This window comes from Cryptomeria japonica, chromosome 2 (genome assembly GCF_030272615.1).
Source record: "Cryptomeria japonica chromosome 2, Sugi_1.0, whole genome shotgun sequence".
In the NCBI taxonomy this organism is placed as follows: Eukaryota; Viridiplantae; Streptophyta; class Pinopsida; order Cupressales; family Cupressaceae; genus Cryptomeria; species Cryptomeria japonica.
Window position 1 is genome coordinate 469,498,997 of NC_081406.1, and position 136,403 is coordinate 469,635,399.

Sequence of the window (136,403 nt, forward strand, 5' to 3'; positions counted from 1 at the left end):
TACTTGCAATTCAAGGACACCAACATGTTTAAATTCAAGGTGAGAAATTTTAAGTCTCTAGTCAACCATTTTAGGGCCCATACATCCCTTGCACAATTGACATGCTCGATACATAGTTGCAGATTTGAGCTCTGACTTTTTCTTTTTCTCTTTTTATGTAGGGGTCTGGAGGAAATATTGTTTATGTCATTCTCTTTGGAGTGATCACTTCTCCAAAGGTAGGCCTTCTAAAACAAAAAAGAAGATACTATAATTTCTCTTACACCCAATATTCATGATGGTGAGGGGAGAGGATACTTTTAGAACACCTTGGGTTATAATCTTAACAAAGTGTGCAAGTGCATATGACATGACAAACAAAGGTTATTTTTAAGAACCAAATCTAAATGCGATCTATTTTAAGTAATCCCTTTCTCCATGCTAGGTAATTCAAGAAAGATGTTAGTAGTTTAATGGGCCTTCTACAACCAGAAACAAGCTGCACCACTTCATTAGTAGCAACAAGGACTAGATAAAACTAAATCAAATCTAAAAAATACAAAATTGAAACATAAAAGCAGTAACATATTGGTAAATACATGGATAGAGACTGACAAAAATGTAGATAAAAATAGAAAATACATAGAAATATTTAAAAACTTTAAAAATCCTAATATGCAAATATATTATAACACATTGCAAATACACTGAAATATCAAGCATATAAGCAGAAAGATTCAAACCCTGCTAAATCTTCAACCAACAAAAATGCATTAAAGATTGCCAAATATACCGAAATAACAAACAAATATGTCGAAAGATCAAACCAAAATGTTGCAATAGGGAAAATTGTAAAAAACAAAAAATAAACCCTTAATGCAGAAAACAAAAATGCACAATTAGTCAACTGAAATGTTGAAAGAGGATGGAAAAATGTGTTGAGATCTTGCAAAAATGTTGAAATATAGAATCGTCACATATCTGACCTACAACTTCTAAAATTACTTCAAAACTATGACAAAATGATTAGTAAGAGGGGACAAGAGTCCCATTGGGCATGCCAAAATTTATGTTGAATTTTAAACCTATTTGTAAAGCCTAATAAGATCCAACCAACTAACCATAGATATAGAAACTAATTCAACAAAGCTCAATGAAAAATCTATCAAACATGAAAATACAAATAAAATCAAACAAAGTATACCTTCCACATGTCCAATAGGCTTGTCTCCATTGTTCTCCTATCCTCCATGATATTGTGTTATAATGGTTTCTCTTAGAATTATGTTGCACTTACACAAGAGCTCAAGGAAGAATGGATGTGGTTATGATGATGTATATGTTGGCAAATGCACAATCCAATGAGAAATTGTAGGTGATTGAAGGTATTGTCATTGATGGCAACCTTAGAATCATGCAATACTGTCAGACACCAGCACCGACAGATTCTACACTGGCACATAGTTCACCGGCACCGAAAAGATTGATCACTAGCACCATGACCGACAAGAATTTTGTTTAAATGTATTTTGTATTTAATTGTAAAATATTTTGTAAGCCAACTTGGTGGATTGTAATATGACTCATATAAGTATGAGATCATTGTAGATCATTTAGTGTGTGATAGATGAAAAGATTAATGCAGACCCAATATGCAAATTGTAAGGCAAATATTGGATAAGGGTTTATGTATCTTGCAGAGCTTAAATCGGCACTGAATCTGGCATTGTAGATGTTGATCTGAAGTAGTACATGACACTAAATTTGTATAATCCAATTTTGTAAGTCAATGTGACTTCTTTTGTAACTGAGCAGTGAGCTCTAGGCACTTGGCCTTCCTGCATGTGCAGACCCCTATTGTAAACAGTAATATTCCCTTATTGGCCAGTAAGCGAATATTGTGGGTCACAAACCCCACTAAGGGTTTTCCCACACTGGGTTTCCTCGTTAAAATATTGTGTTATGGTGTGTCTTTTATGTTGTGGTTATTGTTCTTATTTACTGCATTATTTTTGGTTTACCGGTACACAGTTTTGAAATGCTTTTCATGTTATAGGTTAAGAAAATTCTTATACCGGTCAGATACTGGTTCACCCCCTCCCCTCTAAGTATTTTTGGGAATCCTAACAATTGGTATCAGAGCTTGATCCTCTATTTTCAAAAGCCTAACAGCTTGAGGAAGATCTTGACACTGGTAGAGATAGAAAACTTGAGAAAGCAATTGGAAACAACTCTTTCAGATTATGATGCAGAAAAAGTGAAGAATATCAAACTTGAAGATGATCTAAAGGCTGCATAGCATATCATTCGAGGACTTCAAGAAAATTGCACTATAGCAAGGAATAAGAGAAGAGAACTTTGTGAAAAGATGCAAAATGATGAAGATGAAAAGGAAACTCTTAATGATCTAGTGAACAAACTGAGACAAGAAAATAGTACAATGAAGAATGAGATACGGGACATGACTATGAGATTTTGTAAAGAAACTGAAAATCGGAAGAAGAATGAAGAGGACTTGGTTAGAAGACTAAATGATGTTGGAAATGAAAACACAAGACTTAGTCATGAAAATGATATGTTGAAGACAGACTTGATGCATATGCAAAATGATAGAACTGAACTCATGAGACAGAAAGATTTCTTGAAAAATGAGTTGGCTACTACAAATCAACACAAGGAGAAATTCAAGAAAAGTTCAGAGGAACTTGATGACATGCTGAAGAATCAAAAACCTAATGGTGATACAAATGGCCTTGGCTTTGAAGTTGGTGAAAGCTCTGGTACTGCAAACAAACATGATCATAGCAAACCGAGAAGACAACCTAATGTTTACAAATTTAGTGGGAAATGCTTTAACTGTAACAAGTATGGTCATAGAGCAAATCAATGTAGATCTAAAAACTATCAGAACACTAATATACCCATCGGTCAATATTCTAAATGCAACAAAGTTGGTCATAATTCAGAAAATTGTAGGATGAATGTAAGATGCTATATTTGTGGAAGATTTGGACATCTATCTAATCAATGCAGAACTCATACCAGCATAGGATATGGGAAAGCTATTCAGAAAAACAATGTGACTTGTTATGCGTGTAACAATATTGAACATATTGCAAAATTTTGTAGAAGTGAGGCATCACCGGCAAATAACAAAGGACCCAGCTTGAAACGTAAAGAAAAGGTTGAAGAGGTAAAGAAAGAATTCTCAAAAAAATGGATTAGAAAGTCAGATCAGAATGTTGATGGGAATAATCCTCCATCGGCAGAACAGAGTATCACTCCACCGGCGGGAGACTCTTCATCTAACTGAAGGAAAATCCTTTGGGGGTTTGGTAACAAATTGAAAAACATGCTAATATACCCTCGGTTGATGGTGAGAAGTTGAAATACTTATTTACCGGCAGATGAGTTAAGTTGTGACTTAACCGATAAGCATTAAATGTGGTAGTTGAGAAAATAACATTATAAAGTAAGTGTTTTGGCTCTTTTTTCATTCACCAAACATTCAAATCTCCCGAGAGCGTGAAAATTCTGAGCAAGGGCATCCATAGTGAGAAGGAAGAAAATCATTCAAGCACACATACCTAAAGGCATATTAAGGTATTTATAACCATGGCATCCTCCTCTATTCCTGAATTCATTGTAAACCCTATTATTGTAGAAGAAGTTAAACGCCCTAGACCCGTGTTTAAGATCATTCCCGACATTGCAAAGAAAGATGATACCCTAGGGGCATTCTCTCAAATTCCTAAAGGAGTAGTATATGTTGAAGACCCTATAATGTACATAAATTGTCACATAGAAGAACTAGGAGATGAAGAAATCAAGAATATGTATAAGACTGTTTTATATGATGAATCTAGAAATATCAAACCGGAACATAAGATAATGGAAACCCTAGGTTTTACTGAAATCCTTAGTATCTCGGATTTTCCCAAGGATGTTATAAGGATTGTGCTAAGTAGAGTGCATGGTAAATTCTTTTGGTTGGATTCAATTCACAAGATCACGAAAGAGGCAGTTAGGGTAGTGACAAGCTTACCCTCCACCGGTAGCAGGCCTGACAAAACTAAGAAGGTCTCTAATGACATTGTAAAGACCTTAACTAGCACAACTTTTGACAAGAGATCACTTAGAGTTAATAATGTTAAAGATGTAAATGTCAAATTCATTAGCATGGTACTTGGCTACAAAGCTACTCATACAAACAGACTAAACTCAGTCTCTAACTTGTGTATTAAAAGTGCTTATGACTTAGTGAACAACAATGCTAAGATTGACATATGTGAATGGCTAAAAGATGAACTAATAGAAAACCTAAAGAAAATCAAAGGCGACAAGAAGGGAACTTTCAGATTTGGAAATCTGCTTGTATGCTTAATGTTGTATATTACCAAAGAGGTACCCGGTACTGGCAAGAAAGACTTTGGATTTGATATACCGGTAGGAAAACAGCTACTGAACCTACTGAACAACATGGGAGAAAACTAAGATAAGAACATCAATGAATATTTCCAAGCATTTAAGGCAAAGATGAAATCTAGAACAAGACTGTCCCAAGCAATTGTTGACAAATGCAAAGATGGCATATGCTTTGTGGTAAAGAAAGATGAAATCTGGATGGAAGTAGTTGTCCCAAGAACTATTTGGGTAACCGAAATGGGATATGAAGCTGATGAGAACATAATTGAGACATATGCAAAATCTCTACTTGAGGCACCAAGAAAACCGGATGAGAAATTCTTTGGCAATGTTGAGACAATTGAAAGTGGTATTCACTCATAGAAGAGAGTCAAGAAAACTAAGCAGATAGTAAGGAGAGGTTCAAGGCAAGCTAAAGAAATTAAGGAAGATGTATTGAAGAAAACTGGTATCAAGGAAAGTGAGTTGGAAGGACTTCAACCGGAAGCTCATCTTTCATCGGTTGCAACTTCTTCTAAAAGTGACATACCAGTCGAATTCAAAAGGGTAGTAAGGAAAATAAAATCCTCACCGCCACCCTCACCTATAGCCAGAAAGATAAGACAAAAGCAATAGGCAGTTAGGCCACCAATCAAGAAGTTAACTCCACAGAAGAAGAAGGTAAAACAAGATATTGCTCCACTGGGCAAACTTTTAAGTGAAATAATAGAAGATGGAAAATTGAGAAATATTAGCAAGTTGTCTAACACACTTTCTATTGATGATAAAGAAAGCGTAGAGAATAGTGTAATCTTACACTTAGACATTTACAAGAAATTTTTGATGGAGATTGTTGATGATATACCCATTGATTTATACAAAAGACTAGAAGCCATAAGGGTAGCTATTGTTGAGTTGGATAAAAAGATAAAAATTGAAAAATTACTTGCAGTGCACCCAGTAAACTCACCTGAAGAAATAGATCAATTAATAAGTGAGGCCAACCAGACAGTATTTTCAACTAGTCACTGACATGTTGCACTTATGGCAGGAAGAGTGAATGAAATTTCAGAAGAGACTAAGGATCAATGGGATATATTATTTGTTGCGAAAGAGGAACAAGAAGAACTTAAAAGACCTAAGACTATCAGAGTCTACCAAAAGGAAAAGGATAAGGGGAAAGGTAAGGTAGGTGGACTTCCAAACCTAAAAATAACTGATAACTTACCCCCACCACTTTTTGATATTCCACTAGTAGAAACCATTGACACACAACTAGCAATAGAGAGTATGGAGACTCCTCATGAGGATACAAATCCTGAGTCGGAGATTTTGTACACTATGAACATAGACACCCAAGAGGTAAATATTGTGGTAGATAAGGAATCAACTGAAAAGATAGATGTGGCTACTGAGCCACTGGCTACAGATGTTGAGATTGGAGTTAGTGATACTATAAGTAAAAGCACATAGAAACCCACTTAGACAGAGAAACCAATAAGAGGACACCACTGGGAAACCATCAGAAGCACCGGTAGATAAAACTGAGAAACAATCAGGGAAACCGGCAATGAACAGTGCAGAGGTGCATACTGAGAAACCAGAAGTGCATACTGAGACTTCATCAAAAAAACTGGCAGTAGAGAGCACAAAGAAACCCACTGAGGCACGGGTTGAGAAATTGGAACAAAAACAGTTAGAGTCACAGGTTCAAACCGAGACAGTGCCACCGGCAACAGATGAAAAGCCTAAACCTTTTCTAGTAGAAATGCAAACACTTACTAACCTACCAGAGGTCGAAACAAGAAAAGTTATTACTACAACCAGCAGCATGGAAATTGTGAAAACAATTGGGCAGACATCTAGTACTTCAATGACAGAGTTCAGACCAACAAACGTGACAGAGGTATTATTAGATTCTATTAATAAAATCATTGAGTGTAATGCACAAGCCTACAAGGCTATTGATGACACAATTCCCATTCTTAAATTGATAGCACCCAAGTGCATTGTGGAAAGTAAATATTTCTTAGGTCAATTAGACACATTGTCTAAATACATCACCGGTAACATTTTGACGGTTAATCAGATAAATGAAGACACCTTCAAAGAGAGAATGAATAAGGAGAAAGAAAAATTCTTTGAGGAAATAGTGAAGAAGAATAAGGAATAAATGGAAACCTTATTACCGGCACTAGGAGAAACAATTTTGGAATTCAAGAAACTGTACAGAGATACCTGCAAAACTGACATTTTGACAAAAGACATAGATTCGGAGATCAGCAAAGCACAAGAAGAAATTAACAATATTACTAATAATTTAATAGGAACAACGGATCCATTTTTGGAAATTGAAAAGAACATTGCAGATCTTGAAAAGAAAATTGAGAAGTTAGAAAAAGACCAAGAAAAAATAAACGTTAAGGCAAAGGATTTAAAATGCAAACTAGGTCCTAAACTAGATTACCTCATTTCTTTGAGAAAATAAATTTCTCAGGATTTGGTTCTCAGACTTAAGACACCGGAAGAGAAAATGCACATACTCACCAGTACAGTTTAGAGAACAGAAGCGGCATTACAGGATAGCAAAAGGTTTAGCGATAGTCAGAATTTTGCATTGGCAGATATCTATCAGATTGTAACCCACCTGTTACAAGGATCTAGGTAGGACCCACACTCCATTGACAGTGAATGACAACCTTTGTCATTGATGTCAAAGGGGGAGTAGTGGAGATGACAAAAATGATCAGAAGAAAGACATCATCAGCTCAGGGGAAGCACACAGTTTTTGTAACAGTTTTGGTAAGACAATTTTGGCAAATCATTTTTGGATATACAGTTTTGATTTTTCTCATGAGTGTTGCCATCAATGCCAAAGGGGGAGATTGTTGGAAAAGCACACTCCAATGAGAAATTGTAGGTGATTGAAGGTATTGTCATTAATGGCAACCTTACAATCATGTGATACCGACAGTCACTGGCACCGGCAGATTCTACACCGGCACACAGTTCACAGGCACCAAAAAGATTGATCACCAACACTATGGCCGATAGGAATTTTGTTTAATGTATTTTGTATTTAATTGTAAAATCTTTTGTAAGCTGATTTGGTGGATTGTAATATGACTCATATAAGTATGAGATCATTGTAGATCATTTAGTGTGTGATAGATGAAAGGATTAATGTAGACCTAATATGCAAATTGTAAGGAAGATATTGGATAAGGGTTTATGTATGTTGCAGAGGTTAAATCGATACTGAATCTGGCATTGTAGATGCTGATCTGAAGTAGTACATGACACTGGATTTGTATAATCCAATTTTCTAAGTCAGTGTGACTTCTTTTGTAACTGAGCAGTGAGCTCTAGGCACTTGGCCTTCCTGCATGTGCAGGCCCCTATTGTAAACAATAATATTCCCTTATTGGCCAGTAAGAAAATATTGTGGGTCACAAATCCCACCGAGGTTTTTCCCACACCGGGTTTCCTCATTAAAATATTGTGTTATGGTGTGTTTTTTATGTTTTGGTTATTGTTCTTATTTACTGCATTATTTTTGGTTTACCAGTACGCAGTTTTGAAATGCTTTTCATGTTATAAGTTAAGAAAATTCTTATACTGGTCAGATATTCATTCACCCCCCCCCCCGCTCTCACTATCTTTGGGAATCCTAACAGTATAGCTATAATTGTGATGATGTATGCTAGAATGTAGGTATGCTCAAACTATGTGTTATGGAAAATGAGAGGAAGAATCCTCTTTCGTAGAGATCATCTTAAGAATGGAATGTTTAGATTAAGAGGTTAAAAGTTGAATGATCAGGATCACACAGGTGAAAGAAAATCAATAAGATTTGAGCATAGGTAAAGATGAAGCGAGGAGATTAAGAGGTGGGTTGACTTTGGAGAAAACACAAAGTGAATGAAGAGACAATTGACGCTTATCACATGCCTACAAATTTAAATTATGATCCAGGTGAACAAGTTGGAGGGCTAGGATTAATAAAGGAAAAAGGTAAGTGAATTAATTATAAAAATACACCTATTATTTAACTAATGGAGGAAATGGCTCGATAAATTAAATAAATTAAATATTTATTTAATTTAGGAAGGGGGGATCTAAATAAATAATAAATATTTATTTAAATTAGAAAGAAGAGGTTTAATGAATTAATTAAATAAATAAAAATATTTATTTAATTAAAAGAAGACATTAGGATAAAATAATAATTATTTATTTAATTAAAGGATAATTTTAGGTGTCTACAATACTTATTATTATTAGTCAAATAAAAATTTATTTATCGAATATATTTATTAATTGAATATATTTGATATAACATCCTCCCTTCTATGTTCGCATCAGTTCACCATTTTATTTTTGACAACATAATTGAAAATCTTGAGTTGAGAAAAATTCATTCATATTTTATTTCCCATTCTTGAAGCAAACTCTCAAGAAAACAAGTTTCAACTATGTAGGTACTAAAGAAATTACATTAATAACTATAATTAACTCGTGATATCATTTGAGGAATTGATGTCCATGTATTGGTGTACATTTATAAAATCATTGAGACAAGTTTGTTATTATGCCATGAAACCAATTAAACTTAGAATTTGTTTAATGTGTTGAAGAATGAACAACATTGCTTAGTTTTTTGAAAATGATCCAGATGTATGCTACACCTTAATTATTTTATCAAAAGTTTTAAGAATTCCACATCACAAGAAAAAGTTCAATTTATGTTTCATTGTAGTAACACTTATTACAAATGAATTGATATCTTTATATGAACCTTAGAGGCTTTGATAGTCATGAAAATATAGGAAGGAAGACTTACATAGAAAACTACCAAATCTAGAGTGTAAAAGAAAACTTTAAAGGCTTGGAATGTAAAGACAAAATGCATGAAAGACTTTCCTTGGATATATTTCTAACCCAAACCCTAAAGATTATTCTAAATCTAACTCTTACTATAATTCAAACCCTAACCTTAATCATAAAATATGTTAAGGTTATGGCTAGGTTTTGATTAAGATTTAGTTTGGATTAAGTTTATAGTTTAATTAGGGTTAGGATTATGGTTTAATTAAGGATTAGGATTCAATTACAGTAAGAGTTAATATAAAGGTTAAGGTTTAATTATTTTTACACTTTAATAAAGGTTAAATTAGATAGGGTTAGAATTTAATTAAGGTTAGATTTCAATTAGAGTTATGGTTAGGATGATGATTTAATTAGAGTTGGGAATTAATAAAAATTAGGCCTAGAGTTATGATCAGGGTAAGTGTTCAGTTAGGTTCCAAAAAACTAGGGTTCAAATATAGATGAGGGTTCCTTGATAAGCTTAAATCAAACCCTACTTATATCTCTAACCTTGACCCTATTCATATCTCAACCCTAACCCTACCCCTAACCTAAATTATACCTCTTAACCTACCCTAACCCTAACTTAATGCCAATCTTAACCCTAATTTTATCTCCAACCCTAACCTTAACTGTACCCCTAATCATAAATAAAAACCATACCCTTAACCCTAATCCTAAACCCAACCCTAACAATAATATTAACCCTATCCATAATTTATATTGGTGCATAACACAAACCTTATTCCTAACCTAAACCTAAACCTAAACCCTAACCCTAGCCCTATCAATAATTCCAAAACTATTTCTATCTCTAAACATAACTCCAACCCTAATCCTAACCAAAATGCTTATGATAACCCTAACTATAATTTTGTATCTAATCATAACCATAACCCTTACCCTTACTGATGTAGGAGCATCCTTGGTTCATAGCAATCTTTCATCAACCAAAAATATGTCCTTTATGTTTGCAGTTTCAACATTTCTTTGTATGTGTCCCGGATTTGGCTCACCGGATCCTGTGAAGTTGGATTTTGGCTTGAAGACTTGATCATCTTCCTTATTTCCAAACCTTAAAGCATTTGGATCATTTTTCGGCCTTATCGCTATCGATTTCTGTGACAGTTTCTTGTTACCGATTGACAGTTTCTTGTTACTAGTTTCCTAGACCTATTTGCATTGGTGATTGATGCAGAGGTCTTTAGCAGTAGTGTGACAAACCCACGCACACACACTCACCTTTCACTCTCACTATCTCAAGCCTATGAAGGCCTCAACTCACACCAAAACCAAAACTTCAACTTTATCCCTCACAAGGGTTGGCAAACACCTTCACTAAGCCCTTAGGGTCTCACAAGACCTTCCACAAACTTCTTATCATTTATGGCAACAAGGTTCCATAGGATCAATCGGTCATAGAATTCACCTAACGGCACCAGCAGATACAACAAGGCTCATTCACACTGGCAGAAGATTATACTGACATTCCAGGTCGACTTGACAATAAATATTGTTTATGCAAAATAAATTGTAATGTAAATTATATTTTTAGTTTCAAATACCCTTTTGGAACTTCTCTCAGACTCCAAAGAACCAGACCTCCAACTTGCTCCTAGACACCTAGACACCTACTTGAGTCACAGACCTAGTTGATCAAATTAGGCCTGAGTTACAAAGGAAGTGTATGGATATGGGATCATAAGGAAGAACCAATTATTTAGAGGGGTTTTACAATGTCTAAATGTACCAATTCAACCATCTAACTCCTTCTTCTAATGTCTGGCATCATGCAATCAATCAATTATTGATTGTACTAGTCTAAACCCTTACAAAGTTTAGGCTAGGGCTCGGTGGTAAAAATACCAATCCAACTCCTCTACTCTCACCCCTTTGGAATCTCATAATACACCCTCCTAACTTTCATCTTACCAAAGGCCATTGAGAGCCAATGACTATATTGCAAGTTAGGGCCTCATCTTTGCAACACCCTAGGGAAATTAAGGGTTTTCGGACCTGCAGAAGTAAATTGTCGATATATCCTCCCAAACACCACTTCAAGGGGTCAGAACACATTCATATGAAATATTATTCAGTGTTCTACTGTACCAAGCCAATTTTTTACAAAATAATTCAATGTTTTGTACAAACAGTACGGAAAAGTTACAGAATTTAGGCGAAATCAAATTTATTTCATTTCATACTCTCCACCAAACTTCTCCAAATCATTTTATGCCTTCAACCAAAATTTATCATCGGTTGTACAAGAACAAATATTCTCCTATCAATGACCACAACCAACTTTTAAATGGTTGTGACCATTGGAAAGAGGTTACATTCCAACCGGCAAATTTTCAAAAGTTGCTTTGACAACAATGACAATTTTTGCAACTTTGAATTTCTAAGCACCTAAACCTTACCAAACATATCTAAGGACATCTTTAACCTTTAAAACACCTAAGACAACATTCTAGGATCATAAACATAAAATTTCATGATTCAAGCCCACATGGCCTAATAGACCTCTAGGCTTATATGTGCATCTGAGAGGTTATTGACCACACAAAGGCATTTTATTACATCTAGGTTGATCCTTGAGATCCAACCCATGATGGAAACATAAGTAAACACAGAAAAAACACTAGAAACCCCTAATGGCATGAAACACCATGAAAAGAAGAGGTTCCATGCACCATACCCCCTAGGTTAAAGAAACTCAAGTCCCTTGAGTGGGGATGTTTGCAATTTTGGTTCCTATCCTCTCAATGGCCTCTAAGGTCATCCATGTAGCATCCTCCAAAGGTTGATTCCTCCATTTGACCAAGTATTGCAAATAAGTCTTCCTCCTTGTTTTCTTGGTGACCCTTTGTTCCAAAATATACTCAATTTTAGGTTTGGGTTGTGTGGGAAGTCCTTTTAACATGTCTGCAATAGAGGAATCAGATTGACTTGCATCACAATCATCATCAACAACACCCTTATATGCATATACATCAGAAACATTAAATATAGGTGACAGTCCCACATCTAGGGGTAGATCTATTTTGTATGCATTATTTCCACATCTTTTGAGGACCTTGAAAGGACCTATCTTCTTCATGAGCAACTTGGTGTACTTCTCCTTAGGGAGTCTTGCTTTATTGAGATGAATCATCACCATATCTACCACCTTAAATTGAACATCTCTCCTTTTAAGATCTGCTGCTTGCTTGTATTTCTCAGAGGTATGAATCAATTTATCTCTGACTTGTTGGTGTATATCCTTCATGACTTCAACAAAGTCAGTTTCCTGAGCACTTCTTCTATCAATATTCTTCACATCTCTAAGTTCAAGAATACCCCTAGGATGTGTACCATACACAATTTGGAAAGAACTTAACCCTATACTTCTATTCACAGAGTCATTATATAAAAATTATGCATGTGGGAGAATGGTATCCCAAGTAGTTCCATGCTCCTTGGTCAAGCACCTTAACAAGTTTCCAAGGGACCTATTTATTACCTCGGTCTGCCCATCAGATTAAGGGTGATAAGCAGAAGAGAAACACATGTTAGTCCCCAAATTATGCCACAAAGCTCTCCAAAAGTGTCCTAAAAACTTAGGATCCTTGTTCGAGATAATGCTCAAGGGTAAACAATGAAGTCTAAAAATTTCCTTGAAGAATAAACCTGTAATATTAGAAGCATCATGTGTAACCATGCATGGTAAAAAGTGTGCCATCTTTGAAAACCGGTCTACCACAACATAGACACTGTCATAACCTGACTTAGTCCTAGGAAGGCCTAACACAAAATCCATACTAACCGAATCCCAAGATTTGGTAAGGATGGGTAAAGGAGTATAGAGGCCTGCATTTGAACTTGTACCTTTAATTGTTTGACATACCACACACTTTTAAACAAATTTCATCACATCTGATTGCATTCTTGGCCAAAAATAAAACCTTCTAACCAACTCAAGTGTCTTATCAAGTCCAAAATGTCTTGATAAACTCCCACAATGCTTTTCTTTGACAATATTCTCTCTCATTGAGCAATTAGGAATACAAAGCTGACTGCCCTTGAAAAGTAAACCTTCTTGAAGTATATACACATAAAAATCAATATGATACCTTTCATTCATAGCTTGACAAACCTCATGAGCCTCCTTGAAATCTACATCTTCTTGGTACATGTCCTTCATAGTAGTGATTCCCATGCTTTCCAATTGAATCTCTTGGATTACCAAGTTTCTCCTACTAAGGGCATCTGCAACTTTGTTTTCCACTCCCTTCTTATGCTTGATAGTGAATGTGAAAGCTTGAAGGTACTCCATCCACTTCATGTGCCTGTGATTGAGTTTCTCCTGCCTGATCAAAAATCTCAAAGCATGGTTGTCAGTATAAACAACAAATTCCATAGGTAATAGATAGTGCCTCGATTTCCTAAGAGATTGTACCAAAGCATACATCTCTAGATCATAGGTTAAATATTTTTGTTTTGCTTCATTTAAATTCTCACTAAAAAAGGCCACATGCCTACCCTCCTGACTCAAGACTCCTCCTATAGCCTTCTTAGATGCATCACATTCAATAGTGAATACCTTATGAAAATCAAGAAGGATTAAGATGGGCTGCTCTACAATCTTTGTTTTCAAATACTCAAAAGACTTGTTAGCTTCACCATTCCAAGAAAATTGACACTTTCTTCCACCCTTGATGGTATCTATCATAGGAGCACTAACCCCACTGAAATTTCTTATAAACCTCCTATGAAAAATTGCTAAGCCATGGAAACTTTTTACCTCACTTGCAGATCTAGATATGGGAAAATTGAGGATTGCCTCCACCTTAGATGTATCCATTCTCAAATTACCTTTGGAAACAACAAATCCAAGAAACACCAATTCCTCCTGCAAGAAAACACACTTATCCAAGTTGACCTTCAACTGCTCCTCATGCAACCTTTTCAATACCAAGTCCAAGTGCATCAAATGTTCATTTCTATCCTTACTGAAAATCAATATATAATCCAAGTATACTACCACAAAATAATTGATAAAGGGCTTAATAACCTCATTCATTAACCTCATAGAGGTACTAGGGGCATTGGAAAGCCCAAATCACATTACCATCCATTCAAACAATCCTTCATTTGTCTTAAATGTTGTCTTCCATTGGTCTCCATCTCTGATCCTAATTTGGTGATAACCACTTTTCAAGTCTATTTTGGAGTAGTACTTGGCCTCTCCTAGAAAATCCATCAAATCCTCTATTATTGGCATTGAGAGCCTATATCTAATTGTTATCCTATTGATAGCCCTAGAGTTTGTACACAACCTCCATGTCCCTTCTTTTTTAGGAGCTAGCACTGTTGGGACTGCACATGGGCTTATACTCTTTCTAATGAGCCCTTTCTCAAGTAACTCTTGGATCTGTCTTGCAACTTCTGCATTTTATTCAGGGGTCAATTTATAGGCTGCCTTATTAGGTAGGGTAGCACTTGGTATAAGGTCTATGCAATGATTGATTTCTCTTTGAGGAGGTAGATTATATGTGGTACTATCTGCAACAATTCCCTTATACTTATCTAGTATATACTGAACCTCCTTAGGCCCTACTTTCCCTTTTGCCTCATGGCTCTTAAGCTGCTTCTTAGGTCCATCCCTAGGCTTGACAACTATGGAAAAAAAAGGAGTATCTTTCTCCTTCAAATCCCTCGTGAATTCTTTCTCATCTACTAGCATGAAACTAGTCACAATGTGTTTATCCTTACTGTCATCTGGGAGAGGGATCATGGTAAAGTTCTCTGCATTTTTGGTGATGGTATATACATTCTTTCTACCCTCATGCCTAGCATCCACATCATATTTCCAAGGCCTACCAAGTAATAAATGGCAGGCATCCATTTCTACCACATCACACAACACTCTATCCTTATATTCACCAATTGAAAAATCTACCCAAACTTGTTCACTAATCAACACTTGTTGTCCCTTATTCAACCAAGATACCTTATAGGGATAGGGATGAGGTACTCTTTGCAAGTTAAGCTTGGTGACAATATCAATAGAATCTATGTTATGTGTGGACCCAAAATCTACAGTGACCCTACAAACTTTACCTTGTACCTTGCAGGTGGTTCTGAAAAGAGACTTCCTCTAAGGTGGCTCTTTGTTGATTGGTTCCTTCAAGAGAGTCTTTTTTATCTTCAAGAGCTCTCCTTACTCTGGGTCTGCAAGTCTTGAAATTGATGTGTGGTAGGAGGCCATGCTCTGACTATCTTCCTCTTGAACCAAATATGCTCTTCTTCCACTCCCTTGACCACCATTCCCTTGCTTTTTTGGACACCTAAAGGATTGATGTCCCACCTGGTTAGAAGAGAAACACCTAAAACACTAGGTCCTCTTTCCCCAAATATTCCTCTTCCATTCGCTCTTCTCCCTATAAAACTACCTTTGTTCCCTAATTCTCCCTCATGGTCCTGACTACTTGTTTCTCCTTGGGGTTGAGGGTATGATCCTCTACCATTGAATCTGCCCTTACCTCTGAAATTTGTACCCCTTCCTCTATTATGGTGTTCTTCTTGCCTCTTTTGCTTCTCCTCAATCCTAAGTGCCATTTGATAACACTTATGCACTGATTCAAGATTAAACAAATTGAGTTCATCTTGAATGTTGAACTTAAGGCCATTCATGTACCTTGCTAGATTTTTTGTCTCACTCTCCGACATCTTTGCCTTGAGTGTCATTTTGTGGAACTCCTCTATATAAACACTAACATCCAAATCTTTTTGCCTCAAATTTTGTATTTTCTTATGTAGGATGATCTCATAATCTTTAGGGACAAATTTCTTCTTGACTTCTGACACCATCCTCTTCCATGAAGTGATGGGGTTCTTACCTTCCACCATTCTTTCCCTTTGGAGGACATTCCACCAACTAAGGGAAGGGCCCTTCAATTTTGACTTAGCCACCTTTACTTTCTAGTTGTCTTCCACCTCCTCATACTCAAAATAGTTTTCCAAAGCCTCAATCCAGTCCATGCACTCTTCTGGAGTCATCTTCCCTTGGAACATGGGTAATTTTCCCTTAGTGTCTCTTCCACCTACTATCTTAAGGGCTTAAATGAATTTCCTTTGATCTACAACTAAAACTAGGTTCTCTCCTTGTTCTTCCCCTTCTTCTTCTTCCTCATATTCTAAGCCAACTTCCTTCCCATCCTGATCCTTCTTCAAATTTTCTAGTTCTTCTTCCATCCTTCTATTTTTGGCAATTTTCTCCCTCGTTATCCTAGCCAATTCTACATTGGTGACTCTAGAGGGTATCTCATCTTCACTTTGTCCCTCTGTCCAATCTCCCATGGCTAAAACTCTTCCCAAGGTTCTTCTAGAGATATGATACCACCTAATGCAGAGGTCTTCAGTAGTAGTGTGGCAAACCCACACACACACACTCACCTTTCACTCTCATAATCTCAAGCCTACGAAGGCCTCAACTCACACCAAAACCAAAACTTGCACTTTATCCCTCACAAGGGTTGGAAAACACCTTCACCATGCCCTTAGGATCTCACAAGACCTTCCACAACCTTCTTATTGTTGATGGAAACAAGGTTCCATAGGATCAACTGGCCATAGACTTCACCTACTAGCACCGACAGATACAACAACGCTCATTCACACCAGCAACTAGTTTACACCGGCAGAAGATAATACCGACATCCCAGACCGACTTGACAATAAATATTGTATGCGAAATAAATTGTAATGTAAATTATAGTTTTAGTTTCAAATACCCTTTTGGAACTTCTCTCAGACTCCAAAGAACCAAACCTCCAACTTGCTCCAGCACACCTAGACACCTACTTGGGTCACAAACCTAGTTGATCAAATTAGGCCTAGGTTACAAAGGAAGTGTATGGGGATGGGATCACAAGGAAGATCCAATGCTTTAGAGGGATTTTCCAATGTCTAAATTTACCAATTCAACCATATAACTCCTTCTTCTAATGTCTGGCATCATCCAATCCATCAATTCTTGATTGTACTAGTCTAAACCCTTACAAAGTTTAGGCTAGGGCTTGGTGGTAAAAATACCAATCCAACTCCTCTACTCTTTCCCCTTTGGAATCTTATAATACACCTTCCTAAATTTCATCCTACCAAAGGCCATTGAGAGCCAATGACTAGATTGCAAGTTAGGGCCTCATCTTTGCAACACCCTAGGGAAATTAAGGGTTTTCGGACCTGCAGAAGCAAATTGTCGATATCTCCTCCCAAACACCACTTCAAGGGGTCAAACCACATTCATATGAAATATTATTCATTTTTCTACTATACCAAGCCAAATTTTTACAAAATCATTCAATGTTATGTACGGATAGTACAGAAAAGTAACAAAATTTAGGCGAAATCAGATTTGTTTCATTTCATACTCTCCACCAAACTTCTCCAAATCGTTTCGTGCCTTCAACCAATATTTTTCATCGATTGTACAAGAACAAATAGCCTCCTCTCAATGAGCACAACCAACTTTTAAATGGTTGTGACCATTGGAAAGAGGTTACATTCCAACCGGCAACTTTTCAAAAGTTGCTTTGACAACAATGACAACTTTTGCAACTTTGAATTTCTAAGCACCTAAACCTTACCAAACATATCTAAGGACATCATTAACCTTTAAAACACCTAAGACAACATTCTAGGATCATAAACACAAAATTTCATGATTCAAGCCCACATGGCCTAATAGACCTCTAGGCTTATATATGTGCAGACACCTAAAATTGTCATGTCTAAATAAATAAATATTTTATTTATTTAATTATCTAAGCTTAATTCTTCTATTAATTAAATAAATCTTTATTTATTTAATTAATTCATTTATCCTCTTCTAGCCTTATTTCTCATTTAAATAAATACATTTATTTATTTAAATTATCATTTTCCTAAATTAAATAAATATCTTATTTATTTAATTGATCCCACTTCTTCTATTAATTAAATAAATCTTTATTTATTTAATTAATTCATTAGCTTTTTCTACACATGACACATGTCATTCATCTCTTAATTCATACACTAGCTACCCCTTTCATTATTTTACTATTTCTTCTACCTACCCTCTAATCATAGCCGACCTCCTTTTACACCTCTCAATCTTATCCCTCCATTTCATATTGTGTCTTCTATTTAAGGAGATGCCTTCTTCATTATCAAACCCTAATGAATCATCTTAAGGACTTGACTACACTACGATCCTACTTGCAACCACATTCCGTTCTTTGATGAGCTCTTGTGCATATAAAATCTGAGAGCAAATATATCAAGCAAGATCAATGGAGATAGGAAGAATGAAAATCAAAACCCTATTGGACATGTGATGGTATAATCTTTGTGATTTCATTTGATTTGCATTGTCTTAGGTAATCTTCATATGTTATGGTGGATCTTTGTTGATTGTTAGGCTAGGGTTTTGTGGTTGAATTCATTTAGCCTTTCAATATTGTTATTATTGTTATCCATTTTCACCATATACATTTTGGCATTTAGCGAATGGAACATAGACCTTTGCAGCAACCTCACTCCAACATGCATCAAAGGAGACCTAATAGTGGAGGAAATAGAGGACCACACATGGTACCTGAATCACCATCAGCTTTGCTTCAAAAACCAGAGGTCCCACATACACATGGTCAAACATATGATACTCATCTTCGCAGACCATTATGGAGGTCTTATGGAGAAAAATATGCTCAATCACATATCAATGCTAAGGATCAACCACCAAAGCAATGGGATATTCCAAGGCATGCTCAAAATTTGGACACAAGGAAACCTCATGTCAAATTTGGGGGCAATACAATAGAACATGACATGCCTGTAGAGTATGGTATACATGCACAAAATAGATATGGTGTTCCTCAACATGAATCTATACCAAGTGGTCCATATATGCAGCATCATTACAGACCTCCTCCATATGAACATGTGTATGATCAATATCATCCATGTATGCAACATGTACCTCCTCCAATGGGTGCCTCAAACATAGGATATGGTCCAAGAAGTCGATCTCCACCTAAGAGTAGTATGGAACAACAAATCAGGGACTTACAAAAGAAAATGGAGGACATAAATGCACCAAAGCCAACATACACAATGAGAGACATATGTCCTTATCCATTTGACAAGAGCATTCCAATGCCCCCATTTCCTACACATTTTGTGACGCCTAAATTTGACAAGTATAGAGGAAAAGGGGATCCTAAGACACACATAAGACAGTTTTTCACAGCTTGCATTGAGGTAGCAGCAGAAGAGACATATTTGATGAGATTATTCCCACAAAGCTTAGGCGATCAAGCTATGGAATGGTTCTCCCAACTTCCACCTGGTATTAAGTCATGGGGTGACCTAGCAGAGGCATTTATTCAACATTTCTCCTATAACATAGAGACAGACATATCAGTCACTACTTTGTGCAATACCAAGCAAAAAGAGGGAGAATCTTTTGCATCATTTTTACAAAGATGGAGAAATCTAGCCAGCAGATGCTCTTGTGAAATTCCACAAAAAGAAATGGTAGAGATGTTCACCCAGAATGTTAACAAAGACATTGGCTATGATCTAAGAAAAGCTTGTTTGTCTACCTTCAAGGACGTTATCGAAAAAGGCTTAGCAACAGAAAAGGTCCTAATTGAACAAGGAGTCATTAAGATATTTAAGGAAAACAAAGATGACTTTAAGGGAAAAGACAAGCCAAGATTTTGGAATAAAAACAAGAACACAGTCAATGATGGTGTGGTTGATGCCAACACGGTGCGACCCAAATTCATCTTTTCAGGATCAAGTTCTACAAGCAATCAAGTGAATACTCAAACAACTTCTAGATCACGAAGGAAGTACACTCCATTGGGAGAACCACTTGAGTCAGTCTTCAAGAAGCTAGTGGCAAACAAAGTGATCACAATTCCAGATTTCCCGCCATATGAACCAAAGGTCAAACCAAATTGGTGGAATGATGATGAGTATTGTGAATTTCATAAAAGCAAGGGTCATAAAATAGGTAATTGTCATCGACTGAAGAACATTGTGCAAGATCTCATTGATAGAGGTGACATTGAGATTGAGGGACACTCATCCAATCAAGAAAATGAGATGTTTAAGGAACCATTCCCAAAGCACGACAATGGAAAAGCTAAAGTCACAGATGATCACGCTAACTATACTAGAACACCTTACAACTATGATTCAACTATCAATCATATCTCGATGGACAATCATATCTCTACTATTACCATCAAGAACAAAAACCCTGAGAATCCTCCTCAGTGACCCAAGATTGTCCTAAGAGGTGCTGGATCTTCTTCCGAGCCTACCTCTGAATGTCATGTTACAACTCGTCAAGGTAAAATTACTTTGCTAGGTGCTTCAACTAAAAACACTGCTTCTTCATCTACCAAACCTGAGTATGACCTTGTAGAATAGTTAGGGAAGACACCCGCGCTCATCTCCATCCTTGAGCTCTTACGCATATCCCCCACTCATAAAGCTATTCTTGACAAAATCTTGAGAGACACCGCCGTTCCTACTGATCTGAACGTGGATCAGTTTCAAGCCATGGTGGGATACCTTTCCATTCCACATTCCCTTACATTCACAGAAGCTGATGATGCCTCCATAAGTCAGCCACATAATGCACCATTACATATTGAAGCCTTCATACACAAACATCGAATAAAGCGACTCCTGATAGATGGAGGAGCTAGTCTAAACATTTGTACATTGAGCACCATTAAACAATTGGGATATTCCGATAAAGCTGTGAATTCAAAGAATCAAATCGCCATCAAGGCATATGATGATGAAGAACGCTCATCCAAGGGCACGGTCACCTTACCTCTAAGAATTGGGCCAGTTACAAAGGATGTGGTTTGTCAGGTCCTGGATTTAGATCTCACTTATAATATATTGCTAGGACGTCCTTGGATTCATGAAATGAGGGTAGTCCCATCGACATATCACCAATGCATTAAATTTCCTCACAATGGAGTCGAGGTAACAGTTAACGCCGATCCTAATCCATTCATATATTGCAATAACTTGAGATCACATACTGAGACCATCATTCCCAGTAATCGTGAAGTTGTTTCTTCTTCGGCATACATTGATCCTGAGTCATTAAAACCTTCGACATCAAAACAAGGTGAACTTAAAGGCAAATTTCAAGACAAAGGCATGGGAGAATACACTTTAAATCAGACCATGTATTTACGACAAGTCATGAACTCTCCAAAAGAATATGGAAGGCCTCATCCTAACAAGCAAATATCCATCATGGTATTCAAATGGGACCCTACTACCTTTCAAAGATGGGGCGAACTGGAAGAGGAAGGTTTATACAAAATTCTCTACAAAGACATTGAAGATGACACACAAGATCAGATCAATATACCCTGTGAGAAATATGGCAAAGGCTTCAAGATTCTACAAAAATTTGGGTATGATGGAAAAAGCCCTCTTGGGTTACGCAAAGAAGGCGTTATGGAGCCCTTACAACCTGAATTGACGATAAAAAGGGAACGCTCGAAGGGACTTGGTTTTCTGACTTCCAAGATCCACACTAAAAGGATAGAAGAGGCATCACAAATCAAAATTGCCAAAATTCAACAAGAGGATCGCTATTCCACAAACTCCAACGAATGGGAATGGAGTTCAGACAAATCCTCCAGTGACTATGAGCTCACCGAGACATTCAGAGAGCCAGGTGAACACACAGAAGAGTAGGAGTTTTATAAAAAATTCAGAGTTGGTCAAGAAACAACCCATGAGGAGTCTACACAGTCCTTGTCTCAAGGTTCTAGGTTGAAATCACATAGGATGAGAACACCTGTTCCGGAATGCACTACTAGTAATGATAATTTGGACTCGCTCGTGATCGAGACTGATGAGGAGAGTGCCATCGATGACCTCGATAATTACCTTGACATACCCGAATATAACCACATCTTCACTCTTAGCCCCGCTAACTTCGAAGACATTAACGGCCTTCCCCTTGTTCATCACCAACTCATTGACTGGGATAATGAAGGACCTCCACAGTTGGATACATTCCAAAACGATGAAGCTTTTATTGATTATCTAGGCATACGAAATGATCTTCCCCCTGGAGACCATAAAGCGAGATACACCATAGAACTCAATAGCGTGGCATATTTTGGTGAGAGTGTCGGACCTTCCAGTCGCAAAAATGTGAAAATAAGAACAAATCAAGGGTCTTATGGAGAAAACTACACTGTGGCGCTATCTGACCCCAAAAAAGTAAAAAGAAAGGACGTATCTGAGGGTGAAAACCTCTCTGAGGCGCCCGAAGATGGAAGGCTCGACATTCTCCCATCATCATATGAGGAAAAATCATCCATGTTGGTAGAAGAAACTATCAAAACAAACATCGGTACAGAAGAGGTTCCACACAACATATTTCTAGCTCAATCACTGGCAGAGTCTGAAAGGTCAAAATTCATAAATTTCTTCAAAGAGCGAAAAACCAACTTTGCCTGGTCATACGCTGATATGCCTGGATTGGATCCGGATTTGGTAATGCATCATCTGACAGTCAAACCGGGGGCAAAACCAGTAAAACAGAAATTGAGAAAAATGCATCCACAAGTGGCATTACTAGTCAAAGCAGAGCTTGAGAAATTACTCGATGTCGGATTCATACGTCCAATTGATTATCCTGAATGGATCTCTAACTTGGTACCTGTCAGTAAACCAGATCACAGCATCAGAATTTGCACAGATTTCAGAGACATCAACAAAGCTTGTCCAAAGGATGACTTCCCATTACCAAACATTGACTTGATTGTTGATCTCACGACAGGTCATGAAATGCTATCATTAATGGATGGATTCTCTGGCTATAATCAGATAAGAATTGCACCCGAGGATCAACATAAAACAGCATTTACTTGTCCGTGGGGAACTTTCTGCTGGAATGTCATGCCTTTCGGGTTAAAGAATGCAGGTGCTACATATCAAAGAGCTATGACTACTATCTTTCATGATCTCATGCATGTAACTGTGGAAGATTATGTTGACGACCTCTTGGTCAAATCAATAGACAGAAATACACACTTGGACATACTTTCAGTTGCTTTTGATCGGTTGGAAAAATACAAAGTAAGATTAAACCCTAAGAAATGTGTCTTTGGAGTAACCTCCAGGAAGCTCCTAGGATTCATTGTATCCAAAAGAGGAATTGAAGTGGATCCAGCAAAAGTCAAAGCTATCTTGGAAATGCAACCACCAAGAAATATCAGTCAACTTCGATCCTTACAAGGTAGACTCCAGTCCATATGAAGATTCATAGCACAACTGGCGGATAAGTGTAATCCTTTTCAGCACCTGCTACATAAAAACATCAAATTCAAATGGGATGACAACTGTCAACAGGCTTTCCAGACGCTCAAAGACTATCTCCTAAATCCACCAGTTCTGATGCCACCAGTTCCAGATCAACCACTGCTACTATACATATCAGCTACTCCAACAGCACTGGGGGCACTCTTAGCACAACAAATTGCTGGGGGCAAGGAAAAAGCAGTATACTATATCAGTCGCACATTGGTGGGATACGAGCTAAACTACACACCAATTGAGCGTGCATGTCTCGTCGTGGTCTTTGCTTCACAGAAATTACGACATTACATGCTCACTCATAAGACTAAGTTGGTTGCAAGAATTGATCCATTAAAATACCTTCTCAATAAAGAAACACTTACTGGGCGACTGGCCAAATGGGTAATGATACTGAGTGAATTCGACATCGAGTATGTGGACAGAAAAGCAATAAAAGGACAAGCCATCGCAGATCAATTAGCAAATGCTCCCATGATAGATGATGTTCCTCTAAGTTCAGAATTTCCAGATGAATCCATTTTAATAGTGTCACATGCAAAGCCATGGCAACTATACTTTGACGGCTCATATACACAGCATGGGGCAGGAGTTGGCATCCTCTTTATAACTCCTCAAGGGGATTCTATACCAAAATCATACCACTTATCATTTCCTTGCACTAACAATATAGCGGAATATCAGGCATTAACAACAGGATTACGAATTGCAGTTCAATGGAAGATCCAGAAACTTTGTGTTTTTGGAGACTCCCAACTTGTTATCCGTCAAGCAACTGGTGATTATCAAACAAAAGATGAAAATTTAATGCCTTATAAACAAATGGTGGATGATCTGAAACAACACTTTACAAAGATAAACTTTGAGCAGATACCAAGAGAGCAGAATCGCGCCGCAGATGCCATGGCTACAATTGCTTCATTGATTGATTTACCTCCAAACGAGACCCGCTATGAGTTCTTGGTGGATAACCTTTTGGTCCCTTCATATGAGATAATGCCTACTGAGATGATATGTGTTGTTGGTCCTCAATCCCAGTTATATGGTTCCATTTTTACATACCTACGCGACAATACTTTACCTCCTGATCTATCAAATAACCAACGTCGTACTTTCATTCGCCAATCCTCTCGATATGTCATTTTAGCTGATATCCTATACCGGCAAGGTCTAGATGGCACTCTTCTTAGATGTCTAGAAAGTGACGAAGCTCAGATTGCGTTACATGAAGTGCATGAAGGGATATGTGGTCCACATGCTAGTGGTCCTACCTTGGCCAAGAAACTCATTAGGACTGGATATTACTGGCCCAATATGGAAAAAGACTCATATCAGTTTGTCAAGAAATGTAAGCAATGTCAAATTCATGGAGATCTCATACATGCGCCAGCACATGAAATTCAACCACTTGCGTCTCCTTGGCCCTTTTGTCAGTGGGGACTCAATCTCATAGGCAAGATTCATCCTCCTTCTTCCAATGGTCATAAATTCATTATCACTGCCACAGAGTATTTTACAAAATGGATTGAAGTCGTGCCTCTCACACAAGTTACGGGAAAGAAAATTGCTACTTTCATCCTTAACTATATCATTTGCCGATACGGTATTCCGGTTTCCATTATCACTGATAACGGGCGTCCCTTCAAAAATCAGGATGTTCGCGAACTCTGTGACTACTTCCATATCTCTCATCGTTTCTCCACACCGTATTACCCCCAAGGTAATGGCCAAGCTGAGGCGTCTAGTAAAACAATCCTTAAAATCCTCAAGAAGACAGTCAACAACGCTGGCCGTAATTGGCATATCCAACTCAATCCTGCACTTTGGGCCTACTGCACAAGCGTCTGTACACCTACAAGAGCTACACCCTATTCACTAGTCTATGGTTCTGAAGCCATCTTGCCTATTGAGGTCGAGTTACCCTCTTTACGGGTCTCTTTGCAAAACATCATCACTGATGAAGACTACAGGGTCTCTTGCTTACAAGAACTAGAATTGCTGGATGAACGGAGACAAACTGCTTTTAATCATCTCAAGGCTTACCAACAACGAATGAGTCGTAGCTACAATCACAAGGTCAAGCCTCGCACATTTAAGGTAGGTGACTTGGTTCTCAGAGAAAACCCCAAGAATCAGCAAGACAGAGAGAAGAAGGGCAAGTTTGAACCAAACTGGCTTGGTCCTTACATCATCACAACAGTATATGGCTCTGGGGCATATCAACTCTCAACTACAGAAGGTGAACCTTTGGAGGATCCTATCAATAGCATGCACCTTCACAGGTTTTACACATAGCTCTTCAGAGTATCCTAATTCAAAAATACAAAAAAAAAAAAAAGTTAAAAAATTCAAAAATACAAAAAAAAATTATAAAACAAAAAAAATCGTTACTTGGTGAAAACCTGGCAAACAGGTGCCTTGTGACACAAAAAACATTGAAAAATTGAAAAAAGTAAAGAGAAATAATTTCGTCCAACGGTGAAAACCACTTCGGTGGCGCCCTGGGCAAGTACCATGGTGAAAACGGGGTCACCAGCGCCATGCGTAGAGACATTGCTCCTCCCTCCTTCAGGATTCTCTTTCATCATTTCACTTTGCACACACTCACGACCAATTCATCCATAATAAACTTACCCATTCCCATCATGGCTTGTTATTGATCTACCCAAGATTGGTTAGCCATTCATAATAAACCTCCCTTTTCACCTCCCTTTCCATCCATAATAAATCAGATCCTATCTGTGGCTAAGGCAAATCCTATGTCTAGTGATGGGTGTGGAATTGAGAACATCACATGTTTTGAAGAGTATAGTTTCTTCCAGCTTCCTTCAGTCTATCCGTGCACAATTCACAATAAAGCAGCATCTGCATCGCCAATCCGCAATAAAGTTTCATCTTCTCTGCAATAAAGTATTAGTTTCATGGATTCGGTTAGTTTTAGATGAGACACAGCAAAAACAATGGGCTTCAACAAATCAAATCTTTCAACAGACTCAGACAACATTATGGTTCAATGCTATCTATCCTTTTTGTGAAAGTAAACATTGTGACCACAATCAAATAAGACTTATACAAGTGACAAGAGACACTAAACTTGAGGACTACAGTGGATGTTGGTGTCGAGTCTTGGTGTTATTTTGATTTTATCTTTTGGTGACATGTCTTTTAGCTTTTCCAGGATGTCTCTGACTAGAGATTCTATCTCCAGGATGTCTTTGACTAGAAAGGCAAGGATGGGGTATCGTCACCTATTTTTCTTTGCTGTCTGTGGATTGTCTTTTAGTAATGCTATGACTTGTCCAAGGATATGAGGACACTGTGAGTCTAGTGTGAACTGAGGCATTCCTTGTTTGTGACTGTCTTATCTCCATGCAAACAGGTACAATGACTTTCTGGGTCAAACATATGCCTCGATTGTCATAACCTACTTGCCATAATAAAGCTCAATGATGATAACGCACAAGAAGCTCTTTCACTTTCATATCTTCTGTCTTTCATCCCCCTTTTCTTGATTGACTTCCATCATCCTTCTCGAGTCCGCGTAGCCTGCTATCACATGACTGAGTATAATGACACACCAAAAACATTTGCATTTCATGTAGTTGCACCTGCATTACCACATATAAGCATTTCATACATACATATAGATATCACAACTGCATCACATCCTGCACACAATACCTGTTAGCACAATTTGCATTTGCATTATCATATTCATATGCATTACATACATTTACATTTGCATCATGCATACACATGAAACATTTTAAAACACAAAAGAACAAAAATATTGCATTACATACATATTTGCATCCATATCATAAGCATCATAAGCATCACATAAGAACATCTCATCACACAGGTACACATACATATAGCTGCCACAAAGATGAATCATCTCATATATATAATCAAAAATGTCATGATACAATGATGTCAAAATCATATGGCTACAATCACCCGCAGATGTCTACAAATACAAAAGAATGGTACAACACTGATACAACGAGAGCCCTCTAAGGCTATGATGAACTCCCTCCCTCAGAGCCGCCAGGCCTCGATGGAATCTGAGCCCCTGAAGGACCCGCCCCAGGATCATCCCGCCTGCCTCCTCTATCTGGTGGTGGTGGATAACCCATAACCCCACCGCTAGATGCCTGCCTCCTCTGACTCCCTCCCGTAGCTGTCGCTGTACGCGACGGTCTATGGAAGCTCCTCGCCCGCTGATCTGCTGGCACTGCACCGTAGTAGAGGTCCCTCCAGTACCCTATCTCCTCTCCTGCCCGCAGGACATATGCATAGCCTGCCCCTGTGTCCTCCGCCGCCTGCCTCCCTGCCCTCAGCGCTGTCTCAGCCTCTGTGTAGCGCTGAATCGCCTGATCTCTCTCCCGCTCAGTATCCCTGAGCCTCGTCCTGAGTCAGTCTCTCTCCCTCTCCAACTCCTGTATCTCATCTACCTGACCCTGGCAGATCTCCCTGAGCTCAATCAGCTCATCCTCCTCTGGATCCCCACCCTCTGCCTTGGCCTGTGGCTCTCCCTCTGCAGGTGCCTGCCCCTGTATCGGTACCTGTACTGGTGCCTGTACGGGTACCTTTTTCTGTGCATGCCTCTGTCCCTGCACCTATCCCTGTCCCTGTCTCTGCCTGGGATCCTGTGCTGCTGGTACCCGTAGGGGTAATCCACCGCGACCCCTCATCACCCGAGCCTGCCGCTCCTCTCCACCCTCTCTCCGAGGTGCAACTTGCCTCTCTCCCACTACTCCCCTCTGCCTCCGTCGGCCTCTACCCCCATCACCTCCGCCATCATCATCATCATCTCCTCCTCCATCTCCATCCAATAGCTCCCCTGGATCTGTCAGTCATGGGAATGGATGCTCCGCCCAATATGCTGAATACTCAGCATCCATCCCAGCATCGTCGACCTCTGGCCACATGTCCCAGGGTAGAGGTATCATCTCTGCCAGTTGTGTCAGCGCCTGATCATATGACAATAGAGGCCCAAACTGCGCCTGATCCCTAATTGTACGGGCATACATGCCTGATCCCCGGGGCATCCTCTGAATCCGGCCAAACTGTTGGCCAACCCTGTCCACAAGCTGCCTCTCTAACACATAGAGCGTCCGCCCAATCAGATACCTGCTCCGGAAGGTGTATGGCAACTCCAATGCGTCATCCTCCCACTCCTCACATCCTAGATACGGTCTCCAGATGACTACATCAATATCATCCAGCACTCGCCGCCAATGCTCTAACCTGCCAATCCGCGGCTATGAGGTGATCATGTCGTACAAGTGAACAAAGCTGCGTCCATGTCCCCTACCTCGGAAGTGTATCGGCCTCGTCACTGGCAGATGCTCATAGGCCCAAACTTGCAGTAGTGTCACCCCGCAACCCAATCCAACTGACCCATGGTATACAAACTGGTGAAGCTCATAATATAAGTGGGCCAACACACATGGTCCCCAAGCATATCTGGTGTGCTGCGTCACCACTGTCTCCAATACTCTGCCCCAGCCCACTGCCAATCCCCGTGTTTCCCTATCCGGACACAAGAACCCACTAATCACTCCTCCAATCACAGCTGGCAATGCTAACCTTGTGGCTGTCATGGTGTCCCATACCACATGACCAGCCCTCATCTCTAGGCCGAGATCCTGAAACACCCGTCTCAATGCCTCTCTGTCACCATCTCGATCATATGGAATCAAGTCTCCATCAATCGGTATATGCAGAATCCTGTAGACATCCTCAAGGGTGACTGTCATCTCACCCATCGGCAAATGGAAGGTGCACGTCTCCGAGTGCCATCTCTTAGCAAGCGCAGTCAGCAAACCCATGTTTGCCCGAAACTCAGGCACATACAGAATATGTCTCAGACCCATAGCCTCAATAGCAGCTCTGTCCTCGAAGGTCAGCTCAGGTCGCAATCTCTGCATTGACGGGAATCTCTCCCGTGACTCCAGCATAGGCAAGTACTCCTGCAGTCAAGCAAATTAATCATGTTAGTCATGGTGGCATTCACTGTTAATCACAAAATGCTACTTTTTATCTAAATGCATATGGTTATCTATCCTAGTGACACTCACTGTTCATCACAAAGTGTTACTTCTATTCTAGTAGTACTCCCTGTTCATCACAAAGTACTACGTGTGTGACACTCCCTGTTCATCACAAAGTGTTACTCACATTCGCACTCCCTGTTCATCACAAAGTGCTGCTCATATTTCAGTACTCCCTGTTCATCACAAAGTACTCTATCTTGGTACTCACTGTTCATCACAAAGTGCCTTGATCTATCCCAGTCTTCCTAGAGGACCTGCTTGAGTGTATCCTCTCAGTAGCTTATCCAATCGACAGCGTATGTTCATCACAGAACTGTCGATTTGACCTAGAAGACCAAAACTTGCATTTTTCAATGCAAATGCGCTTGACTGACACAAACGCGCCTACAGACTGCACAAGCACACCTAAAAAATACAGACGCGCCTATAGACTGCACAGACGTGCCTGTACAACACAGACGCGCCTGTATAACGCAAACGTACTTATACCATGCATAAACGCGACTTGGCGACGCAGACGCGCCCGCAATCGACACAAACGTGGTTCCAGACACAGATGTGCCTGGCACTGACACAGACGCGCCTGGCACCGACGCAGACGCGGTTGCACGTTTTCAGACTTTTTTGGTACCCTATTCCTAAGCGCATTTATTGCTCTAACTAGCATGCATTAATAACAAAAATACATGCATCAAAATACGAGGAGGTTTGATGGTACTTACCGACTCTCCTGCCTCTGCTGGCCTCTGGAATCGGCGAATGCGGTCGAATCTATGAACCAAAGCCATCGCTGCTGACTGCTCTTGCTCTTTTCTCACTCTGCACTTTGATCTCGTGATGGTGTAGATGACAATGAGGATGTCTTTTGCCCGTGGTCTATCTTATAGCCTACCCTAGCCCTCGCCTTCATTTCCCGAGTCAGTCTTCAGTATCCCGTGACTTTGTCACTTTATTCGGTCAATCCATTCTAGCCTTTCTTTCTTATCGAGAGATTGTCTGCAATCTTTTCAGACATTTTCATCCAATCTCTCGAGGGGGCATATCATTCCCATTCTGAGGCAACTCTGTATCAGTTCATCTTATCTTCTTTGAAACAACGCGACAAGCCGCATTGTCTCAAAGAGGGGCAAAATGTAGACACCTAAAATTGTCATGTCTAATTAAATAAATATTTTATTTATTTAATTATCTAAGCTTAATTCTTCTATTAATTAAATAAATCTTTATTTATTTAATTAATTCATTTATCCTCTTCTAGCCTTATTTCTCATTTAAATAAATACATTTATTTATTTAAATTATCATTTTCCTAAATTAAATAAATATCTTATTTATTTAATTGATCCCACTTCTTCTATTAATTAAATAAATCTTTATTTATTTAATTAATTCATTAGCTTTTTCTACACATGACACATGTCATTCATCTCTTAATTCATACACTAGCTACCCCTTTCATTATTTTACTATTTCTTCTACCTACCCTCTAATCATAGCCGACCTCCTTTTACACCTCTCAATCTTATCCCTCCATTTCATATTGTGTCTTCTATTTAAGGAGATGCCTTCTTCATTATCAAACCCTAATGAATCATCTTAAGGACTTGACTACACTACGATCCTCCTTGCAACCACATTCCGTTCTTTGTTGAGCTCTTGTGCATATAAAATCTGAGAGCAAATATATCAAGCAAGATCAATGGAGATAGGAAGAATGAAGATCAAAACCCTATTGGACATGTGATGGTATAATTTTTGTGATTTCATTTGATTTGCATTGTCTTAGGTAATCTTCATATGTTATGGTGGATCTTTGTTGATTGTTAGGCTAGGATTTTGTGGTTGAATTCATTTAGCCTTTCAATATTGTTATTATTGTTATCCATTTTCACCATATACAATATGCACCTAAGAGGTTATTGACCACACAAAGGGATTTTATTACATTTAGGTTGATCCTTGAGATCCAACCCATGATGGAAGCATAAGTAAACACAAAACAAACACTAGACACCCCTAATGGCATGAAACACCATGAAAAGAAGAGGTGCCTTGCACCAGTGATCTACCAGATCCCTTTCGTAGCTTGCAGAGCCCTAAGCATTAATTCTGATGTTCCTTGGTGTGTGGTCGACCTTTTCCCATGATCTATTCTTCATCCTTTGGATTTTTTGAAGGAATCTCTTAGCATACATCGACCTTGTTGATTTTTCATGTTAGGACTTGTTCTTTGGGTTTTGATCCCTTTTTGGGCCGACCGAATCCTCTTGGATCGTATAAATCATTGTAATAAAGTATTAGAATGGAACTAGGAAGTTAGACTAAGCATAGAAGATATATCTTAAGATTTGAGGTCCTGGTTGTGACCTGTTTTATATTTTTAGCATGTTTTAGCAGGCCTGTGAGTTGGTTTCTCTAACCTGGTTGTTACCAGTTGGTTGTAATCAATTTTCATGTTATAATTCAATCTGTTCAGCATTGCCTCCATCATTTCTTTGTGTTTTTGTTGTGTTTAATCTTGTTGACTAGTCCAGATTGATCTCTTTGAGGTCCCTCCTAGCCGGTGACTGCTTCACTTAACATAAACCTAACCCTAACTCTGCACCTAAACTAAATTGTATACCTATCTATAACACTAACCCTAATTGTAACCAAAACCCTAACACTAACATTGAATCTATCTCTTACCCAAACACTAACTCTAACCATAAAACAAATACTAACAATAATCTAAACCATAATCCTAGCCATAGTTTTATCTCAGATCTAATCCTAACTTTATCCCTAAATCTAATGCTCTCTTTAACTGTAATAATAATCCTAAACATTACCCAAACTTAAACTCTAACCCTAAATTTATCTCTAATCAAAACCCTAACCCAAATTGTGAAATTAACCCTAACTTTAATTCAAACTCTAACCCTAACCCTAACTTTATCTTAAACCATTACTCTTTTCCTAATTCTTACCCTTATAAAAAATTGAGGATTAGGGTAAGGGTTTTATTAGGGTTAGGATGATGATTCAATTACGGTAATGGTTAGAGTTTAAAAAGGGTATATATTCAATTATGGTTAAAGGTAAAATTAGGGTTCAATAACGGTAAGAGTTCAAATAAGGTTAAGGTTAGAGTTTAATGTATGTAAGTGTTTACTTAGGGTTAGGGTTAGGGTTAGGGTCAAATTGGGGCTCAACATACATTAGGTTTAGAGTTCAATTAGAGTTAGGATTAAGGTTTAATTAGGGTTAGGATATAATTAGGGTAAGAGTAAACATAAGGGTTACAGTTCAATTAGGATTAGGGTTAAAGTTTAATTAAAGTTATAGTAAGAGTTTAACTGGAGTCATTATTATGATGAGGATTTAATTGTTGGCATTTTGGAGGAATTGATTATGTGTTGCATTGATGTTTGTCATTGATGTCAACACTAGCTATTTTGTTGTCTATCAGGTTTCGGTAGAGTGGCTGGTTTATGATGTTGACCTAGCGATCTTCTCTGATATGTTCTAGATATTGGAATTTATTTGGATTGGTTGTTCATGTGATCCTGATTCGTGTCTCATTCAGTTAGTTTGGGATTTGATGATCTGGATGCTATCATTTGTTCTAGTAATCCTTTTGGTTACCGGTAAGGGTTTTACTGACAAAGCTTTGTTGAAGATATTTTAATGAATCTGATAAGTGGTGTTGGTGTGACTTCTAGAAGGTTATTAGGATGTTGATGGTTATCATGTTTGTATTCTAGTTGATCGATGGTGTTTCATTTGGCTTATGGCAACCTATTATAGGTCTAGTCTTATTCTGCTAGGTTATGGACCGGTTTATGTAATGTGTTGGTTGATGGTCCTAATGCATTACCGGTTGGATTTATTGTTTGGTTTATGCTATTTCAGTCTTAAGATGACTTGGTTTATCATTGGTTTTTGGGATTATGTAGCAGATTTATTGTATTATCTTTTAGGTGGCCAACCTAATTGTTTAGGTCTCGGGTTGGTATAAATATGATGTAATATCTCTTTGTAGATCGTGGGAGTAGGGTTATGGGATTATCTATTTGTGAATAATGTTGTAATCATGTGCAGAGCTTTTGGTTGATCATAGGTGATCAAATTGGGTTTGTGTAAGAGGTTTAATACCTCCGGTATTGAACTTAATTAGAACTTTACTCAGGCATAGGAGATGTTATTCTTGCAGTTCAATCTTCATTCTAGATTATAGTCTAATGTTTTCTGTAGTCAGTGAGGCTCCTTTTGTGATGAGAAGTGTGCTCTAGGTTGTTGGCCCTCATGCATGTGCACGCCCCTTATTGTAATATGTATTCATCTAATCAGTGGATAGATATTGTGGGTCTCCAATCCCACCATGGTTTTTCCTCATTGAGGTTTTCCACATATAAATCTGTGGTGTTATGGTGTTCATCTTTGTGGTTGCATTATTACTTATTGTTATATTCTTTTATACTTACGGGTTGTTGAGTTATTATGTTAATAAGGTTAAAATTTCTCCATTCTGGCATAACACTGATTCACCCCCCCTCTTAGTGTTCTTGGATTCCAACAATTGGTATCAGAGCCTGGTGCCTCAGAGTAAGTCTAATAGCTTGAGGAAGATTTTGTATTTGGAATCTATGGAGATAATTTTAAGGAAGGAACTTCAAGTAGCACTTGAAGACTGATGTTGAAAGGTCGAGGAACATGAAGCTACAAGATGAGTTAAGATCTGCAAAGAAATTCGTTTTTAGTTTGCAGGAGAGGTTGTCATCTGCACAAGCTAAAAGGAAAGAACTTTGTGATCATTCGCAAAATCAGGATGATGGAGAGAAGAATGCTTTAAAGGAATTATGTTAGAAGTTGAGTCAGGAGAATGGTGTCATGAAGAATGATTCCGCATGCCCTAACCATGAGGATGTCCAAGGAGATTGAAGATCGGAAGAAGAATGAAGAAAATCTTGCTATATCTCTGAAAGATAGGTCTAAGGAATGCATTAGGTTGGCGCATAAGAATGATATATTGAGAACTGAATTGGTGCAATCATAGAACAATGAGAAAGAGTTGGAAAGAATGATAGCAATCCTAAGAGGTGATCTGGATGCTGCAAATGAATACAACGACAAGTTTAAGGCTAGTTTTGCAAAGCTTGATGAATTATTGAAGAGTCAAAGAGACATTGGAGACACTAGAGGTCTTGGATTTGAGCTTGGAGAAAGCTCCAGTACTGCAAATCAGGATGACACATCTGGTCAAAAGATCAACTGAAATCAGAAATAACCGATAAGGCAACCCGATGCACATAAATTTAATGGTAGATGCTTTATTTGCAATAAGTTTGGTCATAGAGAAATTCAATGTAGGAATAGAGAAAATTAGAATAATAATTCAGCTCTCTGTCAATATTCAAATTGTAAAATGTACGGTCATAGGACATAAGATTGTAGAATAAATGTGAGATGTCATGCATGTGGAAAGTTTGGACATATGGCTAATAAATGTAGGTCAAGGAATGGTCAAGGATACAACAAGGAAATTCAGAAGAACAATGTTACTTGTTATGCATGCAAAAAAGTAGGACATATTGCTAAATTTCGCATAAGCAAGAACCTATCGGCAGGAAGTGATAAATCTAATGAGAAGGGAAAGCAGAAGGTTGATGACATTTGGAAGGAGCATGAGAGGATGTGGGTTATGAAATATCAGGATCAACCAAAAGAATCAAATGCCTCTGATGTTCATTCGGCCGAAGCATATACCTCGGTTACTCAACCAACAGAGAAGAATGTTCTTGCACTTGCAGGAAACTCATTGGATATCTAAGGCATTCACCTTAGGGGGAGGAAAATTGATGAAAAATCTTGCATTTCCCCTAGTAGTGGTCTGAAAGCCTATTTCAAACTTTGGAGAAGTCAAATCGAAGGTTAACCGACAAAGATTTGTTGGATCTTGTATCTGGTTTTGTTTACCGATATTATAATAAAAGATTACAAAGAGTTGTGGAGAGCGCTAATGTCAAGATGGATGAGCAGTATAAAGGTCAAATCAAAACTTATGTGAGAGAACCAAAAGTGGAGATGATCATAACTGAATTGGTAGCACCTGTACTAGAACAAAATGTCGAACCCGTTACCCCGACAGTATCAGAAAATTCAACAGTAATTGAAGATCAGAGCAGAGAAAAGGAAAGTTAGAAGACTCCTTGGTATGTCAAGTTGAGTCAGTCAGAAGGTCAGATCATTAGAGACAAGAATAAAGGAGTTTGGACAAGAAGAAGGTTGGCAGTTGATGAGGAATGTTTAATTTATTTAATTCAACTGATATCAATAGATGAAGCAAGTAAGGATGATTGTTGGTTGTAAGATATGGAAGAGGAATTGGATCAATTAGGACAACACGTGGACTTGTATGTTATTGGAATTGGGATAGATTGGTTTACAAAGGATATTCTCATAAGGAAGGAATTGATTATGTTGAATCCTTGCTCTGGTAGCTAGGATTTTTAGATATTTTTCAAAGATTTTCAGGCATGATTTATGGCTTATGATGAATTTACACTATGAGCATATTCAAATTCGGATTGGGATAGAGATATAGGTAATCGGATAAGCTCATCCGGTGAAGTTTTCTTTCTTGGAAAGAAACTTGGTTTATGGATTACCAAGAATAGTCATGTACTTCTTTATCTACTATTGAAGTTGAGTATGTTGTTGCTACTACTAACTGTACACAAGTTCTATGGATGAAGAAAATGTTGAAGGACATAAGGGTAGATTGTGATGAAATTGTAGTTATTCACTATGATAACTCTGCTACTATTGACATATCAAATAATCCGATATTTTATTTTTAGACAAAGCACATTTCTATCAAGTATAATTTTCTAAAGGAGGTGGAACCAAATGAAGTTAGACTGGTTTATGTGAACACTAAAGAGCAGATTGCAAATATCTTCACTAAACCTTTACCTAAGGAATCATTTGAGTACTTCAGAGACAAATTAGGGGTCTCTGCCCCTCCGGTAGAGACTTGAGTGATGTTGATTGGCATCTATCTATTATGTATTTATCAGAGCTATCACTCATTCCAGATTGATGTTTTGATGCTACTACTCAGGGGGAGTAGTCAGTTGTGTGGTTCAGAGGATTTATGATTTTTCTTTGATGTTTATGTCATATTTTTGGCATTGATGTCAAAGGGGGAGATATATTTATGTGAAAAATAGAGCTTAATAGAGATATCAGTCAAAGGGGGACGAAAAAAATTTCAGATTGGTTGTATCCCACAGGGGGAGTTTGGTATGTTGGTTCAGAACTTCATTGTCATATCATTTTGGGGAGATTGTTGGATGTCTTCCTTTTGGGGAGACTTGTTTGACATTTCTTGGCACTTGGATGTTTTCACATCTAGTGTTTCCATCGATGCCAAAGGGGGAGATTGTTGGCAATTTGGAGGAATTGATTATGTGTTGCATTAATGTTTGTCATTGATGTCAACACTAGATTTTTTGTTGTCCATTGGGTTTCAGTAGAGTGGTTGGTTTATAATGTTGATCTCGGGATCTTCTCTAGTATGTTCCAGCTATTGGAATTGGTTTGGATTGGTTATTCATGTGCTCTTTATTCGTATCCCATTCAATTGGTTTGGGATTTGATGATCTGAATGCTATCATTTGTTCTAGTACGCTTTTTGGTTACCGGTAAGGGTTTTATCGATAGAGCTTTGTTGAAGATATTTTGATGAATCTAATAAGTGGTGTTGGTGCGGCTTCTAGAAGGTTATTAGGATGTTGATGGTTATCATGTTCATGTTCCAGTTGATCAGTGGTGTTTCATTTGGCTTATGGCGACCTATTATAGGTCTGGTCTTATTTTGCTAGGTTATGGACCGGTTTATGTAACATGTTGGTTGATGCTCCCGATGCATTACCAGTTGGATTTATTGTTTGGTTTATGTTGTTTCGGTCTTAGGCCATCTTTGTTTATCATTAGTTTGCGGGATTATGTAACAGATTTATTGTATTATCTTTTAGGTGGCCAGCCTAATTGTTTAGGTCTTGGGTTGGTATAAATACGATGTAAGATCTCTTTGTAGATCGTGGGATCAGGGTTATGGGATTATCTATTTGTGAATAATGTTGTAATCATATGCAAAGGTTTTGGTTGATCATAGCTGATAGAATTGGGTTTGTGTAAGAGGTTTAAGACCTCTGGTATTGAGCTTAACCGGAACTGTACTAAGGCATAGGAGATGCTATTCTCATAGTTCAATCTTCATTCCCAGATTGTAGTCTTTTTTTTTCTTGTAGTCAGTGAGGATCCTTTTGTGATGAGAAGTGTGCTCTAGGCTATTGGCCTTCCTGCATGTGTAGGCCTCTTATTGGAATATTTATTCATCTAATCAGTGGATAGATATTGTGGGTCTCCAATACCACCATGGTTTTTCCTCGTTGAGGTTTTCCATGTATAAATATGTGGTGTTATGGTGTCCATCTTTGTGGTTGCATTGTTACTTATTGTTATATTCTTTTATGTTTACCGGTTCTTTAGTTGTTGTGTTAATAAGGTTAAAATTTCTCCATTCCGACAGAACACTGATTCACCCCCCCTCTTAGTGTTCTTGGATTCCAACATTAATTAGTTAGGGTAATCAAAATTAGCTCTATTTTTAGGACTAGGGTTAGTATTAAGTTAGGTTAAAAAAATATCAAGGTTTAAATTTAATTTAGGATTCTTCAATAAAGCTAATCTCTGAACCTTACCCTTATTTAAAATCGAAGCATGATTTTAACCCTAACCTAACTCTACCCCTGCACCAAATTCTATTTATAACTATAGCACTAGCCCTAATTCTAACCCAAAACCTAATCCTAAGTGTAAAACTAACCCTAATAATCATTCACACCCTAAATTTAATTTTTTATTTAATGCTAACACTATTCCTAATCCTAACCCTAATTCTACCCCTAAATCAAATTCTATTTCTAACTATAACACTAACCCTAAACCTAATGCAAACCTTAACCATAATCCTAAATCTCTCTCATTAAAACCCTAACCCTAATTGTGAAATTAACCCAATTTTAATTTAAATTCTAGCCCTAACCTTAATTTTATCTTATACCCTTATCCTTAACCTAATTATAACCCTAACCATAATTTTAGGATTAAAGTTTCATTCTACTTATGGTTAGGATGATGTTTCAATTAGGGTGAGTGTTAAAGTTTGATAAGGGTAAATATTCAATTATGGTTGGGGTGCATTTAGGGTTCAATAAGGGTAAGAGTTCAAATTTGAAGCAGTCACCGGTGAGGAGGGACCTCAAGGAGATTAGTCCAAACTGGTCCGCAAGAGTAAACACAACATAAACATGTAGATATGATGGAGGCAATGCAGATTAGATAGTTTTATTGCATGAAATTTGATTATATCCAACTAGTAACAACTGGGTTACAACATACCGACACACATGCCTGGTAGAACAGGTCACACCGGGACCTTGAATCGAAAGATCTATCTTCTAGGCATAGTCTATCTCGGATTGATCCTAATGATCTTCTATTGATTCTATTTGATTACAATTTAAATCATGATTACAAATATATGTATCGATCCAAAGGATCCAGTCAGACCAAAAGGATCAAAACCCGAAGAACAAGACCAAACATGCAAAATGAACAAGGTTGGCCTCCACCAAGAGATTCCTCTAGAAAATCCAAAAGATGAAACATAGAAGGTCAGACACACGATGATAAACATTGATATCAACATCCCAGGCTCTGCAAGCTACGGAATGGATTCTGATAGATCACCAAAATAGGTCTTAGGCAACCGGTAACAAAGGAACAACCGATAACAAGAAATTGTCATGGAAACTGATAGCGATATCTTGTTGGAAAGTGATCCAAATGAGATGCGGTTTGAAAGAAAGAAAGATGATCAAGTATTTAATTAGAATCTAACTCCATAGGATCTGGTGAGCAAAAAATCAGACACACAGAAAGGAAAACTAAAACTGCAAACAAAACAGAAAGGAAATGTTTTTGGTTGATGCAAGATTGTTGTCAACCGGGGATGCTCCTCCATCAATAATCTGGGGTTAATGAAAAATTGAGCCTCTCACTTTGTTGGGTTTAGAGGGAAACCAAGGCGGTCTACTTCTTCCTAATAAATCCAAGATGAATCCTCAACTGGTCTTCTCTTCCACTTCACAAGATATTCTTTATACTAATTGTTTCGGGTACTATGCCCAATTCTACTATCCAAAATCTCTTCAATCTAATCTGGTTCCTTCCGGGGTAATTATTTCTCCAAGTATGCAACACTGTCATCACTAAATTCTGGTTCATGGTACTCATGAAGATCTCTAATGTTGAATATAGGCAAAATACTTAGACTATCTGGTAGCTCTACTTCATATGCATTTCCCGAACTAAACTTTCTCAAAATCTTACAAGGTCCAAACTTCTTCATCTGCAACTTACTATAAGTTCCAACTGGGAATCTCTCTTTTCTCAAGTATACCATCACTTCATCGCCAGCTTTAAATTCCTTATGTCTCCTCTTCTCATCTTCCTTCTCCTTATATTTGTTGTTCATGTCTTCCAAATGTTGTTTAACCTGAATATGCAATGCTGCCATGTAATCTGCAAAATCTTCTGCTTCTGAACTCTTCCGGTCTTCACTGCCAATGTCTCTCAATTTTTCTATTCCTCTAGGATGCACTCTGGTAACAATCTCAAAAGGTTTTTTTTCTGGTACTTCTATTCACTGAATTGTTATAGGAAAACTCTTCTTGTGAAGGATCAAATCCCAACTTCTAGATTTATCTCCCACTAAACATATCAACAAGTTTCCCAAACTTCGGTTAACTACTTCTATCTATCCATCAGTATATGGATGAAAAATAGAACTAAACTTCAAATTTGTCTTCATCTTCTTCCAAAGTGTTCTCCAAATATAGCCAACAAACTTAGTGTCTCTGTCTGAAACTATACTCTTAGGTAATCCATGCAATCTCACCATTTCCTTGAAAAATAGATCTGCTATATGCAATGCATCTGATGTCTTCTTACATGGTATGAAATGAGCCATCTTGAAAAATTTATCCACTACCACAAATATAGAATCATTCCCTCTTAGTGTCTTAGGAAATCCAAGTACAAAATCCATGCTTATATCCTCCCAAGGTCTTACTGGTACTGTCAAAGGTTTATACAATCCCACATTCTTACTACTACATTTTGCAACTTGACAAAATCTACAACTCTGTACATATCTCTTAACATCCTTATGAATCTGGGGCCAAAAGTACTGCTCACTCACTAATGCAACTATTTTGTCAATGCCAAAATGTCCTTCTACACCTCCACTATGTTTCTCTTTGATTAGGTTCTCTCTCATGGAACTCTTAGGTATGCATAACTGAAGTCCCCTTAATAACATCCCATCCTAAATGAAATAATCCAACCATTTTCTCCTATCAACTATAGCCGGTTCTCTACATGCTTTCCAAGCATCTGCAAAATCTGGGTCTTTATCATACAAGGTCTTCAAATCTTCAAAACCTAATACTGTCACTCTTATTTCTGTCAGCAAATTCCTTCTCCTACTCAATGCATCAACAACTTTGCTAGATTTCCCACTTCTATGCTTCAACACAAAGGTGTACCTCTGCAAGAACTCTACCCATCTCATATGTCTTTGGTTCAACTTACTTTGACTGTTCAAATATTGCAAAGCTTGATGATCTGTATACAACACAAACTTTTTAGGCAATAAGTAGTGTCTCCATTTCTTCAAGGCTTGAACTATGGCACAAAATTCCTAATCATATAATGAATATCTCCTTTGAGAATCATTAAATTTCTCACTGAAATATGCTACTGCTCTCCTTTCTTGACTCAGAATTGCTCCTATTGTTGTTCCACTTGCATCACAATGCACTTGGAATACCTTATTGAAATCCAATAAAGCTAACATAGGCTGCTTAGTCACTTTCCACTTCAACAATTCAAAAATTGTGTTTGCTCTGGTGGTCCACTTGAATTCCTTCTGATCTCCTCTCATGGTTTCAGTCATAGGGTTAAAAACTGAACTGGAATTTGTGATAAACTTCTGGTAAAAACTAGCCAATCCATGAAATGATCTTACCTCTCCAATGCTTTCTGGTGTAGGCCACTCAACAACGGCTTTCACTTTCCCAGGGTCCATCTTCAAACCATCCTCAGATATCACAAATCCTAAATAGACTAACTCATCCTTCATGAAAGTACACTTATTGATATTGATCAACAACTTTTCTTCTCTCAACCTCTATAAAACTTGTCTTAATTGCAACAAATGCTCCTCTTTTGTTCTACTGAAAATAAGAATATTATGCAAATACACAATAATAAACTTACCCAAGAATTTATTTAATACCTCATTCATTAGCCTCATGAAAGTGCTCGGTGCATTAGTCAATCCAAAAGGCATCACCAACCATTCATATAATCCTTCATTTGTCTTCCACTCATCACCTTCTCTGATCCTTATCTAATGACATCCACTCTTCAAATCTATCTTTGTAAAGTATCTTTCTCCAATCAAACAATCCATTATGCCATCCATCCTAGGCAAAGGAAACTAGTATTTCACTTTGATCTTGTTTATTGCTCTTGAATTGTTACACATCCTCCATTATCCGTTCTTCTTAGGTGCTAATACTGTTGGTACTACACAAGGGCTCAAACTCTCCTTGATCAAACATTTTTTCAATAGCTCCTGCACTTGTCTATTTAGTTCTTCATTCTCTGTTGGTGTCAACCGATGTGCACCTTTGTTAGGCAAACTAGCTTCGGGAACCAAGTCCATGCAATGATTAATACTTCTAACAGGCGGCAATCCATTAGGTACATTATCTGAAATGATGTCCTTATATTCTGTCAGCAAATCTCTTATCTTTGTTGGGTGTTCTCCTTCCATTTTTGGTCTCTCAATCTTCTTAGTAATTAAGGAAAAACACACATCCTCATGTCTCAGTCCATCCATGAATTTTCTTCCATCTACTAAATAGATTTTGGCATTTGTACAGACTTCACCCTTCAAAGGTTCCTCCATAGGTAACAAGGTTTGCTTCATCCCATTGGCCACAACAGTGTATATATTCTTCCTTCCATCATGTATTGCCTATCTATCAAACTACCAAGGTCTTCCCAACAAAAGATGACAAATATCCATAGGCACAATATCACACAAAACTTCATCATGATAATTCCCAATTTTCAATTTTACCAAACACTGTTCACTTACTAACAACTTATGTTCATTTTGAATCCATGCTATTTGATAAGGCTTAGGGTGTTTCAATCTCTCCAATTTTAACTTATTCACCATCTCTTTTGAAACAAGATTATCTGAACTACCACTATCCATAACAACTTTACAACACTTACCGGATACCTTACATCTAGTCTTGAACAGGTTCTTCCTCTGCAAGGGTTCTTCATCTCCTTCGGTATGACACAAAGCTCTCCTCATCACCAATAGTTCTCCATCTTCTGGTTTATTGTTTGATTTGATGGGGTTTTCTTCCACCACTGTTGTTCTTCTAGTAGCCTCTATATTCTTACATTCAAATGCACGGTGTCCTTCTCCTCCACACTTAAAGAAAGTTCCTTTAAATCTCCTCTTGTCTTGTCTTCCAAAGTTCTCATTCCAGTAACCATCAGGTTCTCTCCTCAGATAGAAATTTCTATCATCCTTTCGATATGAATTACCTTATTTTCTCACTTCCTTGTCCTTTTTCTAATCTATACTGGTTCCTCTTCCTATGGTATATCCTCTTCCTCCTTGAAATCTTCCTATGGTAAACCTTCCACCTCTACCTCTCTATCTTTGCTCATGTCTTTTGTTCAATTTCTCTTTAGCCTTTAGTGCATATTGCTAAGCCTCTTCAACACTCTCCAATTTGGCTATACTAAGTTCATCCTATATATAAATCTGCAATCCTTTCAAATATCTTGCAACTTGTTCAACTTCATCATCAACATGTCCAGATCTTATGTTCAACTTGTAAAATGCTTTGGAGTATTCCTTCACACTAGATTCCTTCTATCTCAAGTTCTGCAATTTTTGGAATAAATCCACTTGATAATTCATTGGGACAAACTTTGATTTTAACTTAACAATCAACTGATCCCATGTCTTAATCTTCTATTTACCTCTTCTTTGTCTATCAACTTGAAAATGCTCCCACCAAAGAGATGCATGACCTTTCAACCGGGTACAAGCATATTTCTTCTTCTGCAGTGTTTTCAAAATCAAAATACTTCTCCATCTTTGAGATCCAGTCTATCAATTCATCTGAATCTAACTTCCCATTATATTCTGGTGGGATAAAATGAGGTTTAGTGTTTGCCCTACTCAAAACCCTTAAAAACCTTTCTTCATCCAGATCAACTGCCGGTAGGTTTACTTGTTATGTCAGGGCTTCTTCTCCTTCATCTTCACTTACATCTTCAATATGTTGGCCTCTCCTCTGGGCTATCTCCATCACTTCTAAATGGGTTGCTATTCCTCATAGCATCTCCATCACAACAGGGTACGCATTCCCACACACTCCACCATTCCTAGTTCCTCTCTGCGCCATATATTAGTCCTCTGCAATTGTAGGTTGGATCAGTAATCTACCACCCAACAACAGAATTTCGGACACACAACCTCAGGAATGAAACTTTTCTCTGATACCACTTGAAGCAGTCACTAGTGAGGAGGGACCTCAAGGAGACCAGTCCAAACTCTATCAGAAAGAGTAAACACAAAAGAAACAAACATGATGGAGGAAATGCAAAAAATATTTTTATTGCATGAAATTTGCTTACATCCAACTGGTAACAACCGGGTTACAACATATTGGCACACAGGCCTGGTAGAACAGGTCACAGCGGTACCTTGAATTGAAAGATCTATCTTCTAGGCACAGTCTATCTCTAATTGATCCTAGTGATCTTCTATTGATTCTGATTGATTACATTCTAAAGCATGATTACAAATATATATATCAATCCAAAGGATCCAGTCGGCCCAAAAGGATCAAAATCCGAAGAACAAAACCAAACGTGCAAAATGAACAAGGTCGGCCTCCGCCAAGAGATTCCTCCGGAAAATCTAAAGGATGAAATGTAGAAGGTCGGCCACATGCTGAGAAACATTGAGATCAATGTCCAAGGTTGTGCAAGCTTCGGAATGGGTTATGGTAGATCACCATAATAGGTCTCAGACGACGTGTAACAAAGAAACAACCTGTAACAAGAAACTATCATGGAAACCGGTAGCGATATCTTGCCGAAAAGTGATTGATTAGATAAAATAATATCTCTTTTATTTCTATGATTGATAAATTTTTCCTATGTTTAAGTTGCATATTGGGACAATGTTTGAGTCATGTGATGTATGAAAGTTTGACTATGTGCATTCTGAATGATACCTAAACCCGTTGAACCCTGTATTGTTTTGACTTAATATTCATGTGGCCATGCAGGTTATTATAGGTAATATCATGTGTGGATGTATAAATGTCATGATTAATGGAAATAAATACATATGTATGCTTGTATGTTCTAACCTTTAAATGCAGGAGTAAATAAGTTGTTGTAGAAGCGGTTGTTTTAAGCCAGATGGAGAATCACATCATCAAACTAGTTGGAGACATTTCGGGGTGGTTAAACATTTAAAACATCAGAGCAGATGGTGTGCAAAAGAATTGGAAAAGGAATAGCGAGGCGATACCAGATTCATTTATGTTTGTCTCCAATAAACATCAATCTAATAACCACCACCATGCTATATTCTTGGTTGTGGTTTAGTTGAGTTCCACGTTTTTTGTGGATCTCTTTGCAGTAATAAATGTTTTCGCCTAATTTCATGGGCATGATCTAGGTAGTAGGAAGTTTGTTATAAGTTTCTCATAAATAAAGACCCACACCTTGTCTCAGAGGCTAGACAACATTTTCCAGAATTAGAAGCATTTCTCTTATCTCATGTGTTGTATTGACTTTTGGAAATAATGAATAAAAGCTATGTTATTCTGAGTATATAGAATCATTTTAGAGTCTGGATACACTCATCCAAGGGGGCCCACTTGGTGAGTATTCATGTGTTATTGTTAGATTAAATTTCCTTTTTGCTGTAGTAGATGTTATGGCAACTGATTGTTCCTGCAACCACTAGAACCAGATCCCATGATTGCTCCTGCAGCCAAAGTAGACAGAGTAATTTTTGTTTGTCAACTCTGAACTTAGTTAACAATTATTTAGTTAGAATTTTTTGTTAATGTTAATTTTTCTTGTAGCCATTCAGTTGTCATATTTTCATTTGTTTATTTTAGATAGACTTAGTTGCTGCAGTAGTGGAGAATGACTATCACAGGAACTTAGTACATATACAATGCAGGCCTATTTTATGTAATATGTCCCTGGGTTGACAAGTAAATGAACTTCAGTCATGGAGATGATAGATACTCGAAATGGATGACCAATCTTTGGTGTAAGACTTTAGCTCTAGTTATTGTTCCTATTGGCTAGGAAAACATTTTTGGCGACGTTGTCAGGGATGGTGTCAAACTAAGAACCTGTCATAGTTATGATTTTTTAAGTTTTCGGTATAGGTCGTTTTGATAGCTCAGTCTATTTGAAGTAATTCTCATGAATCTACATGCATAGATGAAGAAGAGATGCTCAAGGTAAATTCCTTCCTAACCATCTTGATCATACAAGACTCAATCCATATGAAGCACCAAATGTAAACCCTTTTGTTGCACTTTACCAAGCCCCAGATAATTTGAACCCACTTGAATTTGAACTTTCTAAGAACAACCTTCATTTCCTCTTTGGACCTCCTGAAGAGGACCCTTGTCTAGTAACTCCTCCTCAAAGACCAATGCAAGGAAATCCACCCCCCGGTGGGAATAACCCACCTCCACCTATGAACCCAACATTTGAATTCCGTATTTCTGATTTGCATGATAATGCTAATCTCAAGAACATTCCATCTTTTTATCTTCCTAGATTTTATGGACTAGTGATAGAGGACCCCGATACTTTCTTGATTGAATTTGATGTCCTCTGTAGGAGTTATGATTACACTATTGATGCCCATAGGCTCAAAATATTTATTGCCACTTTAAAAGAATCAACTTTGAGATGGTTTATGAGTCTAGGGAGTAGTACAATCACTACATGGGATGAGATGAAACGGTTGTTTCTTGAGAAATATAAAGATTATTGTAGAGGGATTGACCGTCATGGGGATGATATTTTTATAATGACACAAAGGGATGATGAGAGTCTATAAGATTATCTGGAGAGATTTCTATTCAGTGTCAAGAAGTCCAAGCATAGTACTTTAAATGAAGATTCTTTTAAGTTGATATTTCTTAGGGGAATCAGTGATGAATGCACATATGCTTTAGACCTTATGGGAGTGGTGATATAACTCAAGAAACATGGAATGAGATTGGTCAAATTTGTCAGAAGTATTCCAGATCTTCTTCTAATAAGAATAGGCATTTCAAGCCAGGAATGTCTTCATCAACATCCAGCAATGGAGTTTCACAAATGGAGATTAGCCACTTTTTGAAGGTTTTTAAAGAGGATATCATAAACAATATGGCTACTCAGTTAGACACACTTCAAGCTAAGAAAAATCATGAGGAAGTTGATGCAACGCTCGCAGAATTCTATCCACATTATAAATAGATGAAAAGGGATTGTAGATGTAAGATGGTCGTGAATCTTGACGTACCTGATTTCAAGATAGTACAAGGAGATGATGAACAAATCTTTTATGTTTTGCAAAGAAGGCCAAATTTTTCAAGACAAGGTATGCCTCCTAATCCACTTTCTTTTTTATGGTTATAGTGGAAATTCCTATGCACAAAATAATCAATGGCAACCTCCATATGCTCAAAATGTTAGAAATTATCAAAATTGGTATAATCCTCAAAGCCAAGGGAATTTTTTTGCCAATCAAACTCCATAGTGGCAGTAGCCACAAGGAAATTGGTCTCAATCTCAGGGACCATGGCAACCATTCCAAGGGAATTGGCAACCTACTCCTCAATGGAGAGGAGGTCAGCAATGGACGAACTAGTATTTTGGTTATCAGCAACCTCAGTAGCAGCCTCAACTGTCTCAACAACCTACAATAATGCCCCCTTCTGCTACTAACATCGTTCCACCTAAAACAACACAAGTGCCCACTCAACCCATGCCAAATCCTAATAGAAAGCCTCAACATCAACAACAAGTTTATTCAGCTGATCCTAATCAATACCCAACTTATTCTCTTTCTATAAGTGATATTCACCTTAGATCTAGGACAACTTTTCCTAACCCGTCCCCTCCAGTTATAACTGAAATACAAAAGGAAAAGGAAATATCTAGCCCAACAAGCCAAATTCCTCAGAGTCAACAAATACCCCCATTTCCTCAAAGGTTGCAAGTTGAAGAGATTCCTCAGCAAGAGGATATAAATTTTGATATCATTGATCAATTGAAACACATATGTGTTAAGATTCCATTATTTTAGGCTATTAAGGATGTTCTTATTTATGGTAAGGCAATTAAAGAGGCACGTTTAAGAAAACATGGCAGGAAGAAAAAGGATCCACAAACAGTGCATGTAATGGATCAACTGGCAGATATTATGTTGGGAAAAGTTTCAATTCCTAAATATTTTGACCCTGGTAGTCCTGTTGTGAAAATAGTCATCAATGGCACTCAGATAAGAATGCCTTAATAGATATGAGAGTAGCCATCAATGTAATGATAAGAGATATTATTCAAAAACTTAACATAATCAGTCTCAGGCCTACTCCTACAGTCCTGCAACTTGCCAACAGTTCCACGGTTTGACCTAATGGTATGATTGAAGCTTTTGTCATTACTTTAGACTCTTAGGAATATCCGACAAAATTTATGATCTTTTCTCCTAAGGCTACATTGGGGGGATATCTGGTTATCTTAGGGAGAGCTTGGCTTGCTACAACCAATGCATATATTGGATGTCGATCAGGGGACATGACTATTTCTGATGGAAATACTAATAAAACTCTAGCTCTGTATTCACCTGCTCAGCCCCAACTTGATCAAGAACAAGTTGTTTGGCCTAACGTGGGGGAAGAATTAAAAGAGGAAGTCAACTATGTCAATCATCTTATAATGATTAATAGAGAATCATTCATACGACTCCAGGATGATGATTGTGTTCTTTCTAAAATTCTAGCAAATCAGTATAATCTAGAGCAGCAGTCGCAGGAGTTAACATCAAATATTATGGCATCAGATTTTCCTACAACCACTGACATATTACATACCCTTTTTCCGTAGGAAGTTTGCACTTCTCATATTTCTGAGGTGGCTCAAGTTGATCTTACTGTCAAGGTGGTTACTGTCAAGGTGGAAGTTGATCCAAATAAATGTTTAAATATCAATAATCAACTCACGAAAACTCAAAGGCTAACACTGGTTGAATTTCTCAAATGTCATCAACACGCTTTTGCATGGGATTACAAAGATATGCAAGGAATTGATCCTATGATTTGTACTCACCATATTTATATTAAAGAAGACTATAGACCACTCAAACAACCACAGAGAAGAATTAATCTTGCGTTAAGGGAGATAGTTATAAAGGAACTACAAAAATTGTTAAATGTTGGATTTATCTATCTTATATCAGATAGTCAGTGGGTGTCACCTCTAGGTATAGTTCCAAGAAAAGGAGGTAAATGATGGGTATGTGTAGATTACAGAGCTTTGAATTCAGCAACCAGGAAGGATCATTTTCCATTACCATTTGTGGATCAAGTATTAAATTCCTTGGCAGGGAAGTGACACTTTTCATTCATGGATAGATTCAGTGGTTACAACCAGATTCAAATTGCACCAGAGGATAAGGAAAAGACTACAATTACTTGCCCTTAGGGAACATATGCATATTTTGTTCTTCCTTTTGGGTTGTGTAATGCTCCAACTACTTTGCAAAGAGCAGTGATAAGCATATTTTCAGATATTTCCCAAGATAGCATGGAGATCTATATGGATGATTTTACCACTTATGGTTCATAATTTGAAGAGGTATTGGGGAGTTTAAAGAAAGTTTTACAGAGGTGTGAAGATTACAATTTATCATTGAATAGTGAAAAATGCTTTATGATGATGCAGGAAGGCATAGTTCTTGGTCATCATATTTCTATAACAGGAATACAGGTTGACCCAGCCAAACTTGAAGTCATTCAAAACCTTCCCGCTCCCACAAAGCAAAAGGATGTCTAAAGTTTCCTTGGTCATGTTGGATATTATAGATTTATTAAGGATTTTAGTAAAATTGCAAGACCTTTATATTATCTTTTGACTAAGGATATGGAGTTTGATTGGACTCTTGCATGCCATGAAGCTTTCTTGAAGCTCAAACATGCATTGAATCAAGCACCAGTGCTCAAGGGTCCGAACTGGTTATTACCTTTTCATATTCATATAGATGCATCAAATTATGTTATAGGAGCAATTTTGGGACAAAAGATGGACAATTTAGAAAATGCAGTTTACTCCATTATAAAAACATGCAGGGACCTGAGCTTAATTATACTGTCACAAAAAAGGAGATGTTGGCAGTGATATATGTGTTGGAATCCAAGAACACTGAGAGGGGGGGTGAATCAGTGTTCAATCGATCTAATCAATTTTAGCCTTAGTAAAACATGCATAGACCAATTGGTATACCGATATATAAAGAATTGAAAGAAGTAAAGAAACCAATAAGCCAATCACATAAATGAACACCATAACACACATGATTATATGTGGAAAACCTCAAAGAGGAAAAACCACGATGGGATTTTGACCCACAATATCAATTCACTAGCCATATGAAGAGATATTATAAAATATAAGGGGCCAACACTTGTAGGAAGGCTTACAACCTAGAGCACACTGCTCAATCACAAAAGGAGCCTCACTGACTACATATAAATCCAGACTACAATCCAGAAAAATGAGTGAACTAATAAGATAACATCTTCTATGCCTAAATATAGTTCCGGTTAAGCTTTGTTTGTTCCAATCTGAAACCCTAAACCCTTTACCGGAATAACCCTTACATAAATAACCTCATATACATGATCTCTCTGATATATTTCGTATCATATCACATCCACATATTACATAATCTCATATATATTTCAAAATGATATAATCCAACTGACCTATATACCCTATACAATTTATCATGCCTTATGTTGGATTACAAAGATAATTACAATATCAATATACATGTTGGCTAGATAACATAAATACATGAATATCAAAAATAATTGCCGATGCCAGATCCAAAAGATATCGGCCTCCAATACCGATAACCATATTCTAGACCATGTCGGCCTACATTGCCGGCAACAAAAAAAATCCTTCCATCCTGTCGGTGTCGGTGAAGTGTCTGTCGGTACACAACTGAACAAAAATATGAAGCCAGAACAAGATACCATGTTGCCATCAATGACAACATAGTGAAACCAACCAATTGAATCTCAATTTCCAACAATCTCCCCCTTTGGCATTGATGACAAAACTCATGTGAAAAATGATCTTGGTTTCATCTGTCAGTTTCATCTTGCCTGCTCCCCCTAAGCTAAATATTCATCAATACAAAATACTCCATACTCCCCCTAATATATACAACTCCCTCTATTATTTTTCACATCTATATCACTCCCCCTTTGACATCAATGACAGAAAAATTTCCAAAAAGAATGCCTAAGATCCAGAACTGGGACAAGGAATGAAAGATATTATACAATGAATATCCCAAAAATATTTTACTAGAGCTTAATATATTTGAAAATATTTGGGTATGACTTCTCCAAAAGCTCAAGATAAGTATCCCAACCAGATTTGAAAGTGCCTGAAATAGATGCAAGACCATTTAGCATATGAGCAAAGGACTCTTTCTCATTTAGATCTGTCGGTGTGGGCTTACCAACCATATCCATACACTCCTTATGTACACTAAGTGAATCCAATCGGGGACTCACCAAACCTCTCAAACTTATGGATCTTCTTATGATTTTGTCTTTTTCTTTCTCAAGAGTAGAAAGTTGAGCTTCCAAAACCAAAATTTGACCATCAATGGATGTAGTCAATGAAGTCAATCCGTCAAAAGATTTAGCTATACTTGCAATTTTCTTCTAGAATTCCTTAATCTTCTTATCCAAATTAAATGTAAGAGCATCTATGTTACAACATACTTTGTATATATTTGTATACCGCTTCAAAGAATTATCTATCAATTTCAATTTCTCATCAATTTCCTCTCTCGGACTCAATCATCTGATCAAATGCAGCTCTTTTAGCCTGTGTGAATCTTTCCAGTGCTTGTCGGTTTGAAATCTGCTGCAAGGATTGAAAATCCTTTGAAATGTGCTCAGTAATTGTTTTAAGCTTTCCAGATGGGCTCTCTTCTCTGTTAAACTTGTAATTTGGGACTAGTCTGTACAAAACAGTAATAGATTGATCAATAATCCCTTTATCCATTGATCCCTCCTTCATTAATTTATGTGCAACCATCATCATGAGTTCAGTAGAACTCATCTCGGTTATGTCTTTCTTTACAACCTGCGAGGTGTCAATTGACAACAATGATGGACTCACTACCGGATCCCTAATGGATTCCACTTTCTTCTCCTCTGATGTTTTATCCTTTATAGATTCCTCACTTGCACCATTGGCTTCGCCACTTGGTGTAGTCTCAGTAACAGTTCGTTCCTCCCTAGGAACTGTAACCTCATCCTGTACAATTGTATCCAGAGGACTGTTGTCATGTACATTAGTATCCCGTACATTATCAACCTTTTCACTCTTTGTATTTGTCAGTATCTCAACATTTGTCTCTACATTTGTATATATCGGGGGCTATATTTCCACTATCTTAATGTTTTTCAAAATTGAGGGTGAAGTACCCATAATACCCTTTCCTTTCCCTTCAGTCGAGATGTCTTCAGTGTCTGCCTTTGACACCGGTGAAGTAAAGAAACCTCAGTTCTCATCAAAGAACTTAACCCATGCCTTTTGGGTCTCCTTGATTATCTCATTTACCCTTCCTAGCATAAGACTGGTTATTCTATATTTGTTGTTAAAGATTTTTCTATCTGCAACCTCAAGTGTCCTATCTATTTCCTCTGAAGTAATAGAAACACAAACAGATAACAACTCTTAAATTTTTATATGCTTGTCATCTTGCATTGTTGATAGCCTCCTAGTATCTAACATATCATACAGTTATGTCATTATTTGGTTTTCAATTTCTATCAAGGCTTTCTTATAAATATCCAAATATAACAAAACTGCTTCCTCTACCTCTCTTTGTTCAACATTATCTAAACGATCATAGTAAAACTGAACATTCTTTAACATGTCATCCTTAGTTATTTCATCAACTAATTTTGTACAAGTTTTTGGTGGAATAATAGTTACATTACCAGATTGAATTGCCTAATCAATGTCAGCCTTCTTCTTCCTTCTTGCAGTACTGGATGGAGCTAAAGGTGTTACTTTTGGTGCTTGTTTATGTGCCGGTAACTTGAATGTGACTTTCCTAACCGGTTTCTTTTTAACATCTACCTTGGTTTCCTTTGTTTTCTTCCTTATAACCCTCTTGAAAGCCAGGGGTGTGTCATCCTCAAATTCAGACTCTGCTGCAATAGGCTCAATGAACACTTATGGTTCTTTTCTCTTCCTACCTTTCTCTGGGACAACATCAATCAATGCTTTAATGTCCTGTGAGAATTTCTTTACAAACTTACTTTCCTTTCCTTCCTACTTCTCTCGCTCCTTCTGGTTGAACTCTATTTCAACCTCTTGTGTCTTTTGCTTTGCAGTACCGAAAGGTTTCTCATCTTCATCAATGGGTGCATCAATCAACATCTTTGCATAAGCATCTAAAATCTGTGTATCAACTTCATAGCCCATTTCCTCAATCCAGATCTTCCAAGGCTTAACCACTTCCATGAGTGTTTCATCCTTCTTCACCATGAAGCATATGTCAGTTGAGTATTTTTCAACAATATGCTTAGGAACCCTTTCTCTAGATTTCATAGCCCTCTGGAATGCTTTAAAATATCTCCATACCTTATCATCTCTTTGACTACCTAAAGTAGCAATTGACTGTTTGAATTGCCTCCCTACCAGGATATCAAATGCCCCTTGCATTTTCCCAAAACTGGGAGTCTCATTCATGAAAAATAGAATTAAACAGACAATTAAGTTTCCATATCGGAAAGTTCCTTTCTTTTCTCCTTTAACCTTTCCTAGGTTTATCAATAATTCATCTAACATCCAACCACATAGATCCAATTTCTCATTTTCTCTCATCATTTTGTAAGCTGCGAAAATGCAGGAGCTAGAAACAGAATTCGGTCAATTTGACTGAGTTACCTTATAACCGATGACCATGCTACCGAATCTGATATTTGTGTTGGTAATAGTGTTGATTCTCATAGATCGCATGTTTGATGTTGCACCAGTGATTTTATTTACATAATCATTAGAAACCTTCTTATCCGGACGTTGCCCAACCTATGGTAAACCGATCAGTGTCTTGATGGCTTCCTTGGTGATCTTGTATGCTCTATCTAGCCAAATAAACTCCCCATGTACTCTACTTAAAATATACCTAATGATTTCATCTTCAAATTTCAGAATGTCTAGAATGTCGGTAAACCCTAAGTCTTCACTGTGCTTGTATTCAAGTTTAACCTTTCCAGAATTTCCCATAAGCTCGCTCATGTACATGCCCTTTATATTAGATGTCCCCAAATCCTCAATGTGACAGTGTATGTATGCCCTAACATCTTTGACATAAACAACACATTCTGAAACATGGGAAAATTCTCCAACTGAGTCATACAGGGTAGCCACATGCGAATATCGCTTGAAAGTTGGCCTGGGACGGTCCTTGACCTCTACAATAGTTGGGTTTGCAACAAAGATAGGAACAGATGATGATCCAACTTCCATGATTAAAGAAAAATACTTGTTAATCGATGCCGGTGAAAACCCTAACAAACTCTTTCAGTCGCTGGTGAAATTGCTCAAGAAGATATTTGATCACACTGAATTGCCTTTGATTGCTCTAAATCATTGTTAATCACTTATGAATAAAAGGTGATCAAAATGAAGTGAATTCAACTTTTTTTAACCTCCAAGAAAAACCCTAATCTTTCATTGACATCAATGACTACCGATGAAAGAATCTCCATGCCGGATAAGCATCTCCAATGTCTGGAACATCTTCCAGAACCTCTTCCCGGGGCATATGCAGCATCTTCATGAATTTTTCCTACCCCTAAGGCATCTGCCTCAATTACTGAATGAGCTTCCTATTGGTGCATTCCCATCTGCAGATTGATCTTCAGTCTTCCTGACCCATCTCTGTGTATGATATTGTCGAATTTCATTAACATTCTCTTTCCCTTTCTCATTTGATACTCCATTACCAACCGATAGATTTTTGCTTCTACATAATTTAGCAATATGTCCAACCTCATTACATGCATAACATGTAACATTGTTCCTTTGAATTGCTTTACTAAAACTGGTGAAATTGTTTGACCTACACTGATTAGCCATATGTCCAAATTTTCCACATGTATAGCATTTAACATTCATTCTGCAATCTTTTGTCTTATGACCATACTTATTACATTTAGAACATTGACCGAGAGAAGAATCAAGATTCTGATTTGCTTTGTTTCTACATTGCCTAGTCATGTGACCAAATTTATTGCAAATAAAACATCTACCATTAAATTTATAAGCATTAAACTGCCTTACTGGTGCCTTATGATTTTGATCTTCATTTGCAATACCGAAACTCTGTCCTTGCTCAAATCCAAGTCCACTGGAATCTCCAATCTGCCTTTGTCTTTTCAATAACTCATCTAGCTACGTTGAACTAATCTTGAATTTTTCTTTATACTCACTTGCAATAGTCAAATCATCTCTTAGAATTATCATTTCTCTCTCAAGCTCTTGTTCATTACTCTAGGATTGTACTAAATCAGTTCTCAACATATCATTCTCATGAACCAACCTACCACATTCTTCAAATTTGTTCTTCAAAGATACAACAAGATTTTCTTCCTTTTTCTTCCAGTCCTCAATCTCCTTAGGCATCCTTATGGTTATAGCTTGAATTTCATTTCTCATGACCATGTTCTCCTAACTCAGCTTCCGACACTTCTCCTTAAGTGCATCTTTGGCTTCCATGAACGGGATGATGCCCCCTTCCTTGGCATACATCCAAACACAAGGGTCATTGCGAAAGTAGTCGTCAATAGCGTCCAACTCAACCCGGACTAAATCTCCCCCCATAATAGCTTCCTCTAGAGTGTTGTTGGGATGCAGCACAAACCAGAAAATGGTTAAGCAGAGGGAAAAACCAGAGTAGAAGATAAGAAAAATCGGTCGAGAATTAGCTAAATTGAGGTGAGAGCTACAATCATTATCTTTTGTGGTGTTTCCCAAGGCATGCGTCCGCTAGCTCCAGTAAGCATGCAAAGGGACACCTCTTAATTCATCCACCGACTTGCAAAGATCTTCATTATGGAGAAATCTTGAGTTCCGGTTATAGTAATAAATGATGTACTTTCTATGGTTAGTCAAGTAAATGATTAAAAGTTGGCGCTTCAATCCTTCAGTAATACAATTATTAGTGGTCGGCCACGTCATCATCAGACCGGTGCACTGGAGAAGCTGGGGACCACCGAGAGCCACCTTGGCGTAGCCCGCCCAATTTGAATTTGAATTTCCCTCCTATATCTTGGCATTGCAGATGGGCCAAAACGACCCCCCGTAACAAAGCACATAGCACATCATTGGCAAGTAGAGAAATTCCGGCCTCTCCCAATTAGGGACTTCTGTCTGTCAGAAAGAGAATCAAGGTGTCTCCAGCACCTCATACCAGTTAACTCAAGGCCCGTCGCGACCAAAGAGTCTGCCACTGAGTTACCCTCTCTGTAAATGTGTTGAATTTGAAATTCCTCAAGCCAGATAATCATGGACCAAATGTCCTTGATAATGTTGCTGATCGTCCAGCTAATCCCTGCAACTCCTTTAGCCGCCTCAATAATTAGCTTAGAGTCCCCTTCAATGATCAACCTTTTAGTATTGATGTCGAGGGCCAATTTAAACACCCAGAAGAGAGCAAGGGCTTCAACCATGTTACTAGAGACAGAGTCAAAATTCCTCGCATAGGCCAGAATCAGGTTGCCCAAGCTATCTCTAATAATTCCTCCTCCCTTCGCAACACCACTGTGAGCGACGCCATCGAAGTTAAGTTTGAGCCATGAGGGGGGCGGAGTCGACCATCTAGTGTTAAGCCTCTCCATTTTCTTTGAGTTGTCATAATGAAAGAAGTTGTTTGACAGATTCCATGTTCTAATCCAATTGCAATACATCACCAAAAGGGTTGATTGCAGAGTTTTCCATTTGCAGACCATAGCGTTCTCCCTGAGGAGCTTTTCAGCTATGCCAACCACCGTTTCAGCAGAGTTATTCATTCCGCAGAATATTTGATTGTTCCTTTCCTTCCAGATATGCCAACATATATGGTGAGGGATGAGTTTCCAAAACTGTCTAATCGGCTGGTGGGCGGAGGGGCACTTCCAGTTGCTAATAAACTGCTGCAAGTCTTCAAGGAAGGTCCACGCAATATCAAATTTCTGTAAAACTTTGTGCCAAACCGTAGAAGCGAAAGGGCAATGGATAAAAAGATGATTTATGCTTTCCTCAACACAGTTAATGGTGATAGCTCCAGGAAAAAGTTAAAAATATCGCATTATATTTATACTTTAGATTTAATCTATATAAAATACTTTCGTCATTCAATTTTAATATATAATTTATTGAATTGAAAAAATATAACATATATCTTAACTTATTTTAAGATATATATACAAATTTAATAACAATCTCACGTGCACATGCAAATTTGAACCAATTTTAGAATGACAGAATGATGGGTAAGGGTTGCACCTTGGAACGGTGTAAGTTCTACTTATGTATGTGTGTGAATCCTTAAACGAAGTGCTATATATATTCTCCCTAGATACTAAAGCCCTTACTTCTAAGCGGAGCTCTATCTATATATGTGTGAGAAGCCAAAAATATCCATCCACCACCCTATTCCTTAAGTTTTAGCGGGGATCTACTTTTTGCGATGCGAAAACGAGCGACATGTGACCAACCGACATACATACAAGTAGATAGAGTGAAGGTCACGTTCCCGGCATACTGACAAGCGAATCTGGTGCAGGTTTATTTTGAATAATGATGTACTGTAATGTAATGATGTAGTTGATATAAATAAGAATTGGGTAAGTAAAGATTTGTTGGAAGTAGGAGTGCTTGCTGGAGTCTTTGACAGCTGAGCAGTCGAAGCTGGCCTTTTGGACTGTGCCTTGTTTTCAACACAAGAATCCCATTCCAAAGATGTCCATGTGAGCGCCACATGGAGAAACCTTTTTTCTCTTTTTATAACTTTGTATCTTTGCTTTCTTTCATCCCGCGTCTTGTACTATTCTCATTGCCCTTTATTGCTTATTCGGTCTATAAACCATTTCTTTATGCGCTGCAACCAGGACACAATCAATTTTTTCTTTGTATATGAAAGTTGGGTAGCCTTGTTTGTGCAACTCAGTTCATCTTTATGTGATGGTACTGCAGATTTTCTTCCTCACTTTTTTCCTGCAAATTTGTTAGTAATATGGGTGATGTTTTCTCCTAGAAACTGCGTTTTTTTTTCGGTTTAATTCGGTTGAGCTCCTCCTTATCAATTCATTCCATTTTTTTTTATGTTTTATTAAAAACTGTTTGATTTTTCTAATTTTGTCTGATTGTACGAAATTCACTATCTTTTCTTGAGAATATGATGTTTGTACTACTGGGCATGTGACGCCTGCATTCTTAATCATTGTTTATGACATTATGTGAATAAGTTGTTGAACTGTTTGTTTTCGCGGATTGGCTGCCGCTTGAGCTGCAGCTAAATACTACTCTGTACAATCTAATTAGGTTCCGTAATATAATTGTCAGACTTGTATGCCACTCAAAATTTTAATATCCATTTCAGTCGAAATTTGTACTTATTGACATCGTCGGTCCAGGAAATGCAATGCTGATGATATGAGCCGTGTTGTCTGGACATTGAGCTGAGGCGAGGGAGAATGGGCTTCTCTTGCCTGGTGCAGAAAATAGCAGGAAAATGCAGCTGCAAACAATCATATGTAAGTAACCTGTTTACCGTTTTCCACAACCTCAAATCTTTAGAATTGGTTGTTACATTAATGGCCAACAGTTTGTTTTAGCTTTCATGGAAACGAATGTAGTATGGATATTTGGCATTGTGCAAGTATGTGCGGTTTTCAAATTCCATGCGATTCACCTAAATCTTGAAATTGAAATGTTTCCGTACTACAGCAAGATGCTGTCAATTATATCCGTGACATAAGTGGAGAAATTGTTCACGGATTCTTTCTCGACCTCCACTAAAGCATTTCTCAAGATGTGATTTCTCAAGATTTGTGTTATACTTTGCTTACAGATTGAAGGCCCATCTCAATCAGATGGGACATGCCAAAATTTTCGGTGTTGGCACAAATTTCTTTTAGTGACAGGACTTCTGCTACTAGCTTTTGTCATTGGCAGCTTTGTTCTTTACAGTAGAAATACACAAGTATGACATTCACTATTTCCCCTCTTTTTTCTGTACATTCTTTTCATATTTCATTTTCAGGCATGAGTTGTTTTGACAAAGCACATTTGTAGCATCTTGCCGTAGCTAGAATTTAACATATACAATAAAAATTTACAATTGAGTCAGTTTGTACCATAAAGATGGTTTCACTCATTAATTTTGGCTTCTGAATTTGGGATATAAAATATATTCAACAAACTAGAAGGGTTTAAGAACTAATAAATGCTGTTATGTGGATATTACATGAACAGACATTGTCAATATGGCAGAGCTCCAATGAAATACAAGAGCACTTATCTGTAGAGTCCAATGATATACAGAACAATGTGTCCTTTGCCATGGCCCCGGCTTCTGTTCTTACAGAGGAGGCTATCTCTAGTCCTTTGCAGCAGCCTGCCCCTAGTACCATGCAGGAACTTGCTCCTAGTACTATGCAGGAACCTGCTCCTAGTACTATGCAGAGGACTGATTCAAAAGAGATTAAGGTTTAATTTTCTACTTTATTCTTGTAATTGATGTGAATTGATGGACTGTTAAATTGAGTCTTCTTTTTCACTAACTTTTGGCTCATCAGGGTAAGTATGAAGAGCAATGCTTTGACAGAAGTGGAGCCTTGCCAAAAGCAGTAGTGCAGGAAACTTCAGACCTTGAGATGCGATCATTGTGGGGTGATCCTATGGAGGAGGTTAGTTGAACTTGACCTGTGAAATTATGCAGATGCTAAGAAATGTTCATATAAGAGATCAGAAAGGGTATTGAATTTTTTTGTGTTGCTTGAACTTTTTATATGTTGTTTTGCGTTCACTATATCATATTTTAGGCTTTGATTTGATTTTCTTCCTCACTTGTATCCTTGCATCGTTTGAAAACATGACATCCATGTTTGTGGATGAAAACCTTTGTTTCTTAGTCTTGGGCTAACATTCGGCCAATAAAAACATATAAACCATTTAATAGGCCTTTTTAATAAGGTTAACATAATTCAACTCCTGATTTTTTTCCAGTTATGTGGGTAGCTGGAAACTAACAAATACTTTGTTGGTTTTGAGTATGCACTGGAATTTTGTATTCTTTTGATTCATCATAATCATCATCTGTGATATATCCCTTGATTATGACACCATTACTTTTTGACAGGATAAAAGAAAAATTCCACAGAACTTGCTTGCAATTTCAGTAGGAATAAAGCAGAAAGAAAATGTGAAGAAAATGCTTGAGAAGGTATATCTTTGGTTATATGTTTTATTGGATAGTTTGTTCTGTATACTTTTGACGTGTTGCATTGAAAGGGCAATGAGTCAAGTTTAAACTAATGATACTAATTTTTAGTAGTTCATGATGATTGTGTTTCCAGTTTTGTCCAGAGAACTTTACTGTGATGCTATTCCATTATGATGGGGTAATAGATAAATGGAGTGATTTAAAATGGAGTGAGAGGGCTATTCATGTGGCTGCAATCAATCAAACTAAGTGGTAGTATTGACAGCCAAGCTACCACCAACCTTCAGAGTTTCTTTTTCTTTAGTAATGATGTATTTGGCAAAGGGAATCGTGAGAGCTTTTCTTATGACATACCATATAAAATGTGTTCTGAATGCCATGCTTAATGAGTTCTTAATTTTCTATTTTTGAGATTCTGATTGTTGGAGCGCATTTCCATTCAAGGTGGTTTGCAAAAAGATTCTTGCATCCAGATATAGTTGCCATTTACAACTATATTTTCCTTTGGGACGAGGATCTTGGAGTTGAAAATTTCAATGCAGATAGGTATGCATTACTTATGCTATATTAAGTTGCCTCATTAACATAAGTTTGCATCCTTGAAAGTCTAGGCAATGTTATATTCATTATACAGTCTTTTGTTTTCTAACATTAGAGCTTGTTGAATTTTAATAAAATATAAGCACTTGTTGAACAGGTATACTAGTACTATTCTATCTGTAAACAGTTTTTCCTTCATATTGGTAATTAAGAACTGTTTCATGACTTGGCTTATCAAAATCCTATAAATCTTGCGGAATATAGCATAAAATGTACTCCCCACCCTTTGAGTGATTGATAAATGATAAAAGCCTTTACATGCTTGCATAATCACTATGTCATGAGACATAAATACTTTTACTACTAGTAAAATATTGGTTTGATGAGGTTCCATCAAAATGATATTCCCGAGCCACCTCTACATAGCATTAGGCATTTTAGAATTTAATGTTTTTTTACCCTATTATTCTATTGTTGGTTTTGTGATTGTTAGGTCTTAGTGTTACCATTTTGAGTCTCAGCTCATCTAATAATGAAAATGGCAACCTGTTCTTTCCATTTTTTAAACAGAAAAGTTGCAAAATTTAAGAATTGAACAAATATCATCAAAATGCTAGTGACAAGTATTTTCAAGGATCCTGTCTAATGATATTTATATTTTGTGACTGTTTTCTGCCCTACTTTTGACATTTAGCATAAATCAGTGTCAAAATGAATATGTCTTTGCAATCTATGTATTCAGATATTTGAAAGGATAAGTATAAAAAAATTCAATCTTTTTCAAATTCTTATTGCAATACCTTGCTTCTTATGGAATGCATGCTTCCTGTTTTGAATTTAGTGTTTCATAATTATTTCCATTATAACGAAAATAGAGAGTTTTTATTGAGGTAATACCTGCATGTTATGTATTGCAGCAATCTAGCTTATGTGGCAAAATCAACCTTAGCATGTATTATGTATGGATATCATATGATGCACATGTGAAAGGAATGAGACTAAATTAAGTATTAGAATGAGTGGACAAGAAAAATTTTAAATTCTATAGTGCTAGCATTATTAATGGATTGTTTAATATTTTTTTAATTGAAAATATTCTTATGGCATTTTGCTAATATGTAAACCTGTTAGATACTTGACTATTATGGAGGAAGAAGGATTGGAAATTTCACAGCCTGCTTTGGATAGATCTAAGTCAGAGGTTCACCATGAAATCACTGCAAGGATTAAACGATCAAGGGTCCACAGGCAAGATTCTCTGTTCTATTGATTATATTTGCCATAGAGTTGTATGCTGCTAGATTAAACGGCATTAGGGAAAAATTCTTTGCAGAAGAAAATAATGTTCATTTGGATTAAACCTGTCAAATATTCACTCTTCCAATGATATCAGTCCATTGTTAATCTAGAAATTGCATGTATTGGAACTGTTCCAATTATAAATTTGTTTTGTGACCTTCAGAAGGATGTATAAAAATCGAGGTGGTCATCTATGCTTCGAAAATAGCACTGGACCTCCTTGTACTGGGTAAGATATATGAGTGAGTTAACTCCTTCAAAGAAATTATTACAGCATATCGTTTTATGTTAATAATTTTGATGGTAAATATGTACTAATTTGTTGCAAGTTTTCTACCTCTTACTTAGATGGGTAGAGATGATGGCTCCTGTATTCTCACGGGCTGCATGGCGCTGTACATGGGGTATGATCCAGGTACTTGTCTCTAAACATTTGATTCCAATATTAGGAAGTATGCCTTTTTTTTCACTTGTTTACTTTTTATTGGTAGTTGCATCAAATATAAATCAATTTAGAGCTTGAAAGCATAGAATGAGAATCGCATTAGCAAGTAGGATAGATGCTATTATGCCTATATGATTTCAGGACACCCAAATTGATCACTTGTTTATTTTTTATTGACAGTTGCATCAAAATACAAATGATAATTTAGAACTTAAAAGCATAGAATGAGAATTACATTAGTAAGTGGGATAGATGCTATTATGCTAAAAAAACCTCAGAACACCCAAATCGATGTAATTACCTATCCGTAGAAAGGGAATGTTGATGATTTATAGCTTCGGTCGGAGTCGTCTCATAAAATCATATAAATGCTGATTATAGTTGATATGAATATATACATATTAATATATATAATAATAATAAGTGTTCTTGTTATTATTATATATATGAATATTTATATATACATAATTTACATTAATCATATTGTTTATACCAAATCGAATATGAGCACCGTATCTATATAAGTATCGATTATATTGATCAAATGAAATGATCAATATAAATCGATTCTCCACATTTATAGTTCGATATCATTTATCGCTGTGTATATCGACAATAGTCGATCTCCTTCCAAAAACGATTATGAGAATCGTTACTTGCAGATAACAGTGATAACCAACGATTATGAGAATCGTTATCTATTGTTAACCGATAACAAACGATTAGGAGAATCGTTGTCTTACAAATCAGATTATTACTTTCGGTATGTTAAGAGGCATCTCAATGAAGAGACATGTCTCCACGTATGTGGAGACATGTCTATTCATCGACATGTCTCCATGTACGTATAGGCATGTCTGTCCATTGACGTGCCTATACCGTAAGGTATATATTATGATGGAGTTCTATTCTAATAGGTAAGCACAGTAATCGAAAGTGCAAGCCTTTAGATATCAATCTCCTTCATTTAGCAGTCTTGCGAATATGTTATGCATTAAGTTGTGTTCCCTTCACATAAGCAACAACTTGCACTCATGAGCTCATTGTCATATAGTTTAGTGTGAACCAAGTATTAGAAAAAATAAAAACTACTCACATATCTAATCTGATCCAAACTTTAACATGGTATCATAGCTAGTTTAAAGAAAAGATTCGATCAGATTTGTAAAAGGGAAACAACCAATCTCCATTAAAAGTTCTAGAATTCTATATTCAACAAAATGGTGAATGGAGTTAGACCCGAGGACCGACTTGAAGGAGCTGCAAATTTTGTATCTTGGAAGTTTAAAATGATGCTCGCATTAAAGGAAATGAATTAAACACTCTTGTGGAAAAGGCCTTGCCCATGCCCGATGAAGAAGACAAAAAAATCCTATGGACAAGAAATAATAATAAAGCTATGAAACTATTGGTGGATGGAGAAAAAGATCATATTGTTCCTATTATCTCAAAATTAGATACTGCTTATCTAATGTTTTCAACACTAGAGAACATGTTTGAGATAAATAACACTAGCAGGGTTCTTGCTCTAAAACAACAACTTCACCACATCAAAATGAACCAAAGTGAGACTATCACTTCATATTTCATGAGGATAACGGAGCTAAGAAACCAATTATCTACTATTGGTCACACATTCGATAGCAAGGAGTTGACTATGCTGGCACTCAACGAACTTCCTACTTCTTGGGAATCGTTTATTCTGTTAGAGTAATTGGGTCTTTACTTGATTAATTAAACGATATTTGTTTAATTAATTAAGTTCCCTTTATCTCTTTTACACTTAAGCTAACATTAGGTGCACAATAATTAATTCTTTTATTAATTATTATGTGCAAGCCTAGGGTTTTCCCTTTTAGGGTTTCTTGACCTATTAGAGGTTAATTCTTTTCTTTGTATCATTATCACATTACACATTTTTGTGAATATTTAGCTCTCATCTTTTTGAGCATTCTTCTGTGTATTTGGTTTTTTGTTGTTGCTTCCTTGCTTCTCCTTTTAACAGGTTTATTTCAGCTTGCAAAGATCATTTGGGCTCCTGTGGTGTTGTATTTATCAACTCTCACATGGTATCAGAGCTTCAGATCTGCAACTACCTGTTCTTGTTTTGAGTTTTTTGCATTGGAAGTAGATCTGGGGTTTTTCAGAAGTTTTTTATGCGCCTAGGGATATGCCTTTTTTCTGAGCACTTTGGGCCTAAACGGACCTTACCATCATGCTCAGAAGGCCCAAAAACCCCTATGGTCATATAAAACTTGACCAATTTCGTCACCTGAGCCTCTGGGGGTATTTTTTTTTTCTCTGTACCAGGTCGTACGACCTTGGCACGCAATTCGAGAATTTTTTTAAAATTTTTTTTTTTGCTTTTTTATGGCATGCAGGCCGAATTTTGATTTTTTACAAAAAAATAAAAATAAAAACAAAAAACATGGGCATAGTTTTTAAAAAAAATCAAAACCTTGGGGTTCCCCATGGTACACAGGGTACCGTGGGGCCCCTTGGTCCTGCCAGCTCGGGCCCCGTGCCGCCACCTGCCAGCCTTCTCTCTGCTGGCCCCCGCCGCCCGTGCCTGCGCCTGCCCGCCCGCCGCTGCACTGCCTCGCCCGACCGCCTCCTCTCTGCCCGCGGTCGCCTCTCCTCCGGCCGCTGCCGGCCCAGAGCCGCTCGCGGCCGCCGGAAACCCTACGCCTGCCCGCCCGTTGCTGCACTGCCCAGCCCGACCGCCTCCTCATTGCTCGTGGCCGCCTCTCCTCTGACCACCACCGGCCCAGAGCCGCCCGACCGCTGCCACCGGAGCGTCGCCCGCGGGCCACCTCCGCCCGGCCCTGCCACCAAGCAGCCTCCGTGTGCCCTCTTGTGTATATGGGTTGTTTTTTTCCTCATAACTTGGGCAAACGGAGTCGTTTTTTCGAAAACGAATAGGCGTCGGAAAGCTGGTTCCGAGCCAGACCTCGTGGTATTGGAATTTTTTTTCAAATTTGCTGTTTGACTGTACTTTTTTCCAGTCAAAGTGGGGTCTCTTTTCTGCACTTCCGGAGCCGTAGAATGAGCATCCGAACTCCGTTTTTTGAAAACTTTATATTGTTGGAAAGCTTGTTCTGTGCAGTTTCCAGTCATATGAGTTTTCTTTCCAGATTCTGCTCCAGGAATATTTTATTCATTTTTTTGCTTTTCAACACTCTGGTAAATATCTTGGTTGTTTCAGGTCCTGGGATCTCTTTCTCTGAGTAGGATGTCTCGGTTTTGGTTGTTCTTTCTATTTCCTGTCTTCTTATCATTGTAGCATTTTATTTATGCAAACGCACTGAGATAAAGTGCCATCATGCATTGTTTACTTGGGATCTTGCACATCTTGTGCCTTATTGTACATGCACTACTTTATAAAGTGCCATGGGGGGGTTGATGTTTGCCTTTTGTTTGCCATCTACCTTTGTCCAGTGAGTGTTCCTTCCACGACATTCGCCTCATGATGTGTGTCGAGTGAGTGTTCCTTCCACGACACTATGTGCTTTCTTTGCACCTTCGATGTTCCTGGTTCTTCGTCATGCAGTTCTTGTTGGCCGTTCTTTTCAGTGTACCTGCCCCTGTCCCTTTTCAGCATTATGTGGAGGTTTGTCCTGTTGGTTCTAATGTTTCCGTGGTTCGATTGATCAGCTCTTCAGGCTTTGGTTTCTCATGCCATCTGTATCTTCGAGTTCAGTTGTTTTCTTTTGTTTGCCATTTGATTCGAGTAGCGTCATTTGAGGGCACTCATGCAGATTACAGTCTTCTCTACCTGGTCATGTTGTATTTCAGTGGAGGTTCTTCAGATCAGCAGTTACTCTTCAACAGTGTTTGCAGCTATTTCATGCTTCAATGGTGTTCTTCTTGCTTTTCCATCTTTGTTTGGAGTAGAGTTTTTTCCCACATGGTTTTCTCTATTTCTCCGGTTCATAGAGATTTGGTTGTATTGGGTACCTGATCAGGCCTTGTTGCCGAGACCCATCTTTCTTGCTTTTAGTAGTTGTTCTAGGTTTTAACTTCTCCCTAAGTGTAGCTTAAGGGGGGGTGTTAGAGTAATCGGGTCTTTACTTGATTAATTAAACGACATTTGTTTAATTAATTAAGTTCCCTTTATCTCTTTTACACTTAAGCTAACATTAGGTGCATAATAATTAATTCTTTTATTAATTATTATGTGCAAGCCTAGAGTTTTTCCTTTTAGGGTTTCTTGACCTATTAGAGGTTAATTCTTTTCTTTGTATCATTATCACATTACACATTTTTGTGAATATTGAGCTCTCATTTTTTTGAGCATTCTTCTGTGCATTTGGTTTTTCTTTGTTGCTTCCTTGCTTCTCCTTGTAACAGATTTATTTCAGCTTGCAAAGATCATTTGGGCTCCTGTGGTGTTGTATTTCTCAACTCTCACATATTCAAGGAATTAGTGCTTGATCGGTTGAAGACTGATTGTATACAAGAAGAATCTAGATTGATCACTAGAGGGACTATAATTAATTCCCAAAATGAAGAGATGCAAGCCCTAAACTCTCAGTCTCACTAAAGAGGAAAGAGGAATAACTCCAAGAAGAGGAGAGGTAAGGACTCAACTAGGAAGCAATCATTCAAAAGGAAGAGAGACCTATCTAAAGTACAATGCTTTAGATGTGATAAATATGGTCACATTGCTAGAAAGTGTCCTGATAGACCTAAGCCTCGAGCCTTGATTGCTGAAGTCAGTGAGGCCAACACAGACTCTGAAAGACTCGTATTCTACTCAGCTCTATCCAGTCAAGTATCAACCAACCTTAACACCTGGGTAATAGATAGTGGGGTATCTCGGCATATAACAAGATTCAAAGAGCACTTAGACACTATGATAGAAAAATCTGTTGAGGAAGTCACAATTGGGGATGATTCAAACTACCCAGTGAATGGGATTTGAACCTTTACCATTGAACTAAAATCAGGCATTGCCCTTCAATTAATAGGTGTACTATTTGTGCCAGGCATCAAACGCAACCTAATTTCCATATCAGCTCTTGAAGACAAAGGATATAGAATCACCTTCATGGATGGAAAAGTCTTAGCTTGGCCTAAGAACTCAAACATCAAGAAGGCACACACCATTGGAGTTCGACATGGGTGCCTGTACAAACTTTGCACCTCTCCTTCACAAGCACTTATTCATGAATCTTCTAACACTTGTGAATTATGGCATAGAAGATTAGGGCATCTTCATTTTTGTGCTCTACCCTCTATAGAGAAAATGGTGACAGGGATACCTAAGCTGACCCAAGAACATGAAGGAATCTGCAAAGGGTGTGCCTTAGGGAAAAATACCAAGGGCACATTTCATAATAGTGAAAGTAAATCCAAAAATGTATTAGAAATTGTTCATTTTGATTTATGTGGACCTATGTTAGTAACCTCCTTAGGAGGATTTTTGTATTATGTTATTTTTGTAGATGATTATTCTAGGAAAACATGGATATATTTTCTAAAGTGTAAAGAGTTTGATGAAGTCCTTAAAAGGTTTGAGGAATTCAAGGCTTTAGTAGAAAATATATCAAGTAAAAGTATAAAGACCCTTAGATCAGATAATGGGGGGGAATACATCTCTAAAAACTTTAAATTTTTTTGTAATAATGTTGGGATTAAGAGGGAGTTCATTGTTCCTTACAACCCTCAACAAAATGGGGTAGCAGAAAGGAAAAACATAACTATTGTAGAAGCAACCAAAGTCATGATGCATGACCAAAACCTTCATACCTCATTCTAGGCTGAAGCCTCTAGTGCTGCTGTGTATATCCAAAACAGATGTTCACATTCCTTTCTTGATAACAAAACTCCTGAAGAAGCATTCATAGGAATCAAACCTGACATAGGTCACTTAAGAATTTTTGGCTGTCCTGTTTACATTCACATCCCTAAGGAGAAAAGATCTAAATTAGAACCCTCTGGGAAAAAGGGAATCTTTGTTGGGTATAGTGAAACTTCTAAAGCCTATAGGGTCTATATTCCAAGTCAAAAACAAATTGAACTAAGCAGGGATGTAATATTTGAAGAGGATGTTGCATTCAAAAGATCTAAGGATGTTAATGAAACAGATGATGAATCCCCTCAATACAGTGAAAAGGATCACTCCTCCGAGATTCTGAGTGAGACTCACGAATCAATTGAAGGCAACAATCACATTGAACCTATGGACTATATGGTTGAACCTAGGGACACTAATGTGAGTAAGAAAAGACCACTATGGGCCAAGAAGATGATTGAGGAGGCTGAAAATTATGCAGCTCCAAAAGGAATTTTCAGGGGAAGTAAAAGACCTGATAGATTCTCTAGCTATATTGCTTTAATGAGTGAAATCATAAATTCAGAGCCTTCTACTCTTGAGGAAGCCTTCCAACATCAAGCCTGGAAAAAAGCCATGACAAAAGAGTATAAGTCTATTCTCAAGAATGATGTCTGGGACATTGTGCCTAGGCCTAAGAACAAATCATTAGTGTCTTCTAAGTGGCTTTTCAAAATCAAACATGCTGCAGATGGAAGTATTGAAAAATACAAAGCAAGGTTTTGTCGCCAGAGGTTTCTCTCAGAAAGAGGGAATTGATTATGAAGAGACATTTGCTCCTGTTGCTCGATACATTTTTGTCAGAGCTGTGATTGCTATTGCTGCATCAAAATGGATGTAAAAATTGTATTTCTAAACGGTGTAATAGAGGAGGAAGTCTATCTGGAACAACCTGAAGGATTTGTAGTGCATGGACAACATTCTCATGTTTGCAAATTGAAGAAATCCTTATATGGGCTCAAACAGGCTCCTCAGGCTTGGTATGAAAGGATAGATCACTATCTATCAAGACTTGGCTTCTCAAAGAATGATGCAGATCCGAACCTTTACTTCAAGGTAACAAATGGAGATATGTTAATTCTTATCCTTTATGCTGATGACTTGTTAATAACCGGCGAAGAGCATCTCATCATCAAATGTAAACAAGACCTTGCAGCCGAATTTGACATGAAGGACTGAGGGCTTCTACACTATTTTCTTGGTTTAGAAGTATGGCAGCAGAATGATGAGATTATTCTAAATCAAGGGAAATACACTATTGACATTCTAAAAAGGTTTGGAATGATGGATTGTAAGTCTATGTCCATTCCCAAGGAAACAAACTTACACAAGTTAAGAGAGGCAACTGCAAGTTCTGAATCAACAGATTCCACCCTCTACCGATAGATGATTGGATCATTGATGTATTTGGTCAATACTAGACCAGATATTTGTTATGCTGTGAATGCACTCAGTCAGTTCATGTGTGAACCGAAGCAGTTACATATAGTTGCAGCAAAACACATCTTGAGATATCTTCGTGGAACAATTGGATATGGCTTAAAGTATAAAGATGTAGATCTAAACTTATATAGATATACAAACTCAGATTGGGCTGGAAGTGTGGTGGATCGTAATAGCACATCAGGGTGCTGCTTCAGTTTGGGATCAACTATGATGTCTTGGTTTAGTAGAAAGCGATCTTCAATTGCTCAGAGCTCCACAGAAGCAGATTACATTGCGGCATCTATGGGAGCACGAGAAGCAGTATGGTTGAGAAAACTCCTTGTAGGATTGTTTGAACAATCCTTAGATCCTAGTATCATCCACTGTGATAACTGGAGTTGTATAAAGCTTTCAGTAAACCCAGTATTTCATGACAGATCCAAACATATTGAAATACCTTATCACTATGTTAGAGACATGGTGGAGAGAAAGGTAATTCAGTTGAGGTATATTAGTACTGAAGATCAAACAACAGACATTCTCACCAAGCCTCTCGCCAAAACAAAGGTAGAACACTTCAGAGGTAAGCTTGGTATGATTGAAATGTAAGTTCCGAGTTTTGAGTCTTAGCATTATTATTGTACTAATATATTCTAAAGATGTTTAATATAAACTCTTTTTGTCATTACATGACTTTATGGGCACCTGTGTGCATCATTAAAAAGTGACAACTTCTGAATGATAATCACTTGTACTTCTAGTAGTTATTGGAAGGTGACGACTTTACAATAACTCTGCAGTCTATCATGATAGATATCATATGGTTGATATCTGTGAACATGTCACGATAGTGCATATCTCTTAAAACAATTTCAACTATATATCATAAGGTTGATATCTTGAATTGTTGAGATATGTCATGGTGGATATTAAGTGCTTAATATCTGTGAGTATGCCATGATTTTTATACAGCCCTATGGTAGGCATCATATGGTTGATGCTAGTGCACATACCACAATGGATATGTTGAGTTCTGGTGAGTATCATAAGTGTTGATACTTGTAGACCATTACTCCTGATATCATATAATGATATCTACTACACTATGTGTAGTTCTTCTATGAGTACCTTGTGATCCTCCTTCCTAGCTAAGAGGGAGTGTTGATGATTTATAGCTTCGGTCGGAGTAGTCTCATAAAATCATATAAATGCTGATTACAGTTGATATGAATATATACATATTAATATATGTAATAATAATAAGTGTTTTTATTATTATTATATATATGGATATTTATATATACATAATTTACATTAATCATATTGTTTATACCAAAATCGAATATGAGCACCGTATCTATATAAGTATCGATTATATTGATCAAATGAAATGATCAATATAAATCGATTCTCCACATTTATAGTTCGATATCATTTATCGCTGTGTATATCGACAATAGTCAATCTCCTTCCAAAAACGATTATGAGAATCGTTACTTGCAGATAACAGTGATAACCAACGATTATGAGAATCGTTGTCTATTGTTAATTGATAACCAACGATTATGAGAATCGTTATCTATTGTTAACCGATAACAAATGATTAGGAGAATCGTTGTCTATTGTTAAACCGATAACAAGCGATTAGGAGAATCATTTTCTTGCAAATTGGATTATTACTTTCGGTATGTTAAGAGGCATCTCAATGAAGAGACATGTCTCCACGTACGTGGAGGCATGTCTATTCATCAACATGTCTCCACGCATGTAGAGGCATGTCTGTCCATTGACATGCCTATACCGCAAGGTATATATTATGATGGAGTTCGATTCTAATAGGTAAGTACAGTAATCGAAAGTGCAAGCCTTTAGATATCGATCTCCTTCATTTAGCAGTCTTGCAAATACGTTATGCATTAAGTTGTGTTCCCTTCACATAAGCAGCAACCTGCACTCAAGAGTTCATTGTCATATAGTTTAGTGTGAACCAAGTATTAGAAAAAATAAAAACTACTCACATATCTAATCTGATCCAAACTTTAACAGGGAAAACCACTTAAAATCATAGTTTCTTGTGCGTGTGTATACAGGTATAGGTATTATTATGCCATTTTCAAAATCAGGGTAACCTGGGTATGATTTAATGTGTTTATGGGTGATTGGTTGATCTCTTGCAGTTTCAGCAAATTTTCCTTTTTTTGTTTCACTTTATTTTCTATTGATAGTTCATCAAATATAAATGATAATTTTAGAGCTTGAAAGCTTAGAATGAAAATCACATTAGTAAGTAGGATAAGTGCTTTTATGCCAAGAAAAACTCAGAACACCCCAAGTTGATCACTTCTTGATTTTTTTATTGATAGTTGCATCAAAATATAAATGATAGTTCTAGAGTTTTAAACCATAGAATGAGAATCACATTATAAGTAGGATAGATGCTATTATGCTGATAAAACCTCAGAACACACAAATTGATGCGAGCTACCTATCCATAGAAGGAAAGAACCGCTTAGTTTCTCTTTTGTGCATATTCAGTTAAGAAACTCAGACTCTGCCAGCTTGTTCATGAACTGGATCACAAACGGACTCTTTATCTCGATCTATGATAATATTACCATAGCCCAGTGCAGGTACAAAGCCTGGTGCTGGTTTTCAAAATTAGGGTAACCTAGGTATTTTTTTGTGTGTTCATGGGTGATTGGGCGATCTGTTGCACTTACAGCAAATAGGAACTACCATTGAATGCAAATTCCTAACTAAGCATAGGAATGCACTGTAATTGGGGATACTTGAAACATTCTATAGCTGCATCTTAAAAATAGAAAACATCTTTTAGAGAGTCCTTTTAATAGTACAACCTATAAAAATTATATAACAATGCCTTTATATATTAAAACATACCCATACGGTAATTGTAATGTTGTTTGGCATATTATGTAAAAGTAAAATTTAGTTTCATTAATCAAAGCTTAAATGACCCTGGTAACATTTTTAAGTGTCAGTCTAATTAAACAGAATCAAGAATACCAAAAAGAATGAATAAATGATAAAGAGAACAACAAAAGTAGAATATAACAGAATTGAAAAGAAAATAGCAGAGTGCACACAGGGAACTTGTCTAGGTTCTAAAGGATTATCAGTTTAGAAAGAGAAGAGCTTACATGATAAGCTTTTTTTTTGGATAGAGAACATCTAGATGATAAAATATTCTCAGCGTGGAAAGTGGGTCATCACAGGCCTAGAAGAAGCTTTTAGAGATTTCTGTTTACAATTCTCAATAATGAATTATATTACAATGTTTTCTTTTGAAGTGATGTAAGAATTATGTGTTGATGGTTAAACCTGTGAGGCTGATTTAAGTTTGTAACCATATTTGATAACCTTGTGTAAATAGAAATGATGGGTAGCCTAGAAGGAATTTATATTTGACTTATCTAATTGAATTTAATTTTTGTAAAGAAAAAATACATTTTTCTTTACTAAGGGTCTATGCTAAAGTAGTAAATCGCACAATGATGAGCAAATAATCCTAGAATAATGAGCTGATGGTAACATTAGAACACACTTTTCAAAATGAAAAAAGTGGGAATGAAGACTTAGCTTAGCTTCAATTGTAGAAAAGGAGTTCTTTGCTGAAGATTGTGCTTAGTGATCCAAACAGTGCTCTATGATTAGGTATGGTTTGGTTATGCTCAGACAAATTGTTGATTGTTCTCGTCTTTGCTTCTGGTCACTTCAACACCATGGAAATAATGTCCGTGCCTACAGATTTGAATTTGATCTGCAAATTCAACCCTTAATTGTAGGAATTACATGTGTGGTTGTTTATGTTTATGTCTAAAATCAGTTTGCCTTGGTGCCTGGATCTATGTCTAAAAATTGGGAATGTTGATGGATGCCTTTAGGAGCTTGCTATGTGTTGTGACGTTTTCACACATCGCCCCATTTAGATGGGGACACCCTCTTTTCGCTTTTGTTTTGCCTGTTCTTCTCTCTGCTTTTAGGGTTTTGAATGAGTGAGTTGTCTCTCTGGGCTAGGGCTAAACCTTAGGGGTTTCTTTTGGATGTTTTTCAAGCTGAGTCCAGTCAAATTTTGAAAGTTATTAAGCATCCTTCCGAGGATTGATTATTGAAGTAAGTTGAGTTTGTTAGGAGGTCAGATAGGTCCCAGGTTAGGTCTAGTCAGGGTTTTTGAGGGAAAATTCAAATTTTGTCTAAGTGTTAGCATTTTGAAGATGAAATTGTGTATTCTTGCTTAGGTAAATTTTGATCATTTTTCGGAGGCAAGATGATACCTGAAACAGCAAAAGTGCTCCTGTCCCTCTCCAAGGGACCAGGGCGAATTTCATTCTAAGTGCAATTTCTTGTTTTGTGAGGGCTTGCTAACTGATTCCGGGCCTTGAGGATGACCTAACTCTGCCTTGTGAAATGATTGGAGACCTAAATTTTGAATATTTTAGCCAGAAAGGACAAAAGTGCTCCCGTCCCTCTCCAAGGGACTAGAGCACAAATGTTATTTTATGCATATTTGTCACTGACTTTTCTATTTTGTTTTGTGCTGGGTCTTCCGGAATGATAATTGGACATGACTTGATACTTTTGAAGATTTTGAAGGCACAAAAATGGTGAATTTTGAAGGTTAAAGGAAAAAGTGCTCCTGTGCCTCACCAAGGGACCAAGGCAAAGTGCTCCTGTCCCTCACCAAGGGTCCAGGGCAAAAAGACTTATTTGAGTCATTCCTGACTTTGTTTGGTCAAATTGAAACATCAAAGGCATAGTGAAGGATGAAAGGAACATGATAGAACATCCAGACTTGATTGAAAACGATGAAATAATGAAGTTTTTGCCTAAAAGGTAAAAAGTGCTCCTGTCCCTCGCTGAAGGACCAGACCACTTTTCTTTATATGCACAATTTTAGACCTTTATTGGACATTAACTTCTATTCATAGCATGAAGTAAGATGAAATCTTCCCTAGCAAAGGAATTTCGAGGTGAAAAGTGAGACAATTTGGCTTAGAGGGCAAAAAGTGCTCCCGTCCCTCACTGAAGGACCGGAGCACTGAATTTCAAATTCGCACTATCTTTGCAAGATTAAAGTGATTTTATGGTTTGAAGAAGTTAAGGGAAGCATGTTTTGTCCATTGAATATAATTTAAGCGGTTCACGAAGGAGTAAATCAACCCAAATGACAAAAAGTGCTCCCATCCCTCATTGAAGGACCATGCCACTTTTTCAAGTTTCTCCTCTTTGTTTGATATTTTATGGCAAAACTTGACTTGGATGGGAAGGACGAAGGATGTTTTATGCCTTGGACGCGATTGAAGGTTTAAAAGAACAAAGAAATACACCAAGATGCAAAAAGTGCTCCCGTCCCTCTCCAAGGGACCAGAGCGATTTTCCAAAAAGTGCTCCCGTCCCTCTCCAAGGGTCCAGAGCGATTTTCCAAGAAAGTGTGAATTTCCTGCAAGGCCAAGGCAAGTTTGTGATTGAAATGAATGAAAGAGGACATGATTAGCCCATTGAAGATAATTTGGGAAGCTAGCAAAGGACGGATAAGCTTGAAGTTGAAAAAGTGCTCCCGTCCCTCACTGAAGGACCAGAGCACTTAACATGTTATCTCGCCTTTCTCACCAATTTTGGACAAATTGAGGCCAAGGCGCAAGTTTGAAAAGTGTTTAAAATGCCTTGAAGTGGAATTGAGATGCGAGGGTTGCAAATTTTGACGACAACTGGCAAAAGTGCTCCCGTCCCTCATCAAGGGACCAGGGCGCAATTTCCAAATATGACCATTTACCTTGCATTTTGAAATGATATTTTTATTACCAAGGCTCAAGATGGAGTGAAATGTGATATTCTATGCCTTGAGGGTAAATTGAAGATTAATGTGATCAAGAATTCATGCAATGGACTCAAAAGTGCTCCCGTCCCTCACTAAAGAACCAGAGCGCTTTTTATGAAAACAACAAATTCCCTCCGAGATTATGCTAAGGCAAAGTTGTGTGAGATGGTAAGGATCATCTAAAACATGGTGAACAAAGGTTTGACTTCAAAAAGTTGAGAATCCTAGCCTAAAAATGAAAAAGTGCTCCTGTCCCTCTCCAAGGGACCAGAGCGCTTAACATGTGCATTCTTTATTTTTTGCCATATCCCAACGTTGATATCCTCCAAATCGCATGAAATGCCAAAATCATCAACTTTGAAATAAAAAAGAATTAATTGAATTGGCATTTAATAAAGGCGCATGGCATTTAATAAATTAATTTTTAGCCTCAAAAAATCGATTTTTTTTATTATTAAGGCATTTAAAATTAATTTTTGTGAAATTAAAATTAAAATTGAAAAAGGAGCGCTTGAGGTATTATTTTTATCCATTTTATTAGGTCGGCCTCTTGTTTTTGCAAATTTATTTATTTTTTGGCCTATTTTGCCAAGTCGGCCTATGGGGAGATGAAATGGTGAGCGCCCTATATAATGGGGGTATTTTGAGCAATTTTAATCATCATTCATTCATTATTTCAAGTGCGATTTGAGGAGCAAGGAAGGAGGTGCGAAATCTGGTTTAGTTGGAGCGAATTGTCTTAAGTGTTGAAGACTAAAGGTGGTGGAATTAATGCTTGAGAAGATTAAAGGAGGCGCATTTTGCTAAAGGAAGGACTTCAATCTACATTTCGTCTAGCCAAAATTCACCTTATTTTTGCATCATTTTTTAGAACTAATTCTCAAGTGGAGGTATGGCGAGATCATCCTAGTCCCAATGTTGAAATTGTGAATTTTGAACTTCAAGTTTTTGAAAATTGCGTAGTTATTAGGAAATGATAACTCAAGATTTATCATGAAGTTTCCTAATTAAAATCTTAAATCTTCCTTTTGAATCCTAATTTCTACACTTCAAGATATATTATTAATTGTGAAATGTTGTGTAGGTATCAAGATGGCGACTCCCAAGCTCGAAAGATCTACAAGTCGGAAGGCTCTCCTCAAGGAAAATCAAGCCAGATCAAGCAAGGATAAGGGCGACCTCCTCCAGCCTAGCATCGACAAGGACGACCTTCTTCGATCCAGCCTAACATCAACAAGGGCGACCTCTTCCAATCCAGCATTCCAAGGCGAGGTACATCAATCATCCTGCACATCAAGGACACAAGAAGTCGGAGCAAAGGGTTCGTTGAAGAAGCAGATAGTTCCAGATGAATTAATTAAAGCTAGCTTCTCAACAACATCAAGTTGAATATCTACCAAGTTACAAGTGTCAGACGAGTTGGCATCCTAGTCATCACTCCTCCAGTCGGATTGGTCCACCTCAACAATGTCCAGATTCAATGTACCTAACTCATAGAAGGTAGCACAAACTTCAATGTACCTACCCCAGCTATCCATTGGTCGAATTTTCCAGAGAGGACATGTGTCCAAGCAATACAATTATTTCATTGGTCGAGCATTAAATGTTATGTAATGGTTGTAACAAACCCTAATTAGGGTTTTCATTATTGAATCTTGGCCATTGATCTCAAATTGATCTTAGCCATCGAATTGTATTGTGGGCACTATATAAGCCCCGACTCTTCATTTTGTAAAAGGGAATAGTTGGAAGCAGTTAGAAGACAGATATAGAGTAGTTAGAAGGTGATTAGCTAGTTGATAGAATAGCAATTAGAGTAGAGTAGAGAGAGAAGGCAAAGATTGTTGCCAAGATGTTGTTGTAAAAGACTTGTAACTTCATTGAAGAAATGGTGAAATTTATGGGTCGATTCGACAATTTGCATGGTCTTTATACTTCTCATATTTGATTTCATGTTATTAGATGAGTGGAAGAAATGTGCTTGATTGATGGTGAAATTCGTACATCCATACTACTAGCAGTTTGTTGATTGTAGACTTGCCTTGCGTAGTCAACTGGAATCGTTCAGCTTAAGCCTAACTTCAATTATCGCTTCTTCATTGATATGCATCAACCTGATGGTGTCTATGCCTGCAGTGATGATTTGAACATCATAAAGCTTTCCTTCGAAGATCGCACTAACCTTGTGGAGATGTTCCTGTGATGTCAAAACAAAACTTAGTTATAATTTCATCAAAGATCATTCATTGCTCTTACATTCTTAGTGTTAGGATTAGATCCTTTCCTCGCCCTCATCTTTTTTCCTTTTTTCAAGTCAAAAGCTAGTAAGAGCCTGTGTTCCAGCAATATTCAAAGCAGATCAAACGTTCAATCATCAAATGTAAGGCCCCTTGATGAAACAACATTCACAACGACCACTGGTGCTTATCCACACGTAGAGACCCTACATCGAAGAACCTTGAAGTCATCTTGATTGATCCTTTTCCGCGATATCTTCAGCAATCAGAGGCTTTAATCAAGAGAGGATAAGGTACCCTTGGGTATTTTATTCTGTGTTTGATAGTGTACAAAATACACGTCAACACTATGCGAGGCCTTATCCTTAGTAAAATCCTTGGATCCAAATTAATTGTTTGAACAATGATTGAAGACATGCCAAACAACCATGTATTATACCTATTTTGTCACCAATGATGTAGACGTTGATGTAAGTTGATGATTTGATTCAAGTGCAAGTCGTGCATTGGCTTCCAAGTACAAGTCTTGCACATAGGCTTAAGAACACTATGTCACAGCTCTTGTGCTATTCACATGTATGTTGAAGATAACACCTTGATGCATCATTCACAAATGCATATCTAGCAGTATGGTCTCACACACCTTTTTGCAAGCATCAACATTAATAGTTATGAGCAACAACACAACTCAACATAAGTTAGTTGCACGTGCCACACAATCATATTGTGTAATCTCATGTCCATGCAACCATGACATCTTAGGGGTTCTTTGTGCAAGCTTTGGCATCTTTACTGTCTCCTCAAGCATTGTGCACTAAACATGCTTTATAATTCTCAATACCATGCACTACTATACATGTAAGCACTTGATTTGCTTTTGTGACTTTGTATTGGACCATACTTACTCAACGTATGGAATGCCATAATCCACTTTTTTTTTCCATATGTGCACAACACTCGACAGACTTTGTGCCATGGGTTTTGACTTTATATAATTTTGACAATTGGCACCATACAGGTTCAAGACCTCTTGTCATTCCCATCGTATATTCATGTGTAAATACCTTCAATGCACACATTTTAAAGTAGGTAGATATTAGGCATCTTAAGCATAGGATAGTCCCTCTAGAGTCTCTTGGAAAATTAGATGGACGTACTTTCCTTGTTTGATAATGGGAGCCTGCACTTCTAGCCTTATTTTGGATAATCTGTTTGGAACCTATTCCATTGATGAATAGGACATAATTATGTAACATATCTTTGTCATGTTTTGCATGATCTTTCCAAAGGCATTATGAAGCTTTCACATTTCAGGCACACTACATGGAAATATCCTATTCTCCTTATTGTAGCTCTACAATTTTGCTTACATGCAAGATTGTCCTTCGGTTCTAGCCATGAATTGGATCATGATGCTCTTGTGGATCTTGGTTGTAGGCATTTAAATTGGAATAAGGGTCTGTCCTTTTAAACAACACTCTAGAATGTGAATCACATTTGATGGTCAAGTTGACAAGTAACGATTAGTAGGAAGGGAGTTGGCTTGGGCTTTGATAAAAAATTGAATTTGGGAATTAGGAGGCCATTTCTACACTATGGGTTTTCCTCAAGTTAATGAATGGATAACACATAGGTTGAGTCAAAACTCTTGGAATTTGTGGAGGTATAATTAGGTAAGGTTTAGGTTAACTGCCAACTTACATAGAAACATACATAGGATGCAAGAAATTGGAGAGTAGGAAAATATATGATCACATAAAACTTAAATAAGCATGTGATGAGTGATCATGAAAACATGTGTAAGAAGGAAATATAAGGTGCTCCCTATGTTGCCCCCAACGAGGGCAACAAACAAATGATAATAACCATAAGTGCTAGGAGTAATTGTATGAAACAACTCAAAGTTCCTTAGGCCTCGTATCATCATTAAGTGCTTTGTACGCAAGACATAACTGATTCCCGCTATATATCAGTCTTTTAACTGTATAATACTGATTACAATCCAAAACGACATATAGGAAAACATGAAGAATATTCAAAGCCTACTACTCCCATAATCCTTTCACATTGCTGCTTGTCTCACAATATTCACAGTCATAGGTTCTTAAAGGAGGAACAATCTCATTATCTGGGTCAATATCTTTGACAATATTATTTGAAGCAAAAGTAGCCTATCTATTTTTTTTATCTTAGAGTACGAGACTTGAAGATGTTTTCTGTTCTTGCAATACTAAACTATAATTTTATCACAATAATTATTTACTTGATTATTGGAGTAGAGATCATCACTATTGCATCTGCAAGAGGTTGATTTGAACATAACACAATAAGACATTGAAAGATAAGTAAACACTTAAGAAAGATGCAAAACTATTTCAAAACATTGAAGGTGGATGTTACACAAAGTTAACAAAAAACTTCACTCCTATTTATTCTTCAATGAGGATGGGTACATTAACATGCCTTGATTCAAAGGAAGACTTCAGCAGCATATGCTTTCTTTTTATTCTTCTTTTCCTCTTGGGCGAATACTTTCTAACTTCCTAACAACTAATGAAAAATCCCTCCATGATCATTACAATGTTTTCTTAGCATTTATTTATAACCTCCAAGAGATTGCTTTGATGAATAAAATAATATTATTTAATTTTGCTTTATATTTTAAAGCAAATCCTATCCCTATCCATCAAGTAAGAATAGAACATTCTAAAATAAAAATAATTCTAAGAAGAAGTATCGAATTACTATATGCCTATCTTGTAATGTCCCCTTTTCTAGGTGACATGAGATGAGCAAGGGTTGACCTACCATTCGAGTTCCCGTAGGTCAATGACATGGTTAGCGGACTCATTCTGAGGGTCATGGAGCTTTGCAAGGGCTCTGTGAGCCATTTTGGACCATCAGACGACAATTCCTATTTTTTAGCGAGAACGGACAGTTGACTGAATGACCACCTGGGGGACCAAGGAGTAGAGCAGGATCCTTTTGAGCAGTTACAAATGTTTGGAGAGAGGTTCCTACTTTTTAGGGCGATTCCCTACTTTTTAGGAGGTTGTGGTAGTTTCCATATTTGAGGTTCCACAGGACCATACCATGGTTTCAGTTTCAGGAAGATTGGGTGTGTTTCCTAGTTTCTAGGAGTATCCCTAGATTTTAGGGATGGGACTGCCAGTTGGCCCATCTTGTCCGGCATCAGTCACAGACAAGTGACGAAGTCAGATTCATGTTTGGTTGGTTATTTTGGGCTATTATTGGATCTATGGAAATATTTTAATATATTTAAATATTTCCTAAGTTAGCGATTAAATAAATTAAAATAAGGCTATGTATATAGCCATTTCGGAGTAATAAGGGGTTTTTGGCTTCATCTGGTTTGATATGCCTATGTGTTATAGCTCGTTGGAAAGGTCTTGAACTTTGCTACATGATTCTCACCTCCCGGAGTCTTTTTGGATGCTTGAAGCTATTTATTCGCAATAAAGTGATATTTTTCTATAGTTTGATGCCATAATTGGGAAAGTGTCACTTTAATTATAAAGTGCAAGCTTTATTATTCTTTAGGGTTCGACTTGCAAAGGGAAAAGAGTTATAAGGAGATGAAAACCTAATTGATAGCATCTTTGATAATTTTGAAACTTGCGAAGTTGGGAATTGCTCTGGAAGAGTGATTTTGGTCTGGGATGCAAACCCCAGGTCTGAGCTTGCTGGGACGTAGCCCTCAGCAGGAGTTGACAGTGGATTTATCTAGGATCGCACAGAGATTGTCAGAGGTAGAAGACACATCTTCTTGTCCTGAAGATTCAGCGTGCATATTGGGGGTTTCAACAGGGCAGTTGGTCTATTTCAGTTGGCACATGATTTGCAGCAGCTTCCACGCCTCCTTTGCAACCATGCCTTGTTTGTATGTTGGCTTGAAGGGTTGTATTCATCTTATTTGGTCTTCCTTGTTCGTTGCCAGTAATATTCCTCCATCTGGCATCAATCCAGATTGAGAACAGCTCCAAATAAATGTATGGATTCTTGCTGAATACAAAACTAGGTTATTTGCCTGGTATGATTTGCAGTATTTTCAGATTGCTTAAGTGTTCTTACTTCTTACATATGAACATTGTTTACTGTTTTATTTCACAGTTGTTGCTATTTATCAATTACTTTACTTATAACATCAAAACCCAAAGAGAAACAATCCCTTTCTGCAACTTCTGTCTATTCTATAAGATCACCAGAAAATTACAAAAATATAGTATGTTTAATTAAGAATTTACAGCAGCAACAGCAAAAGGATCCATTTGGGATCTTTCAGTGGTATTAGAGCATAATCCTGCTAGCCTATGGGGTGGTAATTGCATTCACTTGGTGTGATTGGATTTGGTTTTCAGTTGGACATAAAAAGAATCATCACGACAGGGTTATGTAAAAATAAACAAGCAGGAAGGGAATTTGATCAAACACCTTCAAAGAGTTCAAGACACACTAGAGGTACAACTACATCTAAAAGTACAAGGAGGCCCCGTATTAAAACATTCAATGATACAGTCATAAGCAACTATCATGGGTATTGCTCCCTTCCAAAAAAGCTACACGATATGCTTACCTTCACCCAATTTATGGGTATTCCAGATGAAGCCGAAGATGCTATGAATTCATATCGGCTGCAAATAAAAAGAGAAGAACCGATTGACTCATCCATAAATGAGGTTTGTAAAAATCTCTATGAGGAATTTGATAAACATGCTACAAGGGATGAAGTGGTACCTATGAATGTTGAAAACATGTCACAAAGGTATGGCAACCATTCTGATTTTTATAACATCAGTCCTCCATATGAACACAATGATGATTCAAAGGTCATGGCATATGAGGAGGCAGTTGTAGGAGGGATTCCTACAGTTGGCACACAATATATGAGTGTTAAACAAGAGGGATGCAAGGGGAAAACAAGCCATAGCAGCCCTGACTTTTATGACAACAGTCTTGCTACTGAGCATAATCAAGATTTCGATGCTTTGGTGCATGAGGATGATGTATGTGAGGGGTCATCTCATGCAAACACTCATTGATTGGGTGTTATTGATGCTTTTGATATTGAAGATACATGTCATAATGAGTCTGATTAGAAGATGGGAACAAAACAGAAAATGTGCCTAATGGTGATGGTTTCGAGGAGAGTTTGATGGATGTGTGTGAGTCTATCTTGATAGGGGAGGTGTATGTTGAACTTGGCAAATCAGCAACCTATAGCATGCCATTCGAGCCACCCCACGAGGTTCATAACAAAGGTGATATAACTTCTCTTCCTCAAGATATGGCAGCCTTTGGTCAAGAAGAGAATAATGATTTGCATTCTAGACTTGTGTAATGTCCCCACTCTAGCAGATTGACCAAGTATATGTGCGTTAGCCTAGCTCTACATGGTCCCGAGGGCTAACGAAGGGTTTAAAGGGATCCTGGAGTGTTTTGGCCTAGTCATTTCCAGTTTGGGCCAAAACGAAGTTGATTTACTTAGTTTCAGGCATACTTACTATTTTTAGTAAGTTAGCAGGACACAACGGGGGCTAGTTTTGGTGATTGGATTTGATACTTTTTGGAGAGAGCTTTTCGACGAGCTATCACTCACGCTATTCGGAGTCCGATTGCTAATATATTTTAATGCCTGAAGTTTTATTAAAGTAACATTTAATTTAATTGTAAAATATTAAAGTGTTACTTTAATATTTATTTTATGGAGAGATGTGTAAATCAAAGGGGCAACCAAGGGAGACATAAGTGAATATTTTAATATGTTTTATATTGAACATGTTTTATCCCACATTGCTTGAGTGAGTTGGGTCGCCCCTTGGAGAAAGAATAAAAGGGAGTTTTTGTGGCTTCATTGGGGGGTGGAATATGAGAAGAATTTGGTGTGTGAGTTGCAGATCCGTTCTTGGCATTAGAGGACGTCTATCCTCTCTTGTGACATTCTAGACGTCATTCCCTTGGGGTTTGGCCTTTGGAATCCTTTGCTATCAGCTTCATTTACAGGCAGATTGGGTGCTTTTCCAGCTACAAGCAGCAGCATTATTTGGTTGCATTTCCAGCTACAGGCCGCGACACTATTCACGCGGGTACTATTCACGTGACACTATTCACGCGGGTACTATTCACGCGACACTATTCACGTGGGTACTATTCACGCGGCACTATTCCCGTGGGTACTATTAGGCCGCGACACTATTCACGTGGGTACTATTCACGCGACACTATTCACGCGGGTACTATTCACGCGGCACTATTCCCATGGGTACTATTCACCTGGCACTATTCACGCGGCACTATTCACCTGGCACTATTCATGTTACTGTAGCAGCAGAATTAGAAACTTTGGTTGGAACATTATGTCAAAATGCTGGAGTATTTAGTGAGTTGAAAATAACCTGCTATGTATTTGATTTTTGTTAATTCTGGAAATAATATTATAACAGCAGTAGTTCAATTTCCAGCTTGCCTATTATTGTAAATTCTTTTTAGTTCATGTTATGTGGTTTCATACCTGTGCAAAGACTTAAAAACAAAAAAAACATTGAAACATTAAACGGAGGAATAAGGAGTTGGCTGCAAACTGTTTGACTAAATTCCTATCAGCAGTGGGGTTAGTTTTTGGGCATTCTAGGGTGCCCACTACAACTTGAAGGTACACATGGTGCAATCATGGGTTATGATAATGTGAATAATACAATCCATCATAAATCAGATTTTGTGCATTTTGGGACAGCTGATATAGAGCAATCTTAGAGGATGAATGAAGGATGGTTGGCAAGAGCCAAGCAAGCCAAGTTGATAGCTTATCAGGCCAAGCTTGAACTTCAGCACATTCATGATACTCATCACCATATTGGTAAGGAGGAACACGAGCTATGTAATTCTGATTTTTTAGCTAATATTGGTTATTTTTTACATGGTGGTGATGGAATTGATAATGAGGCTCATAGTGGACCAGCCACTAATGAGTTATCCTTTATTGGCATAGAAGGTGTTCCCAATGCACCTTTCAAATTGTCACCTCTTTCATATGATAAGGCAGCGTTGTACTTATTGATTGGTGACTCAGTTTTCTTAGATTTGACAGTCGGCTATGAAGATCAGCATGTAAGGGACTTCATTTGTTACATGGCTCAACAAAACATTTACTTAGCAACCTTTAATGAAGGCACATTAATTTGTGGAAATATAGGTAAAGTTACAACAACTGTTTGGAGATCTTGGAAAAGTATTCAACACACTTTACTTGTTGGAAATTGGCTCATTGATGGATTCATATCAGCATTGATGGTTGGTAGTACTTGTGGCTTCAATTGGAGTGAAGTTCTTAGCTGGTTAGATGATGTTCAGGTTCATAGCAGCAGTATAATGAGTATTGACATGATGGATGGATATGACAGTGCAAAGATTTGCGATCCTGGTATTGACATGTGTGGTGTATTTCTTCAGTGGATCCATGATGAGTTGTTTCACTTTGGGTATAAAAATGTTTATATCAGAGTAGCGCAGCGGTTGGGTGAAACAACGTTTATCAGATTGATATGGGATCCAGTGAATTGGTTTTCAGCGTGCAGGTGCAGATTGCTTGAGGGCAAGCAATCTTCGGAAAGGGAAGATTGTAATGTCCCCTTTTCTAGGTGACATGAGATGAGCAGGGGTTGATCTACCATTCGAGTTCCCGTAGGTCAATGACATGGTTAGGGGACTCATTCTGAGGGTCATGGAGCTTTGCAGGGGCTCTGTGAGCCATTTTGGACCATCAGACGACAGTTCCTATTTTTTAGGGAGAACCGGCAGTTGATTGAATGACCACCTGGGGGACCAAGGAGTAGAGCAGGATCCTTTTGAGCAGTTACAGGCGTTTGGAGAGAGATTCCTATTTTTTAGGGTGATTCCCTACTTTTTAGGAGGTTGTGGTAGTTTCCATATTTGAGGTTCCACGGGACCATACCATGGTTTCAGTTTCAGGAAGATTGGGTGTGTTTCCTAGTTTCTAGGAGTATCCCTAGATTTTAGGGATGGGACTACCAGTTGGCCCATCTTGTCCGGCATTAGTCACAAATAGGTGACGAAGTCAGATTCATGTTTGGTTGGCTATTTTGGGCTATTATTGGATCTATGGAAATATTTTAATATATTTAAATATTTCCTAAGTTAGCGATTAAATAAATTAAAATAAGGCTATGTATATAGCCATTTCAGAGTAATAAGGGGTTTTTGGCTTCATCTGGTTTGATATGCCTATGTGTTATAGCTCATTGGAAAGGTCTTGAACTTTGCTACATGATTCTCACCTCCTGGAGTCTTTTTGGATGCTTGAAGCTATTTATTCGCAATAAAGTGATATTTTTCTATAGTTTGACCCCATAATTGGGAAAGTGTCACTTTAATTATAAAGCGCAAGCTTTATTATTCTTTAGGATTCGACTTGCAAAGGGAAAGGAGTTATAAGGAGATGAAAACCTAATTGATAGCATCTTTGATCATTTTGAAACTTGCGAATTTGGGAATTGCTCTGGAAGAGTGATTTTGGTTTGGGATGCAAACCCCAGTTCTGAGCTTGCTGGGACGTAGCCCTCAGCAGGAGTTGACAATGGATTTATCCAGGATTGCACAGAGATTGTCAGAGGTAGAAGACACATCTTCTTGTCCTGAAGATTCAACGTGCATATTGGGGGTTTCAACAGGGCGGTTGGTCTATTTCAGCTAGCATGTGATTTGCAGCAGCTTCCACGCCTCCTTTGCAACCACGCCTTGTTTGTATGTTGGCTTGAAGGGTTGTATTCATCTTATTTGGTCTTCCTTGTTCGTTGCCAGTAATATTCCTCCATCTGGCATCAATACAGATTGAGAACAACTCCAAATAAATGTATGGATTCTTGCTGAATACAAAACTAGGTTATTTGCCTGGTATGATTTGCAGTATTTTTAGATTGCTTAAGTGTTCTTACATATGAAGATTGTTTACTGTTTTATTTCACAGTTGTTGCTATTTATCAATTACTTTACTTATAACATCAAAACCCAAAGAGAAACAATCCCTTTCTGCAACTTCTGTCTATTCTATAAGATCACCGGAAAATTACAAAAATATAGTATGTTTAATTAAGAATTTACAGCAGCAACAACAAAAGGATCCATTTGGGATCTTTCATATCTAGGCACTCAATTGGTGCTCAAAATAGCATATAGAATTTTTTTAGCATTTATTCCAAAAATGATTTATTCAATCATTTTTCTTTTCTTTTGATTTGGAATACTGAGTGACATTGGAGAAGATGTTTCATCTTTTTCAGTAGCCAAATGAACTTTAGCTTCAAAATCTTATATTTCTATCATGGATGACTTCTGATTATATTTTCCTTCCTTTGTTGAAGTTGTACTATTCTCCCCTTCAAAGTTTCTTGCACCTGTTCTGTGCTATTGATACTTGGAATCACAATTTGCCCATTGTACTCTTTTGAAGGCATGGGGTAATGCTGATTTAGAGGAATATCTTCTATAATTTTTGGAGATGCGATGACATGAACATGAGTAGTCATGAGTCTCTTCTTGACAACAAGATTCATTGTTTCAGGTTTAGAATTCTCCTTGGATGATCTTGAAGCTGTCATCTTTCTCTTTTTGTCTTCTTAGATCCGAATTTATCTAGGCAATTTACCCTTAAATCTTCTATATTATGCTTTTGTGTGATGGTTGCTCCCAGTTTCTTGGTCGGCAATGCATTAGGATTAGAAAACTTGCTAATATGATTTCATCACCTTTATGCTAGATATCGCTTGCATCATTGCACTTATAATCGCCCAAAGAAAGTTTACCCCTAACTTGTGTCTCTTTTGACAATTCTCATGGACTATTGATACTTCCTGCAATATTCTCTTAAAAGATGCAATCACCAGGGAACTATGGAAGTTGATGTGGTTGAGCATCAAATCCATACACTGTGAGAAAGGAAAAAGTAGGGAATTGTATGAACTAATCAGCCCATTCTAAAATAATTAATTGTGCATAGTCTAGAATGTGTACATGGCTTTGGCTGCTCAAAACTTGTGTAATCTTCATTTTAAATACATCATTTACCCTTTTGAAATGTATTAATGCTTTCTTGTACACCAATTGTGAATACCACAAATAGAATCTTCCTTTGTTTTGTATCTTTTGAAGTCCTAGAAAAGTTTGTTTTTGCACAAGGGAATACATTAGGTATGATGTCATACGGAAAGTCTTTGTCTCAAAGAATTTGATGCGTTGAGAATAGATTGGGTCACTAATAAAGTGTCCACAATCATTGTAAGCTTTTCCTTACATATCAGGTTGATGATATAAAACATCAAGCTCTTGAAATCCTTGCTTCTTGCTGCCCCATTACTCTATTCAGCATGGTGATCATATTGGAGAGCTATTCCTTGAAGTCTTTACAGTATACAATTTTGGCAAATGATCACACCTTTGGTATGGTATGAGAAGCCACTTCTTATTTACGTCATTTTGACACTTTGAAACATTGTTTTCTCATTAGGAGTACACATTCTTTGAGATTCACAATCTAGGTTTCTCCGTAGAGTTGTATGTTAAAAGCAATCTCTATGGAGTCTGCATCTAAGAAATGCATGACCTTGTTGTTGGAAGAAATTATTTTACTTTGTGTTTGTATCGTAATGGCAAGCACAAGATATTACCAGATCTAAGAATAGTACAGTAATAGGGAATTCTGCTTCTTAAGAGTCTTCTTTCTACCAGTCTACAGGCTAGCTTGTCTTCAGTTCTGCCATGATCATCTGTCTTCAAATCAGTGATGCTGATGAGCTCTAATACAGTATCCTAGACATGAATATGACATGTGCAACTAGATCCTTCGGTTCTATAACTTCACACAATCCCATTATGCCAAACTGCTCTCCTTACTGTTATAATTCAGAATCTGAAAAATTTGAAGGTATGAACTTGCCAGTATAGTTGGAAAATAGATGCTTTCTGGGTACAACCACTTGTAACAGTCTTATAGGTATGAATTTGGATATTTGTGTCCCTGCAACAATTTGACATGCAAGGCTTTTTAAGAGTGGTCACTACAACAACCTGGAAAAATGAAAATTTGCAGGTACGGTTTGCAAGTAATGACTTTGAAGTTTGTAGTTTCTGTAGAAGACCAAAATTAGACGATTTTGTGATGTTAATTTGCTGTAACAGTGATTTTTCAAGGATTTTGCTGCTGGTATGGACTGATTTGGAAGTATTTTGCAGGCACAGTCACTAGTCAGACCTAGATATTATAATTTGGAGGCTGTATAATGGTTTTCATAGTCTAAAACAACAATAATCTATAGCTATAATCACTGGAGATTCTTAATGTCTTTGCCATTTTAAAGACATTGGCAGAGTTTTCAAGTCATTTTTACACTTTTATGAAACATGGTGGAACTTTGAGAGGGTAGTGCCACTCCAAAATGGGGCCTTAAGGACTGAATATCATGTATTTCTGACTTGCGTGCGATTCTGAAATGGCTTGTCCACCATTAAGTAGCACCTTGTTTAACTTATCTCCTCTTCAACACTAGGTGCACTTTCTTCATCACTTTGCCACCTCTCATCTTGCTTAGGTAGGATTTTGTGTTTTTCTAAAACTTGTCTTTATGTTTTATCTTGTGCTGACATTATGTTGGCATTACCACTCAGATAATGTATTGGAGGCCTTTTCTTAGCCATTTGCCAATCTTGTTTTCAGATTCAAGTATTTGGCATTACCTTTTTCTTCTTTCTATGTGAGTGCTACCATCAATCAGGAACTTCTTCATCTTCATTCAATATAGTTCATCCTTGAGAAATCTACAACCATTGTTAATTGGAAAATGGACCATGAGTTGATAATCTTGATTTATGAGCACAAAAGCATGTTTACTTCAACAAATTACTACGGTCAATATTAATGGAAAAGTGTTTGTAAAACAAAAAATAGAATACTCTCTCTTTTGTGGTTTTGTAGGTAGAACAAGCTAGACATGAATGTTGATGTCTCAACTATGAATGAGATGGCACACAACAAACATACATGAAAAATGTTGAACCAAGACCAAAAGTACTAGAGACACCCTCACGTATGTTGATATGAAATACCAATGTTAGGAAATGTGATTTTTTGGTTTAGTTACAAGTTACAACAATGTTTTAGATTTGAGTATTTTTGCCATCAAACATCCTTTAGGAGGAATCAAGGTTTGAAAGATCATGGATAATAGTGTATACCATTTTGGGCCCAAGTTTCTTCAGTTATTGCTAAAAATATCCAATAAAATAACTTTTCCAATGTAAAGTGTTTTTTGAAAATTTTAAATTTAATGAGCATGTCCTCAAATATTTAATGCTAAAACATGTGCATTTTATTGATTTTTGGGAATCTAAACTCTATTTTCCTTTTTCAAACACTTCATAGCTGAAGGCCACAAATTGCAAAGAGGTTGGACACAGTACTATTCTTTGTCCACTCATAAGTTGATCACCCACAATCAAAAAATAGCACTACACTTTAGGATTCATTTTTGTCTAGTGGATGAGACCCACCCCTATGCAACATCTCCACACAAACCTCTTATTTTCTTTCCTTTTACAATTCAATGACTAAAAGAAACCCCCTTAAATACAAGTTGACGACACTCCTTGCACTAGTGGAAATTTCATTATCTTGTAGTTTCTCTATAATGCCTGTAAGCATGTCTTTAACATGAACATTCCCGATTCTAATGAAATGCTCATCATCTTTCACTCCTCCAGAATGCCAACTGTAAACAATCCCATTTGCAACAAAATAGGAAGAGTACACAGTAACTCTTATAAATGTGTTGGTTACTGTGTAGTCTGCCACTTTACCTTATTTGGGATTGATTATGGAAATATGAAAGAACATTTTATAATGCTCCATGTGTGAGAATCACTAGTTTCCAGCATTTCTTTTGGGATGGAACTGGATTTTTTGGCAAAGATCATGTACTTTTATGGAATTTATTTGAAACCAATAAATTGCAAAACTTAATTTGCCATTGAAATTTGTGCTTGAATATTCTTAAATTTTTAGTGAATAAATATACTTGCATCTGCTGCCTGCATTATAATTTTTTAATTAACATTTTGGTTTTTGTAGAATGATTTGATCCATGGTTGGGGAATCGATATGAAGCTTGGCTATTGTGTACAGGTATAACAGTAAAGGGTTCTTTATTCTTTTATGTTCACTTTGTTTATGGGTTCCACTTTCCTTTGAGATAGGTCATGTCTATTCTCCACATTCTTATTTGGTCACAAGACTTGTCCATCGCATTCTTAAAATTTTGAAGAAAAATGACCTTTTACACATCACATGCTATTCTCTTTCTTTATTTCATTCTCTTTTAAATCCATTATTTTCCACCAAAAAAATACCTGGTTGAATTCTAATTGAGGTTATTGATGGTGTTGTACCATTTTGTTTTCTATGGACATCTTAAAGTTTAGGTAATACACAAAGCCCAAAGGTTTTCATTTATTTATTTGATAACCTCATCACATTACATTCATAGCCCTCAACATCTTTCCAAATATTTGATCTCTTTCCAATATGATGAAAGAGCAGCCTCTTTAGATCGTTGAGCATATGTTTATATTTTCGTTTTGTTTACCTCGGTGTAAAATATATGCTTCTAGTTTCCTTTGTACCAAACTATGTTGTTCAAAAGTTGCATTATGTCTAGACAAATAATGATGTTAAATTTTTGCTTTTGTTTCAAGAGGAATCTCACATGGTTTAGAATTGTGTTTTCAGGGAGACCGAAGCAAGAATGTTGGGGTGATTGATAGTGAATATATAGTACATCAAGCAATACCCTCTTTGGGAAATAATGATGTATGTCTATCAATCTAACATGGTGGTAATTTGATTTTTTACTATATTGTTATATAAGTTTATATCTATTTTATAATCTTGATACAAGTGACTTGCCCAATGATATGATGACAATCCTTTCACTTTTTGAAAATCTAGGCATGCATGCAAACCCTCTTATGGCCGCTCTAAAAACTAGACCCTTTCAACCCTGCTACTAAAATCCCATTTCTGTCCTATAGCACAATATTTCAAATGGATCCAATTGAACCAGGCTACAATTCTACGAGGCTACAGCCTACACCATAGCCCTGAAATTCCAAACTGTAGTCTCAAATGATTCAACTCCTTTGTGAGAGACAAGGATTCCTTCAATTCCACTTGTCCTCCCCCTTCCCTTCATTCATTCTCCATTGCCCCACAAAAATAAAAGGATGAAATGGAACCTTGCTTGATCCTTGGAGAAAAATTCTCCTCGCTATAGTCCATGTCTAGGTAAGACTACCAATTGCATCCAATGAATTCCTATGTCAAGGTGAGACTACCACTTGTAACCAATGGGTTCTAGCAAACCTATGCCTAAAAGAACATAGGGAACGCCATCCAAGACTAAATAGCCACTTACCCAAATCTTGGGGTGCTTATCTATGTATGGATTTGTACAAACCTCTCCCGAACAAACTGGTTGTGGATGTGGGCAATCATCAAATGGGAGTGACCCATAGATTATGAGAAGATCCCTTGTCAATTCATGATCTACCATGTAGTACATTTTTAGCATTTTAATTCACATCATTCAGTGTGACACAAAATGGAACATGCATAGTAAAACTATTCTTCAAATTATGAGGGGAAGATCCCTTTTTAGAAGTGAAGGAAGTGATAAGTTTCCTTACACTTTCAGTTTAAAATCCCTAGAACTTACATGATCTGAAGTACGCAATACAAACAAAATTACACTAAAAGCATGTTTTTAGTTCTCAGGCTAGGCACTAGGCGATTTCACGCTTCTGCATTGAACAAGAGCTTTTGCATTTTACAACTATTTACTTATGGTAAAAGATATAACACAGCTAATGAATGCATGCAACTTTTAGTTAAACGTAGAGACTAGAAATCAGAAGTAAAACTTAGTTGTATTGTGAAACAAACACAAACATGAAGGATTATTAATTAATTACGATGAACCACATACAAAGCTACAATACTTCCTATAATAAGATCTGGAACATTAAGATTGCATTAATAACTTGATTTTACCCAATTTACAAGGCAGTTGATTCAAAAAACAAATAATTCAATGAACAATATCATTAGCAACAAGTAGGAATAGACATTACTATTGAAAATTTAAGTGCAAATGGCATTTATAAGGATTTCAAAACTTAGCATGGAAAATAAAATAAAAGCTAACTGTAACTTCTATACTAAGAATAACATGCTTGCAATACAAACTTCATTATAAAATGTATCCACTGATACCAAGTCTAATTTAGGCAATCTTTAGTTAGGATCTTAAAAAGATTCTTACGATCTAATAATGGAATGAAGGATAAGAATTCAAATCTTTCATCTTTTGAAATAAGATATCTAAGAATAGGTCTCCAGAATAGATTTTCTCAAAAAAGCACAACCGACTAAAATTAGAGACAGCTAAAATTAGCTACTTAACAACCCTACTGAAAGATCTCAGTACTAAAGCAACTTTCTAGATGCTTTGAAAAAATTCATTTAATTTAGGTTCACCTAGTACATCCATTGAATCTATTTAAACAATTTGTTTGCAAATTTATTCTCAAAATCAATGTTGTCAATTCTGCTGATTTTTCTTCTTCTTTTTGGATGATCTATTTAAACAATTTGTTTGCAAATTCGTTCTCAAAAAACAATGTTGCCAATTCTGCTGATTTTTTTCTTCTTCTTGGATGATCTATTTAAACAATTTGTTTTGCAAATTTATTCTAAAAAATCAATGTTGTCAATTCTGCTGATTTTTCTTCTCCTCTTTGGATGTGAACAATAATTTTTGTTAAGTCATACATGTTGATTTTTTCCAAACTTCTCTCTGATCGATTGTTGAAATTCACTCTGTACATCATCCAATTAAATGTATGGCCCTGTTCATCAGCATACTTAATGGAATAGCAGTTACAATTCATAAACAAACTTTTCATTCTAAGATAATTTGTTCTTTTGTTCAATTAAAGTAGAAGCTTTCTCATTAGAAAACAGTAATGACCATTCCATGTGAACATCTGCCCTTCATGTACCTTATTCAATTTTAGGATGTTGTCATGTTTGAGTTTTTATGCAAGTTTTTCTATAGGAACAAAGTTTTTATGTCATACATCTCTCCATATCTACAATCTCTTGTCTAACCTTCTTCACTTTAGATATCAAAGCATACAAATGATCTAATAACCTTGTACCTTGGTGGCAGATATCTTCAAACCACTACTCCATGTCCTTTGCATGCATGACTAATTGATCTCGTCACTTTTTCTTCTTAGTAGACTCTAGAATTTGGGGTACAAACTCAGTAGGGATAGAAACTTGCTGGAAAAGACAAGTTACTATCCCTTGGAACTGTTTAAGGTTGCTTTGTTTTTGGTGACTTTAAGGACTTTTTCTTTGATATTCTCCATCACAAGTACAACCTCTAGCATGCTGATATCAGCATGATGTGTGATAATGTCCAAATTTGTTTTAGCCATTTCTAAATCAATGAGCTCAATATTTTTTGTACTCAACAGTATTTAATAGTAACTCTAAACTAAAGCACAATAAATCAATGGATGGGAGCTACTATAATACCTTGAGAATCCTTTTGTACATTCCTTTATGCTCTTGCTCCACAAATTACCCTAGGCCATACAAAGAAATATTTTAATAACTAGGTAAGTAGAAAATTTACTTTCCCACATTTTCCCAAAGAGTGAAAGAGCCAATAATAATATGCTTGGGCACATATGTGGCTCTAATATTCACACGCCAGCAAATTAAAGACATCCTACTTTGAGTGCCTGTCACTTCTATGACCAAAACAGCGTAGTTAATCTTGCCTCTTCTAGACTATACAATGTTTGTTCAAGCCAAAACATAAGTGCACGATACACATTATAACAAAGGTTTAATGAAAATTTAATAACTCCCTCACCACAGACCAAGTCCTCAACATCTTTTGCATTTAATTGGTTGTGCTGAAGTAAGTTGATAAAATAGTATGTACTCCAATTCCACTCGATAGAAGAACTCACAACCCTTTGAAATTGCTTGCACACTCAATACAAAATTTACAATTATAAAACATAAATTATAATATAAAGCAGCAAAATAGAAGTGAGAAGTTAAAAGATAAAAAAAATGCATACTTGAGATAGAATTTTTATTGTCATTTATGTATCACCATTCATGAACATCTTTCTTGTACTTTTATTAAAGAGCACAAACATCATGATTCCTTGAATATATAAAGTGGACAAATTCACTCAAGCACTTTGTATATCAACATTTGAAAATGTTTTTCTAAATGCAGTCTTGTACCCAATAGAAACATTTCATCTCTATATGGTGCCACCCTCCTTGGCAAGGAAACTATCTTTGTCGTATGATATTTTGGAGACAAAACAAATGTTAGGAGATGCAAGAGTGTGGTCATTTTGTTCCTGTGGTCATGAATATTTTTTTGCACTCCTTTGGAAAATACTTCAATGGGGTCATTCTCCTTGGATTCTATTATGGTCCTTATTTTTTCAACCATAGAGTCTATGCCATCATAAATTTCACTCAAACATGGTCAATTTGTATTCACACACTTAATTATATTCATTATGGGAAATGAAACAAAAAAACTATTCCAAACAAGCCCACTTCTTGCCATCTAGAATCAACGCTTTTACTTTTTGGGTTCTTTGTAAATGATTGCTTGCATACGCTTTAACTAATGTTGATGACCATGGCACTCAGTGGTGCTCTTGCACCTTTAAAAGTAATCTCAAGATGATTGCATGTGATGTGAATTGATTTTGTGATGCGAATCAAGTCTTGACAACCTAACATGGTTTAAAAATAAAGATAATTAAAAAATTAAAAGTAGATGACATATCAAAGAAATCTAAAATCATACTAAAAAATAAAACTACTTTCAACAACTCCAAATTGGAGAAGCTCTTGAAGATAGCTTGTGACATATGATAATTTTTCACAAACATTTGAGTCCATGGGCCTTTGTGTAGATCCCATTCAATCTCTATGCTAATCTTTTGCATTATCAAGTTGAGGGAGTGAAGACACATGGTGTCCAAAAATTATGCCCGCATGTACCCTTCACTACCAGTTGCCTTGCAATTTTTAGTGTTTTACATTATGAGTTGGACAATATTTTCAGAGCTCACCATCTTAATGGATTGTACAAGGTTATTGGAAATGAAGGTTGCATCCTTCACTTGTTCTTCAGAATCAATTGCCTTAAAAACATTCTCTCTTTTGGGGACACCACAATGACATCAACTTGTGGGCTATTTTTGCAATCCTTCCATCCAATTACAAATGATGGACACTCTTGTTTTAGGCCATGTATCTTTGATTACTCTAAATGGTGTCTCTATAGAATCTTTTTCTTTGGTTGATAAGGTGGTGCACACCTTTTCATACTTAAGATTAATGTCAATAGGTGTATCGGCAAATGTTATTACCATATCTCACCAATATGTGCTAATAATGTTGGAAAGAAGCCCATTGCTGTAAATGCAATGAGCAGTGTTTCTCATTTGCAACTTCCCTTGCCTCATTTTGAGGGCCTTTCACAATGGAAAGACAGTGATGGAATGAAAGGATATGGGTCGGCCATTATTGGTAAGCCATCGAGAGGTTTTTGTGATCCTTTCTTGGAGACAGGATGTACCCTTTCCTTTGCTTTGTTACTTATCATGTTGGCATCCTGTTGTTCTTTCATATATCCCATAATTATTTCTATTGGTAATTCTTTTTTATTTGGCTTGGGAAGAACTCTTATTCCTAAGCTATCATAGTGCATAGGCCGGTTTTCACTTGATTGTATGAGCCCTTATACTTAATCTCACATTGGCTACAACACCAACAATAGCCCCCACCTCTAGAAAGTTTAGTCATGTATGTATGTTGCCAAAGAGGTGATGCTGCATCAAATATGAATGAACTCTCTACCTTGGGGGCAACTGAACTAGAAATAGCAGCCATTCCATATGAATAACAAAACAATTTAAAACCCTACATTGTATTAACTTTTTTCTAAAAGTGGCACTATAGCCCTTATTTTATGTATAAAAGGTTTATAAAAACATTCAAAACATTTTTAAAAATAAACTCTACATTGGGGGCAATTGATCTAGAATGAGCAACCATTCCAAATGAATAACAAAACAATTGGAACACTTGGAAAAATTCAATATTTTTTGAAAAATACCTTTGATAGATAAATCTTGTAACTGCAATTCTTTCTCTTTGTAGTCTTAATCTTTGAAAAAATTATCAAGCCACCTTCAAGAATAAAAATGGTAGCTTGGTAGGAAAAAACTACTTTCGTAACTTTTGTTTGTGAAGTGAGGCAGAAATATTTGACTTTAGGCAAAAGAAGTGAATAATAATCACTTTAGGGTGAAATTAGGGTACTGTGTTTGTTTTAAAAGGTTAAAAAAATGTGTTTTTTTGTTGGTTGTAGTCTTGTGACTTCTAGGGTCTACTTGGGGTTGCCAAGGGTCTGCCTTGGGTACCTTGTGGGTCCTACATGGGACACCTAGGGTACTCTTGGCAAATCTCAAGCCATCTCAATTGAGAATCGAGACTCCATTTGGAATTTTAGGGTCCAAGGACCTTGCGAGGACTTGGTAACATAGGTTTTTATTGACACTCTCCAAAAAGTTTTGTAGCTCATACACAACATTTTCCTTTGTAGCTAAGTTGAAAATCATTAGGATGCTGTTATCTATAGCTGCAACAAATGATTTTGAAGTGGATTAGATTGATATGAAGACAACATTCTTGCATATGGAGATTTTTAGGAGGAAATTAGTTATTGCATATGTGGTATCAAAATTTTGATGCATAAGCATTGGAACTAAATTTTGGAAGGACTAATATTGATCATTGTGTGTATTGCACACAAGTTGGTGATTATGTTTTAATCATTTATTTTATATGTTGATGATATAACAATAAGGCATTGGTTAGGGAATGCAAGGCTCATTTGTCCAGTAGAACTAGAAAAAAGTTGTGGTTGACCTAGAAGTATCTTGAAACTATTTTGTGACGATTTGGCATGCATGGCAATAATCAATCGACAATAAGTCGAGTCTTGGAAAATGTCTTAAAAATTGTGGAGGCTTTGGAGGACATGTGTAATGTTCCATATGTAAGTGTGGTAGGAAGATTTATGTAATGGTTAGCCAAGGCTTGACTTTCCCAAGCAATGGGAGCTCTAAGTAGGTTAATGTCAAACCCTGACAAAACATTGTGAATCAGGTGAAAAGAGTTATTATGTTATTGAAAGAAATTCTAAATTATTGTTCATGCTTTCATGGTTCTAATGGTGTTGGCAAGGTGCTGAACATACAAGGGTTTGTTGATAATGATTAAGTTGGAGGTTTGGATAACTAGAAGTCAAATAGCAATTTTGTCTTTCCTATAGTTGGTGGAGTAGTAATTTGGATGAGTAAGTGGTAGTAGGCGGTTATGTTGTTCACAATTGAAGTAGAGTACATGGTTACAAAATATGCTTTCAAGGAAGTTGTATGATTACAAAGACTTTGTAATAGTATTGATTTTAGAATTATGTAGTGTTGGATTGTGACAATAAAAGTACAACTTGTCTAGCTAAAAATCCTATTTATCATACTATAATTAAATATGTGGATGCACAATATCATTTGTTTAGGGAGATAGTTGAGACAAGGAAAGTTCAGATGGAGGCTTGTCTAAGTTCGATGTCGCAATGGTTGCAACTACAAGTCATTTGGAGGAGAACTCATTGTTGCATCTTTGTCTAAGTAGTTGTTGGATGTATGTAGTAACTACCCTAATTTTTTTGGAAAATTTTCAACTAAATCAAAACTACAATGCGATGTCCTTTTCACTTTTCGATTAATCAAAGCAACATTGCAATGTCCATATCACTTTTTGATCAACCAGTTCTCGAGATGGGCAAGGTGAGAGCATAGGCTCTATAGGACCACATCCAATTAGCTAAAATGCAGCAACATGAAGTGATCTAATCAACTAAACACACGAGGTGGCAGAGCCAGCTAGGTCTCTTCTTCTACAGCGGTGTGCTTGATGCAATAAGTGAAAGGAAACCATTCTATGCTTATTTAGCCAAGTGTGCAATTACAATAAGCAATCATTTCTCGCTTATTCAACAGAGTGCGATTACAACAAGCATAGTCACTTCTCACTTAGTCAACGAAGTGAAATTACTCAAGCATAGTCACTTCTCATTTATTCAACGTAGTGCAATTGCACAAGCACAATCATTTCTCACTTATTCAATGGAGTGCAATTACAACAAGATGCAATTATGAAACCATTGGCGGTACTATCATCCAAGGCATTCTAAGAAATTAAATGCATTCCGTCAATATAGAAATGAGATATACTATCACGATTATGCGCACACACACACATATATATATATATGTATATATATATATACATATACGTATATATATGTATACATATACATATATATACATATATACATATATATGTACATGTATATACATACATACATACATACATAAATACATACATATATATACACACACACACATACATATGTATACATGTATACACATACATTTATATATATGTGTATATATACATACATATGCATATGTGTATACATACATACATACATATATGCACACACATATGTATACATGTATACATATACATATATATCTATACATATATATGTATATATGCATACATTACATATATATGTATATATATACCTCTCAACAATCACTTCTTGTGGATGGGAAATCTGACTCTATGTTGTCCTGCTTCAAAAATTCAAATAATTGTGGCACGGTTAGGTATAAAAGGAAGCCTACCCCCCTCATTTTGTAACCTCTTGTTACATAGAACCTCTCTCAAGATCTCAATTATACCCTAGAAAATTCAAGCCTAAGTGAGCAAGCAATCAAGCATTCATTAAGCAACGGTTACCAAATCTAGCTATTGTAGTCACTTAACTAATTCTACAACTCAGTTTCATTGTCGAGGTACCTTATTTTTCTTTTTGCTCGGTAATAATGTATATTTTATTAATATCCAAAAAAGAGTTTGCATAACATGTCCAAACAAGTATTTGAAACCACGAAAAGGGCTAAACTGCCAACCCGACATAAAGTATCAAAACCTACCAAAATTGCCCCTACAAGGCTACCCTACAAACCTTCCCAATTACATCAAAAAATTGGCTAAACCAAGTCTAAAAAGATGCCAATCCAAAAAAGACAAGTCACCACCAAAAAATGGAAAGCACCCACTTACTGGACTTTCCGCAGGCGTTTACTCCTCGCCAGTCTAGCATCTTTGTTCTCTGTCGCCTTCGTCGGTCTAGGACACAACACCTGCCTTTGAGCACCCTCGGCCTCTACCTTGGCCTATGCAATGATTTCATCTAGCTCTTTGATTTCTGCAATCATTTTCAATGCATCCCAGCCCCTTCTAGCCTCTTGCTTGCGGTGGAATTTACACATTCCCCTTGCCCACCGAAGAAAGGGGTATAAACCTGCATTACCACCATTGCCACCGACCTCTAATCTCTCTTGAGCATCAAACCCCACACCCGGCTCAGCCCACTCAAGGAAGGAGTCCATCCCTACCAGGAAATCGTCATGGACGATTGTCTGCATAACCTTCCTAACTGTTGTCGTGGATTCTCCCAGCTCCAAACCCCAAGCCATGATAAGGGAGAACACATCCATCTTTGATTTGTGTCTGAATTTGAGTAAACTGAAAGCACCCCTTACCACAATTGCTGCGCTCTGAGCCAACAACTCGTCCGAAAATTTAAACATCCTTTGCAGCTGCCTCATGGTAATCTCCCCATAGAAAGAGTAAACTTGTCTCCTGCTTCGAAGGGTGAAATTAGCTTCCATACTCGCCAGACTCCCCGCTTCACCACCTCTCAAAACAATGTCTAAAAAATTCCACAGAGCTTTGCTAAAACTACGACTATCGTCTCAATGAAGCCTCGAGAGAACGAGGAAATAAATTAATGCAAATTCATAAATCTTTAAAATCATCAATAAGAAATATCCTCGCCAACCTCAAACGCCGCCCTTAGCTCACATTCCTCTGACAGCCGTACATAACTGTTATTAGAATAATATCTTTCTCTTTGTGTTATTAATGGTCATTTAAGTTGTTTCTAATTTCGCCTCTAGTTAACGATTGTTTCTTTTAGAAACATCGTCTTTGTAACTCTATTTAAAGGAGCTTTGTCTCCTTGATTAATTGAACAACATCGATTTTTTGAAATCCATATGCTTTTGCATCTGTATTATGGTATCAGAGCCAAGTTATTTTCGAAAATAATTTTTCAGTTTTTTTTGAAAAATTTATTTGTTTATTCGAAATTGCTACTTTGGCAGTTCGTTTTGGCTACAACTACTAGGGTTTTCTCTCTATTTTCTGCTCTCTCCTGCGACCTGTCTCTCCTGCATTTCGCACAACCACGCGACGCGTTTTTTTCCCACTTGCAGGTTTTTTTCTGCCATTTTTGGACGAAAATCTGCATTTTCGGCTAGGGTTTTGACCCTTCAGATTCAGTCGAAATTTTTTTCTGAGCACAGATTCGTGGTGGGTTTTTCGAGATCTCAACTGGGTCGTCGTCAGAATTTTGTGGGTGCCTCGATTTTCGTGCCTCGATTTTCGAGCCAGCAGATCTAGATTTCGACAGCAGATTCCTTCTGGGTTTTTCGCCAGGATTTCTGGGTTGTCTTCGGATTTTTTTGGGTCAGCCGGAATTTTTTTCTTAAATTCGTGCTAGTCGTACTTCATTTTTTGAAGTCTGTACCTGCATCTGCCTCTGTTTTTGCATTGGGATTCGAATTTTTTGAATTTCGTGCCAGCACCTCTTCTCAGTTTTTCGTTTTCCGTGCATTGGGAAACGTGCAAGATGGCGTCATTGACCAACTTAATGTTGGAAGGCAGTCAAGTTTTGTGCACTTAGCATCTTCTTAGTACCTCGTTTTTCGTGCCTCAAAAAGCGTAAAGATGGCTTATGGGCATCGATGTTTGTTTTGGTTTTTAATATTTTTTTACCTGAAAAAAATTCTGATGGGTTTTAATATTTTTTTCCCTCGAAAAAAGTCTCTGGGTTTTTAAATATTTTTTGTCCCTGTAAAAAAAAATCATGGGAGGGTTTATGATTTTTTCTTCAAAAATTGTACTTTGCTGTAGTCTGTTTTTCGTCGCACTTGGAGTTATTGTGCGAACATCTACACTAGTCTCTTATTTGCAGTCTATTTTCGGGCATCGTGTTCATCTGCAATAGTTTGGAGGGTTTGCCGATTTTTTCCTCAAAATCATGACAACTGTTCTTGGTGTGTCTCTGGTTACAGGGAGGGACAGTTCTCCAACATCAGGTTGGACGGTTGGTGTTGTTTTGGGTATCTCCAGAAGTTCTGCAGTTTCTAGGAGGGTTGGTGGCAGACTCATCTCAAGTGGCAGAGTTAGTGGCAGGCTCTTGTCTTCTGTTGCAGCGTGTTCTGAGAAGAAGGGGGCAACCTTCTCTGTTGTTTCTCTTGGTAGTTAGAACAATGACCATTAAGGGAGGGTATTAGAATAATATCTTTCTCTTTGTGTTATTAATGGTCATTTAAGTTGTTTCTAATTTCGCCTCTAGTTAACGATTGTTTCTTTTAGAAACATCGTCTTTGTAACTCTATTTAAAGGAGCTTTGTCTCCTTGATTAATTGAACAACATCGATTTTTTGAAATCCATATTCTTTTGCATCTGTATTAACTGTCTGCTATGACATTAATGTTCACTACCTGCTTCCTCCTCAAAACAAACATTCCGAAAATCTTTCAATCTAAAATCTCCAACTGCATTAAATGTGAGAGCCCATTTGGAAAGGATGTCCACCTCAACATTACCAGTGCGTTTAACATGGCTTAATTGGAAATCGTCAAAATACTTTAGCTCTTCAATGATGTTGTGTATCCAACCTTGCAGGTGTCATGCCTCAATTCCCTTCTTCATTAATGCCATAATAATAATTAGAGAATCTCCCTCTAAATGCACTTTTCTAGCACCTAACTGCTTACACATCCTAACGGCTAACAACGCCGCTGTCACTTCAGCCAAATTATTTGAACCTTCAACCAACCTCTGAGCACCTAGATCCAAAATTTCACCCTTCTAATCCCTCACAATAACCCCTGTCTCTGAAGGTCCTGGGTTGCCTTTAGAGGCACCGTCAAAATTCGCTTTCCACCATCCCTCCAAAGGTCTCTCTCATTCAACAATCAAATTATCTTGGTTGGTTTGAACCCAACTAAGCCCCTTAATATATATATGATTTTATTGGGTTTCAAAAAATGTGAAGCAATTCTATTTTTTAAAAACTTATTTTCAGATTTGGGGATGCAATTTATTGTAGTGTCAGAAAATAGCGTAATAAAAGATGATGTGGCAGGAAAAAAAACTTGAAGGGTGTGCATACCATGCTACAATAAAAATAGTGCGAGACTGAAAACACATTGTGCTGTCCAATGTTGGATTGGGTAGGACAAAGTATATGTATATGGAATTAACCCTTGAATTGAATTGAAATGTAATGGAAATGCTGAAGTAAAAGCTTATTTTTTGAGGATAAGGCTAGATCTGACTTTGAAATGCTTGAATTGGAACTTGATACCTTGATGAATCTTGCATTGAAGTCTTCATGCGAAGGTTGATTATGTCATGTAGGATGTCTTCATAATGTCTTGAATCTTGATCATGGATGCCATCATGAATACTTGAAATCTGAACTTTGACCTCTCCTTCACTGCCTTGATGATGCTTAATCGCTTGCTCACTCGAATTTTGAAAAGTGCAATTGAGAGTGTGATAGTGGTTGATAGAGACATCCCAAAATGAGGGGGTTAGGCTTGTTTTTATAACAAACGTCACAAAATATGTTTCAAATTTCGGGGCAAGCCGACACTGGGAATGTTTTCTTGGAGAATATTTTTACGGGCTTATCTAGGCTCATTTTATTATGCATTTCACGGGGATGAGTATATGAATGTGGGAATTAAAGTTTTAGATAGATTAGATCAAAATCACTACTAAAAATGGAGAAAATGCTGCTCACCAATCAGTAGATAGGAGATGACACTACAACATGCTATAAAGCTATGCTTCTCACCAATCAGTAGATAGGAGATGACACTGCAACATGCTATAAGGCTTTGTTATAGTCATACCCATACACGTAGAACCAACCCAACATTGATATACTCATCTCTTGACTGCTGCAACTCTCAAATAATTGGAAAGTGCATTAGAACAGCTAGGTAACACCAATCAATTTTCACCCACACATTGCCAAGCTCATAACCAACACGTTCACACTGGAAGAACCACTTCTCTACATAGTTAAACTGACCCAAACACTGAAATAATTCTGAATTGTCAAACTGATATTATACTCCGTCATTATCAGGTCTGAAATAAACCTGGTACAGTAAGAACCACAAGGTATGGTCCCCTCCGATCACCTCACAACCTCCAAAGTCCAACTACAAGGTGCTTGGACTGTCATTTACCCTGCATGGTGCCTCCAAATTAGGTGATAGGGATTTCCAAACAGGGCATTTCACTTCCTAACTCCCACACCCTCTTTTCCTGGTGGTACGGCTTCACTGTGATGAGGTACAGCTCATAGAAAAATTTGATTTCTGTGCACAAAATGGTACAGCCTGCAAAGACTGAGATTAATAACCAAAAATAGCAGAATTGATGGTATAACCAGGAGGATGGTATAGCCTGCTGGTATGGTACTGCCTATCCTCGAATCCTTCAAACACTTCATCAAAATTTCTTCACAAACAACACCAAAATATTAAACAAATCAACATACATAGAAATCTCCATTTTTGCAACAAACTGGGAAAACTTCATTTGCAGGTGCAACTGTGATTCCTCAATGAAACCACTAAGACCAGCTAGAGGGGGTTTTGTCCCCAAAAACATTATTTTCAATAGGGTTTTCATCTTCAAGAAAATTAGAGATGAACACAAGTTCTCTTAAAATGGTGTAATGTGTCTAACCTCAACAATGAGTTTTCAACCTTTTTTTATAACATTTGGAAGAAATAAAATAATAAACATTTTATGGGAGTGAAGACCCCCTTGTGCCTAGGCATCGCCTTGAAGGCACAACTTAAAACCTTTGTTTTTAGTAAAAGGTAACTTAGAACACTTTTAAAAAAATAATTATACATTATTTGCCTATTTAATATCTCCCCCTTAAGACAACTTAAGTTATAATTAATTAATAATTTAATTATTCACCCAAGTTGAGGAAAGCATCATGTACCACCATGATTTGGTTGTGTGACTGTTAAGTTAGACAGTTGGGACAGTTGGAATTCCATGAGAGTGGCTATATCTATTTGTTTGTATGGATGGAATGGATTGATGTGTCATTTCCTGATGATGTGGTAATGCTGTGAGGCTTGTTTGGAGGTAGCATGTTGTTATCTATAGATTGAGTTACTCTATGAAAGAGACTAATATATTGGATACTCTATTTCCTAAATAATACAATTGTAACTCTCCTTTTGTTGGTGGTTTTTTTTTTCCAAAAGGGTGATGCAGGAGCATCCCTGGTTCTTGGCAATCTTGCATCACCCAAAAAAATGTTTCCTTTCAGTTTCTTTGTTCTTTGTTCTTTTCAGCAGTTTTGTTTCTGAGAGTTATCGGATTCCTTGGCGTTGATCATTTCTCTTGCAGAGCTGGATTTGAACTCCATTCTTGTTCATCTTTCTTGTTTTGATCCGCGTTTCATTTGGATCTCTTTCCAGCAAGTTATCGCTTCCGGATTGGATGGCAATTTTTTGTTTCCCCGGATGTTTGAGCTTAATGGCTAGTTGGTGTTCCCAGATCTTGCTGAGCGATTCCTTGATTTGTGGAGCTGACCTATCATGTGTGGGATGATCTTTGATGCTTGGCCGACCTTCTTGTTGGTCCGCACTTCGTGGTGATTCTTTTCCGGAGGATTTTCATCTCATCTTTGGGCCGACCTGTCTACACGTTTCATTTTCCTACCTTTGGGGAATGTGAACTTTCCTAGCCGACCCGGATGTTCCCGAATGCTATATAATGATGTATTTGATTTTAGGATCGCAAGTAGATTTCAATATTTAAGGATTAGAATAGTAGGTCGTAATTGGAATCCAATGTTTTCTTCTGGATTGATGCATATGGATGTATTTCTGTAATAAGGCAGTTACCTGCATGTAAGCCAAATGTTACCAGCAGTTGCGTTTGAATCAATGAATTGATCCTTGCCCGATCTGGCATTCTCTCCCTCTCCTATGTTGTTTTGTGTTGTTTTGATCTTGCTGTACGGACCGAACTTCCCCTTTGGGGATCCTCTTACCTGTGACTGCACCAGTTGGTATCGGAGCAAAGGTTCATCCTATTGAATTTTGTTGTAGGGTGGCAGATTGAGGATCCAACCTGCAGCTGCAGAGGACTTGCTCCTATGGCGCGAAGAGGTGGAAACTGGAGAGATGCTGATTTGGCAGTGATGGACATGTTGAGGTAGATTGTGGCTTGTTTGGATGTTGTTGAGACCACACAGAGAAGGGGTCGACATATTGAGGTTGTAAGTGATGAAGAAGAAGAACACAATGATGAACCGGAAAATGGAGGTCATTCGGAGTTGGCGCAAGATGATGAAAGGGTGATTAGAGCTTTGACAAATGTGAACAGTAAACCGCACTTTAACCCACTAGAGTATAGTGGTAAGTTGGATTCGGATGAGTTGATAGATTGGATTACCGAGATGGAGAAATACTTTGATTTCAAAGGTATTGGTGGAGAAGAAGGTGAAATTTGCTTGCACAAAGTTGAAGGGACATGCTTCCTTGTGGTGGGAACATTTGCAGACTAATAGATAGAGGAAAGGAAAGGACAAAATTAAATCTTGGGATTGGATGTTGAGTAAGTTGAAGGTGAAGTTTTTGCTGGCGGATTATCAAGTCAATTTGTTCTGGAGGTTGCAGAATCTGAAGCAGAAAGAATCTAGTGTGAAGGAGTACACTGAGGAGTTCTACAAGTTGAACATCAGATTTGAACATGTTGAAAATGAAGTTGAGCAGATTGCGAAGTATGTTAATGGTTTAAGAATGTCTATACAAGATGAGATTAGTATGGTGAAATTGTAGAGTGTGGAAGAAGCTTATTAGTATGCCCTAAAAGTTGAAGAAAGATTGAATAAGAGGCATGAGCAGAGACAAAGAGGAAGAGGCGGAAGATTTCAGAGAGGTAGATCCTTTACCGGAAGTGGCAGATCTTTTTCAGAACAGAATAAAGGAAAGGCAGAAGATAAGAGTGATGAAAATTCAAACTGGAGAAATGAAGGAAATTACTACCAGAATGGTGGACAAGGTGGTTACCAGAATTAGGGTTTTAAGAGAGATGATAACAGAAAGTTTATTGGAACTTGTTTCAAGTGTGGTGGAGGATACCGAGCTTTTGAATGTAGACAAGGAAATAAGAGGATTGAGAATGGTGGAAGAACCGCTTTTGTAGAAGAACCTACTAGATCGTTGAACAAACTGGAGGATGGCGAAGCTTTGATGATAAGAAGAGCCCTATAGCAGAATGAGACAGATAAGGAACCGTTGCAGAGGAAGAATTTGTTCTGGACAAGACGTAATGTGGAAGGTAAGTGTTGTAAGGTTATTATTGATAGTGGTAGTTCAGATAATTTGGTCTTGGAGGAGATGGTGAATAAGTTGAAGTTGCAGAGGTTGAAACATCCTAAACCCTACCGGATAGCATGGATTCGGGATGTTCATAAGGTCTTGGTAAGTGAGCAATGTTTGGTTAAGTTGAAAATAGGAGAATACTATGATTCTGTGTGATATTATGCCTATGGATGTTTGCCATGTTTTGTTGGGAAGGCCTTGGCAATATGATAGACAGGCAATATCTATACTATTGTTGCAAATGGGAAGAAGCAAACTTTGTTGCCTTTGGAGGAACCCCTGAGAAGTGAGATATACATGAGTGTCAGAATCTGTTTGGTCGATGGGAGAAAGTTTCTAGATGGGTTGAAGAGTGAAAATGTGTGTTATTCGTTGATACCTAAGGAAACTGATTTGAAACCGGAAGAGATAAAAGAATTGCTGACGGAGTATGAAGACATCATTTCAGATTATGTACCTAATGGGTTACCCCTTGTGTGAAGCATAAGTCATTGCATGGATTTGATTCCCGGAGCTAGCCTACCTAATAAGGCAACACACCGGATGACACTGATAGAGAATGAAGAGTTGACTAGGCAAGTGCAGGAGTTGATGAGGAAAGGTCTGATCAGAGAAAGTCTGAGCTCTTGTGCAGTACCTGTTATGTTGGCACCGAAGAAGAATGGAGAATGGAGGATGTGTACTGATTCAAGAGCAATAAACTGGATTACAGTGAAGTACAAGTTTCCTTTGCTGAGGATGGATGACATAATGGACTGTTTGAGTGGAGCTAACTATTTCACAAAGATTGATTTGAAGAGTGGATATCATCAGATTAGAATTAGAGAAGGTGATGAATGGAAGACAACATTTAAGACAAATGAAGGATTGTATGAGTGGTTGGTAATGCCCTTTGGATTGACTAATGCACCGAGTACTTTTATGAGATTGATGAATGAGGTATTGAAGAAATTCTTGGGTAAGTTTGTGATTGTATATTTGGATGACATTTTGATTTTTAGTAAGACAAAAGAGGAACATTTGTTGCATGAGACAAGTTTTGCAGAGATTGAGAGAAGAGAAGTTGCTGATTAATATGAAAAAGTGTAGTTTCATGAAGGAGGAGCTTGTATACTTGGGTTTTGTGCTATCTGCGGATGGATTGAAGATGGACCCTGAGAAAGTGAAAGCAATTGTTGAATGGCTTACACCAGAGAGTATTGGAGAGGTAAGATCATTTCATGGACTGGCTAGTTTCTACTAGAAGTTCATAAAAAAATTCAGTGCAATTTGTAGCCCTATGACTGAGACAATGAGGGGAGACCGAAAGGATTTTAAGTGGACAACTAGAGCAAACCGGAGTTTTGAATTGTTGAAACAAAAGGTGACTGAGCAACCTGTGTTAGCCTTACCGGATTTCAGTAAAGTCTTTCAGGTGGATTGTGATACTAGTGTAAGTGCAATTGGAGTTGTGTTGACCCAGGAAGGAAGACCTATAGCATATTGCAGTGGGAAGTTGAATGATGCAAGAAGAAGATATTCAGTGTATGATCAAGAGTTCTATGCCATAATTCAAGCCTTGAAGAAGTGGAGACACTACTTGTTGCCTAAGGAGTTTTTGTTGTACACGGATCATCATGCTTTATAGTATTTGAGCAGTTAGAGTAAGTTGAATCAAAGACATATGAGATGGGTTGAGTTTATGCAGAGATACACTTTTGTTCTGAAATACCGAAGTGGGAAGTCAAATAAGGTCGTTGATGCCTTGAGTAGAAGAAGAAATTTGATAACAGAGATGAGAGTTGCAGTATTGGGATTTGATGAATTGAAGACCCTATATGTGGAAGACCCTGATTTTGCAGAACCTTGGAGAGCTTGTGTTGAACCTGTTGTTGCTGATCGGAGTAAGTGGTTGGCTATTTCATTCAAGATGAGATGTTGTTTAGGGGAAATCAATTGTGTATACCTCAGAGTTCTATGAGAGACAATTTGATCAAGAAGAAACATAGTAGAGAATTGGCAGGACATTTTGGGATTGATAAGATAGTGGCTTTGGTGAGTGAGAATTACTTTTGGCCTCAGATTCATAAGGATGTCAGGAAATTTGTTCAGAGTTGCAGAATTTGTCAAGTTGCAAAAGGAAGTAGTCAGAATACCGGATTATATAAGCCTCTGACAGTACCAGAGAGACCTTGGGAAGATATAAGCATGGATTTCATATTGGGATTACCGAAGTCTCAAAGAGGGAATGATTCTATATTTGTGGTGGTGGATAGATTTTCAAAGATGGCACATTTTATACCTTGTAAGAAGACAACAAATGTAGTTCATGTAGCAGATTTATTTTTCAAAGAAGCGAGATTGCATGGGTTACCAAAGAGCATTGTTTCAGACAGAGATACTAAGTTTGTTGGTTACTTTTGGCGGAAACTTTGGAAGAAGATGAAGACAAATTTGAAGTTTAGTTCTACGTTTCACCCACATACAGATGGACAAACCGAGGTTGTGAACGAGAGTTTGGGGAATTTGTTGAGATGTTTGACTGGAGATAAACCCGGAAGTTGGGATTTGATATTGGCACAGGCAGAGTTTGCATATAATAATTCAGTAAACCGGAGTACAGGGAAGACACCATTTGAGATATTTACTAGAGTGAATCCTAAGGGAGTTTTAGAATTGAAAGATACCAGTCATGAAGCTAAGAGGAGTACAGAAGAAGAAACATTTGTAGATCATATGGAGGCACTACATACAGAGGTAAAGCAGCATTTGGAAGATATGAACCAAAAATATAAGGAGAAGGCAGATGAGAAAAGAAGACATAAGGAATTTGAAGTTGGAGATGAAGTGATGGTATATCTAAGAAAGGGGAGATTTCTTGTTGGAACCTATAATAAGTTGAGGATGAAGAAATTTGGGCCATGTAAGATCTTGAGGAAATTTGATTCAAGTAATGCATATGAAGTGGAGCTATCAGACACCCTGGACATATCACCTATTTTAAATATTGCAGATCTTTATCAGTAACATGAGGCAAAACTTAGTGACAGTGAACTGGAATTGGAGCAGCTTCCTGAGAAGAAACCAGATGAGATTGAAGAAGTTTTGGATAGCAGAGTTAATAAGAGCACGCGCAACCTGCAATACAGAGAGTATCTTGTGAAGTGGAAAGGCAGACCAGTTGAGGATTCTTCTTGGATTTCCCAGGCTGAGGTAGACCATCTTGGTTTTCCTCAAGCCCCTGCAAAGTGAGGGACTCACTTTTCATTAACCTCGGATGTTTGATGCAGGAGCATCCTTGGTTCTTGGCAATCTTGCATCACCCCAAAAAATGTTTCCTTTTAGTTTCTTTGTTCTTTGTTCTTTTCAGCAGTTTTGTTTCTGAGAGTTACCGGATTCCTTGGCGTTGATCATTTCTCTTGCAGAGCTGGATTTGAACTCCATTCTTGTTCATCTTTCTTGTTCAAGGATCCACGTTTCATTTGGATCTATTTCCGGCAAGTTATCACTTCTAGATTGGATGGCAATTTTCTGTTTCCTCGAATGTTTAAGCTTAACGGCTAGTTGGTGTTCCCAAATCTTGCAGAGCGATTCCTTGATTTGTGGAGCTGACCTATCACGTGTGGGATGATCTTCGATGTCTAGCCAACCCTCTTGTTGGTTTGCGCTTTGTGGTGATTCTTTTCTGGAGGATTTTCATCTCATCTTTGGGCCGACCTATCTACACGTTTCATTTTCCTACCTTTGGGGAATGTGAACTTACTTGGCCGACCCGAATGTTCCCGGGTGCTATATAATGATGTATTTGATCTTAGGATCGCAAGTAGATTTCAGTATTCAAGGATTAGAACAGTAGATCGTAATTGGAATTCGATGTTTGCTTCTGGATTGATGCATATGGATGTGTTTTTGTAATAAGACAGTTGCCTACATGTAAGCCGGATGTTACCAATAGTTGCATTTGAATCAATGAACTGATCCTCGCCTGATCTGGCATTCTCTCCCTCTCTTGTGTTGTTTTGTGTTGTTTTGATCTTGTTGCACGGACCGAACTTACCCTTTGGGGATCCTCTTACCCGTGACTGCACCAAAGGGTTTCTGACATAAATCTCATTTGTCATGTATATTTGTGGTTTGTGTATTGTTTAATGTTCTCCCCTATGTTGCTAAACGAACTGGTATAAAATTTGGAACTATATTTGCATCACATAATCTTAAGGTGTTCCAATATCTAAGCCTAATGGTCGACTGTAATAAGGATTGAGTTCCCAACATTTTGCCACATGGGTTTTTGTTTCTTCATACACCTTATTATTAGTTAAAGAGAATTGCACATGCTATGGAGGCGGTGTTTGATTCTGATAGTTCTATGCAGCCATCCTTATTGGTCTCTCTTAGCTATTTCTTCGATTGTACCTTGTCAAGACTCTCCCTCTTCCTCTCACAAAACCACATCCTCAAATTGCCATTCATCACTAAATAAAAATTCTCTCATCTTTGTTGAACAAACTTGCATGGGGCAACACTAATTTTATGTAATTGGAATTCCGTTCTTCTCCTTTTTGACCTTATTGAGTCTTCTATAATCACTGAACCTGGGTCTATTTCCTCATCTAAACCATGGTCATTGTGCCTACCAATCCTCTTTGACAAGATTCTTCTTGTCTTACCTCACCCTTTCCAAGAATCTTTGCCAACATCTATTCCTTGTTTGGCAAGGGTTGCTCCTCTCATCACTTATTTGCATGCCTATGTAAACCTTCTCATCTTCTCTGCTCATTCTATCCATTTCTCACCAGTGGGTGTTCCCTCTTCCATTCCTAGTTTGGCAATATACTTTCCTTGTTTTCTTTGATTGACCTTGCCCTTACTTTCATGATACCTCATAACATACATTATTACCCCACCATCACAATTTGTTTCATTCCTTGATCAACCATCAATTTTACTTTCATGATACCTCATAACATAAATTATTACCTCACTGCCACAATTTGTTCTATTCCTTGATCAACCATCAATTTTTTTTGTCAAGAATGGAATCTTTGTGATTAACTGTTCCCTCCTGTCTCTAAGGAATCTCACCTTTGCCTCCTCTGAATAAAAATGTATGGACTCCACATACTAGTCTTGTGTAGGTGCAGAATAGTAGTGGCAAAACCTGTCCATCAAGCGCTGAAACAATTCTTCTATTGAGATAAATTTTTCAATGCCTCTTCAAGTGAAGTTTTTATAATCTGTTGCAGCTGAAACTGCATCCTAGAGCAATATAACAATGAGTGTTTGGAAGCTTCCTCTTTGAGAAAAATCCAACAGACTAGCTGATTATGCCAATGATTTTGCAATCCTTTATTTGCCGTGTAGGTTGCATTTGGGAGCCCAGTTTATTGATCCTTCGTGAACATGATAAAAAGCATATAGATGAACAAAACCAAACTCTTGAATCATGACTCGTCAAAAAGATAAGAATCTAGCTTGACATTTGACTTGATACAATTATTTTTTTATGCATACAACAAATTTCAGAACAGTTGTTTTGTCTATCTCCAGTGGTGGTGCTCCACGTTTGTTATTTTGACCATTCATGTTGGGTAACTTTGTCAACCACCTTTACAATACTGTCTAGTGAAATATTCCTATACCTTATTTTTGAAAACTATCCAGAGAAATAGTCTTGTATTTAGGTTTCTACCATGTGGGTTGATATTGTAACTGCTTACTGGACATTATGTAGTGGAATACTCCTATAGTGCCCGGGATTCTTGTCATAGTAGAATTTATTTCTTCCTTCCAACAGGCAAGGTTCTTTGCTGACCACTGAAGGACTATTCTAATTTAATAAATATGTACTTTTAAACTCCGCTTTGTATCAATATATTTAACAATTTCCAAAATAACAAAAAATTTCATAGAAGCTTGATCAAAATCCATTGCAAAATATCCATGATCAGCAAGGAAATAGGAGATCGTCAGAAATAGGCCTTGTGGTTTGTTGGTTGGAATATTTTGTTGGTTTCTGCACAATTCAACTTTCGTGTCCTAATCATAGAGATCATTAGAAAATTTCATTTCATTTTGATGATTCTGCATCAGCATCTTTTAAATTCTATTTTTAAAATGCAGGAAAACTTACAGAACCCTGAGGTTCTTTCTCAACCTGAGACCTCAAATGTGAGAAGTCCAGTAAGAATACCTTCCATCCTTCTAGGAAAGAAAAATGAATTATAAAAAGACTATTGATGACATTAGATTTCTTGTGCAATTCTTGAATCCTTGTGTATATTTGAATCAGGGTCATCGCAAAGCAAGCTTTGATAGAAGAGTAGAGGTATGGTTCTTAGACCCCTTTTTCTAACTCTTCATTAAAATCTCAGAGGTATGAAAGTCTGCAAACAAGTAATTTCGGACCATAATCTGCAAACGAGGAATTACTAACTATAAACTGCTCACTTGAGTCTTGACTTTTTGGTAGATGAGAAGACGAGCATATATTGAAATGAATATTTTCAAGCAAAGGTGGGCTGGGGCGGTTGAGGAAGACAAGTGTTGGATTGATCCATATGGAGATTACAAGTTCAAATCAGCTGGGAAGGCAGATGATCAAACCAATTGATCCAGTGTTCAATCTTTTAAGATTGGATCATGTAAAAATGTGCTTATAATTCTTTTATAATAAGGCAGGCATGTAACAATATCTTTTTATTGTTTTAGAATAATCTTCCTCTGGAATTTTATCCACGTGTAAAGTACCTACCTCTTAATTCTTTAATAAGAAATTTATGATTGCAATTTTCAATTAATCAACAAAATGAATCAATCAAGCTCATTTTGATAAACTTTTTATGATGTTTCAAAATAATTCTTGTAAATCTGCAAATCATAATACTTTTTTATTGGCACACATTCACTACAATTTTGTGCGTATCTTGTTATTTTATCCAAACAATGTTTAACACTGATCATTGATATTACTTCCATGAAGTGAGTTGCAGTGGCTATTGGTCGTACAACATTGCATGTGTAGGTTATTATAACTATCATGATATAATAGCTCTCAAATTTCATCGGTGGCAGTTCAAGAAGATTTTGAGCACTTTTTCTTAGGACTTTATAGGTGCATTTGAACGAGAATATATATATCTGCTCTTTTCTTTCGCAGCTCCTTTGTGGAATTCTATTCTTTCATTGTAAAATTAACTTTATAATATATATATATACATATAGATATACTCAATCCACAAAGGAGCTACCAAAGAAAAGAGCAGGCAAGGAACAGTCCCAAGGGCAAAGAAACAACAATTGACGAAACAACACTATAACCTTCCTTTTAACAAGTTATGAAAATGCACAATTACAAAACTACAAAATTTGCAGCAGCAGTCACCCAAACTGTTATCCTGCTAGAATCCAATAAGTCATCCTGAGACAACCACTGAAGTAAAAGCTTGCTATACAAATCAAATTCTGAATTTGAATAGGATCTGGAGATGTTTAGATTCTAACTTTAGAACATTGAATATTGTTTTCGTGCAGCTATAAAATTTGAAATTTAATCTCTTCCAACTGCTTAATATACTTCGCATAACATAGAGAAACAAATTGCAAAAGGATGTTAGAATAAAAATTTAGCATTTCTTACTGAACACATGATTAAAAATACTAGGGAAATGGCCATAGATAACTTAACATTTTTTTGGCTCCTATATAATCCGAAAAAATATGTTTTTTAAGTTTTCATTCATTGACAATAAGGGCATTTAGATGGCCGAATCTTTAAATATTTCAATCAATCTCCCATAAAGAACTTGCAGTGCAGGAATTTTCCAGCTAAAATTTGAGCATTTATTTGAGCTTTAGACCTCCAAATTTGAATACTCGAGTTCTTACACTTCCTTTCTTGAAATCTACAACTCCATTTTATATTAAATATTGGATTTAGAGACATTCAAAAGGAGTTTAAAGGGAAGCAAAAAGCTTGGTATTTATCAAGCCACAACCATTCTTTGAAGAAATTTCATTGTACACTCAGCTTCATAAGTTAATCAACATGAAGCAATGATTTAACAAAAATCATAAACTTCTTCAACCTCTTATTTATATTAAATAAGCTTTGAGAGCTTTGCCAGTTAGCTCAATCAAGGGTATTAAAATCTTAAATACCACCAACTGCCACACCTCTTTTTTGAAAAGGAAACAAGCATGTTTTGGGAAAGAGACAACTAGAGGTTGATTGTGATATTGAACAAGCTTGTTCTATCAAATAGAAGAAATGACAAAACGGAAAACATGTTACAAAGAATCTTTCCAATTTAAGAATTTGCATTTGTTGCAAAGCCTTCTAGATGGATTGTAAATCTTGAATTGTGCTTTTATATGAAAGAAAGGGGCAAGTGAGATTTTATCCAAGCACTTAACACTTTGCATAGAGGCGAACCTCATAATGTATTGATAAAATATAGAAATATACAATAAGAGCCAAAGAAGACCATTAAGGTTAAACCACAACCAGATAGCAGCATGGCCAAGACTACAAATAAGAGTATGTAGTTTACCAACCATATTTACTATAATCATGTACATAAACGGTATCATATATGAACATGGCAAAATCCACATCAAGCTGACCATAAAGATCATATTCAACCAAACAGATGAAAACCTGTAGATCTGTATCATCAAAGAGAAGCCAAACAGAAAAAAGCCCAGTATACAAGGATTCTTATCTACAAAATCAATCAGATAAACAATTCCTGAAGCTCTTTTTCTTTAGAAAGAAAAACCAAACAGTTAAAATCCCAGTATATTCTTCCACCACAATCGAATAGCCAAAAGGAGCAAAACCAGCTGAAGTGTAACCAGCTTAACCAGAGTCTTCATCTCACCCAGAATGGTACCAAATATGTGAAGAAATCTTGTCTAAATAAACTAAGACGAAGGCTGAAGGGACTCAACTGAAAAGGATCCTCATGTTATCAATAGAAAAGCGCTCCACAATATAATCAGCAATGCACCATGTCTAGCAACCACGAGCTCTTACTGCACTCAGAATTAGTAAACATATACCAACAGAAGAAGAATACACATTTGAGGAGAGATATACAGCAACTTATCATGTAGATACTTCAAATCCATGTAATTTGCATTCCTTTAGAACTTGGTGGCAGAGATCTAATAAAAAGAATAACTTTAGCACCATCACAAGGGTAGTAATCGAACTAAGCAAAGTGGTATATATTATAACAGCTCCAAAATCTGTTTCTGGCATCTGCAATAGGCTGCACAAGCAATGGAGACAATTTCTTTTCAGGAAAGAGAAAATATTCAAGTTTAAGCACCTCTGTAGTGGATTTGCAGATTCCCAAGGTAGATTAACATCTTTTCTGACGATGCAGTTTGCAAAACTGTGCACCTTTCATGAAGAATAGTATGAAACAGATTATAAGGGGTTGCACATGTACTACAAGATGAACCTGATTCATTAATAACACATCATCTTCCACATCCAGCAAGGACCAAGGAAACTGAAGCGATTAGAATATGAACAGGCTCTGTAACTATCTGTTCTTGTAAACAAAACGTAGTTACATTTTATCATCTTCTCCTTGATTCTTGAGAAGATTGAGAAATAGGTGCAAAGGCAAGGAAATCCCAATTTGAAGCAATTCTTCTGAAGATTTGACCCATGGTAATAAGACAGCTTGGTCTCTGATTCCAGCAGTATACTCTATGTATTATAACTTGTTCAAGATGAATATAAGAGTTTTTGCTTAACTGTCTGTTCTTGTAAACAAAATGTAATTATATTTGACCCTCTTCTCCTTGATTCTTGAGAAGATTGAGAAATAGGTGCAAAGGCAAGCAAATACCATTTATGCAAAACATTCTCAATTTTAAGCAATTCTTCTGAAGATTTGACCCATGGGACAGCTTGGTCTCCCATTCCAGCAGTATACTCTATGTATCATAACTTATGCCCTTGGCTTGCTCAAACAAATTTTAATTGGACTTCAAATTGACAAGTCACATTCAAACAAGAGGCTGAATTATATCAAATTATCAATAAATTGGTCCACTGTAATTCAAGTCTTCAATAAAGAAAGTTGATGTCTTTGAAGGATAATCTGAAATTCATGCAAATTTAACTCCTTGTAAGGTGAACTGCAATCAATTGCCCAATTTGCCAGGAGATCAGCTTCAAAGTTTACTTCTCTATAGCAATGCATGATCTCAAAGACTATAAATCTTTCCAATAATTGCTTAACCTGTTCAAGATGATATTTATGGAGCCACCCGAGTCATCCATTTTGGCTAGAATATTGATTATGACTACTGAGTCCCCCTCCATTTATATATGACTGATTCCTTTAGTCAGAGCCAACTGTAGACCCAATTTGAGAGCTGTGATTTCTGCAATATTATCAGTCCCTTCCTGAAGGACGCTACAAGCTGAGCACAAGACCTCCCTCTTATCATTCCTCAAAACCATCCCAGCACCTAAGGCACTTGGTTTCCCCTTGAGACTCCATCAAAATTTAGTTTAACAAAGTTAGGAGGAGGGGGTTTCCAATACAAGTGAGTTTATTATTCTAAATATTTGTCTTTGGGAAAGCACCATTAACAAGAGGAGATGATAGCATACCACAATTTTTTAGTATGAAGTTAACCAAGATGTAACAACCTACATGAGGGGATATATGTTGAAATCAACTATATTCAGAATCCACCTTTGGAATGTGGTATTTGATAATTTTTTTCAATATTCCTTGTGTGTCCTGTTAATGAGGTTTCTTTTTAAATAATTTCTCATCAAAGTCTTGAAACATCGATTTAATTTCTTCTAAATTCATACGAACATGCCCAAAATCATCTTGGGTATCTTAATGTTTAGCATATGTATTATCCTCCTTTATCCAATGTAGTTTAGCCCTAATTTTGGCTCCTTTAACCTTGTACATATCAAGTTTATGAACTTAAGTGTAGGTCCCCATGCGGTTGCTTAGCTTATTTTGGTTAGCGGTTGTTGCTCAACTTTTTGAGGAGCAATTTGTGGAGTTGGTGATCCCACGGATAGTTAAATTAACCCCCCTTATTTTCAAAGCTTATTTTCAATTTTTAAGCAACAATTTCTCCACTTAAATAAAGAATCATTCCTATTTATTCTTTTCCCTGAATTAAAATTTTACATGGGAACACTCCAATTGCTTAAATTTAAATAGAAATTGTATATAAGTAGTCGCATGGGGACATGGGATAAGCTTTAATGGAAGGTATAGAAGTTTGAATGCTAACGATTTTCAGGTTAGAATTAAGAATTTTTCTATTGTGTTCAAGCTTCCCTTGGATTTTTCTTTACATTTTGGTTGAGAAGCCAATGTTTTACCAAAAGATTGTAAGAATTCAACACATTGATAAATATCACATTGCCAACATTCCCTATATGAATCCCCTTCAATTGGCTTGGGAATATAGTTTCAAATGCCAACCAATGCAACAACACAAGAGGGATTTTTAAGTTGTGAAGTATTAAGCTTGAAAGGTAAAAGATAATCCACTCCATTAGTCTCCATTATTGATATGGAACATAATATAGGAAAGTGATATGAGAGTGAAGTAGAATAATCCACTTCCACACAGTTCTTGGAGGAATCTTAAATTAATTGTAGGTTAGGAGACATGTAAAATCTATCTAACCTACTAAGTTTCCTATCATCCTTGAATCTACAATTCATCCAAGTATACCACTTTTGATAATTACAAGAACTTTTTTTATGAAGGATCTATAACCCACAATACTATGAATATACAACCATTTATCAAATTTCTCACTGCTCAACTATTGATGACTAGATCAACTACAATCTTTATAATGTTTTGTCATATTATAATTGTTGAACATTCAAAATATTGAGAGGGGAGGGCTGAATCGGTTGTAGATGTCCAAAATTAATTAAATTAAATATTTTATTTAATTAATTTTATCCTTTCTACATAATTAATTTATTTAATTATGTTAATCCTTATTCTTCTCAGCTTTAATTAAATTAAATTTAATTAATCCTATCACTATAGTCAACATAATTGATTTATTTAATAAAACAGTTATTCCCTATTCTTCTAAAGTTATCTAATTATTTATTTCTTCTAAAAACCCCCAGAGTTAATTAATCTAAATTAATTAGCTAAATCAAGTGATTCCTACAAATCACTTTTCTAAACTCTCATTAACCTAATTAATTCTTCTAAAATACTTAATAATCATGCTTAATATTATTCTTCTATTTTTTAATTCCCCCACTCATTCTCTCTCCTTGTCAAATCCTTTTACAAATCCCACTTGTCTCTTAATCCTTCATTATCTCACCTAATCATACTTCTTAATCGTTTGCTAGTGGCTAATCCCCATGATTATCCACCAAATCAACTCATAGCCATTTATGGCTAAAATCCACTTGTCCCCTCCTCACCCTCCACCTTAAATGCACCCAATTGGGTCATTTCAAGGATTTCAAAATCTCACATTGCTCCATGACTTTCACCTTCCCAAGGAATTTTAAATTCTTTTTCTTGTCTCATCCCCCTATGCATCTCATTAGTTGGGAATTTTTAATTCCCCCTCCATCCACCAAGGAATTTGTAATTCCTTTTTGTCTTCCCCATGTACTTGGAGATCTCTTCCCCATGTACATCGTTGAGTGTGGAGACAAGAAATGCCTTTATGGAAAATCTCTTGGTCTCCACACTTATCAACTCATGTCCTCTCAATCCATGTGCTCCCCTTTCCTTCAAGCTCCACCCTTGATTCATCTTCAATCTCAACCGTCCATTCATCCTCCCTCAACTCTATAAATTGGGGTCTCCTCCACTTTATTTTCCATCTCCAATCCAAGTAATCTTATGTTGTTAGTTTGAGCTTAGAAATCATCCAAAACATCACCGTTATAGTCAAATTTGCATCCATAATCGCTTAGCCATTTCATCCATTATTTGAGAAGCCATCCATTTCCCATATACACTAGTGTTGTGCAACATTGGAGAGCAACCCACACCCAATCTTGGAGCCAATCCAACCAAGTGGAACATTTGGGCACATTCCACTTCATCAAGGGCTCAATTCGAGGAACAAGCAGTGAAGGTTTGTGAAGGTATAATGGTATTTTATCTTTTTTTGATGGATTTGAATGTTTAATGGATTAAACTAACCATTAACCCTCACCTTGATTTTCCCTTGCTTCATTTTGGTACGCTAGATGGGACCCACGTCCCCTTTTCTAACCCTTTTTGTGAGTTTTAGTGTTCTTAGCTCACAGGTTGTCGCATCAGTGTGTCCACCCGCACTTCAGCGTGTCTGCCCTGCTGCTTCAGCGCGACTGACGCAAATCATCGCCTTCGTTCTAAGATTTCAAAATTTTAATTGTCATTTTGCAAGTTCTATAGATTAGCGCATGCGCCATAGTGTCTTTTGACACTCATTTCTAGAGCTAGATTTTTAATTTTTGGCTCTCTAACAACTAAAAAAATCACAAAAAACATTTTAAAATACTTAAAAAGGACTCAAAAACAATAGTAGAATAGGCATTTTAATTCTATTTTTGTCGATTTAAGCAATTGGTTAGATTTTTTGGGCTTATATGCAGATCAATGCTTGCATGGGTGAATCAATGCCCGTGTTGAACCTGAAAGACCGTCAATTTTTAAATTTTTAGATTTCAAAATTCAGCTATTTATTAGTGTCATGTTTCTGTCCTTCGACGCCCGTGTTCTAACTTCAGCACGTCCGCTCAGGTATAAGTTATTCAAAATTTTGAAAAAAATTTAAAATTTCAGTTTTTCCTAACATTCTCTGTTCTAGGGTTGCAGACTTAATTCAGTGCCTGTGCAAGTGCTACACCACGTCCGTTTATGGATCAGCGCCTACACTATATCCTTCGGAGTTTTGGTTACTTATCAATCTTTCAGTTTTGCAGGTACTTTTTTTGTTTGTCCAAGGTCAAAATCAAACTACTAATCTTGTTTTCTTGCAGCATGCAGGCCAAAGAATCATTTTTTCCACTAGTTTAGTCTCATTTTGTGCCTTTTAGATAGAAAATTTTATTTACGTGGGACTAAAATAAACCATTGTCTTTTGTTTCTTGTGCACTTGCACACTTTATGTTGAGTGGACCCACTATTGTACTCTAGTATCCTCTCCCCTCTCCTTCGTGGATCTTGGGTGTAAGAGAACGAGTGATCAACGACACTCTTTTTTTTTTAGTAGTTGAGCAGTATTCTTGATTGGGGATTTCATCACCCCAAAGGGTATCTCGAATTGGGACACGTCAGGGATATTGACTCTCCCGACGCGATCTTGAGCGGGTTTTTCGAGCCGCTATATAAATAAGTTGGTCGAGTGGCTAGAGTGCTGAGTGAATTTGACGTATGTGGGGGCCTTCCCCACACCAATGAGCTTAGTTAAAGCCTTAAGTGGCTTGCTTTGAAAATCTATCATCGGATTGGTGATCCCTCAAAAATTACACTAGACACCAGTTTTAGTAGCCAAAATCCTACATTTGATAGTGCAGGGGATGCAGATCATACCCCAAAGTTACTCCTCATGTATACGCTCAGGATGAGACATAAATTCCCCATATAATAGATCCTTGGATCTTTGAGGCAAGAGAATCTGGTATGCCCGAGAAGTGAGTGTTGTGGAGTGGAGCCAATGCTACCAGAATCTCTATTTGTCCCCCCTGAGTGAGGTATTGCTTATGCGAGGGGCCTATCAAGTGGTTTCTACTTTCCAGCCTAAGTTGTGTTGTCTTCAAGTGTCTTCATTTGTGCTATACCCATAAAATCAATTTGGGCTAATCTAGGCCCCACATCACTTGCACACTCAATCATTGAGTGTTACACTTGGCCAATGTGTTTTCTATGTTTGATGTTTTCTTGCCAAGAGTAGATTGACAAACAACCTTTCCACTTTTCACATTTGAAAAACATTCCAAAGTCCAAACCTAGTTCACCTCACTTTCTACCTCATGTTCCATAAGCCTAAGTTGTACAAACATCCCAAGAAGTCTATCCATCGTCAAGTCAAGAAGAAGAAACTCACCCAAGCCCAACTCATTAGATGTCGAAAGTTTTGGTACATCAACCACTTGCTCAAACATAAGACCTTCTTGCACCGATATCACGATTATACTCATGGTCATAGCAATGAGTTTGATGCTAGTGATGAACTAAGAGTTTGTGCCCTACACCAAAGATCATGCTTGTCTTTCAGTACCAGCTATTGTCAAAATCAGGGTGGTCGCATCCCTTCATACAATTTGCCATCCGAGCCTATCACTTATTGAGTCATTATCATCCTAAGAATAATCTAATCATCACCTTCTTCTAGTCATCCACCTTTTCTAAGGACTTAGTGCATCAATCAATGCAACAATCAAACCTTAATCAAATCAATCAATCATCCAATCCCTCAATCAATCATCCAAATCAATCAACCTCACTCTAATGTTTTGTAGCTTGTGAAGTTTTATTTAGACCTCATCTTTAATCAATTAATCATTTGGCTTTTGTCCTTGGGAAAGAATCTTCCCCAAGTACCTTTGCCTCATCTTTTCGGTTAAGACCCCCAATCCTACGTCTTATTTCTGCTTAGGATCATTAGTCAATCCTTAGTAGAAAGAGATTTTGATCATTGTTCTAAGGTCTAAATTTCACTCAACTTGGTTGTCACCTTTTTTGTGGTTTTCATAATCAACATCCCCCACCTAAAATCCTCATCCAAGGACTAAGGTGCAAGATTAATCAAACTTTGTCCTAATATAAGGACCCAATCAATCATTCAATCCAATTTCTTCAAAATCCAAAATTTTTGCCAAGTCCTTTCATCAAGCTCATTCTTCTAATCAATCTTCCCTAAAGATTATTCTTGTATGGTCACAACTCGATCTCAAAAGAAGACAATGGCCGAACAATAATATGGCATGCCGAACATTAGTGTCCTATATCAAGATCCTACACAAGGGAAAAATTTACAACTCGACATTCAAGATCCACAATCAAAAGTGGACCCTAACATGATTGATCAAGACGACCTCCCATGAAGTGCGAACATTCATAGAGGATTCATACAATCAGGAAATGATGGAAAAATTCATCCGACATAATCCTAGTGGTCTCCTAAAGATCCTCATTGAAAATGTTGCTTGCCTTCCCCCTGACATTCTTGATCAACAACCATAGGGAGAATTTGCTCCTACTCACATTGTTGCTCCTATTATTCATCCTCAATCTATAGCACCCACGGTATCCATCCTCGTGGTTTCCATCCAACCTTCTTCTTCATTTTTGGCATCTATACCATTATCCATCCCGATCATGTCTATTCTCCAACATGCTTCTATGTCATCCTCTTCTACTCACCCACATGTCTATGTCCCCCAATCTTCTATTCCCCTCAACAATACCCCCAATTTCATCAATACTTTTCTTTCTCACACTACCACAATCTGTGGGTCACGACCAATCATCACCTCTCAAGTCCCCATCGCATCAGTCATCACATCTCATATTCCCGTTTCTTCGTCCTACCAATATATTAGCGGTGGTGGTATGTCATCCTCGAGTCACCAGATACCCAAGGCAAACACGGTCCATCATGTTCAAGACCCACAACATGATATAATCAAAGAAATTCAGGACATGAAGAACATCATAAAAAACATGAAGGAAGGGACTAAAAAAAGAAAACCTTATTCATTTGAGGAATTTTGTCCTTGTCCTTATGATTCGTCAATACCAGTCGCACCTTACTCGCTAGAGTTTGAGACACCTAAAGTATGAGGGTTAGGGGGACCCCTGAGACCATGTCCATGAGTTTTGCATCTTATGTCAAGAGGTCTCCTATCGTGATTTGTACTTTTGAAATTTTTTCCCTAGGAGATGCACTTGCGTGGTTCTCGTCCTTGCCTTGAGGTTTTATTGCCTCCTTTCCGGACTTGGCAGAAAAGTTCATGGCCCACTATGATTACAATATTGTTAATGATGTTTCCATGATGGACCTTTGTAACACAAAACAAAGCCTTGGAGAAACCTTTGCCAATTTCTTGCAAAGATGGTGACACCTTATCAAGAAATTCCAGTGGGATATGCCAGAGGAGCACCAAATTGAATTATTTCAAAAAAATATGGTACCCGAACCATCAAAACCTTTGACAACTCAGTGTATAAAATCTTTCTAAAAATCGACTAAAAAAGGCTTAGCCCTTGAACGTGTCTTGTTAGAGGATGTCACTCTAAAGCATTATCAGAAATCAAATCAGAATACTTCCTCTTATCACAATGATAAACAAAAATTTTGGTCTAAAAACAAGAACGTAGTCAACGATGGTGTCATTGACACAAAGCGAGTCCAAACCGTGGCCGCTCCTCCAAAATCACCACCACTAACAATCAATTCAACAATCCTCAAAATAATCAAAGTCAATCTCAAAGGCCCCCCGACAATGTCTCAATCTAGAGGCGACCACCCCAATCTAACAATCAGGCTTTAAGGGAGTATACTCCCCTTGCTGAGCCCATTGAGGTTATGTTTCCAAAGCTTGTCTAGGCTGGTGCGGTTGTCTTTCTGACAACTCGCTCATTTGACCCTAACCAACCCAAACCTAGGTGATATAATGAGAATGAGTACTGTGACTATCATCGCATCAATGGGCATGATACATGAAAGTGTATGAAATAGAATAACTACATCCAAGATCTCATTGATAAAGGTGATATTGAGGTAGCAACAACAAAACTTGGTAATAATAATGATAAACTCAAAATGTACCAGTAACCCTTCCCGAAGCATGACAAAGGCAAGGTCTCATCATCTAATGTTGTGAACTATGATTATACTAATCATATAATTGGCCTTGACTCCTTGGTGGGTCATATAGAGCCTGCAGATAACCACGCCAATATCCTCAGTATCTAGAGAGCTAACCCTCCCCATTCCCAAAATAGACCTAGGGTCACTATTCAAGGTGGTCCTCCTCCCTCACAACCGACAAACATGCCTAACCCTGCTAAAATAGTCATTCAAGGCCTCGCACCTTCCACGTCCCATTCTCAGAATGACTATAATGTAACCACTCACCATGGAAGAGTAACTATCCAAGGATATCCTCGTCCACCAAATCCTCCCTCCATGTCATCCACCGATCGGTATGACCTCCTTGATCATCTTGGGAAGACTTCTGCACATATTTCCTTCCTGGATCTCCTCAAGACCTCCCTCGTTCACAAGGAGATTTTGGAACAATCCCTCCTTGAATCACGTGTCCCTGACAATATCAATGCTACCCAGTTCCAAGCCCTCATTGAAAACCTCGTTGCCCAACACCACCTTGTTTTCACCTCCAATGATGCTCCCTTTGACTATGATCATAATAAACCATTGCATATTGAAGCTCTTATCCAAAAACACAAGGTTAAACACATCTTGATAGATGGTGGATTTGAACTCAATATTCATACATACAAGTTAATAAAGCAATTGGGACTTTATGAGAACTTAGTTGATCCATCAGAAAAAATCACAATAAAAGCATATGATGATGCAAAAAGGGTTTCCAAAGGTATGATCACTTTACCTCTTCAAGTGGGCCCTATTACAGTTGAAACCCCTTGCCAAGTCTTAGATCTTGACCTCCCTTATAATATTCTCCTCAGTCGTCCATGGATTCATTCCCTTCAAGCCGTTCCCTCCACCTATCACCAATGCCTTAAATTTTCCTTCAATGGTAGAGAGATCACTATCAGAGGTGATCCACAACCTTTTCAGTATTTCAAGCTCATAGAAGGGAAACATCCATACCATTGCTCGTTAAACACACCTGCTCCACCTTCTCCATCTGATGCATTTAAAGTTGCCTCCACTTCATCCCAAATAGAATCTAAGGTCAAGATCGTAGATGGTGGCTGCGGAGAGTACAAACTTGAGGATGTCTTACTATACAATGCAAAGATACTACCTTCAAGAAGTGGGGTCTGCTTGAAGAGGAGAGTCTCAAGATAAACATTTCCTCTTGGTTGTATCATGAAGAAGATGAAGAACCAACAAAAATCCCTAAGAAGATGTATCCAAAAGCATCAGCCATAGATAAGATAGGTTATAAAGGACATGATTTGAGGTCGAAAGAGAAAGGAATCAAAACACCAATAAATCCCATACCATACAAGTATAACAGGAGATTGGGTTACACTCCAGTACCTAGGATCACTGTCGTTGGTACCCCTTCAAGCCCCTCCTTGAATGTCGAAGACTCTGATGAAGAGGAATTTCATGAAACGCCTTTTGAATACGAAGATGGCATCTTCTTTCACACCCATATCAACACCATCACCCCCATAATCCCTTCCACTCCACATGAGTTGCAACTCGTCCACCTTGAACTTATAGACTAGGACCAATGAGACAAACCTGCTTTGGACATATGTGCCAATGATAATCCTCTCATAACTCTCCGGACTATGCACAATTTGGAAAATTACAATAGAGTTCATGGGATCCAACTACACGAGAACAAATACTTTGGTAGTCTAAAATGCCCTTAGTGGAAAAAAAGACAATAAAAAGAAAAAACATGATTCCTTAGGTGAAAACCTTTTTGAGGCACCTATGGATGAGAAAAAAGTAAAAATAAAGGACATATCTTTAAGTGAAAACCTAGACCAGGCACTTGAGGATTAGGGACTTGACCTCCCTACCATGCCCCCCCCCCCGCAACAAGATAGGTCGACTTTACTGATAGAGGAAACATACACTATCAATATGGGCACTGAAGACACCCCAAAGTACGTGCTCATTGCTAAGTCCCTGTCGGATCAAGAAAAACAAAACTTCATCAATTTTCTCTTAGAAACAAAGATCAACTTTTCCTAGTCATATGTTGTCATGCTGGAGGCCTTGATCCTGACTTAGTAGTCCACCATCTTGTTGTTTGTCCAGATGCTAAGTCTGTAAAGCAGAAATTACGCAAGATGCATCCACATATTTCACTCCTTGTCAAAGTAGAGCTTCAAAAGATGTTGGATGCTGGATTCATAAAAATAATAGATTATCTTGAATGGGTGTCCAAAATTGTTCGTGTTGGCAAAGCTACTGGGGGCATCCTCATTTGCACAGATTTACGAGATCTAAATAAAGCATTCCCTAAGGATGACTTCATGCTCCCCAACATAGAGATGATCGTAGATCTCATAGCGAGACATGAAATGCTATCACTCATGGACATATTTTTTGGATACAATCAGATCAAGATAGCAGAAGAGGACCAACACAAAACAACATTCACAACACCACGGGGCACTTTTTGTTATCAAGTCATGCCTTTTAGTCTCAAGAACGCTGGAGAAACATATCATCGAGCAATGACAACAATCTTTCATGACCTTTTGCATACAATCATGGAGGATTATGTAGACAGTCTCCTAGGAAAATCAAAGATGAGATGAGTATATCCCTATCCTAAGGTAGATTTTTGAGAGATTGGAAAAATATAAGCTATGCCTAAATCTTAAGAAATTCATTTTTGGTGTTACATCCAGGAAAATGTTGGGTTTCATTGTTTCCTGCAGGGGCATAAAGGTTGATCCTGCAAAGGTGAAAGCTATCATGGAAATGCCACCCCGAAAGACTCTCAGACAACTACTCAACCTCCAAGGAAAGCACCAATCCATCATATGCTTCATCTCACAGCTCGTAGATAAATGTCACCCATTTGCACACTTACTACACAAGAACACCAAATTCAAATGGGACTGCCTGTGTCAGAAGGATTTTGAGAAACTCAAAGAATACCTTGCATCACCTCCTGTACTTATGCCGCCTATTCCATGACAACCATTCCTTTTGTACATATCAACAATCGTAGCGGAAATGGGGGAATTATTGGCACATACAAATGATCAAGGAAAAGAGCATGCTATTTACTACATCAACCACACTTTAGTAGGGTATGAGCTCAATTATACCCCTATTGAAAGAGCATGCTTAGCACACAAAAACTCTGACACTACATTCTTAACAATAAAACAAAATTTATTGCTAAGATTGACCCTCTCAAGCATCTCTTATCAAAAGGTGCTCTCACAGGGAGAACCGCTAAATGGGTCATGTTACTAAGTGAGTTCGACATTAAGTATGTAGATGGAAAAACAATCAAAGAACAAGTGATAGCAGATCAACTAGCAGATGCTCCACTTCAAGGTGATCACCCTATCCTCGCAAAATTCCTAGATGAATCCATCATTATGTCTTCCACATGGCAGTTGTATTTTGATGGTTCTTGTACACAAAATAGATCAGGGGTAGGCATATTGTTGGTCACACCTCAAGGAGATTGCATTGCTAAATCATACAAGATAGCCTCTGCATGCACCAACAACATTGTAGAATATGAAGCACTAATCATTGGACTCCACTTGGCTATGCAATGGAAGATATTGGGATTACACGTCTATGGTGATTCCCAACTTGTCATTAAACAAGTCAATGATGAGTATCAAACAAAAGATGTCAAGCTTCTTCCTTATTGTAGTATGGTTGAGGACCTCAAGCAACACTTTACAACAATCAAGTTTGATCGGATTCCACGCACAAAAAATAGAGCTGCAGATGCAATGGCCATTATTGGTTCTCTCCTTTAGATGCTAACACACAGTCATAGATGTGAGTTTTTGGTCAAGCAACTCTTCATAACGGCATATGAACTACCTAAGTCCTAAATGGTGTGTGTACTCATTGGTCTTGAATCCCCTTGGTACCAAGAGATCTTCGCCTACCTGAGAGATAATACCATCCCTCCATACCTCACCAAAACCCAACAACAAACCTTTATCCATCATTGCTCCCGTTACACTATCCTTGGAGACATCCTATTCAAAATGCATTTCGATGGTTCCCTCCTAAGATGTATAGACAAACAAGAGGCTGAATGGGCACTACATGAAGTGCATGAGGGTATCTATGGGGCACATTGGAGTGGTCTCACTTTGGCTAAAAAACTCTTACAAACAGGATACTACTGGCCTACAATGGGAGAAGATGCATATAATTATGTGAAGAAATGTATCCCTTGTTAGAAGCATGGTGACAAGATTCATGCTCCATCACAAGATCTGCATCCTTTTATCACACCTTGACCCTTCTCATAGTGGGAGCTTGATCTCATTGGGAAAATCCACCCTGCATCCTCCAATGGTCACAAATTCATCATCACCACCACTGAATACTTCACCAAGTGGGTGGAGGCCATCTCTCTTACCTTCACCACTTGGAAGCAGATCTCTAAATTCATTTTGAATTATTTAATTTTCTGATATGGAATCCCCAAAGTTACCATCATAGACCTTTCAAGAATCAATATGTTAAAGAGCTCTGTTAGAAGTTTGATATCCAACACCGCTTCTCCACCCCCTATTACCCACAAGGCAATGGTCCAGTTGAGGCTTCTAATAAAACTTTAATCAGAATCCTTAACAAGACCATCAATGAAGTTGGTCGTGAGTGGCACATCCTGCTCTATGGGATTACCACACCTCCATCCACACAACCACAGGCGCCACTCCATATTCCCTTGTCTTTGGCTCCAAAGTTGTCCTCCCTCTTGAGATTGAGATCCCCTCCCTAAGGGTATCCCTGCAAAATATTCTCCCTAACGAGGAATACAAAGTTGCGAGGCTACAAGTGCTAGAATTGCTGGATGAAAGGTGCCTCAAGGCCTTAAACCATCTCCAGGTATATCAAAATCACCTACGTTTGAGCTACAACAAGAAAGTCAGAACCCGAGAATTTGAAGTTGGTGATCTTGTCCTTATGGAAAATCAGAAAAATCTTCAAGAAAGAGAAAAGAAAGGAAAGTTCAAGCCTAATTGTCTTGGACCCTATGTGATCACAAAAAAATATGGATAAGGGGCATATCAGTTGGCTACTCCCAAAGGAGATTAGATGAGCCTATGAACATCATGCACCTGAAGAGATTCTATGCCTAAGTCCTCAAAAGGTCACCAACTGTCTGAAAATCAAGAAAAAAATAAAAAAAATCAAAAAGCACAAAAATACAAAAACAAAAAGAAGAAAAGAAGAAAGAAAATTCAATTCGTCCATTAGTGAAAACCACTTTGTGGCGCTATGGGCAAGTACCTTGGTGAAATCCTGTTCACAGGCGTCAAGGTAAATAATCTAGATACATCGTCTATCAGGTCAGACTCTATCTTCCCCACCCACCCACCTGATATTCATATTCTTTAAATTGAATATTATGACGTCTTTTGCATTTCCCCGCCCCTTGCCAATGAGAAGGATTGTATAAGCCTATTTAAATGACCAATCTATGCAGGAAAAGTCCCCCCGTGATCTAAATTGAAGGGGGTGAATTGATATACGCGGAGACAATGAATGAAAGTGTGTGAAATTAATTGACACGACTCAAGCAATCAGAATCGTTATCCCAATATGCTCTGATGAGACATGAGTCATTACATGACCTTCCATACTTTTCCACATTCCACCTACTTACATGCAACCACTTGTCTCCTTCATTCTTTAATCCACACCATTGCATAAACCTTCTCCCACGACATCCATCACCCTGATTGCTGGTGGTTGTCTCCTTCATTCTATCAAGAAAAATTTATTCGATGGCCTTGCCATCCCTCTCCCAACAAAAGGAAAAGGAACAAGGTGCTCCTGACCACCTCCATAGATGCCACGATTCATTTTAGTATCCTTTGCAATAACCCTACCCCCTCTCCCTCACTAAACTATCCTCAACAGTCAAATTATCCATTTTCTCCCAGCATATGATGATGAGTCTTTACCCAAATCATGAATAAGGACCATCCCATCAAACTGAGCTTTCATCCCATCCAACTGAGATGTCATCCCGGTAAACTGAGCTTAGTTCCCAGTCTTGAGCTTAGGCTTCTTCTTGACTTGTGCGTTATTCAAAAACTCATCCACATGTACTCCATCAAGTCTCAACAATCAAGCATCACAACTGTACTCATGTGTCCATGCCATATGCTCTATTGCCTGTTTAGATCCATCAGTTACTCTTGCCCATCGGGATGCATCCTTCCCCTATCCAACAGTACATTCACAAATCCTAAGTCCTACTCTTGGAAAGAGATGTCAGTTGTCCTTGTGCATTTTGTTTGCATGAATTGATCTGTTTTCTTTGATTTGCATCACTGTGTCTTATGACTATCCCTACCCATAGCTTCCAGGAATCAGTCGATATCTTGGTATGTTATAGAAAGGGGCATACTAGGGCATGTTTTGTGGTATGGTGTGTTTTAAGGTCTCTCTCGTACGAACCTACAACCCTGTACCTACATCTATATGGTGTTTACACGGTTGCGTACTAGATATTCCTATTTGTCTAAGAGTCAGTCCATGCATTGGATTTTTCATAACATCATGGTTCCTATAATTAGTGGTGTAGACTATCCTTGGAAAAATCAAAACTAAGTTTTCTCTCCACATTTTTCACAACAAATCCCTCCCATTCACTCATCCACATTTCATCCTATCACTATGCATTTTGGACACATCAATTTATTCATTTTCTTAATTTCTTCTAATCCCATGTTGTTGTACTATGGTTGGCACATTTAAAAAAAAATCACTTCATTGTGCATTATCATTTAACATCAATTGCATTTTCCATTTAAATTGCATAATCGTTAGTTGCATTATCATTTTATTATCAACATAAACACTTTGTTTATTTAATAGCATTTAATCGCATTATTCATTACAAACATGTAAAAATGGTACATACAATCTAGACTATCTATCGAAATGTATCTGTCATGCATGTTCACAATCACACATTGTAGGTTCATAATAATGTAAGGTTAATTAAAGCCCATTCTAACATTAGCATCTTATATAGCATCATTTTATCCAACACATCATGCAGTCATTCATTCTGGGACACTTTATAAATGACAAGAAATTTAACAGCCTAAAAAAGTAAAGTTCATGACAACAGTACCAGGTCAGATCAGCTATCAAATCCTTGGTCTATGGTCAAAGAAAATAAAAAATAATGGAAAAATCAATAAGTCCAGAAAAAATCATTAAGAAAATATTTGATCAATTTTTCAAATTAAATGTAGAAAGTACTGTTATTCCATATTAATTTGCAAACAAGATGATTAGACATTTTGGGTGTGGATGTGTTTTTCATTATAGATTATAAATTTGGTCCCAAAAGGCGCAACCTCCGGGATTTATTCTTCAGATATCAACACATAAAAATCTAGAAAATATGCACATCATATCATCCACATGCATCCCGCATCCAAAAACATGTTAGACAACATATGCATACATATAAAATCATCCACATGCATCTTGCATCCACAAACATGCCAACAACATTACATATCATATAATATACACATATGCATCCATCCCGCATCACAAAACGTCAGATAATATCCATCACATGCATCAATAATCATAGCATCATCCATCACATAATAAAATAATAATCAAAGTCCATCAAAGTCCATAATGAAGTCCATACATGCATATACGCTGCCAAAATCACATCTCATATATATATATATATATATAAAATCAGTGAATGTGTCAATCATGGTACACTGATATAAATCCCCAAAGGGTCAAAATACAATGTCACATATAATGGGGCTTGGCCACACTCCTTGTCTCCTCATCTCCATCCCCTCTCCTAGTTGTGCCTCTAGATGGTCTGACATCCCCTCTAGGTGGCCTCATACCCACTAATCCTTTTGTCTGTTGGCTTTGGGTCGGACGTTGACTCCAAGTCCCCTGAGATCGCCTCCTATCAATATAAGATGCAGCTCTTTGATCCACCAACACCACCCCATGGTAAAAGCCTCTATAATAGGCTGCCTCTCTCACTAATCTCTTTGTCCTTCTCTTGTACTTAGTGTACTCACTGAATACCTATGAAAATCCGGTGGGCTCTAATAATTGATGGGCTGCATCTCACTCTACCCGCAACCTCCCTGCATATACCTCTACCGTAATGAGTCACACCCGAAGTGCATCCATCTCCCCATCCAAACTCTCCAACTCTGTCCTAAGCTGCATGATGGCCCCCCCACTCCTGGCCTCCTCTAGTATCTAATCTATATCATCCCTTTCCTCCCTCAAAGCTACCACCTTTGCTCGAGCTACCTCCAAGCTCTCCACCAGGTCATATGTCTCCCCCCTCAACCATGTGACCTCTAACTACAGGTTGTCTTCCCTCGCCCTCTCCACCTGTATATCCTCCTCTTATCTCCTATACCTCTCCCTGAAAACATCCAGTCCCTGTAGCTCATCTTCCAAGCTCCTATCCCTAGCCCGAGAACCATCGCTCTCCCATACAACTTTGTCGTACTCATCCCTCGATACTCTCTCCTCTACTACCCCCTATGCTTGTACCTATACTGGTACTCCCTCACCTTGTGCTTGTATGTATGGGATGTCCATCGGATTTCCTCCATCCCCTCCCTCTCTCTCTCTCCCCCAATTGACCCAACTTGTGTGGCCGGAGGTTGGATTAGTGTCTACTTCCCCCTCACCTCCTCTGCTGACCTCCTCCTTTCCTCACCCCTCCTGTCCTTCCCCCTCCACTCCTTTGACCTTTTCCTCCATCCCCTCCCGCTGTTGCTACTTCCCTGTCCGTCGAACCCTCATCCTCCCCCCCTATGACCTCATCAATCGATGGTCGTACCTCATCCTCCTCCAGAACTCTGGGAATAGTAAGTCGGATTGGAAAGTGAGACTCCCACCAGCTCCTATATGCGTCAATCATCCTTGCATCATCTCTCACCTTCCTCCACTCATTCCACACTCTGCTAGCTTCACCCTCCCAACTCACTCAAACCTCCAAAGGGCTAATAGATTTCCCCCATGTCCCAGTCTTGCGAGTGATCCTCAAATATAACTGCTTTGCCTCCACTGTATCCTGTATATATTGCTCAATGACATGAACTGAACAACCGAATAATCACATCTCAGACTGTGCCTAGTGTAGCTGCCAGTCCCCTCTCCATCTCTCGCAACCTAAAAAGGGCCTCTAGTTGAAGAACATCAGCTCATCAAACACCCTCCTCCAAAACCATATCGCCCCAAGCCTGGTATAGTGGAGCAGTCCCCTGTATCAGTCCACATATGGGAACCGTCATCATCTATCCTGAACCCCCACTAACTGTGCCACTGCAATATGCTGCCATGCCCATATATACAAAAGAGTCACTCCTACAGAAAGACTATGATACTCTCGATACAGAATTAAAATCATGTCATGGTACAAATGCCCCAACATAGCCACTCCCCACATATACTCCATACAATCATGTACCATGTAGTACACACACCCACTACACCCTATCAGAAAACCATGTCCACCGAGATCTGGCTTCACTCACCCACTGATCAATCCATAAATCACGAGCACTAGGCGTGGAATGTGCCTAATCCACATTGCCTGCCCAAGATGTAATTATATCCCATCCATCGACAATCTATCATAATCACACACCTGATAAAGATAGAACTGTGCTACATCTAGCCGATACTCAGGAATAATGTCGTAAATGGGGATCTTCAAGATCCTCTAGATGTCTAATTGTGTGATGGTAGCCTCTCCCGTAGGCAAGTGAAAGGTATAAGTCTTTCTATCCCATCGCTCCACTAAGGTAGTCATCATAGCTGAATGTACCTTGATCCTCAACTATCGGCAAACCGTGCTGAATATCTCCCGCTCATCTGATCACAACTTCCTATATAGCCTCATGATCACCGACCAATGCTCACGTGATGGAAGTGGTCCTAGATCCTCTTGCACCCAGTTAATCCACTTCATTATCCTAATCATCTTTTATTCTATCAAATTCTAACCTATAATATACCCCTGGGGCATCTATGTGCCCCGTTGAGCCTTGTCAATCCCTATTCCATCTTTCATTTTCTCATCTCTACTCACCCAGTGCATGCGCTAAATCAGTCACGCGCATGCACTAAAACCATGGCGCATGTGCTATGCCATAGACAGAGGCACTAATATACAAACCTCCACCACTTTGACCCCATTGACCCCTCTCTCGCATCGACCAGTGTGAGCGCACGTGCTAACTATGTGCGCCTACCCTGATTCCCTTTGCTTACCTCTACCCCATGAGTGCTTGTGCATGCACTAATCTAGGGCAGTGGCACTGAAATG

The 136,403-nt window shown here is 37.5% G+C and overlaps 2 protein-coding genes across 6 annotated transcripts; one reads left to right on the forward strand and one right to left on the reverse strand.

Annotated features, from left to right (window-relative positions):
- Positions 1-56,611: 56,611 nt before the first annotated feature.
- On the reverse strand, positions 56,612-57,298 carry LOC131056352 (uncharacterized). The gene has a single exon (XM_057990742.2). It carries the CDS (start codon positions 57,296-57,298, stop codon positions 56,612-56,614), a length of 687 nt encoding a protein of 228 aa, XP_057846725.2.
- A 613-nt stretch (positions 57,299-57,911) lies between these two features.
- LOC131051852 (uncharacterized) lies at positions 57,912-114,971 on the forward strand. 5 transcript variants are annotated; one of them, XM_057986612.2, is made up of 16 exons: positions 57,912-58,053; positions 58,904-59,023; positions 59,341-59,472; positions 59,745-59,978; positions 60,068-60,178; positions 60,631-60,714; positions 60,848-60,966; positions 61,159-61,260; positions 62,386-62,502; positions 62,717-62,782; positions 62,902-62,968; positions 91,489-91,542; positions 92,146-92,226; positions 114,286-114,345; positions 114,455-114,490; positions 114,635-114,971. In XM_057986612.2, the coding sequence occupies exons 2-16, from the start codon at positions 58,964-58,966 to the stop codon at positions 114,773-114,775; spliced, it is 1,464 nt and encodes a 487-aa protein (XP_057842595.1). In that variant the 5' UTR covers positions 57,912-58,053; positions 58,904-58,963; the 3' UTR covers positions 114,776-114,971. The 5 variants fall into 5 exon arrangements, with proteins under 5 accessions (XP_057842595.1, XP_057842643.1, XP_057842526.1 ...); XM_057986660.2 differs by having other exon boundaries at positions 57,914-58,047; XM_057986543.2 differs by having other exon boundaries at positions 57,924-58,237.
- The last annotated feature ends 21,432 nt before the right edge of the window (positions 114,972-136,403 follow it).

Excerpts from the sequence above, each read along its gene's own strand:
- LOC131051852 (XM_057986612.2), top strand. The coding sequence starts at position 58,964 with ATGGGCTTCTCTTGCCTGGTGCAGAAAATAGCAGGAAAATGCAGCTGC. Across the intron at positions 62,969-91,488 it reads GTACATGGGGTATGATCCAG|AATGATTTGATCCATGGTTG; the intron begins GTACTTGTCTCT and ends TGGTTTTTGTAG. Across the intron at positions 114,491-114,634 it reads GCTTTGATAGAAGAGTAGAG|ATGAGAAGACGAGCATATAT; the intron begins GTATGGTTCTTA and ends ACTTTTTGGTAG.
- LOC131056352 (XM_057990742.2), bottom strand. The coding sequence starts at position 57,298 with ATGAATAACTCTGCTGAAACGGTGGTTGGCATAGCTGAAAAGCTCCTC.